Source organism: Pollachius pollachius (assembly GCF_949987615.1).
Source record: "Pollachius pollachius genome assembly, chromosome: 9".
Lineage (NCBI taxonomy): Eukaryota > Metazoa > Chordata > Actinopteri > Gadiformes > Gadidae > Pollachius > Pollachius pollachius.
In genome coordinates, this window is record NC_136942.1 from 17,843,259 (window position 1) to 17,973,258 (window position 130,000).

The following is a 130,000-nucleotide window of genomic DNA, read 5'->3' on the forward strand; positions in this document are numbered from 1 at the left end:
GTAACGAATACATTCGTGTAATTTAAATCGATTATCGTGTGTCATTACACTTTGAGCATACGGCTTCTAGTTTTGTAGAGGCTATATTTGCATTCACGGCCTACATCCTTTTTGATAGATTTCATTTTCTCTACATGTTGCAGCGGTCCTTTTATTGTCAATGACAAAGCCGGCTATTAAATAGCCTAAATTGCTATTGCTGCACATTGTACTAAAACCAGGGGTCCCGCCTCTTCTCCCATCTTCCCTTGCCTTCCCCATTTTTTCTGTGAATTTAAAAGAGAAAAAAGATCGACAGAAGATCCTAAACGTACCTGAATCGGGCTCTGACACTTCACCGCGTTGCGAGGCTGATGGTTGGAGGTGGTGAATAAACTCGTCCAGACCGGAGTGAGTAACTGAAGGCGAACTAACCTCCGGCTGGATGACGCGTGTTCCTTTAAACCCCCCCAGTGGTCCAACAGGTGGCCCGGCATCCTCATTGGCCGTGACGTCACCGCTCATACAACCCCCCCCCCACCCGCGGATGGTTTTCAATCTCAAGAAACTAAAAAAAAAGAAAAATAATTACACCTAGTGTGGTGGCAAGTAGTACTGGATGTTCACATGCACTATTTGATTTCCTGTGTGATGGACTGCCTTTTATATGTTTTTCTGTTCCTACGTGTTTCTGTTCCACTACTTATCTTTCTTCTTGCTCTTGTCATCAGCTCCAAAAAAATAAAACCTTAATCTTTATCTCAATACATGGCCCAAAGAAAAAAGCCTTTATTGTTGCTACACTATTCATTTCAATTTCTTGTTATAGGTTGACTTATGCAAGTGGCTGTAATTTGCTTCTCTTACATCATGATTGGCCACTTTTAGATCCTTATCGTCAACAAGCAGATGGGTTTATGAGCAACATCAATATCATATATCCATAGGTTGGATTAGGCCCATCTATGAACTGCTATATCGGAGAGAGGAGTGGACATGAGACGCATGGTCTGTAAACGATGACATCATGTCAGTGCACTCATCATAGCGTCCATATTGACCAGTTGCAATAGTTTTCGGGCAAACATTTAATCAATAACCAAACAATTATCTCCAACATTTCCACACGACGCACGGAGCAATTCTGCCGCTGAACGAATCTCCTCTTCACATCTAAATTCAGTAAGGAAATGACAAAGTGGTGTATTTCACTCTAATCTGAATTCTGTACACTTAGAAACTGACAGCTCTTTGCAAATTTCAAAAGTGTCCATTGTGGTTGTCCCTCGTGAAGTGATGCAAGAAAAATAAAATAAACGAGCTACTTTTGCCGACACAAATGAACAGTTTTTCAGGGCATTGTGTGCCACGCGCATCCTGTTCTGTTTCATTCCCCGCACAGAGGACCCATTGTGTGAAAGGCTTTGTGTTGGCTGGTGCTTTCTGTTGTTACACTTGGGACTTTTTGACGCCTGTTCACGATTGACATTTGTTTGTTCTTTTGTTTTTGTTTGGTGTCTGTTCACACAAAGCTGCAGTAGCACAACATTAAGCACATGGAGGACGCATGACACACTGGCGAGGAGTGCTGCTGCGGGACATCACAACGCAGTACTGCCAGTCAGACTGCTGTAGGTGGATGGCTGTTGCGCCTCACACTGACCATGTTGCTGTGTGTTTGAACACAGCGGTCTACAGGGGCTAGTGGAGACCTCTGCCCTCTACCTGACTCTCTGGTTATTTCTGCACCAAGTTGTTCACAACTCCTCCAGGGCATGGGAGACCAGAGAGGGAGAGAGACAGAGAGAGAAAGGGAGAGAGAGGGTGTGGGAGAGCGAGAGAGAGTGAGAGCGAGAGAGAGAGAGAGAGCTGGAAGAGAGAGAGTTAAGAGAGAAAATATAGAGTTACAGAGAGAGAGGAAGAGAAAGATAAGGATTACCATATCCATTTTCCTTCATCACACTAAATTACCTGCAAGGGGACAGAGTCCTGTCGACTCAAAACCTAACAAGGGAAGACCCTTTCTACTTGTAACTATCTACTTTTGGTTGTGGAGATTTTAGCAACTACCTACCAGCGGGGGGGGGGGGGGGGGGCAGTTGTAGAGACCGTGTTAGCCCAGTCTCTCCAGAGTGCTGCAGTTTGGTTTCCCCTCAACAACGCACCCACCCAATTTTCAAAGTCTGAATCTATCAAATAATCAATCTTTATTAAACCAATTTGAGTTGATAACTTTATCTATAATAATAATCCATTAGACCTTCCTGATATCTGCAATTTCTTCTGAAAATATTTCCTCAGATTGACTGAGATTGGGAGGGGTCTTTAGATAAAAACAACATATCCATGGTAATCCATCGATGACTCTGAACCAACCTGTGTGCTGAGCATGAAGTGTGTTTTACTATATTCTATATATCAAATTACTTTTAATCCTTAGCATTTACAGTCATAGTTTGGTTTCACAGTTGTTTCAATGGCTTCAAATATGGGTCGTACCAACTACCTTGGGTTGATATTTTCTTCCTCTGAAAAGGAAATACAAACTAAATGTCACATATTACAATCAGTGAAAAAAATCCAATAATCAAATTTGAATAGTGATGGCTGTAAATGAAAAGTAGAAGTTGATATGTTTCAGTGTATAACTGAAGAATCCCATGAAACTATGGGATAGATGTCCTGAACTAAATGACATGGCACAGAAAACCCCACTACTCCCACCACCACCACCACCACCACACTAAAACATACACTCACACAATAACTAGCGGCCTCTGTTACATGCATAAAGGCACAATTATAGCATGATGGTGTTTTTAATGAGCTGTGGAGTGCCGCCCTGGCAGAGAGCTCTGGTTACCTGTGTCCAGAGAGAGTGGACAGAGCCCGCGCACCTAGGCAGATGGCCCTATCGGTGGTGAGTAAACCAGCGCAACGCCCAGCCGTGTTTGGCTTAGTGGACTATAAGTAATTCATTGTGTTTGTTAAGAACCAGCATCTGTCGACCCTCCTTGGCCCCTAGATACACACACACACACACACACACACACACACACACACACACACACACGCACAGACGGACAGACATACACACACAAACACACACGCAAACGCACACTTACACACACACACACGCACCCGCATACGCACCCACGCACCTACACGCATGCACATATGCACACACGCACACAGACACACACACACACACACACACACACACACACTCACACACACACACACACACACACACACACACACACATGGATGCACGCAAGAGCCCACACACGCACAGGTCTGCATATATAGTCAAGGCAACACAGATCTATTGGACAGATCTAAATGATCTGACGCATAACAATATCTTACTGCTAAATAAGAACAGAAGTGGTGCACATTTGTGTGTATGTAGAATCTTTGGCCCACGGGATTATTTCAAATGCAAATGAATTGTGTTTGGAGGAAGTGTAGCTCAGCACTTAAATCTCTGCAGGGAATGGTTTACTGAAAGGACTCAGATTTCCTCCCCAACGCCATGCACCTGAAGACAATTCAGACGATTCATTAAATTATATGTGATTGCACAAACATGCTGGATTGGCAAGATTTCATGCATTGAAAGACCCACGCTCCGAGTGGGCAGGTGGTTGGAGGAGAGGAGAGGGCTGGGTTCCATGTGGCATGTTCAGATCAGAGCCTGACCTTTGACCTCATTACTCAGTGCACCTCATTTGCCAAGGCCGCATAGGACAACTGCTACTCCTGCTCCTTCTCCTCTTCTTCCTCCTGCTCTTCTTCTTCTTGCTCTTCTTGTGCTTCTTCCTCCTCTTCATCACCTTCTTCTTCATCTTCTTCTGCTCCTCATCATCTGCTCCTCTAAATGGGAGCCTGAAACCCTTGGTAGAAGAACCATAGAGAGTGGTACCAGTGAGGAGAACTTCAGCTCCATTTTATTTTCCCCGCCGAATCAGATTTTTCCCAATCTATGTTCTCCTGTACATTCTTCAACAGGTATAACTCTTGATTGACGTGCTTATTGTATTCAGATTCACATTTTGGAAGAGATCGAGAAATCTTAAAGATAATGCAGCCAGCCATTTTTGTCATAGTTTTAGTAGTTTTCGTTTTAAAAAGCGATATGAGTTTTAAGGACCTCTGTAGGGTATTTTTGAAATAAATGTCAGCATTGAGATGTGCTCTTAGTGGTACTGCCATGCAGGTCCAGTATTTAATATTCCCTGATGCTGACAGTCAATGCCTTCTTGAGAGTACTTGTGCCTTCCTCTGTTCCGCACAATGCTAACCGAGTAATAACAGAAAAGTGGCCATCACTGCCCGCTTTCAACACTCACTCTCAAATGGCAGAAATTGCAGTCCTGCTAACAGACCCTGGCTGTTAAGAGGGTGGAGGAGAGAGGATGGGTGGGTTGGGGCTAGGGGTGAAGCAGGTGCAGTGGGCTCAAAAATCGTCCTTTAAGATGGATTTTTCCCCCAAGTTCTCCCTTGGAGCGACTGACCCTTATAGTTAAATTAGAACATTTCACCCATAGTTAAAAGGTTTGGATTTTCTCTTTTTGCACTCCATCTTGCTCATACAAGCGAGCCCCTCTGTCTGTTATTCAGAATTACATTAAGGCAACATTGTTCATATATACACATACACAAACACACAAACACACACACACAAACACACAAACACTCACACAAACTCACAGACACACACACACGCACACACACGCACACACACACACACACACAAATACACACACACACACACACACACACTCACACTCTCTCTCTCTTACACACGCACACACACACACACACACACACACACACACACACACACACACACACACACACACACACACACACACACACGGTGCATGTGACGGCAAGTGGTTTTTTTGTCACCCTTACATACACATACAAACACAAACATGATGGTAGTTCCTACTCTCAATAACCAAAACATAATCATTCTTTTTGACATGTGCCTACACTCACAGGTGTACTGGTGGTGTGTTCCCTGTTTTTTTGCCTGGTTTTGGCTTTCCATGGGGTAACCCAAATCTAAAATTACAACTCAGTTGAGGGAAATCTAACTAGAAAATGTGGAACATTTAGCAGTAAGGGTTCTCTTCTAATCACTCCAAACAGCGACCGGGGATTTCATTTCAATGTTTTCAGTTTCTACAAAAGTTAATGTTATCACCGCTGAATAAATTTATATGAATAGATAAGGTTACTATTTGTGGTATTAGATGTGGTTTATTTATGCAAAAATAACGACTACAATTAGGATTGGCATTTGGTATGACTATGAATGAAGGAACTGTGTAATTGACTTGTACACCACATTTCTTTTAATAATTCAGAAGAGGGGACTCCAGGAGAACCAGCATAATGCTGTGTTGATTCCAAACAGGAAGTACAGAAGACGGATCATCACAGGCTGCATAATGTTCTTTCTGCCATGCGTACATACTTGCCACCCATATTAATGTATATATACACATACATACATATGTATGTATGTATATACATATACATATATAAATATACATATATGTATATATATATTGTATATACATCTATACATATTTTATATATATATGAGAAAAGAAGGATTAGAAATAAGGTTCTTTGATTACTGTAATTGTTTCCCTTCCATATAATCACCACGAACAAACACATGAAAAGTTCACCAACATAATCAAGATGTCCTACTGAAATAAGGATGCATCGAAAAGTTCAGCGTTCACCCTTTAAATGTCAAATACAACTATCAATTGAAAGAGTATTTTTCACATGTGTGCCTTAGAAATCGTTTTAACGCACATTTCGGTAGTTTGTTTGTGGCAGAATACTTTTCATTCAGATGTTCTTTGATTGCAATGGTAAAATGTGGTGCACGTGAGGAAACTTAAAATGGAATAGCCAGCAATTATCATACTATTCCCTAGCGAGTCATGAAGCAAATGCGCTGCGTTTGGTGGCTGCGGGGTATGTATTAAACTGTGTGCCTGTATGTGAAAAAATCCCAGCAGATGATTTATTATTTATTTTCCCTGTGTGTATGACTTCCAGCAACAGAGTAAACAGTCATCGTGCGTAGACACAGGGTATTTCGTTATATTTTGGTTAAGTCAGAGAGCGCAGTGATCTTAAATATGGAACAATTTCCATCTTTTTCTGTGAGAAAACAAAGCATATACTGCCATGCATATGCATTCGATTTTATGGAAGCTACTGGCAGATGGCAAAACTGTTTAAAAAATAATTGTACATTTGTCCAGTAAAGATGCCCCAATGGCCATTTTGAAGGGGTACGATTTTAGCCCCATCCTGGCAGCCCCACGAGGAAATCTTCATCCCGAGAACATGCAGGCACAAAATAAGAGCTAAAGGGCAGATTCTTTGGGATTTTCTGTCTGCACATTTTACAACTTTCTCTGGATTTCTGTGGTGAGGTGGTTTCTAAAGTTTCCCCTTCTAATTACACGATTACCAAATGCATGCACTTAGACATACAAAGAGACATAAATAGTGAGAAAACAAAGGCATTTCAATAAAAGACACGCAAATGCATGTAAGCCTGCACACATTCACATACTCACCCATGTATTCTTACACAGACACACACAAGCACGCACACACGCACACACGCACACACACACACACACACACGCACACACACACACACACACACACACTCATACGCACAGGTCATGCTGAAAAGAAAATGTCATTAGATTTTGAAGTAGGTAATTTCACATCCTTTTCCTGATGCTTCCCGGCAGTTTTCTTTGTAAGAACTACGTTTATGGCTCGCTGCATGTGCTTTTACTGAAATTACAACTTGGTTCTTTGGTCAAGGATAATTGTACACCGCACCATTAACTTCTTCCAACACCGAGGTACTCAGGTTGATAGGGAGGAATATTTCCGCAAGGTATTTGTTTCTAATCACGCCATTGCAGTAATGCTAATAATACAAAAAGCCTGTGGTAACATATCTGCATCCAGAAGATTGACACATGTTGGCGTGCGCATAATGCAATGTCGGCGGAGCGGTAGGTTCTCCCCTGTCGCATCTGGACAGAGCTCAAGGATCAGAATGGAATCTAGAATCCTCGCTGGGAGCAAACTGGGGCTCAGTCGGCCTCAGTTGGTCTGATGTCAAGATGTGGTGATGTCGTTAAATAAATAATACAGTTACCCATTTCTTTGCCGTTGAGTTCAAATTAAATCTAGTGTAGGTTCAGCGATGACAAAACCCAATTTGCTGTGCTGTGAGCGAACATGTTGTCAAGACCATTGTGACATTACTAAATTCACTGCAAAGCGCACACCCAACCAATCCTGCCCTCCTCAGGCGTGTAACAGTCCTTTAAAAACGGTACAGATTACAGTCATTCAATCAAGCTGCTTGAGTTAATGTTACTCATTTATACATCTCGGTCCAAGTTAACTAATCGTCATAAGTGTTGGTTCTAAGACGGTTTGGTGAGAGTGGGGTTAATGATGTATTGATTGCTGTTAGCTTTGACACCTCTCATGTATTTATTTTGCTGTGTAATTAAAGCCTGGCATTTACTGCCATAGAGCACGGTATTCTGTTGCACTGCTTAAGGAATTGCGTTAAGCCGAGGGGAATGGACCCGTAATGCTTTAAATGTTGCTCACTACGGTTTTCATCTGGCAACATAACATCTTATTATTTGTGTCTGAAAGATACCTAGGTCCCTTGAGGTCCAGTGGAATATGTTGCTGAGGCTATCCCTCGTTCAACCAAGAATTTTGGCAAACCTGAACAAATGCATCCTGATAGCGATACATAGAATAGTATTGGATTAGATAGAAATATAGAGAAATATAAGGCCTTCCGTTTCAGCTCTAGCATTTTGATTATATATAGGCTCACATATAATATAACATCATATCCTATAATCTCAATATCATATAACATAATTTGACACCTGAGGGTCTTATTATATTATATTGTTGACTTATTGTTATACCCATGGATGTGTAACAATAAGTCACCGTCGATATTCCAGTTTTTTTCAATTGCTTGAACACTATAGACACAAGTAACACAACTTGAAGTTTTTGTTACTATACCTTAAACACGCGCTGCTTTGCACTTTAGTTGCAATTGTGCAACACACTTGCTCCTTTCTGCAGCACACTTGCTCCTGCACACTACACACTATTTCATATGTAAGACACTTAGTTCAAAAATGAAATCTCAGCGTAGCCTACCATCGGGAAAACACATCTATTCAAAATACAAGACAAAATTGGAAATTGAAAATACTTAAATACACAGCTTAAAACACAAACTTACAAAACTGAACAACAATCAGCTACAAAAAGGCCAAAGGGCAATTGTGCACGTCCCGGGGCAGCGCGGGGGAAATATATATCATTGTGTGCCTCCAAAAGACTTCGACGGTAACTGCACCATCATGCAAAAATAGGTCCCTACAATAACCCAACATACCATCACATTTCTAGATGCACTTCATGATGCAGCTGAACAGGATAGATCAGTACTGCCCCGGTTTGTTGTTGTCTGGGACAATGTTAGTTTACATCGGGCTGTTTTGGTTCCGGAATTGGTTCAAAAACCACGAATAATTTGAAGTCGAATACTTGCCCCCTTACTCGCCATTTCTAAACCCTATAGAAGATAACTGTTTTGGCCTGAGGATGGCGCGTATATGACTGCCAACCACATGCCCGCATGCCTCTTCTGCAGGCAATGGAACAGTCCTGCGGAGACATTGAGGTAAGGTCAATCCATGGATGTATTCGGCACACAAGGCGAGGATCCGTAAGCTCACCCACGCACAACTGCCGTGTTTTTCTGTGTTTACAGTACAGTAGTGTATATATATATATTTATTTTTGCCAAAACTGAATTTACTGCACTGTTAAAGTACCGTACTACCGTGAACATGAAAGACTTGCAGTGTTTTATACAAAGTAGAGTAGTGTGTTGCTGCTGATCTGAAAGTGTATTCATATGATACAAGTGTGGATCATTTTGTAATCAGAGTGACATTTTGACAAGGATTGTTAGGTTTCCATAGCAGCGTTTCAATTTGACATAGATGTGAATGGTATATTTCTCAATGTTGTTTCTTATTCGCTTGTGTGTTGAGTTTTGACACAATGAGGCAAGTTTTGGAAAACGTGTTCAAGCAACGGGCAAAAATTGCCCGTTGGGGGGGGGGGGTCCAAGTTTAAAAGATGCAACGCGGCTTCCATCCTGAGATGCCGCTGTTGATTCCTACTGCCGTTAAGTCATCAACAGCCAGGCTCCGTACCAACGAGTTCTGGACGCTCTTCTTCTCTGCTTTCATGCCGTCGCCCTGTAGCTTTAGCTATAATAATATTAGGCATGTCCAAGCCGTTTTATAGAACTGTAGCTAGATTAAATACACGTGAAATATTTCTAATTTTTGAAACGTCACTAAACGGAGACCATTTGCCAATAGCCTTAACAGCAAATAAGCTCCACAAGTTCAAAAACAAAAAGCTAGATAGAGAGCTCAGAAAGTTATCCAAGACTGGGGTGTATGATGCTTCTTGAAAAGCTGGACGGTGGACTTTCTTGAACACCGAGTGAGTAACCAGTGTATAGTTTAACATGTAATAGTAGTGTCGTCCTGGTCGTTCCAGCGCTTCTTAAAATAGTTTAGTAAATGTGGCGCTTGCCTCTCCTCTGCTCGCTGCTTGATGTTTTCCCAATGCAATTATAATGTGTTTACAGAGAAACGCGCCTCTTGTACGCTGAACCAGAGTTGATTGAAATCTAACGTTCCTTTACGCCTATGTTTCTGTAGCCTTGTGATAGTTCATTTGAGTCACATGAAGCAATTAACATAGTTTTCTTCTTGCTTTTAAGACCAAGGAGCAACGTGTCATCCAGCGTCTTAGTTGAATTTACAGCATTCCCACTGATGGTGAGTTGATTACATGAGGGATGGCTGTAGTTGAGCTTTTGAAAAGCAAATCACAGAATAATCCGTACTTTAGCATTAGTATATCATGCTATGAATGGTTCAGTATCTTTATGTGTCTCATATCTCTACACACATCTTGCAGTTTTATGTGCAACAAGTACCTACACCCAAGATGACGGAGAATAGTTTGTGACGCAAGTCCTCCCGTGTCACCATATCTGGCACCACCACCACAAGTCCTAACCGGCCACCGAGGCCACAAACGCACTCCCACTGCATCCGATGCGAGCCATGGAAGATGACAGCCCCACGCTGAAGCCCAGGAGGATCCAGAACCAGAACGTGGTCCACCGCCTGGAGAGGAGGCGGGTGAGCTCCGGCCGGGCCGGAGCTCACTGGTACCGGGTACGCTGCTTCCACCAGAACCTGTTCCCAAACTTCACGGTGGTCAACGTGGAGAAGCCCCCGTGCTTCCTGAGGAAGTTCTCTCCCGACGGACGCTGCTTCATCGCCTTCTCCTCCGACCAGACGTCTCTGGAGGTAAGCCAATGGAAATCCAGGAGATACCTGGTTCGACTTCAATTTAGTACACTTTATTGTCCCGTCGGGACAGTTGTTTCTGGACTCTGGTTGATGACTTGGTTCTAACACACTGTATGTTAAGCAGAAGTGGAAAGCACTCCTACTGGCCCTACAACCAAAAAAATATATATTAAGTGATGCTTACTATTTTCTCTTTGATTGTTCCTGTCCTAACTTGTACCTTGCTCAATAATGATACATGTAGAAGCCTCATCTAAGGTTGATTGCCAAATGAGAATTGGCATTATGTTCACCATTAATTTGGGTCATTAGTCGGGTAAAGGGATACAAAATAATAAAATGAAATTTCAACCTGAAGTATGATGTTTCAAATGTAATGTAGCCCCCGATCCTTCTTTAACTCTGCTACTCAGAAAGAATGTGAGAAATGAACCAATGCTGCGAGACAAACACGTCCCCAATAGCGTGAAATCTCCTCAAGCGGAGAGACTGTGGACAGTTGAACCAACAGAATGACCTCGGGGCTCCCCCCCGTCTCTCCAAACGTCCGCAGATCTACGAGTACCAGGGCTGCCAGGCGGCCCAGGACCTGCTCCGGGGCCAGGAGGGCGAGACCCTCTCCACGGCCAACGACCAGCGCTCCCTCAACATCCGGGGGCGGCTCTTCGAACGCTTCTTCTCCCTACTGCACGTCACCAACGTGGCGTCCAACGGGGAGCACCTGAACCGCGAGTGCAGCCTGTTCACCGACGACTGCCGCTACGTCATCGTGGGCTCGGCCACCTACGTCCCGGAGGACCCCCCACCATACTTCTTTGAGGTAGCGCGGCAGCTCTCCGCCTCTACGCTCCACCTCGGCGGCCCTTCGTCGTGTCACCGGTCTCCGCTCGTCCAATCAGGGCGGTCTCTGCGGGCTGTGGAGGAGGGAGGGGCGATGAGTTAGGGGTGCTTTTACTTTGAAGTTAGTTGGGTTTGTATGTGGCGTTTAAAAAAAAAAAAGAAAAAAAAGTTTTGTTGCATGTTAGTCGTAATCGACGCATGCAATCGTGCATTTATTCCAAAAGTTTAGTAGTGATTTCAATCTATTTTATTGTTTCACATCAGCTTATCGAGGATCGAGACACGGTTCAACTGGGGATTTCCTCTACAGAGCAGGATGTGTCTTTACTGGTCAGTAAAGACTAGGGATGGGGATCGAAACCCGGTTCTATCAAGGACCCGGTTCGACTTTTTTCAAAACCTGAAAAGCATTAACGTTTGGGCTTATCGATACCACTATCGAGTCCCGTCGCTCATTTATTATTATTTTTGTCCCGTAGATCCTCTAACGTAATGTCGTGTCCCTCGAGTCGCGTCACGGCATTTAAATCAAATCAATCCATCACTGCAGCGTGTCCACCAATGTTTTTGAATGGAATTGTAAGCAAACAGGTATTACAAGTCAAACAAGTGAAGTCTGGCGGTTAACTTTGCTCGCAAGGATGGCTGAACAGGCGAAAAGGGCGAAAATCATTTATTGTAAAGGGGGGAACACAACCTCAATGGCCAAGCACATTAGCATTGTGCATCAAATAAAGGCCAAATGCAGTACCTTCGACTGTCTCCGAGTTGAAAAGACTCCTCCTGACTCCTCCTTCTCCTGTCACACCACAGACGGGCCCGTCTCAATCATCCACTCAAAGTACGAGCGGTAATCGCACACACAGACATTGTCACTAGTCCCGTAAGTTATAATTGTAATCCAATTGTGAAATCAGTGTTGTAATCAGCAGCATACAAGCTAGTTATCTTAAAAAGTAAATAACGTTTCAGATGTGCTGCGTGATGATGTGTTGAGGTTGGCTCAGTAAAACGACTGTTAGGTTATCATGATGCATTCAAATGTGACCTAGAGAAACGGTAAATTGAGTTTTTGGTGAGAAACATGAGTAATACTGTATTACTCATGTTTCTGTATTACTAATACAGCTGTATAGTGCTCTAATCATTTTAGTATATATAATTAAAACTACTGATGTCAATATTTATTAAGAATTACATATTTTATTTAAAATACAATTATTTCATCACTGAAAATGTGTCGTATTTCCACCAATTAATAGAAAAGTATCGATAGTGGTATTGATAAAGACTCGGAACGTTAAGGAGTATCGAAAATGGTATCGATATCAATAAATATTAATGATCCCCATCCCTAGTAAAGACACAGTAAAGATACTGGTCCTTTTTTACTGATGACTGCCAAACTCGGCAGTGCTGGTCTGGGAGTCAGGAACCGTCATCGGCCCCTTTTCCCAGGGGCCGTGGTGGTGAGGAGTGCCACTTAAACCGTCCCCTCCTCCCCTGGCCAGGTGTACCGCAACAACGAGTCGGTGACGCCCAACCCGCGCTCCCCCCTGGAGGACTACTCCCTGCACATCATCGACCTGCACACGGGCCGGCTGTGTGACACGCGCTCCTTCAAGTGTGACAAGATCATCCTGTCGCACAACCAGGGCCTCTACCTCTACAGGAACATCCTGGCTGTGCTCTCCGTGCAGCAGCAGACCATCCACGTCTTCCAGGTGGACTGGCACGCACGCGCACGTACACACACACAGGTTTAATCAGTCATAGAGGGTCATGTGTGGTGTTCAAAGCTCTGTACAGAAGTGTTAGTCTGTGTGCTGCAGGCCACAAATCGTTTTCAAACCGTCAAATATGCCCATCCTAGAGCCGCCTTTTTCCCGGCATGGTCTGCTCGTTTACACTGACCGAGGTAATATACCGGCTTGATTTCGCAGACCAATTCCCCTCTCGAAACCTACACATATTTGGGGTTTCATTTTCATTACCGTGATTAGACGGCATCACGGTATCAGGGGCGGGATATGGGTAGAGGTGTTGGATTAGGGCTGGGCGATTAATCGATTTTTTTACATTTTTTTATTAAATGTTTTATAGAAGGTGCAGAACAGCTGGATACATATCTGTACATTATTTTAGATTTGAAAATTTTCTTTTTGACCATTTTGTGTATTTTAAGGCGAAATTTCAAAGTTCTTAGATACTAAGTGCTTTTGGGAGAGACATGCTGAATAAATACATCATGTTTTCAAACTCTAAAATAATCGTTTGAATAATCGTGATTTCAATATTGACCAAAATAATCGTGATTACGATTTTGTCCATAATCGAGCAGCCCTACGTTGTCTCTACAACAGAAACAACGCAGCGACATCAACAGGAGTTGTTCTAACAGGAGAGACGGTGAAATCCGTCATGGGAGAGAGGGTGATTCAGTCGCATTTAACGAAGACGGTGAAAGATGGCGCAATCGACGAGAAAGCAGCAGAGGAACTTTCCTTACAAGGCTGCCATTGGGATAAAAGTCGTGTTTATAGCCTACACTCAAGAGTATGCAAATTATCCTTCAGAGGTCTACTCTCCGTGCGCAGCCCCGCCTAATCCAACGAACCGAAGTCGCGACCCTACCCGCTTGGCAGTGTAGAAATGCCCACAGAGGTTCACGTGTGCTGCAGGCCACAGAGGCTCATGTGTGTGTGTGTGTGTGTGTGTGTGTGTGTGTGTGTGGTGGCCCCCCCAGGTGACTGCTGAGGGGACCTTCCTGGACGTGAGGACCATCGGACGCTTCTGCTACGAGGACGACCTGCTGACGCTGTCGGCCGTCTCCATGGAGACGCAGGCGGAGGGCCAGCCGGGCTTCCCCCGCCTCTACACCGACAAGACCATCAACTCTCTGAAGCACCGCCTGCTGGTGTACCTGTGGCGGCGGGCCGAGCTGGACGGCAGCGCCATGGCCAAGAGGAGGTGGGTGCTGCCCCTCCCTGCTCCTCTCCCTGCCCCTCTCCCTGCTCCTCTCTCTGCTCCTCACCGTCACCATACTCCTCAGAGGATAAACACGCTTGTGAGCTTACTATAAGAGGGTCAATATGAATCTCAAAGGCCATCATGGAAAACAGGAAAACAACAGGCCAACAATTTGAATTGTTGATTCATCTTTTGATCATTTTTCTGATTACGTTTGGTAAATAATTGCAGGTTACAGAAACCCTGAGTGATTTTGATTTCAGGTTGCTTTGTCTGCAGTGTTTATTGGTGTTTTTATTATTCCTTTATTATGTTCAACCAAAAAATATTTCTTAAGCTATCAGTAGATAATTGTTATTTTTACCTAGATAATGACTTGAATTAAATATTCAATAGTGGATTTAGGAGGAATAACAACATTCTGCATTTATCACCATCATTCACAAAACCCGTGAATGAAAGGTTTGTCACCATTATTTATTTTTCAAGTCATTATTTAAGTAAAAATAACAGATCTACCAATTCCATAAGAAATGTAAATATTTAGTTGCACATAAGGTGCAACTAAATACAACAGCACAGGTGGTGCTATTGTAATGGTTTCCTCATGTGTTCACCTGCCGGTGGTGCTGTGGTAATGGTCTCTCTCATGTGTTCACCTGCTGCTGGTGCTGTGGTAATGATCTCTCTCATGTGTTCACCTGCTGGTGGGGCTGTGGTAATGGTCTCCCTCATGTGTTCACCTGCTGGTGGTGCTGTGGTAATGATCTCTCTCATGTGTTCACCTGCTGGTGGGGCTGTGGTAATGGTCTCTCTCCTCATGTGTTCACCTGCTGATGGTGCTATGGTAATGATCTCCATCATGTATTCACCTGCTGGTGGGGCTGTGGTAATGGTCTCTCTCCTCATGTGTTCACCTGCTGGTGGGGCTGTGGTAATGGTTCCCTCATGTGTTCACCTGCTGGTGGTGCTGTGGTAATGGTCTCTCTCCTCATGTGTTCACCTGCTGGTGGTGCTGTGGTAATGGTCTCCCTCATGTGTTCACCTGCTGGTGGTGCTGTGGTAATGTTCTCCATCATGTGTTCACCTGCTGGTGGTGCTGTGGTAATGTTCTCCATCATGTGTTCACCTGCTGGTGGTGCTGTGGTAATGGCCTCCATCATTTGTTCACCTGCTGGTGGTGCTGTGGTAACGGCCTCCATCATGTGTTCACCTGCTGGTGGTGCTGTGGTAATGTTCTCCATCATGTGTTCACCTGCTGGTGGTGCTGTGGTAATGTTCTCCATCATGTGTTCACCTGCTGGTGGTGCTGTGGTAATGGCCTCCATCATGTGGGGTTCCCAGGTTCTTCCAGTTCTTTGACCAGCTGCGGAGGTTGCGCATGTGGAAGATGCAGCTGCTGGATGAGCACCACCTCTTCATCAAATACACCAGCGAAGACGTGGTCACGCTTCGAGTCACTGACCCCTCCCAGGTAGGAGAGCACCTGCCAGCAATGACCAGAGATTAGCAGACATTAGGTCACACTTGATTGTGTTGGGACATCTCCTGTGTTATGCCTTCAATATCCAAATGTTTCAATATAATGGCCTGGTCAGAAGGGAAACGTTAGATCATTTTTTAATAATTGGCTTGTCGTCATATTTAGAAAATTAACATTTGCACATTTTGTTCTGGAAATGTGTATGTTGTAGCAAAAAACCAAACCAATTACTTGTAGAATAGTAAATGGAGAAATGTGTGTGTGTTCTAAAAGAGGGAGGCTGCGTGGGTGATACCACCATGAGGTCGACCAATTATCGGCCCGGCTGATATTTGTATAAAATACAGTTTTTTCATGTTTATTATTGTTACTTAATATTTGGGACTGTTGCGTTTTGAATAAAACAGAGCCTAATTTATCGGTTACTATAGGTCAATCTTTCCTTGTTTGGCATGTTTATTTTATTCAGTCATTTACTGGAAATTAACATTAGCACCAAATATCGGTTTCCGGGATGATTTTTTTAAAAGACGTGGAAATCGGCCATGAAAAAGCAAAGCGGGCCGAGGGAACGGCCTTCAACAGGCAGGTGTCTGGGAAGCCAAGGGAACCCATGAAGACCACCACACGGTGCTGATCCTGGTTCTGTCCCACCATCCCTAACCTTACTCCAACCAACACACAGATGGTGCTGTCCTGCAGTCAGAAGCACTGTTTGAAGAGTGAACCGTTGACTGACAGCTAGTCTCCCCCCCCAGCCATCGTTCTTCGTGGTGTACAACATGGTGTCCACCGAGGTGCTGGCCGTCTTCGAGAACACCTCGGACCAGCTGCTGGAGCTGTTTGAGAACTTCTGCGACCTGTTCCGCAACGCCACGCTCCACAGCCAGGCCGTGCAGTTCCCCTGCTCGGCCTCCTCCAACAACTACGCCCGACAGGTCCAGAGAAGGTCAGAGGAGCGCCCGGTACTCTGGGGGGGGTAACCACCCATTACAATGACTTCCTTTTCTCAGGGTTTGACCTCAGCCGTGTGGGGTGTTGGTCGGAGCTGGTGGCACAACAGTTTTCTGCGGTGTTTGCTTGGAACTGGATCTCTCCCAGCCTGAACCCAGAGGAACTGGAGGGGTCCACTCAGCTGCACGCCCCGACGTAAACCGGAGCTCGGCCACCACAGACTCCGTGCTGCCTCGGAGGGAACCCACCGTGCAACCGTTGCTTCTGATGATTGCATTACTCGCTGATTTTCTCTTGATAGTTGTTATGAATATCTATACTTTTCTAAATGTAGAACCCTCTGGGTTCAGCAGAGCTTATGGAGCATGCTAAAGCTCTCCCCCTCCACCCACCGCGTCGTGGTGATCCACCTAGTGACCGCTCCTCCCCCTCCCAGGTTCAAGGACACCATAGTGAACGCCAAGTACGGCGGGCACACGGAGGCGGTGCGGCGGCTGCTGGGCCAGCTGCCCATCAGCGCTCAGTCCTACAGCAGCAGCCCCTACCTGGACCTGTCGCTCTTCAGCTACGACGACAAGTGGGTCTCGGTGATGGAGAGGCCCAAGACCTGCGGGGACCACCCTATCAGGTAGCAGGCTGCCCGCGTGCACCCACGCCCAGAACAAACCCACCCGCGCACCTTCCCTAACGCCCACCCTCCCACCTTATCAGGTACCAGGCTTACGCAACCACCCTCCCTCCCTCCCTCCCTCCCTCCCTCCCTCCCTCCCTCCCCATCAGGTACCGGGCCGCCCCGCCTACATGCACCCCTCGCCCAGACCCTCCCACCCACCCACCAACCCTCTCCAGATCGGTGTCAATCGCGTCCTCCCAACAGCGTCTCTCGCCCTCTCGTCCCCAGGTTCTATGCGCGGGACTCGGGCCTGCTGAAGTTCAAGATCCAGGCTGGTCTCCTGGGCCGGCCCGTCAACCACGCCGTGCGGCGCCTGGTGGCCTTCACCTTCCACCCCTTTGAACCCTTCGCCATCTCGGTGCAGCGCACCAACACGGAATACGTGGTCAACTTCCACATGAGGCATGTCTGTGTGTGAGGCGAGAGAGAGGTGTGTGTGTGTGTGTGTGTGTGTGTGTGTGTACGGTGTGTGTGTGTGTGTGTGTGTGTGACACGCGCTCACACCTGTGGAACCGCGCTGGCGATGACTACACCTTCAATCAGCCCCTCGGTGGGTGGGGGCATTGTACCGCGGCCCCCTCCGTCCCTCCAGAACAGCGGCCGCCTCTCCATCAGCAAGGAGGGCCGCACGGCGCCCCCCCCTGCACAGTGCAGAGCTCCGCGGGGAGGGAAGCCCCTAATGAGAGGTTAGGATAATGACAGGGGCCGCCGTCTTCCCATCCAAGACATTTGCAGGGATTTTAAATGACATTTTAAGTCTTGTTTTTTTTCTATATATTTCTTTATGTAAATATTTTATCGCAATAAAGTGATGGATCTTATATTATGTAACTATTTTGTGTTTGTTCAATAAGGACACTTGTGTGTTTAGTGTTTTTCTAATAGGAGTTTATATTGCATAACCAAAGCGATGCTTTTCCTAAATGCCTGGAAAGGCGCATCTCCCGGGAATCCAAACAAACAGCGTTACGTTGTAAAAGACCATTCATGTGCAAAGTCTGGTGAGCTGACGGGGGTCTGAGGGGTGCGGCGGGGGGTGCCTCCGGCTGGGACCTGAAGGCAGATGTGAGGGGTCAGGTTGGGGTGGAGAGCAGATGCTCAGGGATTAACTGTTCAGGTAGCCTCTGGTTACATACGGTCCACCAGCCGTGTGTGTGTGTGTGTGTGTGTGTGTGTTTATGAGCGAGTGAAAGAAAGCAAATGGGCCGTATTAGAATACAGACGGTTCCCGATAGGAGGGGAGGATGGAGAGAATTGGATAGCGTGGGTTGGAGGAGGAGAAGAGGGATCTAAGCAGCGGATGGGGCAGGAAGTGAAAGGGGTTTTCAGGCAAACAAGGACAATAAATGTTTATTCATATGTCCAGCGGGTTGTTTGTGTGTGTGTGTGTGTGTGTGCGTGTGTGCGTGCGTGCAACTGTTGGTTCATGAGTGTTCATGGCCAATGAGTCTATGTCTGACCACAGCGCATAAGCTCCCTTTAGGTCACGATGATCGCCAGGTTAGTGTTTGCGTAACCAAGGTGACAGCGGGCTGTGTTAATCAGTTAGTGGTCGGGCCCACCCACCAAGCAGACGCAGATAAGATGACCGGCAGTGGGACATGTCTAACTTGACTGGCCCTCTCAAACCATGTTGACATACAACATCTTTATTCTCTTGGATGTGCCATTGATCACTTATCTGAACCTCAGCAAAATGAAGTGAATGCTTGTATTTTCAATTGCATACCTACTGTTACCTATTCAATGTGCTGAATAGGTTGACCAAACCGAATGTTCGTCAAAGGTGCTATTGATTGAGTGCCTCTCAAATCCCCAACACTTTTTGCATTTTCAATTGCATACCTATTGGGAACCACTAAGCTGGAATGGAAAATTGAAATTTTAAACCACTCTAAGATAATGACTCTAGTTTAAAATGGTTTGATTTTTCTTTTTTAAGCCAGCGAGGGAACCGGATTCTGAATATTGGTTCACTGACCTAGAGGGCATTCCATGGACCATTACCAATTTCAACATCCATAACACAAAACACTGAAATAACCTCCATTATGCTTTGTAAAGCGTATTAAAGCATACAATATATGTTGTAACACTTGTGTTCTTTGTATTAGATAACCCTAGAGCCGTTTTGCCGGCCGTGGTTGCTACGGAAACATACCCACTCTGCATGGTAACCCAGCCTCTACTAATTGCTGTTGTCTTGGCAACGGTCCAGTCAATATAATCCAGAAAATGGCATAATCCTTGATGTTTGCTATTGCAATGGTGGTTTGTTCAAAAACTTGCCATCGTATTTGACGCACCGTGACAAAATTCCGCACATCATTTGGAATGGTAGAAATGGGTGTTATTGAAGTTCCAATTGACTTGATGATCAAATAAATGAAAGTACTGCAGGTAGATTGGCAATCCATTTGCACAGTACAGTACCGATTTGCATCTAGGCATAGTAATAATATAGAAAAAGCCTTGTGTTGATGTGTAATAAATTAATTAATCATGACATTGAAGATGAGAGTATGTGTAAAATGTGTGACACAGAAGTAACACGTTAAGGAGGAATGTGTTTAGTGCCAAGGACATTTGGCACAGCTATTTCTCCAAGCCTGCTTAGGAGGGCTGGGGGATCTGAAGAACATTTATCACAAAGGCCTATTTTGTGTTCTCAAATCAAGACTTTAGATGGCATATTCTAAGCATACCTAGGCTGAGCCACAAAGCCTTTGGCGCCAAGTTTTTTCTGTCTTTGGTATGGGGTTATTCATGCAGATTTCATATTTCTCATGAGTTTATTTTATTTGGAATGATTCGATAATGCATTTAGTTTTTTTTCCTTGAATAGGCTTGGCTTTATGGCACATATGGATTTTCTCGCAAGGTTGGGGGCACTGGCAATAGAAGTGTAGTGGTGGAGAATGGGGGATGTAATGATTTTCCAGAAGCAAAATCTAAGACCACTTGGGCATAGACCTGCTTCTTAAAGAGCTGGATTTGTACAAAATATTTCATGCTTTTCTGAGATGCTTGTGGAAGACGCTGGCCTGGGGAGCACAGGAATATATTTTTTTTCTTAAGTAGAGGTTGTGTTGGATTCAGCATAAATGGGACAATGTTGAACTCCTTTGTCGTCTTATTCAACTGGATGGAGAAGTGAATAGGAATAAATCACTTGTAGCATGAGTTCCTCGTTTTACAGTGACCTCTAATAGTTTAAAGGCAGATAAATATTTTTATATAAGAGGTTTAAGCGCAAATAAAGTATTGAATACAATACAGGATGGTGTGCTGAGAGACCAAATACAACCCGGTCTGAATATCTTGTATTGGCAGAGTTACTGCCATTTACACATTATAATTTATTTAATGAAGAATAGTGCCTGCAAAAAAGAGACCATCGGAAAACCAATAGAGGTAAAATAAATGTACATCAATTTCGACCTAAAACTTTCATTCTTTAGATTTGAAATACCACAAGCACACACGCATATTAAGAAAAGCCTGCTGCCCATCTAGCCTCTTTTTCTGTACAGGCAATGGTATCGATCAACGCACTATTGTTTCTCAACATGGATTCTGGCAACAGTGTCAACATTTAATATCTTAAGGATAATCTGGTGGCTTTTTAAGAGGAAGGAAGGGTAGATGGGCAACACCTGGTCTGGAAAACAAAAATCTGTGTACTGAGGAGCTGTCCCGAAATATGACCAACTGAAATATATTAATATTTTATTTGAACCTACGTTGAATTTCTACAATTCAATTTTGCACAAATGTGTTGAGCTGGAGGAGGAGTGTCTGTTCTCCTGACACCTCAGGAGGACAGACACTGAGATTGATGTTCTGTTAGTTACTGAGTAAAGAACCTAAATATTGACAGCAAATATTTGATGGAGACTCAAGGGCACTACCTGTGGTTTGATATTGGAGACAAAAACACACTTGCCGACACGTGTGTGTGTGTGTGTGTGTGTGTGTGTGTGTGTGTGTGTGTGTGTGTGTGTGTGTGTGTGTGTGTGTGTGTGTGTGTGTGTGTGTGTGTGTGCGTGTGTGTGTATTCATCTGGATCGAACACACACGCATGCGAGACTGCACATCAGTGGGGGGTCTGGGGTGGAAGTCCGCAGGGCAGACCTCACTGCATGGCAAAACTAAAAATACAGCTCATAAGCTGGTCCTTTCTGAAAAACAATATTCCTTTAGGCTGACATAGAATGATAGTAAGAGGGGCATGGGATATATATAAACTGAATATAATTTCACACATTGTTATAGTGTAAACACAAAACATTGCGCCGGCTCATTTCGTTAATAAACTTCTTAACCCCACAATAGCAAATCAACGAGCATCTTCCTATTCAAACCTTTAAATAAGCTACTTCTTAACAGCGAGAAACCACTTGAGCGAGCCAGTGGGAAGCATCATGATGGTGTGATCGCATGACGCTGTGATCACTTGTGATCACAGCGCTCCCCCTCCTGGTAGAATTGTAGACGTGCAGTGTCGGCGTCGCTAACTGGTATGGTCGTTTAGTTTGACAAGTTTTAACTGGCTGTACGAAGGCCCAAAGACGAGGTTGTTTCCATTTCTTATTATTGTGGTTGCAAAGCAACCCACACTATTTTATTCTTGTGTCTTCTCTTTCTTGTTATTACTCTTCCGCCGATTTGGGGTAATTATCATTATTATATTATAAATATTTACAATATTAATATTTAATATGGAAGAAATACATATTTATCAAAAAAAGTTATAAGTAAACCCAAATGACCCATCATTCGGGCCACAAACTCCTTAATACTGCCCGACCTTATGGTATTTTTTTTTTATTTTGATTGTTTTAAGATCTAAGTGTAAATAATACGATTCTGCAAATGAGCTGCAATTGTTCAATAAATCCCATTTCCGCTTCACAGTACCCCAGGGAACAATAACTAGGTGGGCCTAAGACAGCCCATGTAATGTGGAAATTTTTGCTTTAGTTTAAGAAGATGACGTCACTGGGTCAATTTCAAATGATCACTGTTGCCAGGAGGTGCTCAGCTATAATAATGGAAGTCAATGGGGAAAACGCTACCATGGAGAGCAGATGCTCTCTGCTCTCCATGGTCGTCAACCATTCCGAAGGTGAAAAAGGATTTGTCAAGGTTGGTACAAGTATAAAACCCGCACGTAAACAGCACTCCTAAAAGTAAAGTAGGCTAACTCTTTGCCGACAGGGGGCGCCATATCTCGCAATAAAACAAAGATAATGACCCCCCATTATTCAGTCAATCAAAAGTCCCCTTCAAAGCAAGGAATATTGCGCGCACGATGAGTTGGCCGACGCAACCACACAAGTATAGCAGAATTGGGATGTTTTGAACCTGAAAAGGTCATTAGCAGTCGATTGTGAGCAAAATGTTGGCTAACCGCAATAATTAAGAATTGATCCAATGGGAATGACTTTAAACATGATCTGAAGGATGAAGGGGGCAACAGATTGGAGATTTTTATTTTTGAAGGGACACATTTTAGCCTGTGGTTACGTAAATGGACTACCTGGCCACTTCTGAAAGGACGAAAAACACATATGGCACATGGCCCCGTATACACAATTACTGCAACGCAACAAGGGGTAAGGGGATCTGACGCATGCTGGGACATGTCACTGATAAAACGCGCATCCACTTCTCACTGCATTAGTGCAGTGAAAGGCACTATGTCTATATGTAGGCCATTCAAACCACACGTTTGAGCAGATGTTTTTTTTAATAAATAGATCAATATAATGTATTGATAGTTCTTTAAACCTTTGCGTTGCTTTACTGTTTATTCATTCAATATGTTCACTTCAATGAGACAGTATTTCCTTTGACATTGATTACCAGGGATTAATGGGCTGAGGACAGCGTGACGTCAGAGACCAGCTGACCAAGTTGTTGTGCTGCTGAAAGCTGGTCCTCAGACGGCAACGCGACGAGGAAGCGACGACATCAAGCGACTTTTAAAATACGCAATTTCTCACTGACAATCTTATATTTGAGCAATTTCTAGTTTTAATTCGTGAGTTTTTGATATCTTTTCCATAATTGTACAGCCAACGCTTTCTTCAACCGTATAACTGGTTGACTTTGACGCAATATGCCTTCCGAAAAAACCTTCAAACAAAGAAGGACATATGGTAGGTAATGTTTCATCAAGCCTCTTTACATCCAGCTAATGCTCTCTGCTGGGACAACATCGGTACATATGTGTTTATTCCCTGCCGACGGTGACACACTCTGTGTTGTTTATTCGAGTATTTAGTATTCAACTGAGTCATGGTGTTTGCCAGGCTTGTCTGCGGGTCTGTTTACATTTTATATTGACGTATGTTGGCTACATCTTGACGTGGTAGCCCATAAAAAGTCATCCACATAGTGATTCGGCAGGTTATGTTCTCCTTGGGAACTGCTGTGTCATCGAAAACATTAAAGACACAACTTCTAAAGGACAACTGATCATAAACACATCAAAGCTTTAATCCATTTTGTTTGCACAATGTGTCATGGACGTGTGTGTATGAACGATCATCACATCGAGGTGGGTTGCATTAACGATAGGAGATGAGAGCCACAAAACTGCATTAGAGGTTGTTTTTCCGCTTCACCCCACCGTAGGCCTCGTATTTGTGTGGTGGGAGAAAAACAAAGTGGTTTCGAAATGCAGAGCAGGGAGAGCTGCAGGATTGGGGGATGGGACTGGCGGGGGGGGGGGGGGGGGGGGGGGGGGGGGGGGGGGGTGGAGTACACAAGTGCTACTGGCACGAAAGCAGCATATAGACCTAGGGTTGACATGGTTCAGGTTTGTTGCTTGAATGCATTGGTTAGGTTAGCCTAGCGTAAGCCAAAGTCTGTTTGGGTATTACGTTTTGGTTTCTCATCTGCCCCAGTGGAGGAGTGGCCAAGCTGTACCCAACAGAGGCAACTAAAGTATTACATTCGGGGCCAAAGTTTGTATATGTTTCACTTAAATATTGTCACTTGGATGGGTAGGAGAACATGTTTTTTAGGCCTACCCCCAGTTCCACAACATGACTAAGCCAACGGGTTACCAGCAATACCACTATGTATTACAAACTTTATAGTTCAGCCATGCGATTAGGTTCAATATTGAAATATGAACTTCATAATTACCAAGCAGTTACATGCAAACAAATATATTGATGGCGTTGGAGCAATTAGAGTCTTTCCAGCCTTGCAATAGGTGGGGATGTCATGAGACATCTGGGGAAACCGCCTCGTATTCTCCTGGCTCGGTTTTTCCATGAATTCCGCATTTAAATTTGACAAATGTATGGTGAGTCACACAGTGGAGGCATAAGATATGGAAAGTAGAGCAAAAACCTATCACTGTAAAGGGAAGCAAGAGATATTTTCATATTTTGACTTGTCATGGGCAGATCATCTGACAATGAGTTGATGTGGCATGTATTTTGCCATTATTGGCAAATAGGGATTCGAATGGCCGACAATTGTGTTTCATTGTATTGGAGAACTGTAATTTTGTTTTTCCACTTTTCATCACATTTTATATCAACATGACAATGCAGTTATTGATGTTGTTGCACAGTTCAACCAACTAAATACTTTCTACAAGTGTAGAAATTATGTTTTATCTTTACTATGGAATCATTTATTTAGGATTAGGTAGAGATGGGCCAAATAAGGTCAAAATCCTGCTGGTTGGTCAGATCGCCTGTTAATTATATTGTAAACAAGACGTTGTGTCTATGACAGTGTGTGTGGCCAAGGCTTTGGGATTAAAGCAGTTCATATTCCGTTCAACTCTGATGAAAAACGTAGTGTAATTTTGTGTGTTTAGGGGGAGTTACCTCAGTTCCTGCTCCTTGTAATATAACGTGTATTATCTTGCTGTGTTGTAAGTAGGCATGAGGAACAGGGAATAGGTCATGGCCTAATTTGGTGCTGTAACTGCCCAAAAGGTCCACTATAGGAAGTCTGAACTTTAAGGAAGCTCTGTATTTTAATTGTTACATAATGGCCAAACTCTGTGAGCTCTACCGAGGGTGCTACCTAGGATCTCTGACCCTAGCGATTATGGTCTGTAGGCCTGAGACCAATGTTGGTACTCATTGCCTTGACATCTGAATGAAAAAAAAAACGTATCCGGGTTCATCTTCTCTTGTTTAGGAAACTGGAAGGTACTGCAAGAGTTGATGATGAAGAGTTGGAATATGATTTCACCTACGCCTAAGTAGTTACTTATACTTTTTGGGGTTGGGTTATCATCTGTCTGTTTGCACTGATGTGTTAACATGTTTATTGTTTTTTTTTGCTGGTTGTTAACCTGTTGTTCTGCTAATCTAGCCTTATAGAGCTCGTAAGTCCGCCCCTTCCGGAGACCCCAATGGGACCTCTGGGCTGGGAACATTAGAATTGGTTTCAATGGAGAGAAAGTAATTATTTTCTGACCCAGTCTTTATATATTATCATTTAAATCCACAAACAACATATGTGTAATCCAGGGCATATAAAGACTGGGACCAGAAAATAATTACTTCCTCTCCATTGAAACTCAGTCATATTTTACGATCTCCGAGGTCCGTTGGGGGTCTACCGGAAGGGGCGGACCTACGAGCTCTATTATATTAGCTAACTGCTCAATGTGTTTTTCCAACAGAGCAGAGAGTAGAAGATGTGAAAATCATCCGTGAGCAGCACCCCAACAAGATCCCTGTAAGTTATACATCCAATAACCGTCAAACTATGTTTTGTTATGTTAGACCACGGTAAGAACAACATTACATGATAAGAAACGCCAGTGTCACAGGAATATAAAATGGAGGGTCTTTTAGTCATTCTAACGCATCCAAACAGACGTAGTGGCATTAATTAGCTTGTGGCTTTGTGACCACTGACACAGAAACCCTAAAGCGCTCTGATTGGCTGGTGGTCCCTGGTACCTGTGTCAGGTTGGTCTGTGGAGTCTGTGCTTTATTAACCGGTGTCTTTTGCACCTTTGGTTACATCTGCTCAACCTGGAGATAGAATAGCACTGCAGCTCTCCATCTGCTCCCCCCTCTGGGATCATGCCGCCCCCCCTTCATGTTTCCTGTCTTTACTCTTGGGGGGGGTTTGGACCACATGGTGTTCTGCTGCTCAGTGTAATATGACTCCACTCCAGTCCACAGGACACAAGCCAGAGACAACGGCCGCTCCTCTGTGTATCTATAGCCCTGTCCCCTTCTATGTAGCTATAGCCCCTCCCCCTTCTGTGTAGCTATAGCCCCTCCCCCTTCTATGTAGCTATAGCCCCTCCCCCTTCTATGTAGCTATAGCTTCGCACCCTTTTGGGTAGGTATAGCTCCACCCCCCCCTCTGGAGCCCATATCACCCTTCCTCATCAGCATATATGTAAAGATCTGCGAAGATCCAGATCACTACACACAGACCTGTACACTGTTCTGGTTGCAGAGGTATCCATCCTCCCTACGTTTAGCAATGCATCACCTCTCCCAACTTATCCTTGATTGGTCGAACAGGGAATCTGGGTAGTGTTTTGCTTTTCGACAGAAAAATATTTAAATGAACCCACTCTGCTCTGATTCCTTGTATCTAACCCACTTCAAGATATGAACCTTATTCTTTGCTTTTTGTTGTTAACTAATTTACATATGACTGGTGCATACAACATTCTCTTTCCAGTTGATTGATAAGACCTACCGCTATAACAAGGTTCAGAACAGCATGATGACAATGTGTGCGTGTGTTTCCTAGGTGATTATTGAGCGGTACAAAGGAGAGAAACAGCTTCCCATCCTGGACAAGACCAAATTCCTAGTGCCGGACCATGTGAACATGAGCGAACTCATCAAGATCATCAGGCATAGTCCTCCTTCTACCTCGTTTGTCTTTCTCTCTTTCTTCCTTTCTCTTTGCCTTGCTCCCTTCCTCTCCCCTGTCTCCTGCTGCCCCCTGCAGCCGGTGTACCAGCTGACCTTCACCCAGGTCTTCATCCTGACCTTGTCTGCCCCCTGCAGGAGGCGTCTGCAGCTGAACTCCAACCAGGCCTTCTTCCTGCTGGTCAACGGACACAGCATGGTGTCTGTGTCGGCGGCCATCGCTGAGCTGTACGAGCGGGAGCGGGACCAGGACGGATTCCTCTACATGGTGTACGCCTCCCAGGAGACCTTCGGAACGACCACCACTGCCCAATGAACAGCCGCCGACCCGCGCCGCCAGCCGGCCCATGTGGTTTTGACAATGATGTTGATGAAGTCCCGACTCCCTCCTCCTTACGTCATTGTGTCATTCGGTAGTTCACTACGAGAAGTGGCCAATGGAGAGCTTGAAATCCCAATCTTCCGCTGGTTATAATCTCGTGGGGTCATTCGTTGTAGCATTGTGTTAGGCTCTGCCAGAGGGGCCGCTTGCTTCCGTCAGCGCTACAACCTCTGTAAACACACACACATATATATATATATATATATATATATATATATATATATATATATATATATATATATACACATCACATACCATAGAAGATACTTGCGTTATGTCTTTCTGGGTTCCATATTTCATTGTATTCATAGTTAAACAAGAATATGCTTGATTCAACCTCCCGGGTGACCTTGAATGAACAGGATTCAGAATAGGTATGATGATATGATAAGTAGGATCAGACAGAGATGGCCATCTTCTTCTCTGCTTAATCTCCCTTCTGGGCCCTTTGTGTCTGTATGTTTGAGTTCCTACTTGGGGTCTATCTGCGTTCCTTTGCTTGCTAATATTACACTTCATTAAAATGAAACTGATTTTCCTGAGAATCAGAAAAAGATTTTTTTATTGGGAGATTGTGCAAAGGCATTTTTTGACAACATAAGGAGTGTCATTTTAATAGATGCTGGTTCTCAAATGCACGTAATCCCATTGAATGGTAGAATGGTAATCCCAATGTTCTTGGAACTTTCAAGCGGAGACCTAGAATGTCTGTTGTGGTCCATGTCCTCTGAGAGACATGGTCACTACTGCAGTTCACAGAATCAAGAGAAGTGCATAAGCTAGTTACGAGTGTTAGCGGGCATGGACAAATCGGTTGGCATGTCTGGGTCTGGATAGACTAGGGGCTTGATTAGAGGCTGTATTTACCCATCGGCCCACCTATTAGGTAAAGATTGCGCCATAGCACTTTACATGCTTCCCTTGCTCTGCTCACTTCCCTTCACTGGTTTCTCCCTGCCATCGGTGGTTATGACGCTTTTATAATTGCAGTATTTTTATCTTTTTTGTTTGTTTTTTATTTAAGCTAATTTTACTTGTATGTACTATGTGTGACTCTCACTGTTCCATGTGGAGTGTCAAGGTGACTAGTTTGATAGTTCTGTCTTTCTGATTACCGATTACATGCATAATATGTAAGTAACAGACACATTCACATTTCCTTTCGATGTATTCTCTGTGCTTGCTGTTTTACAAACGTGCACGTTCAACACACGTACACAGTAACAACGCCCAGCTTTCGTATTTATGTTTGTATTTTTTCAACAATAAAAATGAAGAGTAAAAACTGTTTGGGGTCCCTGAAAAGCATGCTGAGGATAAAACTTTAATCTGTAATGTATGGTTATCTCGAAACTACACAAGCCCTCTGTAGACTACAGCCCCCGCAAAGCCACACTTCTCAATGCTCTAGCAGACCCCACTCAACTGTAAAATATTGTTTATTCTTTATGGTTGTCAAATTTGTCGTTTTATGGTTAACCAATACCCGATGGTCAATGTGGTTATTTTATGCACATTTTGTATAATAAATACACATTTGGTAATTATTAATATGGAAGAGATTGAGCAGGTGTAAAATATAGACTTGTTGGTTCTAATTTATGACACACTGACAGCTTACTGACTATTAATTACTATAATCATTGATCAGGGTGTTTCATGATTGTAATAGCCTCTGGTAACTAGGTGGAATGGAAAAATGGAAACAAAACATCCCCGAAACTGCAGAGGGGAGGAAGAGATGAATTGGATCGTGTCTCTAAAGCCGACAAGGAAGTGATGTAAATTAAGCCAATTAATTCGTTTCAGCGGTGAGGAAACGGAGGCAGCAGCAGATCACGACAAACAATCCAGTATTCTGAGCTTCAAACAAACGGTTAGAAATAGGTAACTGTTTAAAAGATAAGCCACTCAAACACATTTTCCCCCGTTCCTAGCAATGTCTACGTAAGATAGCAGTACTGCTGGATCCAAGCTTACTACCGAGCTAAAGTTGTTCTCATATTCAACAGTATTGATTTAGAGAACAATTCGAGCAGCCTTATGGCAAAACATGGCAGCATTTTTAAGTGTTATGCTAAAAAACAGACACAATATGCGGCAGAGACCATTGTATACAGGGTTGGTAAGGGTAAGAAAATACACAACATACAAATTAAACTGGTTGCCATAAGAAAAACAGTTTTTCTTTTTTAATTGTTGTTCCGTGGCTAGAAGTAAAATAAGCTTAATATTTTCTAAAATAAAAGACCCATTGTTATATGTAGGGTTGCCTACAAAATGGTAACTAATTTAAAAATATTCTGGCGCCCATCCCCATACAGACCAGCAGAGTGCAGCATCGCATTCCCCTGTGAGTTCCTGTGTAGGGCCAAGTCACCTGACCTACCAACAAGGAGGCGCTGGAAAGTGGATTTGTTCATTCATAAGCATGACTTTTTTTTATTATTATTGTTAAATAATATACATTGATATAAGCTATATATATATTTATATCTTTTGTCCATCATGGATCCATCTAATGTTAATTAATGTGATTTGTAATGGGTCGGTTTGTAATGGTTCAAATTAAACATTTTATCTCTTTTCAGATTTCTTAGTAAACGTGGTCACCTTATGTTTTTATATCTATAGCCTGTTGAAGTCCTGATTTATGTCATGACTATGACTGATCAAAGAAGAAAACCTTTTGGGATGATTTAAAAGCATTCACCTTTGGCTATAGAGGAACTGAAAAAGGTGGAGGTACTCAGCCATGCTTTGGAAACGCCCCAGCTTTTTTTTTTATAGATTCCCACTAGTTTCAGAAATGAAAAAGATGGGGCATTGCTGCTTAGAGATAGTGAGAGTCTTGAAAGTGGTGAACATATTCAGTTCCCACTTAGCTCTTTCTAAATGAAATGTGTGTGTTTACAGGAGTTTATACATTGTCAATTACAGATAAGTGTTATAAACAGGCTGCAATCAACTCTGATTCCAACAGAAACAGAATGTTTAATGTGTTTAAATGCCTTTTCAAAGGGGAACTGATACATTCAGTGAATATCTTGAAAACAGGGGTTTGGGTTCTGAAGTATAAACAATGGTGAAGGGTCCTTGTGGATTCTCTTTTAATGAATGATTTAAATGTGTGGCAATGCAAAATGTACCGGACAATGAATCAAAAACCTAAACATAAAATCAAACCTTCAGTGTTGGCAAAAGCAGATTACAGGTATTATGTTGGAGCGTTGTCAATGATGTCATCATGGCGCTGCATATTTCCACCTGACGCCCTGGGCTCCTCTACTCTGAAGCGGCAGCAACGTGTCCAGTGTAGCGCTGGTAAACTGATCTCACCATCAAACCATGGAGAGTCCTCGATGACCATTGGGCCCCCCAACAGGGAGACTTGTCAAGGCAGAGCCGATACACACAACAACGCAGCGACGACCAGCTCATGTGAAGTCATTCCTAGCCCGTGATGGATGACCACCGCTGTTCCAAATGTTCTGCTCGAAGCATGGTTATGTAAAGCCCATCTGCATATCAATCATTGTGTGTGCTTGCTAGCCCAGAAAATGGTTCTTTGGAAATGTCTCTTTACATTGTCTCGGCTTGGCAAGACGCTGCGGAAACACCATGAGGAAATACACTATATTAACATACCGCTTTGAACTCCATCGGCATAACTCGGCCATTGTATTGCTGTCTGAGTCAGACAGCTCTGCCGAAAAGCTGTCACACGCTTTTAGGACCCCGGTGTCTCTATTAAAACAGCCCGCGCTGGGTGTATGTGAGTTTGTGTCTACGTCTGCTTTTGCGTGTGCATGTGTGTGTATGTGTGTGCGTGTGTAATACATGGATAGTCTAGTGATTTGACAGCCAACTCTGTGGTAATTGTTGCATATGGGGGATGTGCTCATTACTGTCAGAGATAGTTGGCTGGATAGCAACGGCTGCACCATGCTGCCATTCCTTTTTGCGCATCTTGGATAACTTTGGGCTGTGATCTGCTGTGACCTAATTTGCTAAATTATGGTGACTTTTATTCTAGAATCGATTATTTTTTTCTGTCTCACACCAATGAAATGACAAATGAAAAGATTACGTGAGGGCTGTTTGAATAAAGATAAAAATATCCTGCATATTTGGATATTCTGTCCCAAAAAAAATTGGGGACAGAAATTTCCCCCCTCATATCTAGAAATACATATTGGATAGAAAAAATAAAATTTGGTCTTTGTTAGCGTCAAGCCTGACTTCCATCTTTGTTTTGGAGGTGTGTGTGTGTGTGTGTGTTTGTGTGTCGCATGTGTCGCATGTGGTTTATGCAAGCAGATGTGTGGAAGCTTTCCTCAAGCGCTTTGTGTATCAGGTGTATTCTAGTTGTGCGTCTGAAGCCTCACTGTGGACCCAAGCCCCGTCCCCAGCACCTCCTCACTATCACCCCCCAAACACACCATTTCTCATCTCAGACCAGAGCGAACAGCGCCGGGCCTTCTGGTTGCTATTGCGTTCCAGCAAATGCTTTGTGCCTTTTGTTTTCTCATTCGTCTGTGGAAGATAAATGTTGTTGGGAACGAAAACCTATCAAACTGACAGAAAACCTGTGAATCAAGTCTGCTCCTCCTCCTCTTCCACAGTTTGTGAGATAGGAGAGGATGAGATGTGAGGGTGAGTCTGCAAACCACATGGGACACACATTCTGTTTTATGCTTTGAACCCTGGATTGGTTAAGGAGATCCTCAATCTTTTTGCAACGCTGTGTTGTTTATGGGCTCGTAAAATGTAGGTGATGATGAGAAAGTGTTGCCGTGTTGGACTCTAAGTATTTGATATTAAGCTTTGTTGTGGCCTTTTTAGGTTCCGATCCACAAGTTAATGCTTTGGAATGGATTTCAATAGCCCTATGCTAATGCATGACACAATAATAAAAAAAAAACATTAATTCATTCAGTATGAAGGTTCACCGTTTGTGTTTGCTACTTATTTTCTCCTGTTGCACTGTGGCTTTAGTGGGTCTGCCAGAAGAAGGACATCCGGTTGTTCTCACGGAACGCAGTCTGATTATCACACCTCGTATATTACTGTGCTACATGTTAATTCCTGGAGGTCATTTACATTCTTCTTTTTCTTAAACATTAAGGTTTGACAACATATTGCTACCCTTTATACCAAATAATAATATGAATGTAGGAAAGCAACCCATACTCAAACCAACAACACACACTCCCTGGTAGTTAGATACCTGCATTGGGCACCATCCACCATTGGGTTTAGAGCCAGGGGCGTTCCTAGGGGTGCCCTTGGGTGGCACGTGCCCCCAAAACATGTTGTTTGGCCACCTTGAGTTGATTGGATTTTACGTTGTCAATCAAAATCGTACAGACAGCAGTTGCATTTTAAGTACGTTCTTTCATTTTATTCTTTATTTTACCTTCTGTTTGTGGACAGATAATAGGATGCGATATTTGTCAAGTTACCACAGTATTGTGGTCCGTTGCCTAATAAATCGGGATCGGCAGATGTATCCACAGATGCTGTGAGCAGGCGTGAGTGGAGTTTACATTTTTTCTCTTGCTTCGTCCATCGTAAGCAAAACAAAAGTAAAATTCTTGCGTAGCTAGTTTTTATTCATCACAACCAGCAAAAAAAAGAGAAAATACAGAATGTTTTCTCTTGATAAGTTTGTGTGTGCACCAAACTTTCCCCTCAGGGAACGCTCACAAATGTGTCTCCTGGAGACTGTTACACATACTCCAACATCCACAGCTATCCGTCGTCTAGATGAAAACTCAAGCCCTACATCAGACATATTGATACACGGGGACACAGACATTTCCTTTCTGTTTTCATAGCCAAAGTTTACAGAACGGCGATGGTTAGTGTAAACAGGGTGATGCATGTGTAGACAAGCGATCTCTGGTGAGAATACAGGGAAAGAATAGCAGTGGAGGCCTGCAACAACAACATCTCTGCTGGCCATCCGTCAGCCAGGTGGGGCTCTCGCGGTGGACTCAAGGCTTTTCTTTTCACCTCGTGGAGATGGATACGCTCTGTGCACCGGGGCTCACGACTCTGCTACCCAAAGAATAAATCCAGCTGTTACACACCGCATTATGGGTCCTCTGCCAACAAACTGCGGCTGAGACCTGCTTTGTTTTCTCTCCCCCTCTTCTCCTCACAGAAGTATTCCCTTCCGTTCAAACCCCTTCTCAGGGATACAGAATCGACCATGATTGTAATTGCCTCTGTGGTTCACTGGATTTGTGCACTTTGAAAAAAGTATTTGGAACTGTAGCTTAATCCCAAAAAACAAATCATAAACATAAATCTAATTCATATAATGCAGGAATATAGTAACATAATGATCTTGTTTTATTATGGGAAACGACACTGATTTTATTATGTTGCTGATTATCTCTAAACAAAATCCTGTACATATGATTTATGATCAATTGCATGTGCACCTCTAATGCGTTGTGCATGTACAGGTAATGAGATGCATGGCCAATTATTGCAATGATTAATGGATGCATGAATGTAGACATGCATACAAATCATCCGGTAACACTAATTTCAATGATACAGTAATATGTTTCATGAGTTACAACTACAGAAACATATTACAACTACTGTGACAGTAAAAACAAACTGCTTGATGGTAGCATATAATGGTATAGCTGTTTACAACCTTCAGATACTAATGAACATTTTATTTGTACTCTCAATTAGTGCTTTTCTACATGAAATCATATCTGATAATCTTTAGAGAATGTGTACTTTACAAACATTTTACTTATTACTCAGCCATAAGGCGAAAACTATGCTTGTTGACAGCACAGCCGTTACGTAATTGTGTATTGGAGGTTTGTGTAGTGTACATTTAGTTAAACAGAAAAGACCATGTATCTGTGTACTGCCGTCGACATGGAAAGCACTTTACTGGTGGAAATAATTCAAATTGCCTCCTGAAGGCTATGTCAAGGTCAGTGACTCTGAGGCTGATAAAGCTCAACTTTTGAATCTAAATTATGTTTTTTATTTTTGTCTGTGGCACACATGCATATTGTAGCCTCTTAAATGCTGCAGATGAAATGTAAACAAGTTTTCTGCTGCTCTGCTTGCTAAATGTTTGAGGGTTTTGTGGCCGTCAGAGGTTGCCAAAGAAATTGGGTTCATGTAAAGATAATGTTATGTTATTTGGTCAACACAGTAAATCTACTTATATCCACGATTAATACTTCATATTTTCTACAGATAAAGATCAAAAGGGACTGAAATCTTATCTTCTTTCTCTATGATAATCAACCTTTTCAACATGGAAACAAATTGATTTAGGCAAATCTGTTCATTTCAAAATGACAATGCAACTGCAACATTACCCTCAGGGACAGCGCAACCATTTATTATGTGTTCCCATCTCATCATTACTGGTTGATTATCTCCACATGCACATCGGGTTCACTCAAGATCCTCTAAAAGAAGTAAACCTGACAGACATGTTTGCACCAGCGGCAGAGGGTTCTACTGCTGAAGGTTGGGCAGGTCCAGCCAAAGTACTTCTGACTCAATGCCACTGTCCTCAAGGCTCCGTACATTGGCCTTCAATTCCACCAAAGACTTGTGTGTGTCTCTGTGTGTGTGTGTGTGTGTGTGTGTGTGTGTGTGTGTGTGTGTGTGTGTGTGTGTGTGTGTGTGTGTGTGCGCATGCGTTGGTGCGTGTGCACATGCGTGTGTGTGTGTGTGGTTCCAGCAGTGATATGTCATGTTAAGGAGGTCTGTTCACGGGGGGGGGGGGGGGGGGTCAGGGTGTCATGGAAAGCTTGAAGCAGACAGTGATGAGCGATCTGGAAGATCCAATATCCCCTGGATTTATGGCACCGGGTGGCGGCGTGCACGCTCACACTGATTGCTGACAGAGTACCAGTCCGGTTCTGGAAAAAGCCACTGTGGTCTCGGGGGGGGGGGGGGGGGGGGGGGGGGGGGGGGGGGGGGGGGGGAGGGGGGGGGGGGGAAGTGTAACCCCACACCCAGAGTAGCGGGGCTTTGGAGTGGATCAGGGAAGACTCAGGCCTGGGACGGGGGAAGTAGGAGCATGTCAGGAGCAGACAGTAATCCTTCTGTCAAACAAGTGAAAGGAGATAAGTATGAGAGATGAAGCGCGGCCCTGCTGCTACCGGACCCAGAGGAGAGCTGTAGGGTGGGAAGCGGTAGTGGAGCCGTGCCGGGGTATGGAGATCAGGGGGAGAAACCCTACCCTGCTGCACGATGGGATTTTGAAGCCAATCCAAAACGAACCAGCATGGTTTATTTGCGTGCAAATTGGTGAGGTGTTGTGAAACGGTTTGGAATCAAAGTACAAGGATAAGTGTCTTACTTCAAATCCCGAGTTTACAGAACACATGTGATCACATGACCGACTTCTGCGCTGATGCGCTTGTTTCATCTCTCCTCTGAGACGAATTCATACCATTGGGCCCGGACAGTCACGTCCCTGAGCATAACCAAGGAAAGACAGACCATCCACAGACCAACTCAAGGCAAACTCAAGACAGTAAAATATGTTTGAGATAAAACAAGAAGCAGTAACTGCATTGTGGTCGGTTATTCGTTCAGCGAAGGCTGCTTCAAAGAGTTTTCATTGTTTTACTGTTGTCTTTCATTTGATAGAATACAGTGGGAGCAGAACTTCACTTCATCAGGTTGAACGTCTCCAAGTTTAGTATCTATTCCTCCTCTGCTTTTCATAAAGTGAATTTTATTTGGTGGAATTTCCTGAAATGAAGTCAAGATGGCTATGCTGCAACAAATCAACTGTAAGCTGAAATGAATGTGGAAATGTCTATGTTTAGAAGCTTTACGTGGCTCTGACTTGGAGACGCCTTTTGTTCTTTATTTATGCGGTGGCCGTGACACATCACTATTAAAGATGGGTCCCAGGTGAAAGAGAGCGTGCTTCATGAGAGTAGTCATGGATCAACGCATTAAGGTCATTCTCTCTGTGGCGAAACATCCAGAAATGTACCTTATGTTGCATGATATTGATCCTTTAACTAGTCCACCGGGACAGAAATACAAACTCTTGGAGAAGTTCTTTGGACGCAGCCTCCAGGGAAGAGAGAGGGAGTGCTTCTGAACGGGTCGATACGGCAGCTCGCTCTCCCCTAACCAAGCCAACCTCCTTGGTGGTGGGCCAATGCTTAGATGCTGTGGCGTGCTGAGAGACAAGCTGCGGGACGCCGGGTGTGTTGTGGGAAACATCTGAAATAATGTGTAATATTATTGTCATCTCCTAAAGGGGCTCTCTCTCTCAGATATACGGGGTGGATTTGATGACCTACAAAAGGTGGGAGAGGGGAAGGGACGGCTTCATTCTGCAAGCCCCTGTGTTTTTAGTAGAAATATCGTTTTTTTTTCTAAGAGATATCCGTTGTATAGTTGCATAGAGAGTCATTGTTCTATGAACATCAACACATTCATGAAAAGGCAAATAAAAACTGAATACTCTGAAGTGAATACTGATGATTGCCATCCCGATTTCAGACTGTTAAATTAAAACATTTAATGTCTAGGGATTAATGTCTAACCTTCAGATATTATGGTTTAACGTGACACTGTGTTTGTGAGCAGGGCTGTCGTAACCTGATACTAAGGGTGTTCATAGCCGTTTGTATACCAACTGTCACTCAAATACAGGATTGGCCAGAGAGTAGTCTACTGACAATTACATTTACACTGTAAACAGTACTGGATGCTTTGCTGTTAACTGCATTTCAAATAAAAAATATTCAAATACAAACCTGATGAACAACTAGACTGATATGTTCTTCAGTTTGTCAACTGTGTGTTGTTATTATGCACACAAAAGAAGAACACAGTACCTTTTTGTTTTGCCAACAATCAGGTGTGTGCATGAATGTATTTTTGTGTCTGTATTTGCATCACTGTGTGTCACTTGTTAAGTTAGTTGGGTTATGTAATACCGGTGTATCAATGCGTGTGGTTCGGGGGTGTGGTCTTTGGACATGCATGTGTTATTGTAACAGGAGAGCCTGTATAATGGGATGAATCGGATTCATGTGCTTGGGCCCCTCCACAGAGATGTGTGTGAGGAGGTCCTCTGCCCTCCAGAGAGGGGTTCTGTCTGTCATTGTGGGAAGATGCGTTCCAGATGCCTGGCTGACTGGGGGTGTAGGAGGGGAGATGAATGGCTGAACAGTGGCTGGGTTACGTGGACATGGGGATGAGGAGGAGGAGCTGCTGTTTGTGTGCACAGACCGCGTAGGAGTGCGACCGGGCCCCGAGCCGCCTGAGGCCCCGAGCAGAGAGATGAGGACCCGCGTGACCATGATCATTGTATATATGGTTGAATTAGCAGGCGGACTCTGATCTGGTAATCATTTCAGTCTCACAGATGATGGTGCTCACACACACACACACACACGCACACACACACACACACACACACACACACACACACACACACACACACACACACACACACACACACACACACACACACACAGGATTGCTGCTTTGATAAGAGCTGTAACCTTACAACACCTGATTATTGACATAAACCATCATCCGGTGTGTCTCTGTCCCTCCTGTTGGTGCTATTTCCCAAGAGAGATGCCCTCCAATGCCTTGCGATCTTCTGAACAGGCCTGTGTATGGGTGGAGGCTGTGTGAGGGAGATGACAGATGAAACAGGAACAGGATGCCCTTAAAGGTTGCTTGCAGGTTATTTTAAAGGTAAAAGGGAAGAGGCTACTGCGATCATTTGATGGTCACGTCCTGTTCATTGTATCGCTAGGCTTGTCTCCTCGTCATTCTCTCGTGTGTCAGGCGCACCGTGGTGGCCCCGTGTTGGGGAGTCATGCCGTGTGCGTCAACACAACACAGGTCAACGCACGCCTCTGTTTCCTGGAGTCGGGTGGATGACAGTAAGAGGTCATGTGACCGACGCACCGCAGTGTGGCGCTTGACTCACAGCAGCTCTTCATGGAGAGCTGCTAACCCTGATCAATCTGAACACAGCATAAATAATAGGAGAGTTGTATATGTGAAGGTGGAGAATGTTTTGCTCTTGTGTTGCCAGATGTACAATTTGCTGAGATGGATTGGATTGGATTTGGATTCTTGTAGATGTTAAGTAGAGGACAAGTAGAGCCAAGCAGCTCAAGTCCCTGTTTGTGGCTCAACCATCCATTATCTTCAGGGGAACTGTGGGCTGGAGCCTATGGGGAGTCCTGAATGGGACACAGGCACGTACACACATCTGCACACACACACATCTGCACACACACACACACACACACACACACAAACACACACACACACACACACATACACACACACACACACATACACACACACACACACACACACACACACACATACACACTTTAAAAGGAGAACATGTTATCCATGCATGCATTCTAGAATACAGGAATGACCCCCAGTGAACCGGGCTAAGAGACAGCAGCACCACCCAGAGTAACCACTCTCCATATTCAAGAATGAAAATGCTGTTAAGAGACAGCACCACTACCCAGAATAACCACTCTCCATATTCAATAATGAAAAAGCAGCACATTGAATTATGGAAGAAGGGCCTGCTTAAGTTTCAAGATGCCGTTTCATGGAAGTAGAATAAAAGACCAGTGTGTCCCTCTAACACACATGTCTCGTATTGTGCCTGGCACCGTGTCCTATCGACCACAGCCAAAAGATGGGAGATTGCCCACAGAGGACCACAGTGATAAGCCTCACGAGTGGATAGGAGGTGAATGAGAATCTCACACTCCATGTGAAATAAGAGACCTGAGCCCACTGAAGACCATGTGTTCTCAGAGTGTGAACGATCAAGCCTGCTGGAGCCTAGTCTCACAAATCAGACATTAGCATGCCATAGTAGGAATGCTGGGGCTGAGATTAGGTGGAGCCAAATACTGAATTGTAGGATAGACTGTAAGACTCTATAGTCATAGATCAATATAGGTCTGAAATGAATCATTTCTAAAGATTTTCATCCAGGTGAAATGTTTTATGAGAGATATAGTCACCACACAAGACACTTAATAAACCAGGATCTTATTTCTAGAACCAGTGCATTTAAAGTGTTGATAGGACTGCTTACACAGCAGCACGGCTAACTCATTGATATAGCAGCACCACTCTCTCAGTGATAGAGCAGCACCACCAACTCAGTGATATAGCACCACTAACTCATTGATATAGCAGCATGACTAACTTATTGATATAGCACCACTAACTCAGTGATATAGCAGCACCACTAACTCAATTATATAGCACCACTAACTCAGTGATATAGCACCACTAACTCATTGATATAGCAGCATGACTAACTCATTGATAAAGCAGCACCAATAACTCAGTGATATAGCAGCACCAATAACTCATTGATATAGCACCACTAACTCAGTGACATAGCAGCACCAATAACTCATTGATATAGCACCACTAACTCAGTGATATAGCACCACTAACTCAGTGATATAGCAGCATGACTAACTCATTGATATAGCACCACTATCTCAGTGATATATCACCACTAACTCAGTGATATATCACCACTAACTCAGTGATATAGCACCACTATCTCAGTGATATATCACCACAAACTCATTGATATAGCAGCACCACTAACTCAGTGATAAACAGCACCACTAACTCAGTGATATATCACCACTAACTTATTAATATAGCACCACTAACTCATTGATATATCACCACTAACTCAGTGATATAGCACCACTAACTCAGTGATGTAGCACCACTAACTCAGTGATATAGCAGCACCACTAACTCAGTGATAAGCAGCACCACTAACTCAGTGATATAGCACCACTAACTCAGTGATATATCACCACTAACTCAGTGATATATCACCACTAACTCAGTGATAAGCAGCACCACTAACTCAGTGATATAGCACCACTAACTCAGTGATATATCACCACTAACTCAGTGATATAGCACCACTAACTCAGTGATATATCACCACTAACTCAGTGATATAGCAGCACCACTAACTCAGTGATAAACAGCACCACTAACTCAGTGATATATCACCACTAACTCAGTGATATAGCACCACTAACTCAGTGATATAGCACCACTAACTCAGTGATATAGCACCATTAACTCAGTGATATAGCAGCACCACTAACTCAGTGATAAGCAGCACCACTAACTCAGTGATAAGCAGCACCACTAACTCATTGATTGCAGCAGTAAATGTGATGCATGCTTGGTCATTCAATATAATAATACTCCCCTTTTGTTTAAACTATGACCATTCATTTAGTAGTAGGCCCTATCAACTGTGGAAACATTTGCAATCATTTTATAAAGACATAATAGATAATAATTATTAAAGCGGCCAATGCTTGTCATCCTAGCCAATGGGTGATTGAAATAGGTGACATTCATCACCATGTTAACACTGGGATATTTGCCACTTATCTTCAGGGCCTCTGGCTAACCATTATTCTGCACTAAGGATTCTGTTTTCCTTAGCATTCATTTTAGCATTTCGGAAAAGAACATGAACGAACATGAATTTTATATTATACTATGGGCCACTATATGTCACGTTCTGTCGTGATATGTCGGAAAAACATGTTAGCAATTATACCTGATATTTGGAATTAGGTTTATTATTTTATTTCTATATATATATTGCAATTCCATGTAGCCTACTAGCCTTTAACAGTCACTCACTACCAGTGTGGATGTGCGAAGCATTTTGACACAGAAAGGATCACCAGGAGATGTCTGTGGTCAAAGGTTACCGCTCGACCCAGCCCAGGAAGCAGGAAGAACTTCCCGGTATTTTATGAATCATAGTTATACAATAACATAAAATACCCATATAAAAAACACTAGTCAACAGGATGCGCAAAAGCACTGAATAAAACGCCCAACACTAAATCATGAGGATAATTTATTGTACAAAACAATGAACCCTAGGATAAAATGAAGACAATCAAAATAAACATTTATAATGACAAAAAAAGAGACAAAATTAACACAGTTGAACTATTGTTTAGAAAAAAACCCGCATAATGTTGCCAGTCTCCGCATTATTAAACACCACATTTACCAAAAGATAAGGGATGATGTTTGCAAAAGGATACGGGCATTCTTTCCAAATGACTCCCTGAGCTGTTTATCAACACTCAGTCAACATGTCCCCCACCACCTCCGTCTACTGTCTGGTGCAGGGCCCAGTGTTGAAGGGACCCAGCGATTAGACAGGGCTCATTAGAACACAGACTTACACAGTGTCGGTATCAAGGGGAGGGGGGATTACAGAGGGAATTACGTTACCAAAGGATTCCGCGTTACCCCAGACGACGACACAAACAGTCCCAGAAAACATGGAAGGTGCCCTTTAAAGGGCAACACCGGTCTGGGTGAACAAACCATCAATGCCCTCTCTTCTAGCTTCCCTCAAACATCCGTTACCAATATCATTAGTCAAAATGACTTCCTTGTATCCATTCTGCCGATGAGCATTTAGCATAAAAATGCCTGCCTTGAATGTTATTAATGGCAATATGGCCCATAGAGACATTTTGTGAGTACTTGTATTGTGATTCACTGTTATTTGTTCAAACTGCATGCATATTTATTTTAACACTTTTTATTATTATTCTTAACACTTTTTGTCATATTTGTTGAAATTCGCAATCAATTGATCAATGAATGGTATCTGTGGCGGTCGCAGGCCTGTATTAGGCCCATCCAATATTTTTTTATAACCCAAACTAAATGATTGGACCCCAAACCTGCCTGTGGGCAAAGCTGCCCATGCTCTCATTGCGAATGACTGGAGTCTTCCATAAGGCCAGCAGACCTATTGTAGCAGACCCACGTGACTAGCGAGCTAGTCACGTGTTCTGGGGCCGTGGCTTTGGCGGGAGGCCTGAAGGGAGGCCTTTTTCAGTTGGACACTTTCAAAATCTAGCTTACTCTGGCTGGTTTCTCCAAATGCAATGCATTTTTTCTTCTTCCCTAAGGCAAGAGCACCAATGCTTTTCACAGCGTCTGACTCTATGGGCTTGTTTTGAGATCATGGAGGTGGTCGGTAGCGCTACAGGAGCAATGGTATCAAAAGATTTCCTTTAATTTCATAGGGTGCATGGGTGTTTTTTCCCCCTAATCTTGATCTCCTCTGGCCGTTAACCACGCTGTGGACAGAAGCTCCAAGGTCTTATTTCGACGGATGATCTTAATATCCTGAAAACGATACTGGAATGCTCCACTCATTCCTTCACTGTGAATTAGATATCTGTACATCTCAGCTCTACAAAGATTTTGGAAATTCCACTGCCATTATACTTCTGCTGTACTCCAACAGTTTATCTTGCTGCCAAATCAAAGGACTATAGTTTTGAGTTCTCTAACTTATTTGATCACTGAACAAAATCCGCACAGCCACTGATATTGTTATGGTTCTATTGGATCAGGGCTAGAATCAGCTCCTCACACACTTTGGAGAGCAAATAATACAAATTATACTTGATAGTGAAGTATGTTTGTTACCATATCGGTGCTGAATTTGATGCTGAAGAAACTGATGCAAAGCGGGTTGGTTGGTTTTCTCTCTCTCTATGTATGAACCAGTTCCTTAACCTTAAGCAACTTGAGCAGATCTTACTGTGGTACTACTGCCGCTCAAAGCAGTAAGCATCGCTGTGTGTGCATTCAGCCATAATAATGACCGAAATGGATTCTGATTCGATGGCCTCACACAGACTGACATATACCCTATGTGAGGGTATATTGGAAGTAGCAGGAGGCTGAAAGAACATACTTGAGCCATTTACCTCACATAGCGTGTTGCTGTGACTACTGAAACCAAGGGGTCCAACAAACTGTCACTGTGTGTTTTCTTCACCTCTGACTGGAGAGTGATTAAGACCGTTAGCAAGAGAATTAGCGAGTACACAAGAGAAAAATGGAATGAAATAGGGGGTGAAACCAACTAGAAAAAGTGCACATGTGTGTGTGTTGGCAAAAGAAAGATAAATTAGTAAGCAGTGCTGCATACTCTGGAGCCATTAGCATTCAGCCACTAGCCACTCTGCTATTTCGGCGATGGTTCAAGTAGTATGTTAACGAGCGAGGTCATATATTTTAGCATAGCACTGCTACATGCCACAATGAGCACAATTAATGAAGTCATGCACAAAGCTGCAGGACTTAATGGTTATTTTCCAATGTGTAGTCGTTATACTGTATAACACAAACAAAACAGTAAGTGCATACACAGAGATACCTTTGCTAGATTGTATAGAAAGTGGCCTACAAATAGGGGGTTGCTTCCGGATGACCTCATTGGGTCCTGTGGTGAAGCTACAGGACCCAATGGGACCGAGTGTGAAGAGTGTGTTAAGAGGTTCTGCTGGGTCATGTGATCCTGTGAGTGCTTTATGTACCATGGCCCTCCTCTACCGTTAGAAACCTTATTTCTGTTTGATTGCTTGAAAGGAGAAAGTAGTTGTTAAAATAAAAATCGCTGCTTATGGAATCATTAGCTACAGATTTGAGATAATGATCATCAAATCCGCCTGGAGAGGAGGAACAGGAGAAGAGGAGGAGGAACAGGAGAGGAGGAGGAGGAACAGGAGAGGAGGAGGAGGAACAGGAGACGAGGAGGAGCAACAGGAGATGAGGAGGAGGAACCGGAGACGAAGAGGAGGAACAGGAGGAGATGAGGAGGAACAAGAGGAGATGAGGAGAGGAGGAGAAGATCGAGGAGAAGAGGAGGAGGTCCTGGAGGAGAGGAGGAGTAACAGAAGAAGAGGGAGGAGAGGGTTGCAGGCCAAGGCGATCAGAGCTCTAGCGATCAAACCATCACTTGACAGGCTTCTCCCCCTACAAGCCCCTGCCAAACAAATGAGTAAGTCTGGGTTTGTCATCAGATGTATTCAGGCGTTTTACCAAGTGTTTCAAATTAAGGCCAGCTGCACGTACGCTGGTGCACATATAAAAAGGACTGCAACATTCACTCACACTCGAGCATAGATGAAAGAACAGGAATCAAGCGCAGTCTCAGTCAATCTAACAATCAAGCTAAAATACAAACACCATACGTCGCCCACTGGGTACAGAGGTGACACTAGCATTCTCACCCATTCTAATGTCTTCGATATGTTTTGGTTTGCTTTATAAATTGTAGTTTAAAGTCTCTTGGTGTTTGGTATGGTGCATGGAAATAGTCTAAAATCGAATTTACGAACTTTAAAAATTAATTATAACAAAAACCACTTATATCTATAGATGGTAATCAAAGGCTTGGGGTAGTAAGTCGGGGTAGGCTTGGCAAAGAAACACACAAAGTTTCAACTGATTTTGAAACTTTGAATCGCATTGTGTCAGAATAAATTGAATTCCGAAGGAAACCACAGAGCATCTGCATGCCCTGAAATGTGAAGCTGGCCATCAACTCCCTGGCTGGGTAAATGATCTCCTCTGACACGAGTCAGAGGAGGAATAATGGCTGGTTTCAGCCAATTGTCTCCACAGTGAAGAACGTTGATTCATCCATGGAGAGACCTCACTCCAGTCCGGATAACTGCATTATTCAGATGAGCACAGTGGCGGAGTGCTTCTTGCTGGGCTGAAAAGGACCCAGATGTGGGGCTGGTGGGACGGCGCTGTGCTGGTAGTCATGCGGGGAGGAGTGCCACCACCACAGCCACCATTACCACCACACTCACCCCCTGATCAGCGGCACTTACCAACCCCTTCCTGGGGCTGCTTGAGAGGGAAAATGGTATCCATGAAAGCCACAGCATTCCTTAAAAATGCCTATGTCTGCATAGCATAAACAGATGAGACTTGGTTAAACTGAGGTTGGTGGACTTGACTTAAAGAATGTATTGTTCTCCATTTAGAAAGCTCCATACTGCTCTTTCCACATTAGTGACATTTTAAAATACCAGATATTTGACAGCTGAATGATTCTGAATATGAAACGATGGATAAGCTGTTTAAGATCACGCTGGGAATTTTAATAACATCTTATAAGAAGGAGACAATTGATGCTGGCATTTGATCATTGCTCTTTGTGGTGTACCAGCAGTAATTTACAGGCTATTGAAAATCATACCAATCTTAGTGTGTGTCTGTGTGTGTGTGTGTGTGTGTGTGTGTGTGTGTCCGTGTTCGTATGCAGGTATTCATGGAGAAATTACACAAGATATTGTGATGTGATGAGCTGTGAAGGAACGCTGTCAAACTATGAATGCTGAATGGAAACTTACCATGACAGACATTTGATTATCAACAGCACACAAATCACTCGAAAAGCCATGACAAGCTTAAACGCTCAATACATTGAAAGCACTTCATAAATCAAGCGCCATTCAACCGTACAGAAGCTTGCATCTTCCCTGTAAACAATTCTGTCCCGCACCATGCGGGCCGGTGAACAAACTGTATTCATGCCATGCGTACATCAGCAAGGGGCAAGGTTGAGAGCTAGTTATATCTTGTTAATTCAAAGCAAAATCATGGACTCCAAGATATGAATGAGCGGTAAACAATATAATGTAAGCAAATGAACGTGGGTTGTGTGTTCCTCATGGCCGCTGAGTTAATTGTAAAGGTGATGGAAATCATAATGCAGTAATCACTCACGTACGTGGGCTTCTTTCTAAATGGATTGTTGTCCTTTGTCGCATCATAGACGGCTTAGGTTATTAGGTTATGTGACTGCTAAACACTACACCTATGAATGCAATGTGTGTGTCTGTGTGCTGGTCCGGGACGGAGGGTGGGAGACCTGAAGTATAACTCATAACTCAATACCTTTCCTGAGTACTTTCAGTCGTGGCAAGGAGGGTAGCAAGCAATGCATTAAGTCCAGACAGCGGTATAATTCTCATGCAACATGGTCAATCATGCCTTTAGGCCCTTAGATTCAATCACAATTAATAATGCTGCCGTGTGCACAGCCTCGCACCCTAATGGAGAAAGGAACTGCGAGTAATATTAATGGAAATGTCACTGATGCTTGCTTGATGAACAGAGGCTTCCATTTGCGTCCATGCTCGACGTATCCATCACCAGAGGCCGTTCTCTGTAGCACCGTTAAATCTAATGAATGTGTGTTACTTTGTGGCTGATGCTGACCAAGCAGGAGCCCTGTCCTTCTCCTTAATGGTGCTAGATTGTCACTTCTTGCAGCTCCGCCATGCCAAAGAGATGGGGCCTTTGGAGCAGGAGACGTCCGGTGACAGCCGGATAATGTAAACTACGAGGCCAGGGCTGCAGAAGAACCAAAATGGATTGCGGTGAGGAGGAATAACACTACAAGGCTTATATTATATTAATGGCTGACACACTGAGTGCCCAGCCGCAGTACATTTATTTGTATGTTGACGGCTCGGAAACCGTTATCGGAATACTGCTGACACTTTTTCAGTGGTGGAGACGGAATTGAGCAGAAGTTGAACCGCTTTTCAGGTGTGAGAAGGTTTCCTGTCAGAATTTTCTCATTTATTTTTCTGTTAATGAATACACGGTGTCTCCATTATTCAAAGCAAGTGCAGAATCTCTGGCCGTGCCTCACTCTGGGCTCCGCCGCTCACGCTTCTTCTGTACAGAAGGGATTGAGGCCTGAGTGTGTAATTATATAGCCCTTAAATCGTTTGCTGCCTGTAATTTCTCAGGATCTTGAAGAGCTTCAGGGAGGTCACACAGCCTACTATCTACTTGTGCTCATTGTCTGTTTTCCTTTAGTAAAGTCTCTCTCTCTCTCATTCAAAATAACTTCATTTACTGATTGACTTCAAAACTGGTAATTTGTAACAGACATTGACAGATAAAAAAATATAGGAATGTGAACTACATGTCATTTAAATACACTATACAGTAATATCAACTTAATATTGACCAACCATTATCTAGCTTGCATTATCATTAGTAATGTTGAATCCCATATTTGTGTGTATGTGTGTGTGTGCGTGTGTGTGTGTGTGTGTGTGTGTGTGTGTGTGTGTGTATGTGCACAGAAATTGCAATTTCATGATGTTGTCTCCTAAATAGGTACATTGGCGTAATGAGTCAGTAATTATTGCTAGTCAGCAGAATAAATAAAAGGGTGGGGCATGCTATTCCTATATTGACTATTTAAATTAAGTTCCCTTCATGATTGGTAGAAAGTTATTTCGGCATAGAAGAGGCCATAGTATTTGTGTAAAACGCTGCACTGTAACCCTAACCTTGCGAGCCCTCTAGTGGTCACCTAACGTAGGACCGTTCACTCTCATCCTGGCGGATCTCAGGAACTGATCTTACACCATCCTTCCGTCTTTTCAAAGACTGTTTTATACTGTAGAAATCAGGCTATGAAACGTTGGCTTAACGCTTGCAACCAATTTTATTTAATTTAACACACTCCAATTAAATCCATGCTTCACTGTAGGATGTATTTGTTTTTAAAATGTTAAGCCCATAATTCGTCCACTGGAATTGTGCAATCTACTCTCATCAATTATTACATTATAGAAGTAGATTGACGGCTGTGAGGTCGGCTTTCTAAATAAATTGGATCAAAGAAGCAGTCTTTTATTTATTTTTACCTGATCTGGATTAAGAGTCCGAGACAGATACATTGCAACTCATCGTGACTATTGTTTTTACCTCCCTTAGATTTCATAAATTAAACACAAATAAAGAATCAACAATAAATAAAATAGGTCAAAGATAAATCAAGGCAAAGCGTAAAATACTGGGTTTCCTAATTGATGAGGGTGTCTGGAGTCCAGCATCCCTTTATTCAGTCGGGAGCTGGATCAGTGCGCATGCGCCAAGACCTAGCCACATGCGGCTCAATCACGACGTTTATCTGTGGACTGCTATGCATCAGACGGCTGTTTCCCTGGTAAAGGCGTGCAAAAGCTGTCAGAGATTCATTGAATGCTGGCTGTTTGTCCCGTTACATTCGGATGGACGATATCTTGATCGCGCCCAAAATGGGTTAGAAGATGAACCCATGGATTATCCACTTACTACACTTCGGAAGGATGGGACATCGGACTGTTTTCACATAAATACCTTGACAAAGACGAGGACTGAAAGAAAACAGCGGAATTGATTTCGTCCGGTGATCTGCCCGTTTTTAACCTTTTTGTTCTGTGTTCTTGCGGGAGAAATGATTGCAGAATTGGTGTGCGGCGTTTTGGCTGTGCTCCTCTATGTCAACACTCTGGGTGCCGATTTCTGCTACGATGACAGGTACTTGAATGAACGACACCACACAACTTGACCACATCTTCCCCTTACTGTAACACTCGCCACACTGTTTGTCTGTAGTACGAAGGGAACGGCCGCTGTGCGCAGTTATTTGTCCGTTGCGTGACGGTGTCAAACTTAAAATAAACCAAAACAAAGTCCTGGAGGCATTAGGCGGCAGGATGACTTGTGTTGTGCCAGCTACGGTGGGATGAAGACCCAAGGGTGGCTCGAGCACGGCGCTGCTCACGTACCCGGCTTTTAGCGCCAAGTGACAATGTGTAAAGTGGTGCCAGCGTAATTAAAACGGAGCCGTTTAAATGCGCCGTCGTTAATCTTAGACCGTGGCCCTATACCAAGGCTGTTATTTCATTTTATTAATTGTAGAACGTCGCATTACAAGATGCGTTACTTTTTAGAGGCTCTCAATTGTGTCAGAACAAAACTTGCTTTCGGACGTGCATGCCGCCAGCCTGTGCTCAAATTCTTCTTGAGACCCCCGCGATTAAGCCACCTCGTCTTTTGCGATTGTGTTCCTACTACAGTTGAAGTCATGAATGAAATAATTAGTCGCCGAGGAAGATGCCTAAAGAGACGGAATTTTCCAGACGTAGCCTCTTGAAACGTGACCCAATGAAGTTCCCATTTGACCAATGACGGAGATGGTAGTGCTTCCACTCTACGTAGAACAACAAGCCGAAACAAGGCGTCAACATTAGAAGCCCACATGGGCAGCACCAACCTCCCATTTCATAATTAGTGATCGCTGGGTGAAAGGGGTCTAAAATCACAAACGAGCCCTCTGATAGCTGATTTGCTGACTTCACTTCAATAGACTATTAACGTCTATTAATTATTAGACTATTAATTATTGCCTTCCTTCAGTAACATATGAGATAAGAATAACTCTGACGTTCAGAGATAATGCATCGATGTTGGACCCAGTTTATGTGTTAGGACAATTATTCGGACAATTAAGTCAAAACGTTTGGAATAAAAAGAGTTGATATTCTTGATATTACCACGTTGGTTAATATACCACGTTGGTATATTAACCTGAACTGACAACATAACCTAGATAGACCATAACGGTAGCAGCCATGCCGAGTAAAAACGACAGCACTATAATATGTACCGTATTCCCGAAGGCCTTTTGGACGTTATTCGTGGTTGGGTGGCTACGGCTCTACTTTGTGCTTTGATCAGGAGATAGGGCATGAGCGATGGATGAGGGCATTTCTCCATATGACGGCCAGGGAGTGTCTTCAGAGGGAGGGCTGAGAGGTTCTGCTGCTGAAAGGCTCTGCAAGTCTGTAGTGGAGATGTTGGTCGAGGAACGCCAACGGCAGGCACGCATTTCTTTTTATAGTATATTTTTTGAATAACTTCATTGTTTCCATGGCAATGCATAAACAATACAAACATAAGTGTCGTCCCCTCTATTGATTATCTATATGATTTATATTTTGCAAAACAATTGATTATCTAAAGTCATACCACACAGGAATCAGTCCAGGATTTTTTATGAAGCGCTCTGGCTGAAAGGAAATGACTTGATGGCTAAAGTTTTTCAAATGGGCCCTCACGGAAAAGCAGCCCTGCTGGGTTTATGATTCCGAACGTGTTTTCCATTAGAGGCTGTCTATTATGTATTTTAGGCTCTGCGGGTGGGGGTGGGGGTGTTTGCCATTAGCAGCACTCTCTGCTACCCCTCTGGGTCTTCATCTGAGGTGGAGGAAGAGAGTCCCGCAACAAGAGCAATGTGAAGAGATTGTGTGAACCGGAGATACTGAAAAGGCTTGCTCGTGGCTTAGTGATGGGAAAATGCTATTGGTGTGTGTGTGTGTGTGTGTGTGTGTGTGTGTGTGTGTGTGTGTGTGTGTGTGTGTGTGTGTGTGTGTGTGTGTGTGTGTGTGTGCGTGAGAGTCCTGCAGGTTATGAGAAAGCTTCCTAAGACTACAGAGTTCAGCTGCATTGTGAGCCGCTCTTATTCAAACTTTAAATCCAACTATCCCTGATGAATTGCCCCTCTGGGCGGGGTGGAGTATGACTGTATTTTGTTTTGAAATGGGGCCCTTGTGCTTTGTGCATGTGTCAGGTCTTTCCCAAAGTTATCTATATGGTGCACCTCTTATCAAGCAGACGGTGTGCTTACCAGTTACTCATTGATTTGAATAAACTTTGCACATTCTCCACGTGGTAACTAGAGTGCGTCAGGGGGTTATGTTCAGGGTGGGGTGAAAACAGACTTCAATACCTTTTATAAAAAACAACCCAATTTAAACTTTAGAAGGTGCATGAAGAAATCCCGGACAGAGCCGTCTTCTGACCTTGAAGTCAATCCTGATGTGTCCTTAGATCCACATGGCAGCCTTGAGCAGTAGTCTGCTCCGTGGTGCTAAATCACCGCGCAGAGCCTTTCTAGTCCCTCCCCAAGGACCACTCATCATTAGCACAGCCAGCCCTGACACCGCTGCTGGAAAATGGGACTCGTACGTCACAGCAGTTCCTATCTGCTGCCATAATCTGAAGGCAGACCTGTGGAAAGGAACGGGAGAGCAGAGATAAATGTCAGGGATGAAATATCTGCCCAATCAGCTGCAAACCTGGGGAAGAGCCTCTTGGCTGCCAATACGAGACGGTACGACAGGAAAACCTCGGTTCACTTGATTGGTATTGATCTGTTTGATATTTACGACTTTCAAAATATCTCGAATTCCCCTGAATTTTTTCACGTGTTCTCTTCTGTCAGAGACTTGATGCTGTTGAATAGAAATATAACAGTTACTACTAGTATATTCAGCATGACCTATGTCAGAGACTGGAAGCGGTTGACCCTTGTCATGTCATACTAGTAGTTACTAAAATAGAAAACATTTTATATCTTAAATTAACTATGGCTGCAATATCAGGACTTTTCGGGCTCTGGTGAAGCCGTGACGGAACCTGTAATAAATAGTTTAGATTGCATAATATTACAGCAGGCTATGAGGGTACTTTTGGAGAACTACAAATAGCCATGGGTCAGCCTCATTGGCCTGAATTGAAGTTGCATGATGGGCTGACCTCAGCTCTGGTACGGCTTGACCCTGGATGGTTCTGCAGCTTCTCCGAGGCTGCCCTGAAGAAGCCTGCAGGCCTTGTGGTAACAGTGAGGGCCCCAGGGCGGTAACCTAGTAGTCAAGGAGCTCCTGTTCCACCCGGCCTCGCTATACGCTCCTGCCCTGTAATTACTGCCTCCTCTTCAGCTCTAGACCGACAGCAAGGCACGCTAGCCATGGCTTCTCCGCTCCCTCTCTATACCACTCTCTTTTTCTGTTTTGATCTCTTTCTCTCTCTGCCCCTCTCGCTCTCCCTTACTCTCTCTATATCTCTCTCTGCCTGCCTTCACTCTCTCTCACCTGCTAACGGCTCTCTGAAGTGCGATCATACGATGGTTGCCTCCCAGATGGTGTTGTTTGGGATGCATTTTAGGGCTTCTGCCCCTGCTCCATGGAAAAAAAAGGCTCGGTGCTGTGAGTGTGTTTGTCGTGTTGCCTGGAAGTAGATATCACATCACATTAGACGACATTAGACGTATTGGCAGAAGCTGCCGTTTTTGGCAGGGACAATTTTCTTTTGATTTAGAACAACAAGCACATGTACAAGTACAATGATAAAAACATTTTATTATCATTGTCGTTCACATTCAGTATGAAAAGTAAGGCAAATGAACAAAAATATACAACAAATGATTATTAATGACAAGCAGGGTTTTAGGCACTGTGCTCTAATTGTTACCTGGTTACGGCTCTAAGAAATATGTTGCAGTTTAATCGAGGACCTTCATGTATACCATCAATCATCCAACATTCCTGCTGACGTCTTCTGCTTATTTTAGTAATCCGTGCCTAACCCTACCCCTTGTTATTATATCACTACTAAATAATATTTATGACACAATGTCTCGGTTATATTTAACCTAAGTGAATGTTATTGCTTTCAAGCCATATTATCCCATAGGTTGGCTGTGTTGAGTGTGTTGGCATTGTTCAAACTGGATGTTCGTTGCACCGTCACCACATTGGGAAGATAAACTAGGCTGGTAGGAGAGTGTATCTAAAAATAATATTAATGAGGCGGTTTGGATACGTTTTCATGCTGCTTGCCTTCACTGAAAAGGAAAAGTAATACATTGCTGGGTCCCAGATAAAGGGGGTTCAGATCTGGGTCACTGGGAAACAGCTGAGGTAGGATATGTATGTATTCTTCTTTTTTTATAATCGTCATCAAGCCCAGACTGAGAATCAAGAAAATCTCAAGACTGAATTACTCATCCTTAACGCTTTAGTCATAGTAATCTTCTCCCACATTCCCTGTGGTGAAGACAGATAGGGATTTTCACAAATGGCTGCATATTACATGTGTAGTAGGAATTGGGTTTGTATTCAAAAAACCTCCATACCATATGTTTGCTATTTAGCCATCTTCTTTTTCACATTTCATCTGGGCCACTCGTTTATGAGGTACAATAAAATCTACACCTTGGCAACCCTTGGCAGTGCTTGGCAAATATGATCTTTTAAGATACATTCTGTTTGTTAGGATGATTTTTATGTTAAAACTCAAACATTGTGATAATACGACTTTGGCAGTATCTTTATATACAAATTTCATAGTAAAACCATGCAATAAAACTCTCCAAGCTACTCTCGCAGACACTAGTATCTTTAATACAATTGAAAAGGGAAACCATGCAATATTCCTTTGCAAGCTACTCTCTTGGACGATACACTATTCTCTACAAGATCTGCAACATTCATGAATACTGTCGGCATTTATAGCGGCATTGTCTTGACATTATACACATAGACAAATCAAGATGCATCAGGAGTCTTGGAAAAAAAAGTATTTGGATGGAAACAAAAAGCATCTTGTGATTTTGAAGGCATCTTGTGATTTTAAAAGATCTAACAATATGTGAATACATATTTTAATTTTAAATTATATATGCCAGTCCTGTGAATGTTGTTTACTATCTAAATCGTACTGCAATATATATGTTAACATATTGTATTTATGTACGATATCAACACATATTTGACGTGCATTTAAAAAGTCATGTACAAGGCCCATGTCCATATTTGCAATAATTTTAAATTTTATGTCTGAGTGCAGCTCCCTGTCCAACACATACCGATAATTACAACATGCATGTGTGTCGGCTGTCACCAGATATCCATAACCGCTATGATCCAGATGGTGTCTAGACTAATGTTTCTTAGATACATGATATATACATTATGCTCTCTACTTCCATAAAACTATCAGAGATAGCTTAGTCGATATCCAAATGGTCAGAAGGAGATTGGTAGTTGCAAGGAGTTGAAATTAGATAGGTCGGTTTGCATTTTCTTCTCCTCGTGACATATCCGTCATGTGTGGTATGCTATGACACTCGGGCCTGGCGTGCCACAATGCCCACTGTTAGAAGAAAGAGCCTGTTGTACACGGCCTGGCCAGGGGGAGCTGGCTCAAAGCTGCGCTAATCAGCACTGCTAATCACCCACATGCTGTGTGGAGACTGGCCTCACGTAGGCAGCAGGTCAGCTGCGTCATGCTGGAGGAAGCATTGGAGTTTATATTGTTAGAATGCTGATTAGAAATCGGTTGATTCTTTTTTTTCTTCCTCATACCACCCTAATTTTAGATATCGGTCATCTTCTCGCTAGGAAATGTAATGAACTGCAAACAACATGTGACCACCTTATCGGTACAAATAGTCACGCTCACAAGACCCCATTTGCCTTATGTGGAAATAGATATGAATAGAAAAGATTTGCTGCTCGGGAAAGAATTTCGCGGTCAGTATTGCTGTGGAGAACATTCACAAATAATCATGCTCAATATTGTGTTGAAAGCATTGGTAGCCCTGAAGTCAAGGGATTCCATGCATCACTTTTTCTGTGCATTTGTAAATGTGCTATTGACCACTGAGTGCTGCACCTCGCTCAATGTTTGTTGCGGGCCATCTACCTATGATGAGATTAGACACGGGTCTCCCATGGTTTGATTCTGTCAGGCTAAGTCCTTAATGGGTCTAGACAAGGGCTTGGGTTTCTGGGGCTAATGTCGGATGATGGATCTTAAGCAGTTGCCTGGCCGGTCTCAGCAGCTTTCTGGAGCTCCTCTTCATATTAATGGGATTAACAGCGCTTTGGGTATGAGGGGGTGAGTAAGTGGTGTGGTAAGCAGAGAAGCCCAGGCCATTAGAAGAAAAGCCCTGTCCCCCTATATCCGAGCAGAAGGCTATAGTCTGGCCTTTTTCAGTCAGGGCCTTGGCTGCTCTGTGGCCTTGGTCTCTGACCGGCAACCCTGGCTCTCTCTAATCAGGTTATGACACCAGTTGGCTCGTTGAGGAACTGGCTTTGTCCATTGGAGGAAGGGTTTGTGTGGTCCATTCACTGAAATGAACCACAAGAACAAGGCTGTTTGTCTCTGAATAGTAGGGGAATTAAGCTGTGGTTGTTTTGGCCTCTGACAAAGAGGCCAGATCCAGTGTTCAATGTTTTTTGAGCAGGGCAAAAAAAACAACGTAGAACAGTTCAGCCTTATGGACCAGCCTGTCACAGCTAATGGGGTCAGATCATTCTGGGGGTACGTGCTCTGGTTGGCATGCTGGACCATTGCAACGGGAAGAGCATTGGGGGTAATGTGGGCAAACAGAAGCTGTGTTGTATTATGGATATGCCAACATGACCTGCTGGTTTCTGGTTGTTTAGGGTGTGGAATAATGATATCCTGAGTCCATGCCCTGCCAGAATAGAAGATGGATTCAGTGCTTCATCTGCCAAGAGTCTGCACAGACATGGAAGACGTGGAATTCTTCAGAATAATTGTCTTGGTCTATAACTTATCCTACCCTTGTGTAAACTAGTCGTATGCTTAATACCTTATTGTATGAGGCAAGGCCTATTAGGCAGCAATGAAATGTTTGCCTTTTTCACACATTATACATTTACATGTGTAATTATTGTGGGTAATTAATGAGGAGCGTTTGCTCAAAGGCATCGTTCTCTGTAATTCAGTGAACAGAGATCCTGGGGTCAGTTAAGTTCCTGGTGTTCCCGACTAAACTAAATAGTTAAGTCGAGTGAACAATATGCCTCCGGGTTTGAACACACACACACACGCACACGCGCGCGCACACACTCTCACGTGCACACTCCCACTATAACATTATAAAACGCACTTGGAAGCGACCTCACGGCGAATAGCAACTGAGAGGGCAGCTGCTGGACCTGCTCCAGTGTTGTAATCCCTGGCCTGGGGGGGGCTTCTCATTGCACTTGTGTGGGATATGAAAGAATGAAACTGTAGATGTTTGTAGGTTAAGTCATTGCTATTAGAGCTGGCGGCGGTATGCTACTGTGCCCCTCTGCTCGGATCTTTCTAGTTCCACGCTGTTAAACAGGATGAATATGCAGAAATGCATCAAGTCATTTTGTTCCAGTTCATCTGCTGCTTGTGCTTTAGGGTGGGTGTTTGGGAGCGCCGAATGCCACATTAGCGTTACACTAAATCCAATCACATTTGGTGTAAATTGACTGCTTCTAATTCTACTTGTCATGGCTTCAGGAGGGTGACAGGTCTGACACTTCTACAGATGGAGAACAGCTTGGCTTGTATTGGATTTCACAGATGCAGCCAGGTCTCTCGCTCTCTTTCTCTCTCTGGCTTGGTGTCTCTCTCTCTTTCGTTTGTTTGTTCGGTGATGAAGGAAGCCGCACCAATGAGAGCGTGATAGGATCATGATGCTTTAGAGCTTTGATTTCAGCAGTTTATTTTGGCTGAACACTGATCCCCGGTGCTTCTGGGCCTGATCATTACCCTCGTGTGTGACCTTCATACGAGTAACACTTTCCCCTGCTGACGTCCTGCCAAGAGGTCCCCCCCCCCCCCCCCCTTAAACAGAGAGGGACACTCACGCACACGCAGACACCCACACACACTGAGCCGAGGTTTATTTTGGTCGGACAAGGAAGTTTTGCTTCGGAGAAGTGCGCCTAACTGTTTTACCTCGCCGGCCCCCCAAGGTTTACGGAGCTCAAGAGAGGGGTTGTCAGCTCCATTGACAGAATAACGAGACTTCATTTATGTGCCCTCAAGAAAAATAAATATCTAGTCCAAGAGAGAACTAGTCAGGAGATGGAATACTGTTCAGTGGAAAACGGCTGTGTTCGACGCCGTTATTGATATAGGCTTACCTTTCGGAGACTTGATTAAACCCTTGGGAATAAGTACCACAAAACAAAATGTTTTCCCTTCCATTTCTTCTCCGTTGCATTTCTCCAAAGTTTCGGAGAAATGCAAAATTAGAAAAGATTTCCTCATACAGTAATTGGAAGTAAAACTGAATATGAAATACCAAATGCTCAGAGTTTGGTAGATTGGTCATGAATTGTGCATTGATCAAAATAATCCATTCTACTTAAAATCCTTGGCTCCTGGAAATGCTCTTCATCCTTCCATTGCTCTCTGTTATGTTTGAGCATCATTTGAATAAAAGGCTGAAGTGGCAACTCATTGTTGCGTTGTCGAACTCGTTGGCCTCCAGTTCCTATAGCGTATGTGAAGTGAGTAGAGCTCGCTACCGGACCAGATGTCCCAGGTGGCCTGGACACAAGCGCCGTGGTGTGTAGCGCTTGTGGTTCTCCCTGGCACCACATGGTAGAAACATCAGCGTTGCCGTAATTAAAAAACAATTCAAGTCCAATGGGTTCCCAGCTTTATTTTTCTTGAGGCGATTGACTGCCGTTAAAGGCTGAGGTTCGAGAACAAAGACCATAATCATTCTTCAAACGTGGTCGGGAAACAAACTAACCTCAACCCCTCCACACCCCGCTCTCTGCTACATTTGAAATGGCTTTAAGTTATTGCTTTTCGCGTCACCTTAGGTCTAACCCTGCAGCTTATTGTCATCGCTGGCTATGTTGGGCTGTAATTCATTTGCTCTAGTAACTTGGACTGATCTTTTAATGGTACGTTGCCTGTGTGCGTGTCTGTCACTGTTCGTTTTCCTGACGGATGTGAGGGTGATTCTAGCCGACAGCTGCAGTACAACAGGAAGTGACATATGACACCAGTTGCTCCCCAGGGGGAACTGCTGTTGTTAAGCGACAAAATAGCATCACACTTTCCTGAAAGTCTTAGTTGCTGTCCTTCATCGTGGTCCTCATCTACAGGGTCCATCATCACTTATGATAATGGGTCCATCAGCGGCTCATTTTGAAATCATTGATCTTTATTAATGGCATAATTCAGTGGCACAGTGATCGGTTCCTGTTGGGTTACCACTGATGTATTCCCCCTGTCCCTATGTTGATGATGAAGAGTTGACCAATGCAGTCTTTTGCCTGCATCCATGCTATTACTCATGAACAGTATGTCCCACCATACACCAGCCTGGAACCTGCCCAAACCCCCCGAGACCTTTTAATTTATGTTTGTGTAAAAACTGGAGCCCTTGAACCCCCATCCCAGCACTCGGAAATGAAAGAGCAAGTAAGACCTCTTGCATGCGTCTAACAGAGAGATCAGCGATGTGCAGGAAGGTCAACTATATCATACTCTATCATGGCAAGGCATTGTAAATGGGAGTTAAATGATTGATTTTACTTGTCACAAGCAACAGATGAGTTGGCAAAGTCCCCCACTGCGATGTTTGCATTCTCAGTGGGTGTTTAATTTGCGGTGCTGTTTCAACATCAGTAGAAGAGGTAGTAATCCTTCTGCTCAAAAATCTACTTTTTCTTTGTGTGGAGTGAGCTTGTGTTTAAGGGGCTCTGGACAATCCCCCACAGCTGCACTGCAGACAGCTAGCATAGCTGCAGTGTAAATGTGGAAGAGTAGAAGGGATGCTCCACATGAAAGGTTCGCTAACCCATGTGGGGGTGTCTTTGTCAGCCCCAGCCTTGCTCCTATTACTGGGTACTGTTCTAAATCATCCTTCTTTATAGTAAGCATCCTTGAAAAACCACTGTTTGGCTTTTGTTTGCAAGATTCTGTGTATTAAATAGGAAGGGAATGTTTGGAGAAAAGTTAGTTTTTCACCACTGAACTGAAAATGAATTGTTCATATTGTAATTTTTGGTAACAAGATGACATTCCCTTTCTAATTAGCCTGCTATAGGAGACTCAAGTTGAGTTTTTACATGGCTGTCTCTAGTACCAATACCATTCGTTATAACGCAGACTTTCTTTCGAAACACTTGGAGTTTAGATGGTCAATCGGCCAGCCTATTGCCAAGGCCTAATCACTTTGCAATCCACTGTCTGAGTAAGTAACGGTTTGCCATAAACACATAATCATCATTATGAATGATCTATGAATGATCTCATGGCTGCTATTAGATGTTGTCCCGGGTTTTCTCATGAATACACTTCTGCTTTTTGATTAATGGAGGAAAGAGCTGCTCCGAAGAGTCGTTCTCAAAGGAACTCCCACAGAAGCTCGAGGTTCTCCGGGAGGAAGGAACATTCTCACAGATCATTGATCTACGTGATTCGTTCCCTGTTTAAAGAGCTCTCAGCAGGGGCGTCTTATACCAGGGTGTAAAACAGAGTGGAGTAGGGTGCTGGCTCCGAGAACCTTGAAGAATGACCGAGAGACCCGGAGGTCTAGGGGCTGGTCCCCGCACCAGCTCCACCTCTCACCGTAGTGGGTCAGCTCTACGCCAGGCCGCAAAAGTGTGTGTGTGTGTGTGTGTGTGTGTGTGTGTGTGTGTGTGTGTTGGAATGCACACGTTCCTTAATCTATATTCAAGGTATAATTTGCTGCACACTGACCGTAAAGTTAGTTGCTTATGGAGTCGTTGGAAGGCTGAATGTCATTGCTTTCTCCATTCTTGGCCTGCAGCTTGAAAGATACAAGATAATGAGGCAGACAAATACCACTAAATCTCTTTTTGTTATTTGCAGATTTGTGTGTGTGTGTATGTGTGGACTCCCTGGGGGTGATACAGCTGCCACTGCAGAAGACCCCCTCCCACCTTTGGAGCTAGATTAAGACCTCAAATAATTTTCCCAGTCTGAAGCTCTTAAACCTCTTGTATGGCTTATCTTTCTCCCTTTTGTTTAAGAAGGATTCAAGCACTTATGTATTTCTGGTATTTCTAAGAAATGGCTTGAATGCTAAATGGCCGTAATTACTACAACGAATGGATGAATGGACCAAACATGGATTATGGATTATGGTTTGGATTATGAGCTGTGTCAGAGCTGGTTGAAGGACACGTTTTCTTTCATTTTCTCTTTTCAAAACTTCTCTAACGTGAGGAAAATACTGTTAAGACCCCACTTGTGTTGGGTCTTATTCCTCACAAGTCCAACAGATTTTCGCCTAAATTCTGTTGGGCTGACCGGCTGAATCCATATGTGGTTTAACCTTCTCCAAGGCCTTCTCTCAGGTTAAACAAGGCTGACCTCCCCACTCTTTAGTCCCATTAAGTCATTAAGATCTCAACAAATTTGCCATCTACATTACAGGCCAAACATAAATCTAAGTGCATTCGATATACAAAATGTGTTGGCCCAACTTGACGACTGAGAATGATGCAGCTACCATTACACTTTCGTCCGGTCAGTCCAGAATAGCTGTCTGAGATGTCATATGGGGATGCCCTTAAGCTTTGATGTCTCCTCTAGCATGCTCGTGCTGTGGCCAGCCCTAAAAACCACACCTTTAATCGACCAAGGTTCTAAGCTGTGGAAATACTTAGTTACATGTTAAACTGTGTTATTACATGGCATAGTGCCATTTTTGCTAGCTAGGTTTGGCTATTAAATCAGATATTTAATTCACTTTAAAAACTAGAATTCAGTGGGCTCTCAATATGGCAGCATAAGGCATTACTGTCTCCTGAAGCACTTTGGAAAACATTTTCAGTCAGTGACTTCATCATTTGTTGCCAGTATAAAATTAGAAGCAAATGTCAGTTTAGAAAGCTATTGAATAATTGAACTTGTGAGGTTTGAAGGGTAAGAAGGGAGGGTTGTTCGTGTCCTCACGGCCACACGGGTGTACAAAGGAGGCTAAACAAATTGACATAATGACTGTGGAAGAACCCTAACTGGTTCCATGAGTCATGGCTTCACTCAGCGAACATGCAGTCTACTATTGACTGTGTTCCGTCACTACAGGGGTCCCTTTGTGTTCATCATGTTAACTCTCATCTTCTCTCTTTTCTCTCTCCAACACGTGTGTGAAAATGGCATGCCTCAACTGCCTCCCCACACAGGTCAAACTATTGCTACAGTTTGTTCTTCAGTAAACACTAGTTTGTAGAGGCACTTTGCAATAGTGGAAGCAGCTCTTCTTATGTCTGTTTGGCGGTCTGTCATGCAGCAAGAAAGGGATTCAGAGCTGCACTCGGTTGAGTCTAGAACCATATGTTCTGTACGATTAGTGAGGATGAGAAGGGGACGGCGGGGGGGGCGGGGTTGGCCTCCCACAGTGAGCGACCAAGCGCTAATTGATTTTCTAGAGACCCCCTTCGGAGCGCGCGAGAAACATGCAGGAACGCCTGCATCGTCATGTCTAGTGCAGGGTCTGGAGGGGCTGAGACCATTGAGCATAAAGATAATCAGAACTAGGAGAATTAAGAAAACAAGTCTTTTGGGTTGTCTTTCCACAATTTATAAAAGAAAAGAAATGGCCATCTAAATATATACTATGATAAACTATTTGTTGTGTTTCAAACATACAAATGTTATTGTTGAGTAAGTTGTGTCAGATGATGATTTGATATGGAGGTCAGAATGCACAAAGAAGTATATGAAGCCATAAACAGCCAAGGTATTGAGTGGTGCTTTCAATATGTTCATAAGCGGTGATCCATCAATCCAAAATCCGTTTTATTTGAAATGGCTGAGCCACAGGCTGACTCTTTATAACTGGTGATGCCATACAGGATCATATTCAAGGCACATAGGTCATTATCTTTACTGATTATTGACAGTGCGGCTCACCGCATCCCGGGCTTTTGAAGTGTGCTCTGGAGCGATGGCTGGTGATTTGTGATGACATGGCGTTCTGATACCATGTTGGCTCTGGGGAGGGAATTGAAGCTGCAAACGGTTTGGTCGAACACCTCAACCTCATAGTTAAGTTGTTATTGTGGCGCTGCCTGTGGTGCGGACCCTGACACGGGACACTTCTCAGAAAACACCACGTCGGACCGTTTGAACATTTCAAACAACATGTTGATTGATGCGCTGTGAATGACTGAGTACATGTAATATCATGCTGGCAAATGTTTTCTTCTTATGAAACACAAAGTAGTGCACGACAACAGCACCGCCTTCCGGCGTGCACCCCGGCCAACAAAGGGGATTGGTCAATTGCACGACACTTAGCAAGTCGTAAAAATCCATATCCTTGTATTTTTCTTGGCATTCAGACATCATTCTCAGCACTTAGGGAAGGTGCATGGAGGAGTTGGACGGGAGTAATATCCTGCTTCCCAGCTCATAAAGAGTAGGAGCACACCTCTGCTGTTGAGGCCTGGCTTCAGAACGTACCTCTCCTACACCCCACTTTTGAGAAATCCCAAGGGGTTTCCTCAAAATACATGCATGACAGTGTCATTGAAGACCTAAATTTGTGTGTTGGCCAGTTGGTGAACATAGTACTCTCTCTTCTCTCCAACATTCAGCTCTCTACCTTACTTCCTTTGGCCCTCCATGAGCAGATTTCTCTCTGTCTGTCTGTCTGTCTGTCTGTCTCTCTGTGTCTGTCTCTTATTTCTTTTGCCAGTTGTCACTTACTAGTGCTAAACAGTGTTCTCAGATTATCCCCTCCCGTTGCCAGACCCTGCGCCCCTGGCTGCTGAGCTCTGCTCAATGTGTGCAGTGCGCTGTGTGTTTCGTTTTAACCTCGTTTGCGTGACTGGAATACTTAATATCTACTAAGCCCCAAGAACGCTCTCCAAGGATGCCTCTGCACTGACATAGCTCGGCAGAGAACCCCCACCTGTGATCGTCTGATCATTTCTGTTCACTGACGCCCATCTGTACCTTTTTCAGATCCAAAAAAGAAAAGGCGTATCCAGTACAAACGTTCCCCATATTAAAAGAAGAAGGAAAATAGTCTCCACATGGGATCTTGTCTTTTACACGCTTAATCAGGGAACATCCCGAGGACACGCTGAGGAATTTGGATGCTGTTGATGCAGCTAAGTAAAACATGGTGCGGCTGCAGGGAGACGGCGTATCCATCACACCTTAACAAAGCACTCTGTTCCCTTCCCGCCATCGACTCAATCTACCTCAGGCGGTGTACGCTGCAATGGGGACCAAGTAATTTGTCAGACGGCGTGCAAACCGAAGCCAGAGGACAAGAAAGTCCTCAAATTGATTATCTGAGTTGCGGCGTGCGAACACAGAGGGGAGAATGTGTTTGGAGTCTTTTGGTGTATTGTGAGATATAAGGGAGCAACACACATGGAGATGAATGCACTCTCATACGCCAGTCGTAAGGCTTCTGGATTTTATAGGACTGAAACCAATCATCAACCAGTCATGCTACAAGTGAATACCTGTTTGTTTGATGTATCATGGGAACAACTTGGTAATTTAGCATGGATGCGTTTATCCAAAGGATCCTGCAATTATATCTTTACTTTCTTAAGAATATACTGCCTACATTGGGCATCCGATTTGGTCTTTTCGTTTTTAAACACTACACCAGCCTATGTTCACTATGAGTAATACACTAATATGGGTAATATATATATATATATATATATATATATATATATATATATATATATATATATATATATATATATATATATATATATATATATATATATATATATATATATATATATATATATAGGTCTATACCTACTATATCTAGTCCTTAATCTGCAATTAGCTCCCCTGGGTAAATTCTTAAAATAAATTAGCTTCACTTATCTTGGGTCAAAGAGATCAGGAAATTGTCCCATGAACTCTTTATCATGACAGGATCAGACACGCTTGCAGGCTTGTGCAATTAAAAAGTCTTATATAGGCTGGTCCAGTCATTTTCTCTCCCTTCTACTTTACCACTGCCGGTTCGCTCTTAATGAAGTACATCTGGGGATCAGTGAGGCAGGCTGGGGCAAGCGGCACTCTGGAGATCACAATGACTCTCATTATCACTCGCTCAACCTACCCCATCTCGTCTCCATTCCACCTGCGATCAGTGGGTTCACTAGATCCACTAAAGTCTGCAGGTTGGTTGCAATTATGAGTTCTTGTCACCATAATCAATTCACATCAACTCATTGCAAGCAGGAAATTATCAACATTGTTTTTATATTGTTTAATGCTTATACATCTTTTAATTTACAAAGTATGAAATTTATGTAATTATATTGATATTATAATCCAAAGTATAAAATATTTCATACATATATTATCTAAGAATATATGGAACTAGACTTATCATACATTCAAATTAGTACACTAGATTATGTATGAGCAAAGAATACATATTTATGAATACATCGAGGAGATGACAACATAATTAGGGTTATATCCACAAATGAAGCCCTATTTTTGCATCCTTGCTTTTATCCTTGCTGTACAGCGTTTTACCTCCTCAATGGTACTTCCCAGTTTATTAGCAGATGACTCTTTGACTTAGTCTCCCTGCTGTTCCTGTGCTGGGTTGAGGCTTCCTTCCTCTCTAAAGGGCTGATTATGGTCCCATGTTCAAGCAACGCAATGACCACGCAGACGCTTCGACGCAGTCCTGAACCTTTATGGTTCTGCGTCGGGTTTTAGTAAGGGGACCAATCACAGCCCTTGCTGCTGCGTAGCCTCGACGGAAGGTTACAATTTTTGGGAGGTGCACATCAGGCCCTTGCGGTGGACGCAAGGAGGGTCCGCAAGGACGTAAAGGGTTAGGAGTTAGTACACTAACTGCCTCGTTAGTGTATTGTAACGAGGAAGAGATATTGTCCTCGTTACAGTACACTAACTAAGCGGGTTGCAGCAAATCAATGTATGACAACAAAAGCCGTAGATTAAATGAGAACCTGATTGATTTCTGAGGATTAATTATTGAACATGGTGCCAAATTGAGATGACCTGGATCAGCAGTGATTCCCTGGTATGCGTAATCCAGAGATTGTCAATCGCTTCTCAGAGCGCTCTCCTGGCTTTTTAAATCAGTAAGGCTTGCACTGTGTTTACAAATGGCTGCGTGTTGTAGGTTAAGTTCTTCTCCTTTCAGATATGCCATCCACAACAGAGTTTCTAATCCCACCAAATGATCCGCCCCGTCATTTTTAGTTGTTTGTCGCTTGTTAAACAATAATGTCTCTCAGCTGGGAAGAGGGACTTTTCCCTAGTCTCTCTGCCACGCCTCCTGATTGTTCTCCCAGCTGACACTTAATGGAATCAGATTGGAGTGCTTGTGAGTAGCTCCTGCGGGGGATGTGGTTTGTAGGTCAGTGTGGTCCCTCTTTGTTCCTGGTGTGCTGCTGGGGGGGGAAGTGTGTCGTGAGGGAGGGGGGTGGGTGTCAGGAGGCGTGAGCCCTGGTTCGCTGTCGGGGTGTCTAGTGGATTTCCTTAACAGACTGATGAGAAGTGAGCTGATGATACAATCCCAACCCCCAGGCATTACCCAGAATGCCTTGCTTCCAGGATAAGGGATTATTGGAGAGAGTGATATAAATTCATCAGTGGTGCTTCTCCACTCCACTGCCATGATGACATGTGCATTTGATTTGATCCTGGAGGACAGGCTAGTAGGATTATTTATAATGTAATGATGCACTGGTACAATTTTTCATTTTAAAGTTAGCAAAAATGAATTTGGCTGTAGTCATTTCAATAATGTATGTCCTGCATGCAGGCAGTAGACCTAATATACTCTTGTGTCACTAATTGGTATTTTAATAATGTGTCGGCACAATTCATGATTTTTGTGTTGGCTAAGTGTTGATTCTGATACACCATATAGAACGACTCTAGTTCTATTGTGCCTATCCACTTCAGAACTGTTTTCACTGAACGGAGCAACAACTGTGGTGAACAGTGCCGACTGCAATAACACACTACTCCCCAGAGTATGCTTAGACATTAGTGTGTGTGTGTGTGTGTGTGTGTGTGTGTGTGTGTGTGTGTGTGTGTGTGTGTGAGATACTGCTCAGGCACACATGCCTCTTATGACAGTCCATTACAGGGATAAATGCTCAGGGACCAACTTTCACCTCCTAGTGGTATTTCTGGCCAGCTCAGCCTAAACAGCTTTGATCTGCTCTTGAGGTTTGTGTCTGGATTGTCTTACGGTGTGGTGAGATGGGAGTGTATCCGTGGTGAGTGGAGGAGATGGGTGGAACTAATAACTGTATTCCCCTTGTTTAAAACAACTTGCTTTCAAGGTGTGATAAGCTATATCCCAGGCTATATATATATATATATATATATATATATATATATATATATATATATATATATATAACCAGATGACTATTGTAGGAAACAGATACAGTCTCTTGTCAGAGAAAATGATGTGGGACGTTCTGTTAAAAAATGGTGATATAGTGATGTTTTCCTCTAGGCATGCCCTTCCTAGTACCTATTAGCCTTGTTGTTGCAAGGTAATCCCTATTCTAGTCACAAACTTGAACTTCGATTTGAAATGCGGCATGGCGGCGATTTTCTTGTTGGAGCATTTTTTCCAAGGTTCTCTAGGATGCTTAACTTGGGTGGTCACAGCCATTGCGATGCAACAAGATGCGATTCAGCGTCCTGTTTACCATGTATTGTTGTTCCGTGGTTTCCCTATTGAGATAAATCAAACACACCCAGCGCGGCCTTCACTGGCTGTCCTCACACAAGCCGCTTCAGGATTTAAAAACCCAATGTCCCCATGGGGGGTTCCCCTGTCTCGTCTCTTCAGTTCCGGACTCACCCGTTGAGGAAGCAGCATGAATGTACCACGTAACCACACCACACCCTAAGCCTCCTTAACCCAGTCTGACTCTTCCTGAATCAGTTCTCCAGTATGACCCAGCACTGTTTAGCCACGACCCATCTCAGGCATCCAGGTTTTTTGTGTTGATATAACAAACAGGGAGGTGGTGTTTGAATAACGCGTGATAAGGATCCCCTCCTTGCTAGGTGTTCAAAGATGTTTAATGCCAGGTCTGAAATACACAGCCTTGATTGATTGATTGATTTTATTTCACCATTTTGATATAAAATGTGAACAGCACTCTGTGTCATACACTAAAATACAAATAGTCAGGGCTGACACAATAATGCCTGAAGGCTTATTTCCATTGTGGTCCCATCGCTGCAGAGAGCGCTCTCCTACTGCCTTTTAAATCAATAAGGCTTGCACTGTGTTTACAAATGGCTGTGTGTTGTAGGTTTATTTGAAAGGTCTTCTCCTTTCAAATATGCCATCAGCAACAACTTATGAGTATGGTGTATGAATGAGTATGACACACCATACCCCCCCCCCCCCGCCATGCTCTCCTTCCTCTCCAAGCAGATGGGACGCTCCAGAGTAGGTTGCATAATCAGCCTGACCTCCTTCTCCTGTGCCGGTCCCTCCAGGAGGAGGTGACAGAAAGGGCGACGTTAAGGGGAATGACGTTAATGCTAACGCACTCCTTCCTTCCTCGTGCTCCTCCTGCTGATCTCAGATCCCGGTTCCCTCCAGAAGATGCTCTGTGGCCCGCTATAGAACCGGAGAGGCCATTTGTAACAGTCCCTCATTATTCAGGGAGGTGTCCTTGCAGTTAGCCTCCGGGTCTCGCTCGCTCCCTGCTGGCTGCTGACCTGGAAATGTTGAGGACAGGCCTGACGCGCATACACACACAGGGCTGTTTGTGCTGCAGGGCGTGGGGTTTAACTCCACTCCGTGGTGTTGATCGGAGGACATGGGGGCCTGTCTACGCTGTCATGCCGCACGGGGCAGCAGTGTGTGCAGTTGGATCGGATGCATGTATGGGATGAGGAGATGGGCGCTTGATCCAAAAACATTGCTGTTGCTTTACTGCATACGAGGAGTGAACAAATACTGCCGTCTCACTGTTGCACAACAGATGACTCCGAGGGTGAATGTGTTTCAGGCTTGGTTGAGCATGAGCAACATCAACAATAGCAGCCTGCCTGACAACACTGCTTTCTGGGACTGTTTACCATTTCAACATGAATGTGTTTACTTGGCGGGCTTCCATTGTGTGCTCGTTCAATAAACAAGCCAACCCAAATGTATGACATCGATTCATCTGGCGCTCTCCCTTGGAGAACAACAAAACCATTGGCTGTCGAACGTCGCGTCACCCATTCCTTCAGTCAGTCATCCAGATCCGGTGTCCAGTGACCCTTCCATCTCCTCGCTCCTGATCCTCCGGTCAGCTCTTCTCTTCCTCATGGGTCCTTCCTTTAACACCTGTCACTTCCATTGTGATTCGGCAGAGAAGAGGAAGTCCAAAGCCCAAGCTAGCATGGTCCTACGAGCCTTTTGCCAAGCCCCCATCCCTCACCCCCCCTTCCCCTCTCTTTCATTCTCTCCTGGGCTACAGCCTTTTGTTCCTGGGGGCCTTTCTTTGCCAGGGTTTAGGCAATCAGCGAGGGGGCATCCGTCTTCCAATTGAAGGGGGCGTGGAGCTCTGCTTGCGGGTGTGATAATGGACCACACATGGTTGTGCTCCAGTGGCTCCTTTTAATTCAGGGCCTCTGTGAGCATGGGCACAGGCCCGGCTGTGCCTCTTCTCCATCTGCAGCCTATAGAGTGGTCCTCTGGGCTCTTTGTCTTGGCTGTGCATCCAGCTCTGCCCGAGCTCTGCTTGGCCTGAGCCCTGCCTGTCCCCTTTTGTCCCCCACAAACTGGGAGCTGGTTATCCCCCATCCGCTCCTTTTCTTTTTTGTTACCCGCACACAAAGACAATATGCCACCAATAAGCATCCCAGAAATGTGGTGAAAGCAGCCCTCTCCATCAACCCCTATGTGCTTAAGTAAAGAGCGAGGAAAGGAGATATTTGATGATTCGGGTTGTGCGGTTGGTTTTTCCGTTCAGTTCAGGTTAATGATGAATGTTAATGAAAGTTTCAGGTTTGCATTGCAAAGCATATTTATTTTTAATGTTGGAAAGATTACACATGAAAAATATTAGGACAGTAGCCAATTTATTAAACTACGGTTTTACGATGGTGTTGTGGTTAACCATTTGTGTTTTCAAACCTGTTTACACGAAGACTGGTGCTCCATTGTGCTTGAGCAAATGGAGCACCCACGTGTTATTCTAAGCATGAGGTTTTGATATTGTAACTTCTACTAAATATAATGTGCTTGTGCCTTCTCCTTTAGGCTGACTTGGCACCCATAAACCCTACCGTTTATGTGTAGAGCTTATGATGGGATTTACCAAATGCAGGGCAAGCATTTTGATGTGTCACACGCATGCTGGTTCAACTTTCTTTGATCTCGTAGCCCATGCTAATTTCTTAAACTTCTGTTGAGTCTTCTCGGATTTATAACCTTTAAACACGAGCAACACACTCAAGTTAATCTACTATTCCAAAAATGCCTCATCAAGCTTTACTACTCAGGATTGGAATAAAATAAATAGGAAAACCTTTTTTCCATGGAAATGTTGACGTGTCACTATTTAATTTCTTTCAAACAGACTCTGTGGCCAATGGTATCATTATGTAAAACCGCTGGACAGGAAAAGCAGTATCAAAGCATTTGATTCATGTTCCCAGAAAGGATCATCTCAAACAAACCAATACATAGATGTTCACCTTAGTTGATTGATTCTGCAAACCAAATCTCTTGGTTGTTGGTAGTGTATGGTGTGTTAATGTTGGTTCATCTAGTTGAGGAAATGCCTCAACTACACGAGTAAGGGATGCACAGGAAATCCCAATGCAGTAAAAGCTCACCAACTCAGCACGCTGGCCTTGCGGTTTGTACAATGTGGTGGCAGTAAAACTTTTGTATGCGTAAATGAGCTCTTTAGCAAAAATGCTAATTGACACCATGTGGAAGACGAAGCGTTTAGAGACATGTTGGAGGTTATTTGGGTTCCTCTCCGACATGGTTGTGGGATTAACGGGGTCTGCAGTCTCACGCCACATCTGCAGCAGGGAGGTATGTGACGTCCTACTATATTTACCAGGAACTTAAGGACACAAAGTCTTTGTCAAATATACTGCCAAAGTATTTGTTTTGTCATTTATTGTAATGGATGGCTGGTCGTTTAGTATAATTAGATTTTTTTATGGCACACATCTTTGTTTAACAATCGGTAACTAGTGTACAACTTGCTTTTAACCTCATGACAACCCTAAATCAAGAACAGTAGGCTCGGTTTGCAATAATTCATGAGGTAAATGCCCCTCCCTCAATGTGACCGGCTTCCCCTGGACCGCGTGACTAGCTACTACTCACTCCCAATGTCCCAGAACCACTTGCACATACTGGGTGGTTTAACCCTAGTCTCTGAACAACTTCAACCCTGGAGGTACGTGCCTGTGCCTCCATTGAGAAAACACCTCAGGGTTTATACCATTGGTAGATGCAGATTTCCATTATTTCAATTATTACCCGGAGCAAGAGGGCGAATGGTGAAATTACAAGGAACAGGATTTTGATAGAGGTATGTGTAGACGGGCTAGCCCTGTGGCTATCTAGTTATACCACACTGTGTTGAAGAACATATGAAAAATCAAAATTAATGTTAAGAGGAAGTTACGACTTTAGGAACAGTTCTTCATCTTCCTGCTTCTCTGGTCCCCTCAAAGACTCCCTGCCCTTAAACCTTCTTGCAGTAAACATCAGACTTAAGAGACTTAAGGCTAGTTCGTGGTGTGCTATGATCCCGGGTCATCCTTCAGGGATGCTGTCCCCCATTAAATGCACCCCCCCTCCCTTTATGTGGAGAGGAGGGGTGGGGTCAGAAGTCGGCTGCCCCCTTCCTAGCTTCCTGGGTGGCGTAGGTCTGACCTCTGGTGGATTTCCCATCCCTGACCCTTCTCGCCCCGTCCATATGGCGGTACTGGTCCAACATATCAGCGGAACACTCTGCTGGGTCAACAGCGCATCTGCCAAGGAGCGAATGATAAAACAGGCCCGGGATGGACCGGGCCAAGAAGTCCTCGCACGCAAGAGAATCCCACCACTCGCTCCTCTGCCTGACCTTGGGACGGAAGAGCTTTGTAAACAGCAGAGAAGGAACAAATCAAACAAATTTATTGCTGTTTGTCTGAAAGGTCAGGGCGTGACAAAGAGTCTCCTGTTGTTGGGAGTTCTGGGCGGGCCGCCCCAGACAGAGCAGGCTGCTGCAGCATTAGACACGGCATCGCTGTGAAGGAAACTAGCCTGGACCCTGGGTTTGACCCCAGCTCATTATAGCCTAATATAACTGTGGTTAGGTCTGCAAGTTATAGATTAATTCAACCATAATGTTGCACATATTTTCAATATTGACAATGTAACAAGGACAAATGGGATAATTCTTCGAGATTTCAACTTTTTGCCTTTTTTATTGTCTCCGGAAGTTGCCAACCATTATTGGCTGTATGTCAAAAAAACAGTTTGTGGGCGCTCTCAGTAGCCCTACTGTTAGAAAATTAACTAATCCCTGCTGATGATGTTCTGGAACAGAACTTTGTCATGTTTTCCACCATAGAAATCAGAAGAGAAAGTCGGATTGGCGATAATGAGACAATAGGGATGACAAAATGGGAACCGTATGTGGAACAAGGTGATGGAAGTTGAAGCAGTGAGTTAATTCATGTGTATAAAATGGAGAATGCGAGAAGAAGCTTACATAAAACAGAGTTGACCTATCTGCTTGTTGCTGCGCAGGCTCGGCAGGGAACATGTTGACAGATTTATTGAGGGCAATAATCACACTGTATATCACCGGCTCTGCAGAGATCCTGCAATCCACCATCTCACCTGGAGTTCAGTAGAACCATGACCATAATCCAATGCTAAAACCCAACCAGGAAAGAGGAATATTTCTTGTTTAAATAATTGTGTAAATACTTACAACTGATTGTCAAAAAAGTTTCAATGGGCGAGAACATGATCTGTGTTCACCAATCAGGCTAGGTGAACTTTGCCTTCTGCGTCAAGTAGCGCTATAGTTGCAGTCATTTTGCCCTTTTATCCTAATTTCCTAATGGAGTTTTGATGGTTGACTGGCAGGGTAACTCGGGCTGTCTTTGTTTGGCTCATTGTCTGTCGGTCGGCCGGCCGGACTGGCTGGTTAGGAGATGAGTATACAGAGACCCCACAACACAGAGAGATTATCCATGATGCCGGGGCGCAGGCCGACGTGCACACGGAGCTGGAGCCGCCTGCCGTTCTCCAAACCAAAGGTCTGCTCTCAATGTGTTTTTTTAGCTTCTGTTGCTTGACATGGTGTTATTATTACATTGTGTTTTTAGGCTCCACGGTTCTGTGGACCCAATTTTTTAACGTCTTTACATTTTGCGAATTGAAAATGGTTGAGAGATTGCAAATGTGAACAAAGTTTTGTAAACTGGTTGACCGCTAGAAACAATCTAGAGTTTAAAAGTGTAGTAGAATCTGGATATTTCTCTAGTGTTAACAGGGCCCACGTTACGGTCACAACATAATACATGTTTTCTGGAAAACGTAATATATCTCATTTGTTAAATGTTATAAATATGTTGACTCTGATGAAATATTTGACGATTGGTCACCTTTTTATACAAATAATATTCCATAAAAGTGAATGATGGACAAAACCTTGGCCGGCCCACCCACTATCTTCCAAGTGTCTGGCCTTTACCCAAGTTGTTCATCACTATCATCTCATGTTGCCGGGCTCCGGCCTTACATCAATTACCATGAAACGAGGAGGTCCTGCATGTCTGTGTCCAGGATTCATAGCCTCGGACCCCTAAAAGGCCAACTGCTAGTTTTTTGAGACAAATATGTAGAAGCTGTGACACTATTACTCTGACAAAATAACTTGACTGAAAGGGACGGTGTTTACTACCCGTTTGTCTCTTTGTGTTTTCCAAAAATATGTTTTATGCTTTATTATTAAAATTGTTACCTTTTTTTTTTTGCAGCGTTTTGCTCGAATCCTTTATCGTATGCTAGGTTGTCCTTTTATTGTTGATTTTCTTCCTATCAGTTTCAAGTTGCATGTAATTTTAAAGCTATTGTTTAAGCTTTTTAATACCGAAACCGCACAAAATAGGGGCTATCGATGATGAATTCCAATTTCTGACTTTCAAGTGCCTCATATTTTATGCGTTGTCCAATTTCCGAATACAACGGCAGCCTCATCTCAAATTCATATCAGCGCTGTGGAGGAAGAATCCTGGTTCCAATTTCCCTTGGCAATACCCTGCCTCATCTCCTTCACGGTACCAAGGCCTTCATCCCATCATTACCATGACAACATGGGGCCAGAAAGCCAAACAAATTTCTCTTTGGGCTTCCATAACCATTTCACGGGGTCTGGCATTGGATACTCTGCTAGAAACAGGCTGTTCCTCCAGCCTTTGGTTGGGAATGCTTTCGGGGCCAAGGAGGTCCAGTTGCTGTCAGAACCAGCACACATCCATAGTAGTGGACCTTAGTATTTTGGTATGCCAAAGAAGTTGGCTTATGTGAATCTCCACTGTATCATCCGTATGGAGATCAAGTACACCAATGTCTTCCTTTAACCCATTCAGACCGGATCACGCATCTGTGCGTGTTTACCTTTAAGACGGCATTGCGCATCAATGCGTGTTTACCATTAACCCATTTGTACCGGCTGCGCGTAGCAACATTGTATCTATTAGATACAATGTTGCGCCGTACAGCAGCCGGCACAAATGGGTTAATTCTGTGTGGAGGTTGTGAATAGGAATTATGATTTTTATTTTTTTATCAAGCATAGAAAATAATGTTATTTTCTTGGAAAAAATGTAATGTTCCTCGAGGAAGCTATGTAGTCAACAGCATGTTTTAAAATACTGGCACTAGCTGCTGCGCTGCTTCCAGGAGCTATTTTGGAAGTGTTGCCTTTCCTTTTGTGAAACGTGCTGAAGTAACGGATCATCAGCAGAGGGATTCGGAGTACGCACAGTTAGGCACTCGTCCGATATGCACACCACCCGCGAGGTGTGTTTGGGGAATCTCGACTTACACTTAATTGAAAATATTGTCCTTAATACTGTAATACCGTAATAATGTAACGTTATTACATACTGAGTAATCCATAAGAATTCCAGCTGGGACCAACGAAAGTCATATCTGGCTACTGTAGTCTAGACAGATTTCAGGGTTATGTCTTTCTTTTGAAATATATTTCCTCAAATGCATGCGGAGAAAAAAAAAACTTGAATTCAGAATTTGATATAGTAGTACAGAACTGAGTACATATACGTGTCAACAGTAATCGTATGACTGCTGCACGCACCCATGTTACAGATGAACATGAAAAAACAAATAGGAGCCTTTGTTTGTTGTGTTCCCGACGATAAGCATCTAGACCGCTGGGCGGGACGGATTCATAGCATTAGGCTATGAAGGAGAGACGGATGGGACCGTGGAAGACATGGGGCCGCTCACTGTCTGCTGCCTCCCCCCCCCCCCCCCCCTCCCCCCCCCCCCCCCCCCCCCCCCCCCTCTGGGAGCCGGCACACAGGCGTGCGGTCTCACATGGAATGTGCTCCCGGCTGGAAAAGGTTTGCCGTTCCCTGAGAGGTCCTCTGTCGCCAGCTCCCTGGTCGGCCACAGAAATTCAATATTCCCCTCAAAGGGCGGGTTGAGCCGGGAGTGGAGGGAGGGTCTGACGGGGCTGCAGCATGTGAAGCAGGGGATCGGTGGGTGAACCCAACCTGGGAGGACCTGGTAATGGTCCCGGCGGCTCTGTCATGTGGTCGCATGTGGTCGTTCCACGGTGGGCAGATGCAGTTCACTGGCTCTTAAGTAGCTGTTGCTGGATGGGTTGAAAAAGTTACTATGCTTTATTTTTCCTCATTTTTTTTCCGCCTTCTCTATATTCATTTATTTCCCCCCAAAATGCTTGCCTGTCAACCACAGTGCTTTGCTTGTCTCCGTGACATGTACAGACAATAAGAGGTAAATCACATACCCAGTGACCCCAGAATCCAGAAAGGCTGCAACTGATGGTTGGCTTTACAGTGACTGGCATTGCTGCATGCCTGTGTTGCACTGCCAACAATATCTGCTGTGGGTTTTTAAGGCAATATATATTGTATCTGCTGCTCCGACTGGCTGGGGCACCACAGGATGAAATGGAAAAACAGTGCACTTGTCTCCAAAATGTCTCAGCGATGTAATTGAACTGTAATGCCTCTTATGTGCGCATCCTGCGGTGAAAGGAAGATTTAATTTGACAAATGGGCCAGAGAAAATATACCGGCACATCTGAGTCATGAAGTGTAGCTAAGCTAGCGGCTCAGTCCCTGCCAGTTTGACCTGAGAGGCCAAGGCAACCCAATCATCTGCTGCTCACTGACAGCCAAGGCATTTCTATTATATCCCAGGTGATTATGTCTGTGGCGCTGCCAACCGCCTCAGGTGGGATAGCGTTCACTTTCTCTCTCATCCAGAACAAAACTCACTATCGAAACCCACCTCTGCCTCTCTTTGGTAATTTCTTTAGGCTGGGTAATCCCTGTTCCCTCTCTAGACCGTCTGACTTCACTCAGTTTCACAGCCTTTTCCCTTTGTATTTTTACAATGTAAAATGCAATATCTAAAAAGGAAGTGTTTAATAAGCAATCAGTTCAATACTGAACTAATTACTCTGCATGTTGGTTAGTTAAAACTAATAAAAAACCCTCTGATTTGTTTGACAATTATTGACTTTCACTTTACCTACCTGTTTGTCATGAAACTAATCATGTGCTGCTAATGGTCACTGCCGTGGTAGATGATTACATCTGCGTGCTCCTGGTGGTTCCCCCATTTGTCATGTCTTCATCCATCATGCTTCTCTAATTATAACAGCTCCATCCCGCTGTTGCCAGGCTGCTGGCAGATGAGTGATCCTTTTATCACTCATCATCATCAGCACCTACAGTCACCTCGTAACTCCCTGCGGGTGAGACGTGTCACTCTGTCACTGCATGGCGCACGCTGTGGGCCATGACGATCACGAGAGTCTAGTTAAAGCAGAAATCTCCCTTCACCTCATCCCTCCCCGAGACACCAGTCGTAATCACAGACGGCCTCTTGGAGTATATCACATCATGGGTGCACATGCACTCATGTGGTAAATGTCGGGGTTGGGTCCGGTGTGAATGGAACTGGCCTTGACCACCAGTAGAGTGAAGTCCTCGAGGTCTGGGGGACCACAAGGAAGTGCATACCCCTGGCCTCCCCTGGGAACCCCATCTTAAGACAACACACATCCTTTAGCTACCCTTCTATCCCTGCTCCCCTTTCAGTAAAAACGGTTCATCTGCAAGCTAACATCAACTGGCCATTTTGACATCAGGATCACAGGCTGTAACTAGCTTATTGCAGAGATGGTATTATCACATTTTGTTCCTGCTATGTGCCTAGAATGCTACTGCGGCTAAGGGTGTGGTGCCCTTACTTAATCCCTAAGTCTACAGCTGTAAGAGCTTTGGCTACAGTGGTGAAAAGGCTCAAATCTTGAAGCTCACCCTCTGATTTTCTGTGTGTGAATGCCACTCGACCACACTCTCGAGGGAAGCTGAAAGCAAACTCAGGATCTGTTATTGCAACCTATACTTTCTGCTCAGCCCGCGCAGGCAAAGAATAGCTGTAAGTCTCTCTCCTCCCAGGAGGAGCAAGGGCTGGTTTCTCCAATGGATTATACGATTGTATGATAAACACTTTTTTTCGTCCTTTTATGTTGAACATTGCTGCGATTAACTAATTAGAAATCTGGAGGCTTACTAAGACTGTACACATACGAAAAAATTGTATTTGTTAGAAAGCAACTAATTAAAAAAATGTATTTGCATCAAGGTCGATTATATTTTTTCATCTCTAGCCAGTGAATAAATCTGTTTAACCAATCTTTCAGGTATCTTTGTCATGGTCACTATGGTCAATGTATATGTTGTTGGACAGGGCAGAAGTTATCACATGTTACTCAACGCATAGTCTTCTTATTGCATCCATAGTGGTAAACTAAAATTATAGACCTGTATTATTGCTGTTATATGATCACATAACATATACATTGATCTTTAATCTACGTAGCAGTCAACGCCACAAGGCAATGTTTACTTGCACAGCGGGACATGAATAATGGATAACCAGAAGGTGTGAAGTTGTATCACAGTTTCGTATTTGATACAAGCTTTCTCCAAAAGAGTTGTAGACACATGTTAGTTATCGAACAGGTAAAGGTCAAATACTAATGTCGCCAAAACATGAATGTAATACATGTAATGAAGGATGTACACCGACTTATCATTATACCATTCGGTACACAAATTTACACTTTGATTGGAAGTAAAATAGAATAATTAAATCCTGATTGACGGTTCCATCGTTTCACTATAATTCGCCTTGTGGGTGAGGTGAATAGTTTTCCCAATTTCGTCATTTTGTTTTTGCATTTTGGCATTTTTTATCCGCTACACGTCGGGTGTAAATTGACCTTTAGACTTAGCACAGTCTAGGAATCTGATATGGTTCGGTAGAAAACTGGCGTGGTCAACATGGATCATTTGCTTCTTGGGAGGGTCACTCTGAAGCCTGCTGTCTACATTGATTCTCCGCACCTAGCTTCCCAATGGCATCACGTGCGTCAAAGGGCTAACCGTCTTCCTTGTCTCATTCCAGCCGTGCGATCAAGACCAACCAGGACCTCCTGCCGGAGACGCCCTGGGCCAACATATTCTACGACGACTTCTGGGGCACTCTGCTCACGCACAGCGGCAGCCACAAGTCCTACCGCCCGCTGTGCACCCTGTCCTTCCGCCTCAACCACGCCCTGGGCGGGCTGGACCCGCGGGGCTACCACCTGGTCAACGTGGCCTTCCACGGGGCCGTGACGGGCCTCTTCACCCTGCTGGCCCGCCTGCTGCTTGGCCGGGGGCCCTGGAGCCTGCTGGCCGGGCTGCTGTTCGCCTCCCACCCCGTCCACACCGAAGCGGTGGCCGGCGTGGTGGGCCGCGCCGACGTTGGGGCCGCATTCTTCTTTCTGCTCTCTCTGCTGTGTCACGTGCGCCACTGCGGGCTCAGGGGCCGCGAGGGGCCCCGGGGCCCCGGCGTCTGGCTCCTGGGGAGCCTGGGCCTGGCGGCCTGCAGCATGCTGTGGAAGGAGCAGGGGGTAACGGTGCTGGCGGTGTCGGCGCTGTACGAGCTGTGCGTCTTCCAGCGGCTGACTCTGCGCCAGGTGGTCACGCTGCTCTACAAGGTAAACCGCTGGTGCTCGCCGCGGCTGCTCTGGTTTCACATGCGATCGCTGAGTTGTGTCTGGCAGGACCCTGCAGGATCGCGAGCAGGGATCCATGGGCCTGTTTGGATTTAAAGGAAGGGAGAAATAACGTTTATGTTCTATGTATGGCCAGCTGTGAAATATGGCTTATACATTATGCATATACATTTTTTCACTTCAAACCTTTATTTAAACTCGTAGGGCATTGAGGTTTCCCTCATTTACAATGACGACGAGTTTTACAGCAAGGGACATGAATAAAACAGCAGAAATGACAAATAAAGAATAGCAAAACAAATAAAAGAAATCAAAAAAACATCTAAAACAGTTACAATTTGATGAGGTGAGATGAAACACCAATGTATATGAACATAAGAATAAGAAAACAAATGATTAGGTTAGCTTTCTGTTCAGCCTATCATTATCACACTCTGTCTCAAAATCATCTTTAAACCCCTTGTCGTGAGATAACTCAACCAGATAAATTTGTCTTAAAACCTAATTTGCCATAAAGACTTGAATGACAAATTACTATAAAAGTTAATGATCGAGATTTTATAGACATTTTAATCTCTTTCTATTTTGATCTCTATCAGAGTAGTAGTTTTAAACCCAAACAAGAGATTTGGAACACGATTTGTTTTAGTTTCCGAGAGCATAGGTTATTTATGTTTACGGCTTGCTGTCCAATGGATTTGACATCCATAACTCTTCACCCATTACTCTACACCCAGAAGAGACAAAGTCAATAAAACCCAGCCTTCAGATAAGCCAATGTGAAAATAGCTCTCTGGTGCAGCCAACCAAAGGACACTGCTTTCTGCTCCGTTGTTTAGGACATGCAGAGTCTAGAGGGGCCAGAGTAAGACAGCGGATAGTGATGGTTGAGAGAAAAGTGAGGAGACGTGAATGGAGAGTGATAGAACGAATGGAATGAAGGAGCAAATAGTGCCCATGTCATCCAGATCTGGAACTGATAGGGAGCTGCGTCTTCCTGCCTCATGAGTTGGGGCTCATCTCTGGAGAAGTGCCTGTCCATCGAGGCAGACAGGTCTTCTTAATGCCTTGTCAGGCGTGACTGGGCCAGACGGAAACGGGCCGAGAGGGATGCAGTAGATGATACCTCGTAGCTGACACATTTCCAAAGTTTGATTGAAAACCAACCAGCCTCCAATATACGCACACATACACTCAGACTCACAGACACTCTACCAATCACTCACTCACATGCACACACACTTTAGACCCAACTGTCTGGGAGACAGTTTGGCCTGGTGGTTGGCTGGGTTTCTGAGCGGGAGCCGCGCCTATGGAAGTCTTTCATGGTTTGCCACTGTGGTTCACTAGTTTGGCAGGAGAGGCCGAGGAACATCAGGAATTGCATATAAGGCAGCAAATTAAATGACTTCTTTGGCAACACTTCTCCAACAATAGCGAGGGGCTTTTGATGTGATTCACATTCCTGCACACTCAAAAACACACTTTACATATTTGAAAAGTAAATGTCAAGTTTGAATGCAAAGTAATGGTTTCAAGGGTAAGACAATGAATGGCGCAGGTGAAGGAAACTTATGCAGCGATTAAAAATATGAGGGCTGCATGAACGGCACAGAACGGCACAAAGAGAGATTCCTCTGCGTCGCTGCTGCAGAGACTGCAGCCCTATGTGCGGAGATGCTAAAATTGAGTGTTTTCCCCGAGAAAGAAAAACAAATGCCATTTCCGTTGGTATTGGGAACGTCAACCAGAAGAGGGCTTTCCATAGCGTAACGTGTGATTTGGCCTCGCCGCTGGCACCGTAAAGCAGAACCCTTTGACAGATCACTGTCATCATCTGCTCAACCTGGCAGGGCCCCTGGTTCCTTCTCCTCTTGTTTTGTCTCTCGCTGCTGCGTTCTTCTCCTTCTGATCTCAGCGGCGACCCAAGGCCGTGGGTAACCTGATCACACGTATCTATATCAGTCCCGCTGACGGCGGGCCGCCATTGTCGTTTATGTTTTCGTCTCTCACTGTATTATTCGCTGTGTCTCTCATTTGCTCTCTTTAATGACAATACTAACAATCATACATTTTAAGAATTTGAAAGCATCCAAAGTGTAGCAGAACCTTCTACTACCTCGAACACTCATACATGAGACACAGGACTAGATGGAAGAGAGGGCAGTGGACCCGATAGGTTTGAGCTCGGTTCTGCCAGGATATCCTCCGATATGTCATTCAGACCAGGTCAGAACGGTCCATTATAGAAATCTGTACTTGGATAGAAACAAGGCATATAACTAATAATTGGAATGTGCTGCAGCCTGCTTATTACAGATGAGATGGATTCTTTTTTGATAACGTAACACTCGAGGTTGGAATTCGGAAGCCCAGACAGGACCACATTTCACTCTAATGAGTTTAAATTCTTATCAGTAAAGGGGTGAGATGGACTTATCCCAATTTGGCTCTCAGTCCATTACATCTTTGATTGAATCTGCTCCAAGTTTTATTGTAGTTTATAATTAACTGCAAATATGAGTTGCTGTCCTTGTTGCTCTGGTCTGTTTTGAAGGACGTGCCCGCAGGACTATTCCACACAGCACCTCCCCATTATTCTGGCTATCCATTGTTCTATTGCCGTTAAAGTCAAGTAAGGACATGATGATGAATATGCTCAAATATAGTGGTGAAGTAGTACTTGCATATTGTTTTGTTTGTCGTGGTTTCAATTATGCAACAAATTTGTGTCGAAGCATAATGTTTTTAATTATGAGTTCATGCATGATGCGTCCACAGATTATTTTAATTGTTTAATCTGTATAAATTTACTTAAGATGTGAAATTTGTTGTGTCTTAAATACAAACTAGTTTCATCCCTACTGAGATATATTTATATACAACTTAATCATTGTCAGGTTCATTAATGTTACCCAGTCAGCCTAAAAACTCATTTTAAACTTCATGTCTCTCTTAACCTCCAGGAACAAAGGTAATCTGCAGATAATATTACAAGAACTTGTATACAATCTTGCTGCGGTTGTGGTTTCAGGCTGGTAGTGTTCGTGTCGCTGTGATTTTCACTTGCCGTTGTCCTGCTTTCATTTTTGTGCCAAGGTTCTGGATAAGTGACACACATAGCTTTTCACACCTTGCCTCCTGATGTGCACGCAAGTTTAAGATTAATCCAAGAAGGTCCAATAAAATATGAAACAATAGTGGTAGAACATTGAGGGCCTACAGCCTATGCTCCATTGTTGGACCAGACACAGCCCTAGTATATAGCATTGAGCTCCTACAGCCTAACAGGCCTCCATCAGTAGTTCCTCCATCAGTGGACTAAGCACAGCCCTATTATTCGCAACTCTAGATCTTCACCTCTCATGATGGTGTACATTTATGAGCATTTGCATGCGAGTACATCATTGTCGCACACCAACCTTATAAAACCCCTTGAATAAACACGGACCTTTCTATAGGACGATGCAGCGGAATCATTGAATGTTTTCCATTTTGTCAGAAGCTCAAGGCTTAGACTTGCAAGTTAATGTAATTTTTCATGTGTAATTTCTTGCTTTTTCGAAAGTGGAGATTAAATGTAATATTTTTCCCCATGTAGCTTTTATGTTTTATTAATGAAGCTATGAGAATAAGCTTTTGTTGTATCTTAAAGCATATGCCTTCAGTTCCTAGCATTTATACGAATTGTTATAGCCACCTACTATTACATTGTTAGTGATAATTACTACCACTCTTAATGTGGAAAAACAACATGTTTTTAAGAGCCAGTTTGCCGACAGCGTTTGCTCATAAGGCTTATTTCTGTTATAGGATTCTACAGTTAGACGACAATTAGTGTAGCTCATTTAGAAATTAAATGCATTTCACTCTGCTCCCAGGGGCGGTTCCTGAGCATAACGTGTTAAATAGTTTATCCAGAGGACCTGGCATTTCCATTTGAGCATTATGGGTGTTTTTCCATTGTTAGACTGTAAAAAGATAAAGAAAACGGATCTGTAAGCTGTAGTTTGAGGTATATATTTGGACAACCTGGTGACACTAAGTTTGGACTACACTGAAATACCTAGCCCTGGGATCTTTTGGTCTATAGTGTTGTGATATTGTCTTTCTTTTGGATTGTTCACTTTCTATGTTGTGAAGCAAAAGATCAGAAAACCCATCATCTCTGTTTGTGAATGTTGACCGACATTCGTTTCGGTTCTTCCCCAAACTCTGTCCTGGTGGAGAAACCGGAGACTTGACAACCATGGCGACTTGTAAACACTGTCGCACAAAACTGTGCATGTTGAGATGAATCAGTTTTTGACCTGAGTCTGTGTAGACGTGAGTTGTCCGTGTAGATGTGAGTCAACGTCTCCTCCGGACTGCCTGGATGGAAGCCTCCCTGAATCCCCGCAGTACAATGTAGAAACATGATGCTGTGCGACTGTCACTGGACAAAGAGGAGTCGCAGTGACGCGAGTGAGATGGCGTGCGAGCAGATGGTGGACTGTGACGGTGAGGTCATCTTTTTAGCAGTGGGTTATGAGCCCACCCTGACGATAGACTTGTCAATGTTTTTCCAACATGCAGCGGCTTTCAGCTCAGGGTTTATACTGTTTGTCCAGCTTACAATTAGAATGTCTTATTTTTTATTTATAGCCAGAACCAGCTGTGCTATACAGGCACAGTAATATTGTGTTATCGCTGAGTCATCTTCTTTGCATCCTTCATATCCACCACATAGGGCAGGTGCTGGTGCAAGGTTAGCGCTCACGTGTAATCTAGGAGGGTGGTAATGGTAGGTTTGGAGCGTTCACATGGGCTGAGCTCAGTGTGGTGATGGTTTGTTAGCGCACTGCAGGGGTCACTAATCTTTTTGAACCTGAGAGCCACTTCAAAGGGTACTGAGTATTACCAAGGGCTGCTTGTTTTATACAAACTTCCTGAATAACAAAGTTGCGCAGGTCACCTCCAATGATGATAATAATAATAATGCATTTTAACATTTATGAACAATAGAATCAAATCGGCATCATTGCAAGTGTCGTTGCATCATAAAGAACATCAACACAATTGTGACTCCATGGTGACTAGTGCTATTTTTAGAACATGCCCTGCAGGTAGGGATGACCAGCACGGGACTCGAGGCCCAATACTGTGCTCATGTACTGATGCAACCACCCGATGCCACTATACGCAACCTGGCGTAACGTTGAAGGGCCAGTGAACCCAGCCAAGTCATTTGTCATATATGATCGTCAACGTGGTATAATCTATGTATCGCCGTTACTGACATAAGTCCCCGATTTAGAGAAAAGAGGGGGAGCTCTGCCAGGGCAGTGGTTGACTGCGGCGTCCGAGAGGAGGTTTAGCTTTTCGGGGAACGTATAGTATACCGCTACGTGTGTTTGGATGCTGAAGCTCCAACTGAGCAGCGAATTGTTATTTTTTTTAAATTTTATGCCGGACACCTATAGTATGTTGCCAGGATGTGTGGCGCATTTCATCTACAACAAAGATCATTATAATGCGCATAACAGTTGCACAGGACACAACTAGCTGCGGGGACTCACGTCGTCCCTGTGGCCGACCAGGTGCCAACGGGCACCGTGTTGGCCACCCCTGGTTGAGAGCGTTAAGAGGGACTGAGCTCAGGGGTTGGTACGGTGAGGGTGGGGTTAGAGCGTTAAGAGGGACTGAGCTCAGGGGTTGGTACGGTGATGATGGTGTTAGAGCGTTAACATGGGCTCTGGTGTCTCATAGTCCCGCAGTGGAACCAGCAGGCTAGGCTCTGGTTGTTAGAGACGAAGAGGCTGGGGGGAGGGGAAATGGATGATGCTAAACGGAAGCCCCCCCCTTCGCTCTCCGTTCCCTGTGAGGAATGAGAAGATTATAGAGCGGGAGGCTACCGCTATTACAGGTTGTTGGGCGACGAGTGTCGCGATGAGTTGTGGGCCCTGAATACTAAGGAGACCTCTTGCTATTCCCTAGCTAGACTGCACGGTTCCACGGAGGTGGAGGCTCTACTCCACCCGGGGCTCCACAGAAGGCGGCTCCATGCTCTAATGCCTTCTGTCACGTGTGATGGAGTGGGCCTGGTGGGATCAGCGGTGCCCCCTGCCCTCTCCTACCTGTCTCCCACCGGGGTGGGGGGGGGGGGCACTCGGGCGCTGGCACTCGTCCGCATTGGGAATTTTTTTGTCCTGGTAGCCATGCATAATTCATTCACATCTAAAAGAGGAAAAGAAAAGAGGAGAGACAGATGGGTACAGTTTTGTCAACCAGCAAAGCTCTGTTTTGCCTTGTTATCATAACCGAATATGTGATAATTGGCGGAAGCGACGTGTGAGGAAATGGATGGAAATGGGGCACGGTTGGGTTTGCCTCCAACGTCTCTTATCTAGCGAATAACGTAAGGAGGACGAGTAGCACTGCGTCAATATGCGTACTGGCTTTGATGTTATGCTTTTCCCTGGTCGTTTGCGATTGAATTGAAACTGATGTGTGATGCTTTGTGTAATTTCTTAATATATATGCATATGCAATGCTGGGTGACATGCAAATAACTTTCCATCTTCGATGTTTCTCAAATGTCCTGCAAAAGCCACTTTAGCTCAACAAGTTTTTTGAGAAAATTTGACTTATGCCTTTTGCTTTAAGTGAATAATTACTATGAAAGTACGCTGGGCACGTTATTCCCAAATGTAGGATGGAAAAATGTGGCTTTAAATTGGCTCGGTGTGCAGCATTTTCCTTTTCACATCCAGCGAGTTGGTCGCCGGGGCAGCCTTGAGACCGAGTCTGAGTGGTTCAGTCTTCTCCTGGAGAAACCTCTCAGCCATAGTTGTGATTCCTCTCACGCAGTATTTCAGGAAGGACCACCGCAGAGAGGTCTTGTTACGCTCCCGGGAGTACCACACACACACACACACACACACACACACACACACACACACACACACACACACACACACACACACACACACACACACACACACACACACACACACACACACACACACACACACACACACACATCTCCATGCAGAGCCAGACAGAGATGGACTCAATGTGTAAAGCCAGAGAGAAAACCAGAAGCATGGAGAGGACTGGGAAAACAATGGGAGATGCATGGGGAGAGGCATGAACCAGTGGCCCAAGAGGAGCAGACAGGGAGATAGAAAGAAATGGATTAAGGCTGCAGGAGAACCTGCCCCCGATAATGCAGAGACGGTGTTCTGGCTGATGGGCCCTTGGTCAGACATGTTGTCACTCTGGATGAACTCTGTAGCACTCTGTAAACCACTGGAAGCTCTATTGTAAGACGGGCATTGCAGACATGCTAGCGGTTAAAAGCATTGCTGTGCAATCGCCAAAAGAAACCCCAAGACTGTATTTAATGCTGGGTGTTTCCTCTGCCTCGTTGCGTTCTCTGTTGATATATTATATTTTTGCTGTTTTTATATTTTCTGTTTTAAATAATGTCTTTTTTTTTCTTTGTTTTCAGGGTAAACTCAGATTACATTAGGCTGAAAGGGAGTGTTTTTATTGGAGGAGTTCAATCTAATGATTAATGCCAATTTGTTCAGTCAATCTATTCCGTTTTATTAGTCTCACAAATGAGACTTTAGATTAACATCTTAAGTCTGATCATGGCTGACGAGCTCAAATATGGGTTTCGCTTTCTTTCGCTTCATATTGGTTTCAACTAATCGTGTAGCTGGAGGCGTGGCTATGTAACCTCATAATTGGCGAACAAAATAACAGCCAGCAGTAGTGAACAGTAAAGAAGTGCCTGTAAAGGTTTCAAATCAAACCCTTGTAGATAAACCACTGGAGAATTATGCTTATTAAAATCTGCTTCCAGGTTCCTCAAGTCTTCTTAGTAGAAAGGTAACAGGAAACTAGGGCTAACTCCGGTCCTTGCGTTTGTTGGTTTTCCGCCCAGGCTCTGTGCAGAAGTTTTGCTATAACATGTTGGGAGTGCTGGATCTGACATTTCCATTTTATTTATGTCACCTGAAGCTCTGCGGAGTTCCTCAACAGCCCCTTCAGCCTATAGAATAGAAGTTGAACTACAGCACAACGCTTTAAGACTGAGCGATTAACGAGTTGTCTGGGAGCGCCCTGCTCGTTTACTTTGTATATTGCCTAGCGATTGTAATACTTGCACTTGGTTCTATGAACATTTTTACTGTACCGACAGCGATATATTGTTTCACTTCTTATGACAAATGTACTTATTGTAACAAATGCACTTTTTGTAAGTCGCTTTGGATAAAAGCGTCTGCTAAATGCCCTAAATCTAAATCTAAATCTAAATCTATTTTGCAACAGTGTTTGTGATTTAGCGCACCTTCCAAGCTGCTGTGTTGCACTTTCACCTTCAGGCTGACATTGAGGGCTAAATAGTCTTTGGCGTGAAACCACTTATCACTTTAACTTGAAAGGAGAAATGTATTTCTTCTTTCTCATTAAAGCTATATTGGTCAGTCAACTGTAATCTATTCTGATGTGGGCGTACTAGGGGTCACACAGATTTTACCCTATTTATGGTTAATGAAAAACTTATTTAGGCAATTCAATCTAAGCCCAGAGAAGCTGTCCAATGATGATCAATATGGATATGATGTGTTATCAATAAATGAATGATAACACATTAACTACTTTCTGACTTCACAATTCAGCTAGTTGTGAAAAATATAGATTTCAAAACGCAATGCAGTATGGAGGGATCACTCGACTCAGACTCAAGTCAAGCTAAGCTACGAAATAAGCCTAGCTTATTCCTCCCTATTTCGTATTCTCTCAGTCACCCCTCATTTTTCAATTTCCAGTATCTGCTCCCAAGATCTCAGATTAATCTCACACAGGAGCCAGGGTCCAAGGTCCATTGCCAGCCCATCTTGAACGTCTTCCTTAAATCCCAGATTCATTAGTAATCTCTAGGCATGCGGGGGGAAGCAGAGGCAATATGAGTTGCAGTACCCTGGCTGGAGTCCAGGGCTTGTGTGGATATACCAAGACCTTAAGGACAGGAGGCAGACTGTTCCAGGACACTTCCCCCCGTGCACCAAAGGCTCCTCACGTTCCCTCTATCTCCATCCGTTTCTCTTTATTCTCCATCACAGGCGCTTCCTTTCTTAATAGGTGTGCTTATGTGCCCAGGAACCAACAGCCCATGGTGTACCATCATATTATGCCTGGTAAAGGGCCATTACTTTTATGAATGCACTGTAGGGATATGGTGCAGGTGTAAACACACCCCACAGTTAGTCTGAAGCAAGGCTCTGTGCAACTTTGGCATAGCCTTCATGCATGCTCTGTTGGTGGTTATCACCTCTGGTAAAAGCCTGCTATACAGTTGCTCTGGTCTATTGAATGAATAATAATGAGTAGGAACCCGGGCGTGGACAGCTAGACAAATCTATTCTTGACAGCACTGTTGAGGGTAAACCAAGAACGTGGGCTGTCGATTTGAGTAATAAATCAACGTGTGTGTGTGTGTGTGTGTGTGTGGTTTGAATTACCATCAACGTTCTCCATCTCCCTTCTCTTCAGTCCCTCCTATGAAACTTGAATCAGCATCGTGTCACGGTTCAATCGCCACAAGGTTTTGCAGGCACATCATGGCTGGCCTTGGGAACCAATTGCTACAGCATTTACAACTGTATTTATGTTAATGGTGAAATAATTTAGAAATTAGAAACACATTTATTTTTCTGTTCCCTGCTGAATTAGTTCAAGTAATTTCTACCGTTTCATGGAAAGGTCTTGAATGGAGATTCATATTTTCACTTGAAAATATGAATGCAAGGACTTGATGCTTTTGCCTTTTTTAGGTCTTATAACTGAAATTCTTGAATGACAGCTTTGAGCTGAATGCCTTCTCAGCAAAAAAGCTGTCAACCGTATCCCCAAACTTGTTATGTGTTCATCTTCACATACTCTCACCAGTTTCTTTTGGGAACCAAGCAATTTTTTCTGGATTTTTTTCTGGATTCAATTTAATCACTAGTACATAGTAGCCAAAGTACTACCACTATGACAACCCACAATGCATCAGGCTAGCGCATTTCCAATTGTTTAGGTGTTTCTTTATCTCGGGCCTCAAGCGTGAAGTCAGGGCCATCTTGGACCAGGGCTAGAGACGGCTTGTTTCTTAGCTGCGCCTGCCTTCATAGTCCACCTGTATGCCCACACATCTCATTATCCCCGGCATCTCCTCCCTCCTCCCCCCTCCCCGCTCTCCATCGGGGTTAATACGAGATGTGTTTTTCCTATGCCGAGGGTCTGTAGATTACTATGGCTGATTGCTGCTGCTGATGAGAAAATGGATGTGTTCTGATTGTGGCAAATGTAGAGCAGAGATAATTTTGTCCGATTTTCTTTTTACTGTAGTCTGAAAATCCGACATTTATGTTGCAAAATCGGCACGTCTCTTAGATTATAAGTGACGTGCCGATTTTGCAACATAAATGTATGAAATGTCTAAGACTTTAGAGGTTTGCTTCAAAGGAACTAAATTTCAGTAAATGCTCATCTTGAATTGCTTGGAATGGACACAGATGGTATTGGGATTGTAATTGATCTTCTGTTGGTCTAACAATTATCATTAATAAAAGACAAGAAGACCCCATACGTTGTTTAGATGACACATTTGCAAGAATTTTCCCATTATTTTTGGTTTCAACGATCAACCACAATTTTTATTCTATAATTTGTATTTATTTCCCCTCGGTGAAACATTGACACTTGGTCATGATTTAAGGAGGGTTGAATACTTCTATAGTATTGCTTTGAAGTGTTGCTCCCACATGTTAAATGAGTCGTATTATATAAAGCTTACTTGACGTAAAAAAAAAATATATATTTTATTTTCTGTTTCTCCAACCCCTTTTCCTTGTCACCAGTGACCTGATTGTCTCCTTTTCTTAAATGTTTCATGGTCAATAAAGCTGTAAGGTCTTTATCTCTGTTACACAGTCCTCATAGTGACCGGCCCATTTCCAGGGTTCTGCTCGGTTTCAGACCCCCCTGGTGGTTTGGAGGTCTCTGGGTGACCTGGCTGACTGCATGGTGTTGTGATGGCTTCACCCGGGTTGAACCTTCTGATCAGGAGCGCTGTGTTGAGCTAGACCTAGCTGGGGGACCGCCCCATCCCAGTCAAGCTGTGAGCATCAAACAGTGTTCCACATGAACATCATCGCTGTGTGTCGCGCCACTGGAGCCTTTCTCCTAATTTGCATGATGTACGTTGCATACATTTTTTTTGGGGGGGGAATATGAATTTCCATGGATGTTTTTATTATGTGTTTCTCTAGTGTTTCTCGAAACAACTTTGGAAGATTCAACTCCTCCTGAGACAAAATGTTGCTGGACAACCACAAGAAGAATAGGATTGCTCATGCTTCTATCATTGACACTTGGACTCACTGTTTACTCATTACTAAATGTATTTAGTTACCGCCCTCATTTACACTTGGTAGTGTTAAGTATTTCAGCAGTCAGCCATGTCAATCAGCTATGGTTTAGGAAACAAGTAAAAGCAGGTATGTTGTTGTGTGCTCCTCCTGGCACAGGCGGGGGTGTGTGGGGGCTTTAAAGGTCATTGTGTTCTCTGTGTGGGAGCCTATAGATAGATGGGTGTTGTGATCTCTATCTCACTTTCATTACAAGTCTATCAGGCCCCTGCAGGATCCTGATGAAAGTCCTTCCCAGACAATTGATGCTGTGGATAACAGGGGAAGGGGGTGGGGGTAAAGGTCACCCGCGTGCTACTGCACACCCTGTAGACTGTGCAAGGCTTCAGTTAGATCTGACAGCTGATTGATTGTTTGGAAAATGCTGTTGAAGTGGGGGGGGCTGTGTGTGTGTGTGTGTGTGTGTGTGTGTGTGTGTGTGTGTGTGTGTGTGTGTGTGTTAGGCACATCTGGCCATTCTGTGGAGGAAGAAAGATATTGGTATGGAGGGAATGCAACACAGACTCTAAAGCAATTCATTAATTTCCCCCCACGTTTCCCCCCACATATATTTTCCGCATTATTTGTACACACACACACAGATACATTGCCTGCATGAGTAGCCATGGCTGTCTTTTTTTTTTGCATTTCTCTTCTGTTTGCTATTTCAACCAATCAAGCGCAAGCAGTGGCACAAATACGGATGGCGTAATTTGGCCTGTTTTCAATCTCATCTCCAGGGATTTTTTTTTACAAGCTGCCTTATGAAGGCTAAATTACTTCAATGCTGAACGGGCGAGGGGAAGTAAAAGAGCTCATACCTCCTATAGAGTTGTACTAAACCACTTATTTCAAGCTAAAATGGATTAGAGACGAAGGATACAAAGGCGAAACGCCTTGGTGCTCGACTTAATGGAGCCACAGCTCTGGGGGAGCCCTCGCCTTGCCTGTAATTGAACTTATCGTTGTTTAAAAGAGCTGGCATAGCTTTAACGGCAGACATATTCAGAGGAGAATTGGCCTTTGTTTACTCACGAGATGATAAAGATGGCACGTCTTCATTGTGGCTCTTGTCCCCGGGTCTACCCTCCCGGTACGACTCCACAGACTACTGATGCCTTTCTTTTCACCGTCGTCGTAGCCATTGTGCGTGTTCCTCCGGCAGGTCAAAGGCGTTGGGGAGTCAGCGGGGCCGCATTCAGGAGTGTATCAACGTCAGCACGGAGCGCTTCTGTAATGCTCGGCGCGTTGCTCAGAACGAAGCCTTACCCCGATAGGTTTATAATGAAAAGAACCCGCATGTCATCGCAGCACACGCATGTAAATGAAACCCCCCCGTTCCCCTTTGCTGCTCAGACATATGGACATGGTTTGGCCCAGCCATGGCTCACTGGGCCTGGGAAGAGTCACAATGACATATTTGTTTGTCGCCGGGCCAGGTAGCAAGTATTAGTTGGCGCACGTCCAAATGGACAACAGCAGTGGGATGCAGGTGTGAAGGACTAGCACACTTCCATGTACGCACATGGAATATGGAAGACACACCAAGACACAGACACACACACACACACACACACACACACACACACACACACACACACACACACACACACACACACACACACACACACACACAGCGTGGTACCCTCCTGGAGGGTGGTCTAATTACAGCCGGGGATAAAGGTACTTGAGAGAGTCCGGGGAAGGAACAGGGGGTGGAAGTAATAATAAAAAGCAGCCTTGTGCAGCACAAAGCCCCCTCCAACCAGGCCGAGTGGCCGACAGCAGGGCATGCTGGGGGATCTGGCACCCCGCCCATCCTCTCAGACCCAGGCGTCCATTATCGGACCCTGAGACAGAACAACCCAGAGTTTTTGGGGAGGGGTACCTTCAAGGCACAGTCATCTGCTGGCCAGGAGTTCAGCAAAACGTGTGAATACATATTTGAAATGGGCCCCAAGGAAATCATGGACATAAAATCAACTGGGCCCTGAACCTTTCTATTTTACAGCATAACATGTTATTTTTGGCTGTAATCGTGGGTAAACTAGGCTACTTCCCATAATTGGGTTTTGATTGGTTTATTCTTTACTTTGCTCCCTAGAGGAGTGCTATTGGCCAATGCAGTGGCCTACCCCCGCAGTAGCCAATAGGAGAGGCTGCAGAGGAACATGAATCCAGTCTGGACCCATGCAGTAGAAACTCGCAGAGTCTATACTACATGTTTACCATAGACTCGGTTAACAGGTTGGCAAACACGTTTTCACATGTTTGGGAAAGCGTTAATGATTTAATACACACAGACAATAATGAGGGTATGCTCTCATACCCTCAGACATACGGAGACTACAGAGCGCTTCCCCTTTTTTATTGCTTTTTAAATTAAATCTGGACTTTAAAACATCTCTACTCCATGGCACCCTATCTTTGATGAACAGAGTGTTGTGAGTCCTTCAGACTTCTACCTTTTGGTAGAATTTGGTTACCAAGCAACTGAATCCTTTGTTTTCCAAAGCTGAGGTATCTTCCTATATTTTCTGACGGGTGACCTTATGCATTTTTTAATGGTTGCCTTTTAAAGTTCAAATAAAGGGATATTCAGACAGCCTTCGACTTGTATGCAACATGAATAACTACTTGGGTCAACTGTATTATAACAATGCTAGATTTACATGCATAGAAAGGATCTTTCATCTTTCATCAATCGAATCAGGCAAATTGTTCAGTGTGTTGAGGTTCACTTTGTTCAAGTTTCTATGGGAATAGTGTTGCTCAAGGACACCTCAGCAGGCCATAAGGTTAGATACATTGGGCCTTAAGCCCAGAGATCAAAGATTCTCTCTCCCGCCTTTGCTCGCTCTCTCCCTCCTCGCTCTCTCTCCCCATGCTGTTCTGCTTTGTCCTTGCAAGCAGCAGTCGGAGCCGTTGCCAAGGTGCTTCCACGGCCAGGCTAGCGTGATTTGAGCAGAGGTCACCATAGGGGATGTCTGGCATGTTTCTGTTGTCTCCTTGGCTATTATGGTGTCTCTGCAGAGCACAGCGGCCCTTTTCTCTAATGCCATGTGGGCGCTATTTCAGTCACATGATTTCCTCCAACAAAATAATAGTTCTGTAAGAAATGTCTCTAGTGGGCTTCAGCTGTGGTTGTTTCTGAAGGCTTGTAAAGGTTGCTCAAACCACAGAGAGAGAAACCAACATGACTCCCGCTGTAGAAACTATAGGCTGATCATCTGTTGGCCATGTGTATTCTTGATTGACGATAAGCTCAGTGAACACGATTGTTTCAATCAGTCTTGTCTTATAAGGAATGCTGGAATGAAATCCTTATTTTCAATCTATTATGGTGGGTAGAGGTGGTCTAAGAAGTCTTCATTTCGGATCTGTTTAGAGAGATGAAATTCTTCAAAATCATTTCTTCCTTCTTCAGCCAAAACCATTTCTTTAAAGCCAAAGAAATGTTCTTTTGGATCACACAGTAATTTATAAAACACAAAGCCGTTTAGACTAGCACTGTTTTTGTCATTTTATCAGCCATAACATTACTGAATTAACATCTTGATGTCAAATAATAAATGACATTAAATTCAATCTCACGCTCAGACCATAGAACTAGCTTTTGCTCAACTGTTTTGAACAATCTCGCGGATCAATGATCCCTTGTCAGTGTGTTGACCGCTTGAACTCTCTCCTTCTCCGTCTAACAGAGGAAGAACATCCACCTGCTGCTGAACGTGTTCCTGCTGGCCGCCTGGGGCGCCGTGCTGCTGGTCTGCCGACTCTACTGGATGGGCAACAAACCCCCCAACTTCTCCAACTCTGACAACCCGGCGGCGGACTCCCCCTCGCTCCTCGCCAGGACTCTCACCTTCTTCTACCTTCCTTCTGTCAACGTTTGGCTCCTCCTCTGCCCGGACACCCTCAGCTTTGATTGGTCCATGGACGCCCTGCCTTTGATCAGAAGCTTAGCTGATTGGAGGAACCTTCAAACGCTGGCCTTCTATTCGGGATTGCTTGCGCTGGCCTGGTTTGGCCTGCGAACGCCACCCCAGAAGGCCAAGGGCAAGGAAACCAACGGCAAAGCGCATTGTACTTCCAACGGCCGCAATGGACACAGCAATAGCAATGGACACGGCTACCACTGCGGTGACCAGGAGCAGACCAATCACCAGCACCCAGAGACACCCCACGTGAGCAGTGCCCAGAACGGCACCCGAACACCTCACCAAGCCGGCACTCTGTTCCCCACTACTGAAAACGTGGTGGTGCTCTCGCTGGGCCTGATGGCTATTCCCTTCCTGCCCGCCACCAACCTCTTCTTCTATGTGGGCTTTGTGGTGGCGGAGAGAGTACTGTACATCCCCAGCATGGGCTTCTGCCTGCTGGTGGCGGTGGGGATGAGGTCCCTGTACGTGCGTCTGCCTCGACGGGGCTACAGGACAGCGTTGCTGGGCTGCAGTGCGGCCCTCGTCCTGATGTTTGGTGTCAGAACCATGTTGAGGAACCGGGACTGGCGGAACGAAGAGATGCTCTACAAATCAGGGATTTACGTTAATCCTGCTAAAGGTGGGACCTTTTATTGTGGTTTGTTAAGCTCACACACACACCCACACACTATCAGGTGTTGATACTCACTCATTTGTTAAATACACACCGGCTACAAAAACAAGTGTGTCTGAGTAGTGTGCCAAACAGCATCCAACACTTGTGGACCAAGTGTGGAATGCAATTAAGCGTGGATTCTGTCGAAGCCTATTTTAGCCATTACTAATTATGGTTAAAGCTGTTTTTAATCCTCCACTTTACATCCTATCATTAACCTATTGCCAATTATAATAATGAGTTGAATATTGGAGTACTACTTGAGAATTCTCCACACGCGTCTTCTCCATTTAATCCAATATTAATCCGACATCTGATTTAGCGCCCCTCCGTCTGCCAATCCCCTTGGACTGAACCCAACACGACTAAACTGTGCAGGAGGGCATGCATCCCAGACCCTCACTGGCAGCCTGTTGAGTCATGGGACGAAGTGATGTGGAGGAGCGAGTCAGCGAGACGGTCGGGACTCGCTGCCTAAAAGTAATCTCTGCAGACAGGAGGTGTGGAGGCAGCACAGCTGTTTGTCCTGGCAGGTCCTCGTCATACAAGCGCTGCAACACAGCGACTGCAAGCTGCTCTAATGTACATAGTGTGGGACTCTGGTGAACCATCTCCTCAAAACCTGCCTCCCGTCGCGGGCACTACACGAGCCAAAAGGAACGGTTAGACGGTGGAAGAGAGAACGAAAAACAACCGCAACTCAATCATTTTTCTCATTTACATGTACTCGCCTGACCGACGCACGCGCTACCGCACGCTGGAAGTGGTGTTAGCAGCTGTGCGTTATATTACGATTTCCTTACACAAGACTGTGTGTATGTATTCAATATCAATATTTATCCTGTAGATGAATAGTCCTCTGGTGCGTGAGCTCATTCAGCCATCTGAGGTCCTGTCAGCAGCCGTCCCGGCGCCAGATGTCCGAGCGTCTGCAGGATCAACATTTGTCTTGGTCGCGTCTCCGTAGCAGTGAGCGATGAAGGCAGGGAGACAGACTGGCTCATTCTTTGGGGTGATGGAGAGCAGTCCTGATGGTGTCTTCATCCCCTGTTAACATACCTGTTCTGTCCTGCGGCAGCGTGGGGGAACCTGGGCAACGTGCTGAAGAACCAGGGCAAGATGGAGGAGGCCGAGCAGGCCTACCGCAACGCCCTTTATTACCGGAGGAACATGGCCGACATGCTGTACAACCTGTGAGTTAGCCCTGCCGCCTTTTGTATTTGCACCCTTGTATGTTAATCGTATATGTCATATTCATATTTCACTTTCACCTTGTCCGTCATTTTGACTTCGGGCCATCCCTTTTTCTGTAAACGTTTAAAAACCTCTTAGATCCCATGGGATAACATTTCTAAAAATCAATAGTATTCTGTCACGTTTGTTCACACACACACGTGCCAGTTTCCGGATGCTTAGAGGTGTGCGTAATGATTTGACCGTACCTCCCCTTTCAACACCATCGTCAGCCTCTGATCCGGGGCCCCAGAGGAAATGCTGTCTTGTGTTCTCCAGTAGGGCCTCCCTGACAGTGTGTAGACTGTTTTGTTCTACATCGTTGTTCGTCAGCCTTAGGGGAACCGTAGATCCAGTCACGGCCCACAGACGCTGCAACCTGCATTAATCAACAACCCTTTAACATTGAATTCCTTTGTAACAACAATGTATTTGTGTTACTTGAGAAGGCCTTGCTAACTCCTCCCCCTCCTGGCCTCCTCAGCGGTCTGCTGCTGCAGGAGAACAGCAAGCCCTCGGAGGCGCTCCACTACTATAAGCTGGCCATTGGGAGCCGGCCAACTCTGGCTTGTAAGTAATAACCTTTTATTTTCAGTTTATGGGCAATCTAGAGCTCTTTGCGCTGTGTCCGGGCACCAATGAATGATCTGGGGTTATGAACCAGTAAATGGGTTCTGAACCACTGAATGGGTTCTGAACCAGTGAATGTGACCTGGGTGTCTGAACCAGTGAATGGGTTCTGAACCAGTGAATGTGACCTGGGCGTCTGAACCAGTGAATGGGTTCTGAACAAGTGAATGTGACCTGGGCGTCTGAACCAGTGAATGGATTCTGAGCCAGTGAATGGATTCTGAGCCAGTCAATTGACCTGAGGTTACGAACCAGTAAATGACCTGTGGTTATGAACCAGTGGATGTGACCTGGGGTTATGAACCAGGGGATGTGACCTGGGGTTCCGAACCAGGGGATGTGACCCGGGCTTCTGAACCAGTGGATGTGACCCGGGCTTCTGAACCAGTAAATTAACTGGGGTTAAGAACCATTAAATGTGACCTGGGGTTCTGAAGCAGTGAATTTGTTCTGGGGTTCTAAACCAGTGAATGGGTTCTGAACCAGTGAATGGGTTCTGAACCAGTCAATTGACCTGAGGTTACGAACCAGTAAATGACCTGTGGTTATGAACCAGTGGATGTGACCTGGGGTTATGAACCAGGGGATGTGACCTGGGGTTCCGAACCAGGGGATGTGACCCGGGCTTCTGAACCAGTGGATGTGACCCGGGCTTCTGAACCAGTGGATGTGACCTGGGCTTCTGAACCAGTGGATGTGACCTGGGGTTATGAACCAGGGGATGTGACCTGGGGTTCCGAACCAGGGGATGTGACCAGGGGTTATGAACCAGTGGATGTGACCTGGGGTTATGAACCAGGGGATGTGACCAGGGGTTATGAACCAGTGGATGTGACCTGGGGTTATGAACCAGGGGATGTGACCTGGGCTTCTGAAACAGTGGATGTGACCTGGGGTTATGAACCAGGGGATGTGACCTGGGGTTCCGAACCAGGGGATGTGACCTGGGGTTATGAACCAGGGGATGTGACCAGGGGTTATGAACCAGTGGATGTGACCTGGGCTTCTGAACCAGGGGATGTGACCTGGGCTTCTGAACCAGGGGATGTGACCTGGGCTTCTGAACCAGGGGATGTGACCTGGGCTTCTGAACCAGGGGATGTGACCTGGGGTTATGAACCAGTGGATGTGACCTGGGGTTATGAACCAGGGGATGTGACCTGGGGTTATGAACCAGGGGATGTGACCTGGGCTTCTGAACCAGGGGATGTGACCTGGGGTTATGAACCAGGGGATGTGACCTGGGGATATGAACCAGGGGATGTGACCTGGGGTTATGAACCAGGGGATGTGACCTGGGGTTATGAACCAGGGGATGTGACCTGGGGTTATGAACCAGGGGATGTGACCTGGGGTTTGAGTGGCAGTAGGCTTGGTGACAACATCCTCATGATTGAGTTAAAGATACAGCAGCTCGTGGACCAACCAACTGATTGACTACATCGTGTTTCAAACACTACATATTTTATAATGTTCATTAATCCAGGTTTTTGTTTTTTTTCTGACGATTTCCACTTAAACAAAAGACAATTTCCTGTTCATTTTCTCCTATTTCTCCTATTTTCTATTGGCTGGGACCAACTCAGCCAGCCAGGGTCACGCTGGGCTTAAACGCAATCTCTTTTCCTGATTAGTATAAATTGGTCCTATTCCTCACTGATCACGCTGTTAATGAGCTCCCGACGTTCCCGACGTTCGCCAAGGAAGGATGAACACAGAGTCTTTAAGGTCCCTTCCTTGCTTCCCCAGATTGATGTTGCGCCAAATCGAAATCCCGGAAACACTATAACAATTGCCTTTGCCGTTCAATCATCCAATCTATCTGAGCTGATAACAAGGTTAATTAATAAGCCTTAATAGCAGGGACAGGAAAGACAGAATGACATTGTGACTGTAGAAAACATGCTTTATCCTTTCAAGGCTGGGCCATTACTCGCTGCCTAATGAATGTATTTGAGTGGGTGGTTATCAGGGCTGCAGCCTTTCTGCTCTGGGATTATAAGGTTTTGGGTGAGTGAGAGGGGTTTTGGAGTGTTGATAGTAAAATCCTTGTTAACAAAGAGAGATATGGGCGTGCCAACATTTTGTTACAGTTATAGTATGTTATTTTATTGATAACAGTATTAAAATAACTATCATTCAGCAATGACTAAATATATATGAAAAGATTGCAATTAATCAATTGCAATTAATTCAAAAGTTTGGGGTCACTCAGAAATGTCTTTATTTTTGAAAGAAAAGTAGTTTTTTTCAATGAAGATAGCTTAATGAGTAAATTAATCAGAAATACAGTCTAGACACTGTTAATGTTGTAAATGTCTATTCTAGCTGGAAACTGCACATTTTTAATGGAATATCTACATATGTGTACAAAGGGCCAATTCTAGCAACCATCACTCCTGTTTTCTAATGGTACATTGTTTAACTAATCGTGTTAAAAGGCAAATTGAAGATTAGAAATCGCTTATGCGATTTTTTGAGCGCAGCTGAAAACTGTCGAATAAAAGTGAGTTTTCAGGGAAAACATGAAATTGTCTCGGTGAGCCCAAACTTTTGAACGGTAGCGTATTTTCGGGTTAATTTAAGCAGCGAGCAATTTTAAATGTTACCCATTGCGACTTCAATTTTATTAAGTTGTATTCAGATTCAATGAATGGTTTTATGGTTCCATTTGTTTACAATTGTTCATAACCATTATAATATGAACATCAAAAAGGACTATTTTTCAAAATAAGTACCCCCTGAAAACCTTCAAGTACCGCTAAGGGTTATTTTACCCCCATCTGACAAACACTGCTCTAAGGGATACGTATAAGACTGAAAGTAAATCTCACAAAAAGTCCTCGACTACTTGTAGTACTTGGAGTTGAGGAGGTATTACGCAAGAAACTAACATCCGAAAGAGGAGCTTCACTAGACGAGACAGCCTTTGAAAACCAGTGCTTCAACGTTCTCCCGCCCCCGCTTTGGCTGGCACGGAGCCATCCACCGCCAAAGCGGGGATAAGCTGATCGATCCAGTATTAGTCAATGTATTCCAACATCCAGTCGGTCAACTCCACCGAGGCTAATTACTCTGCAGCCACTTATTTATAATTTTATGGTGTGTTTCATTGTAGAGCCCAGGGCTGTAACAATGCAACTATACATAACACCCCCAAGAGTATTACAGAGGTCAGGGAACACAAGGAAACAAAGGGTGGATTAGCATTTTTCTGCAGAAGTATTTTTCCTAACGCTGGCGCCCCTTCTGTCTCTCCTGGGTCCACAGCGGCCTACTTGAACACGGGCATTGTCCAGATGAACCAGGGCCGGCTGGACGAGGCCAAGCGCACCTTCCTGACCTGCGCCGACATCCCCGACGAGAACCTCAAAGACCCCCACGCGCACAAGAGCTCCGTCACCAGCTGCCTGTACAACCTGGGCAAGCTGCTGCACGAGACGGGGCACCAGGAGGTAGGGGCGCATCAGTACAACCGCACACGGTGCTCCACCAGGGGGAGGCAGGACCAGGACCAGGGGAGGCAGGACCAGGACCAGGACAGGGGGAGGCAGGACCAGGACCAGGGGGAGGCAGGACCAGGACCAGGGGGAGGGGGAGGCAGGACCAGGACCAGGACCAGGACCAGGGGGAGGGGGAGGCAGGACCAGGGGGAGGGGGAGGCAGGACCAGGACCAGGACAGGGGGAGGCAGGACCAGGACCAGGGGGAGGCAGGACCAGGACCAGGGGGAGGCAGGACCAGGACCAGGACCAGGACCAGGGGGAGGCAGGACCAGGACAGGGGGAGGCAGGACCAGGACCAGGAGGAGGCAGGACCAGGACCAGGACCAGGGGGAGGCAGGACCAGGACCAGGACCAGGGGGAGGCAGGACCAGGACCAGGGGGAGGCAGGACCAGGACCAGGACCAGGGGGAGGCAGGACCAGGACCAGGACCAGGGGGAGGCAGGACCAGGACCAGGGGGAGGCAGGACCAGGACCAGGGGGAGGCAGGACCAGGACCAGGACCAGGGGGAGGCAGGACCAGGACCAGGACCAGGGGGAGGCAGGACCAGGACCAGGGGGAGGCAGGACCAGGACCAGGACCAGGGGGAGGCAGGACCAGGACCAGGGGGAGGCAGGACCAGGACCAGGGGGAGGCAGGACCAGGACCAGGACCAGGGGGAGGCAGGACCAGGACCAGGACCAGGGGGAGGCAGGACCAGGACCAGGGGGAGGCAGGACCAGGACCAGGGGGAGGCAGGACCAGGACCAGGACCAGGGGGAGGCAGGACCAGGACCAGGACCAGGGGGAGGCAGTCTCAAAATGTGTTAAAGTGTGCTCGTAGGCAACAAGTCCACCAAAAATCCCCAGGGACCAACCTCCGTTCTTTTGCCCTTCTATTGTCTCCCCCCCCTCTCAAACACATACACCCACACGTACTTGCTTTGGGGCTTCGGTCCTTTGACGCCGATGAGTGAATTTGCGCTCCACCCCCGCTCACCCCTAGTGCCCAGAGCCGGGGTGCTCTTCCTGTTTGTGTCCCCTTCCCCCCGGCTCCTCAACCTTCCTTGTAAGCATGAAACGCGGTTCCAAGAGGCACCACAGAAGCTTTGTGCTCCAGAGTCAATACGTGACACCACTCTGGTCGTCTTAATGTTTCTCTAACAGGCGTGACGCCAAGGATAGAAGCTTGTTTTTCTGTTGACCACCCTCTCGGCGACCCCCCAATTCCACGCTGCGTTTTCACAGCAACCGAGTTCACGGCGCAGGGGGTGGGTGGAGGGCTCGAGTTAACCCCAACTCCAGCCTTCCTTTCTGGCTTTAACGCTCCCCCATTCCTTTGTTTGATCCATATAGGAGGCCCTCTCTGTGTACAAGGAAGCAGTGCAGAAGATGCCCAGACAATTTGCACCTCAGAGCCTGTACAACATGATGGGTAAGTGTAGTGTGTGTGGATGTATCCATGGAAAAGGGACCTGTTTGTTCTTTCGGCAGAGGGAAACTGTGCTTGTGGCATGTTCGGATGAAATGAGGGCTTACTGTGTACAGCTCGCCTTCGGTCAATGGACAATACATCTCAATCTGTTTGGTGCCTTTCCAAAAAAAGAAGCCTTGTGCCTGAGCTTTAGTTTTTTAGTTCTCGCTAAGGTATGAAAATATGAAAGAAATATGTGGAAACAGCATTGAACCCATTGAATTTAAATGATGTGACCATTTCACTGGAAGACTGTTCAACAGCTTTATCTGCTCCAAAAAAAACGTATTGTTTGCATTTCAACTCTAAAGAAACAGCTGTAGCTTAGTATTGCCATCTGAGATTTCTAAATAATAATAATATCCATTTCAAATGACACCAACTCATTTCCCTCCCTGATGCTTATCACCCTGAAAGATACGGCCTCCCCAGTCTCCACAACAGTCTCAGATGTCTTGCGCTGCATCTTATTATAGCAGCCCCCCCCCCCCCCCCTCTCTCCCTCATGCTCCCTCTAAATATGTGCATTCTTACCCCGTTGTAATCCGTATCCCGGCATTCCACCGGACTCAGTTTGTTAGTGCGTTGGCCAAATGCATACTGACAGAGGTGCTGAGATTACGTCAAAACGTTGACTGAAAGTCCGCTCACCGTAATGGAGCATGATTGGCCGGACAGGAGGGAGGCTGCAGGCCCCTGGCACCGCCGGCCCGGTGTGTGTTCCCGCACAAAGGCTTGGTTTCACATTTGGCACACCTGCTCGTGTCCGTTCCCGGAGCCCCACACGCTGCTAGCCGGGCGCGGAGCAGCGGGACCGGGTGGCGGTTGGCTGGCGGTGGTGGCGGGCTCCACCTCCCAGCCCCCGCTGGTCCCTCTCCAACACTCTGGTGGCTCGGGGAATGCTACGTCTCCTTTGGGCTCAGGGTAGCTGCTTATTGCACATGTTTCCGCTAATCTCAGACAGGGCACCGCCTGAAACACAGCCAACCTATAAGGCCGTGAGTCAATCAGCTAAAGCAAGCAGTTTGTACAGTAATCAGTAGTGTTGCGTTTTGGTTCGTTTTGCCGTACCCAAATACGGTGAATCATGTACGCAAAACTTTGTTTATCTGCTTTTGGAGATACCCTGCGGTCTAAGCCAAATTGCTAACAGATATCAATATACCAGTGGAACAAATGTGGCCAAGCAATCTGCTGGCACATTGGAACTTCAAAGCTGATGAATAAGATTAAAGTAATTGTAAAGTTTTATAAAAGAAAGAAAATGAGTCACTTTATTGCTTTTGGATGGTTTTTGGTTTATGGATTTTATGTGAATTTATCTAAAGCACGAGCTAAACTGATAAATAACATAATGAAAGAACTTTAACTTTACTTAAAAAAAAACAATAGCATGCACAATTTGCATTAGCGTTAATATGCAGCATCATGGAATCTTGAACGATATAATGTCGTTTTTGATCGTAAATTGGCACTGACACTATTCATATTTATTACAATTGATCTTCTTTCTTCAGCTCATTACGAAAGTTGCTGAGTTTCCAAGACTCCAGCCCACCTGCGTCTTATCCTAAATTCCTATCAGTTGAAATATTAGTTGGTATCCCCCGAGAATTAGAGTCTCAAATCCCCTAGATAAGATAGCTTAGCCCCTTTCCTCTAACAAAGTGCAGTATCTGGGTGAGGACTGCAACAAAAGCCCTGTTACAAGTCAAAGAGCAAGGGGGGATGCCTGTCACATCCCCCCAGCTCCTCTCCTTTCACTTTATTACAGTTTGGATATTGTTTTGGCTGTGTTGTACCCTATTACCAACCACCGAGTCAAAGTAATACCAAGCCCTGCAATAACACCCGTGTAAAGGGTGGGATCTGAAGAGGTCAGTGTTTGCACAGGTGTCAGCCGACAGCAGTATCTGAGCTGGCCATGGAGGAGGAGGGGGTATCAGATGTTGTCTGACAGATTACAGAGCACATTGATGCTCTTGTCATTAGGGTATGTGTAATAACATCGGACAAGACAAATAGGCACATCTGTTCGGAAATCAGGGCTGCTCGCAAGCGGCGGGACATTCACAGACAGCGAACAAAAGGGCCAACGATATCTACATACTTGGCGCTTGCCCTTGTTTTTTTCATCTATAGATGATATAGTTTATATAAATTGATTTAAAAAAAAAAAATCACTAATCACTTACTTACCTTACACTGTGGCAACGTGTTTGGTTGAACTCAAGATGTGGTAAAGTTGGTTACTTATGGTTAGGTTACTCCTGAAACAGCATTTTAACGGGTTTAATATTTTTGGTTTCAGGCCCAAACGGCTTGAACCCAGGGCCTCTCGGGTTGACCTCACCTTTATTGGATTCCTAGGTAGAACAATAGGGTGATGTGTGAAATCTTAACCTCGGACTGCCTGACCCCTGACCCCTGACCTGACCCTTCCTCCCTCTCAGGAGAGGCCTACATAAGGCTTAACAAGCTGGAGGAGGCGGGGCACTGGTACCGGGAGTCCCTTAGAGCCAAGCCCGATCACATTCCCGCTCACCTGACCTACGGGAAACTCCTGGCTCTGAAGGTAAGCCTGTCTCTTGGTTAAGAACTTCATCTACAGCCAAGCTATTCACCACCGCTTGGTTCAAATACCTTCACCCTTCACACAGTTGTCCCCCAACTGGAACCCCTGGATTTGTTCTCTTGTCACAGCCAGCTTTTTCTTAGAAGCTGTCACCTAAACTTTCCTTTCTAGCAATTTCTTCCCCACTAATTCTGAATAACTAACTTATCATTAGATGCAACCTATGACATGCAAAGGGCGATCATGTGAGCAGAGAGCACTGTCTTTGACTTGGATACAGACAGGGAGGCGACATGTGCAATGCCTCTGACATTTAGTCAGAGCATCTTGTCTCGCTCAACAGAGATGACATTCTGGCAGTGTTATATGAATGACCTGCACTTTAATGAGAAAAGAAAGGGCCTTTGTGTGTGTGTGTGTGTGTGTGTTGGGGGGGGGGGGGGGGGGGTCTAGTGGGAGGCTGTTGATTTGGACCTGGTCATGCGGGGCAGGGTCATACAGTGAAGAATGCGAACAAGAGAGGAGGACGTCGCTCCTGGGAGAAGGGGAGGGCTCTGTGGCGGACTGAAGGCCAGTTCAGGCAGTGGGGTGAACTCAGGTAAACAGAGGCAGAGAGGGTGGTCCTTAGGGAGGCCAAAGGGCAGGCAAGGGGGTTTCTTCTCATTTTTCAGACACTCCTTCATGACAGACTCTGCTCTACCTGATTGATATTTGGTAGAGAGACAGGATTGTGTTCTAGAGCCCCTTTGAGTGTCTTGTTAAAGTGTGTTTCTTGTCTTGTTTTGTCATTGTCTTGTTACACACACATCTACTGATGCTTTCGATAGCATTCCGTTTGAACAACTGGTTTCAGGATAAAATGTCCTAGATTGCAATGCCAGGCTGAAACAAGCACCCGCCCAAAAAATAGCAATTTCTTAATGGAGAGGGTTCACTTGCACTCGTCCTAATGGACCATGAACAGGGAATTAGTCACTAGAGAATGTGTTATTGATTTTCAGCTGAGAGTTTGGACCTGCAAGGGTGAATCCATCCTTGTCTTTTATGATAGTTGTAATGGCTTCGGTGACCTTTCCAGCGTAAGTAAAATGAAGTTAAGAAGTAAATTGATCAGTCTTATAGCAATTTATCCTTGAAGGAAAACTAAAGAAGTGCCATGAAACTGTGACAGAACCGTTTGTCTTCACTAAATTTTGTAGAGAAGAACTCTCCCTTTTACTCTTTATTAAAATGTCAAATTTCTCTAGTGGAGTTAACTCGTATCTATGACAGCTTTCTTACAGCATAAGTGAACCCCTGTTACAGCTTGAATTTGAGCACTGAATAAATCAAAAGGTTTTTGAGAGTTCTGGGAAGGCAGGGGGCCGCCGCGTTAGCTCCACGGTCTCGACCCACGGCGACTCTGTGATACGTCTGTAGGTTAGTACATACGTTGAGTATGAGGGTTATAATGAGGAATGTATTCTATGACACATACAGAGAACTCTAACCCGTTCTCTGTTCAGGACCATAGAGGAAATACTAACCCTTAAAACCCACAACACTTGGTTCCCTTGCACTTTAATACGTGACCAGAACCAGAGCAGGAAGTTGACGTATCTTGACGGGCTCTGTCAGCTGATCACCACACTCTTACCCCCATCACCAACCCTTCCCCACCCATCCCATCTGTCCAACCCCCGTCAGCATAGAGGGAGCCCCCGTGCGACCTGAGGTTCTAGGGCCACAGTCCGGTGGGGGAGATTCAGTTGAATGTTTTGGAAAAGAGCAGAGGTGAGGCCAAAGCCCAGGTATGGGTATGGATGAGCTAAGGAGATAACAGAATGAAGAAGGATGAGGTGAGGGGAAGAAAAGGCAGGTGGAGGTGAGCCAGCAGAAGACCTAAGCCAGCTAGATGTTCAGAGGTGGACCATAGAGATCAGACCAGGAAATGAGAGTGATTACCATCGGTTCCACTCTCTGGCCTCGTGTGCAACAGCAGAAGCGGCAGACACCCCAGGGTGCCAGGATATATAGCAGTGTCTCTACGCTGAAGCCTCTGGGAATGGGCACAGGAACACTGAGGTCTGAGGGAGTTGGATTCGTAATGATATCATTTCCTCAGCTAATCCAACCCAGGTTCTGTTTGGGACAACCTTAGTGAGTAAGTAGGGCTGTGTATGTTTTGTGTCATATGTCACATAATTAGGTACCAATCATGCACTCAATATGTTTAGGTCTATGGTTTAAGCATTGCTTCTTAGGTGGTAGTGTATTTGACTGCTGAGTAAGTTTTGAAATTAGTTTGAAACCTTAACCGAAAATGTTTTTCTTTAGGCAAATAGAAAATAATTATCTGTTGAGGAGGCTGGCCATGCCTTCAATGTATAGCTGATGAACATGAACAACTCCCCATTTTAGGAGATTAAAGATTTCGCAGACTTTCTCTCAATGTAATACACTTTACTACCATTGAATTTCCTCATATGTTTCATAAGGCAAGACATCGATCCACATACTACTGTGAGTCATCTCATTGTTTGAACACTGAAGGCCAATGTTATTCTAAACCAGCTGCACCTCGAGTCTGCACTTAGCTCTCTCTGTGAAGGGTGAATGCAAAGTAAATATATTATGAACCATGATGGCCACTTGGACACCGTTGGCTGTGTAAAATATAAACTTGGCGTGGTCTTGATTTTTGTCTGCATCATAGCTTTGAACACTCAAATACACTTTAAGTCTTGGCTCATGATGCACTGGGTATGTATATGTCTTTATACGGTGTCACATGCTAGCCAGCTCTCTCCTTTCTTCCACAATGGATTTGGATTTTGCTTTGTTGTCTTTCGCAAGCTCATGTATTACAAAAAATACATTTTGAGATATTCTTTGTAGTCTTACAATATGTAGTTCTCTGTTCCTTTGTGGAGCATTTCTTTTCCTGCTTCTCTCATTGCTATTCTCACTCTAACCTCCCATTTCATCATTGGTCTCTGTGAATGAGCAGGACTCTTTGTTAATTGCACAGGTCACAGCAGCTTCACAGTAGAAATAACGTATATAATAGATTGTGTCCTACACCCTGCACAGCAAGGCCGGCCAAGCATGACGTCTTGTACATTGGCTGGATAACAGATGTTTCAAATGTTTTTAATTAAAAAAATGAAATGAAATGTAAATGCCATCCCTGTGGCTCGGACAGGCTCATTAGCTACAGCGGGTAGGATTTGAGGATTTGTAGATATTTTCATTGAAACACAGTCTTTGAATCCACCCTAACAATATAATAAATCTGTCTATTTCACTCTCCCTCTCTCTTTCCCATTCTCTGCCTCTATTTCTCTCTCAGGGACAAAAAGCAGAAGCAGAGAAGTATTTTCTGAAGGCCATTCAGCTCGATCCGACAAAGGGCAACTGTTACATGCATTATGGTAAGTGTTCATTAGTGGTCGTCAACTTCGATTGATTTTCTTACAAATATATCACATGCTGTGTTCCACCATTCCCCACTATCTTCCATTGTCTACTCCTGAAAGAAGAAGAGAATTAAAATGTGCCCTGTTACTGAACTGATTTCAAAACAAAAGCTACCTGATTGCCGTTTCCAGTTCCTATGTTCTGGACCATGATCATAAGCACAAAGACCAATAAGTGCTGTGACACATATACTCCTTTGCCATCTTTTCTTTCTTCATTTTGGAATGGCATAGAAGTGAGCATAGTGAGCTCCCGGTAGAAGGTACAAGGTACATTTACACCAAAGTCACGGCGGACGACCCAGTTCCCTCCTCCTGTCTCCCTGGTGACAGGTGCAGTTGTAATTAGTGGCATGCCAACGGTGTGTGCTCAGGACTCAAGTGGACTTGTCTTTCTCTTTTACTCTTTTCTTCAAAATCAGCCATTTCCTCTCACCTTTTTTACCTTTACAAAATGCTTAGTGTGAATATGCTCCAATGTCAGCAGTACTTTTTGAGGTGGCGTATAGTTTACTCCATGGCCTTGGGCTTTTGGTCCAATACACTGTCTCTTTGTTTCATGTAAACATACATGTTGGCAGGCCTTGAAGGCAAAATGTCACCTAGTCCCCCTGATATGTTTTGGCGTTTCCTTAAAAGCGTTGCCGTTTCATGATGAATAATTCAATGCCGTTGATAGGGTTTCGCCGTGCGTTTGGAACTGAGCAAATCTCTTGGTAAGGGTAGCCTGAACCCAGTGATGGTTTATTAGGTACGGTTGTAAAATGATTTCTAAAGAATGAGAAAATGTAATGCTAATGATAACATAATAAAGTAATTCATTGAATGTTGTAAATATCGTGAAGTACTAACTCAATTAAACCATTTGTCTTTGATAGATGCAGTACATCTACAGATATGCGATATGTAAAAGTGGTTTACTGGTCATGTTTTCTAATTTGATACGCATGTTTCTCCCGCCAAGTGCCAGACTCATGCACCACAGTTATTAGGGAAGGTAGGCTGGTTTCCTCTCAGTCTAGTGGGGCTGAACACAGTCCAAAGGGTATTGAATCACCCTTTTTTAAAGAATGTGTTTTCTTGACTGCCTGTTATCTGGATTCAGAATTCCACAATAGCCCCAGGATTTGACTTTTCTCCCAAGCACACAATCTCGGTAAACCGCAATACTCCATTTGGGAATAATCCCTGAACACAACAAGCACACACACACACGTATCACCATCATGTATTTAAACACGTTTGTCTGAGAGATGGCCAAGGAGTGATAGCTTGCTGCGGCTAATATCTAGTGTTTCATCAGACGATCGCTGGGAGCTGACAGGGCTGGCTCGGTTTAGCCAGGGCTCAAGGCGACACCAGACGGCCATGTTTCCTCCCTCTAGCACGATGCTCACCCCCCTCTCTCTCTCCGCCCGCCAGGTCAGTTTCTGTTGGAGGAATCGCGTCCGTTGGAGGCTGCAGACATGGCGGAGAGGGCGGCCTCGCTGGACAGCGGCGAGTTTGACGTGGTGTTCAGCGCAGCCCACATGTTCCGGTGAGTCTCAGAGATGGACGGTGGAGGAACTTGAGGTTCCATAGATTGCATGCTTTTCTGTAACGAGTGACAAGTGAGTTTTAAAATAAGGTCTGATTTTAATTCTGGTCTGAATCCTTGGGTCTCATGAGGAGATGGCAAAGCGCTGTGTAGTGAGCACCGGAGGGAGCGAGGGCGCTGTCTCCAGCGTTCATCCGGGAGCTTACGGTGTTCGCTGGCCTGTGTGATTTAGTTGGCTCTACCTTGTAATCCTATCGTCTCGCCGCAGTGCCAGCAAAACAGCTTCTGATTCTCTATATTCTCCTCTTTTGCCTCATTCTCCCTTTCCTCACACGCTCTACCCCTCTCCTCCCTCGGCTCTCTCTCTCTCTGGCTCTCCTCGCCTCGCTGTCTGCTGTTTCTGGCTTGTGGCTGGCGTTCTGCGTCCAAATCAGCGCAGAGTTCAGTTGACAAGTCGAAATGAGAGTTCTCCTGGAATGCACATGCTGCTGTATTTCTCAACGAGAGCCACGGATGGAGAATGGTAAATAGCGCCATGTGCCAGTGTACAGTATGCTGCCGCACGTACCAAAGCAGTTCCATGCCAACAATATTATTATCCAATACTATTTTTCCAGTCGACAGTTGCCATTTCCTGACTTTAAATAAAACTCAAGGTTTTCGGCATTGGAATCACAGCCGTCTGCCGAGGGGAAGTGATTACCGCTGAGTCCATTAATGCGTGTCTTGAATTGTTGAAGTCCTCCACTGGCATGGTACCTTCTGCTGCTCTACTTTACCAATGAGTGCACGCTCTCAACCACAGAGGATCGTCTAGCCAGCTGCCTCTTTCCTCGCCTACTTCCAGGCTGGAGTAATCCACCTGCAACCCTCTCGCGGTGGAGGGTCTCTTCCAGGGTCCAGACCCCTGGCACATAACGGGAGGCCCAGGCAGACCTGCCGTCCACCCCCCCCCCCCCCCCCCCCCCCCCCCCCCCACCTCGTTGGCAGGGGGCTTCCGCTCGACAGCCTCAGCTCTCAGGTTCTTCATGTGTTTGTCTTGGAAGCACATGCTCAAAGGAAGGTGGGGGGGTAGGGAAATAATTGGTTAAAAAGCGGCTGTCAGAGGAGTATAAGTATCCCCTTGCTGTATTCCTTTTTGCTTTTTATTGCCTTCTGAAAAAGCTCAGTGTATGACTTTAAAAGCAGGCCTGCTCTGAAGGGCAAAGGTTAGCCATGGAGGACCTGCTTAGCACTAAGCTCTGCGTGGACTGGGTCTGCTGCATGTCTCTCCTCTAATGGACCGCGTCTGGATGTCAGGGAGGCACTGCGATTTGCTACACTGTCCTCACAACGTTTACTACATATAACATTTTTTATTATAAATATTTACTTGTAAATATTTTTTATTCTATAACACATGCAAGCAGTTCAAGCTGGTCATGGCCTTTTATAATTATCCACATGAAGTTTCCTCCTGTTGTCGGGTTAGTAAACTCGTCTAGCGGGAGACTTTCTGCCTATCAGTTTCATATCAAATACATAGTGCATTCACCATCTTAGGGTTTATGGCTTTTCTCCTCTTGCTGATCCCAGCCGTGGCGTACTCCCGGTGCTTCTCATCGTTCTTGAGCGTCAATTCATGAATCATCAGTCCCAAAGTTGCACCTGTGTTGTGATTTGTACAACACATGTCTCCTCCAATGGAGGAGAAAACGTGTTCAACGTGACATATTATCACAGCCCAACGGAAGAGCACCACTGCTGGATTTGATGCAGCATCTTTCCATCTGGGATGAGTTCTTCATCATTCCTCGTTGTTCCTTGGGTTGTCGCCTTTACCACTGCTTTGAACCCAAGCAGTGGTTCCTGTAGTTGGCTTCCTTGCGTCCATTCAGCCCATCAGGACCCCGAATCTCTGTTGGTACTAGTTTGGCTAGCGTCTCTACTCCTTTTACGCATGAGGTAATAGTATGGAAATCAGATAACGTCCATTGCTGGATCATTGTTTTGTTTAGACTGACATTTCACACCATCACAATAATGACCGTAGTATTGGTATGTATTTTGGATTTCACTTCATCCTTATCGGTTTGGTATGTTTCGGTAACGGGTGATGTCTCTTGAATAGAAGCATTGGAGTCCTCAAATGCTTTCCTCGCATGTGGAGCTTACATGGCCCATTTGTTCTCGGAACTCAAACAAAATTATCAAGTAACATGTCTTGGGAGTAAGTGGTTTTGCATGTCAGTTTATGTGCCCATCCCGGCTTCATGTTGAATTTTTTCTTTGACATTTTTTGAACATGCAAACTATTTTATTTCATCACGAGGTAAACATCCCAACACGAACCCAAAGCATATCGGTTTACATTGTGACTAAACAACGACATCTCTTCACGGTTCTTCTTCTGGTGACTCTTAACATGATTGAAACAAATATAACTCAGAATAATGGTTGGGTTATAAGACAAGCACTGCATGTCCCTGATGTTGAAAAATGGTGTGTTTGGCCGCGTAGTTCAAACCATATGGACGGAGAGCCTGTAATAGGGCAGGACAACCTCAACGAGAGCGTGGCTCCAGCGGTCTGCAGCCTTTCATCATGGCAGCTAATGGGCTCCACTGCCACTCACTGCTCACTCTCCTTGGCTTTGTCAAAGTTAAACTGTTTGCAATGGGACAATTGTTTCCATCAGTGAGATGATTGAGGCTCAGGGTCATAAAGGTGTGTTTGGAGCCCGGCCTACCAGAGAGCTTTTTTCTGTGAATACAACACTTCATGGCCCAAAGGTATGGAGGCAGGGGAACCAGCACAGAGCCAGTATAGAGGCAGGGTAACCAGCACAGAACCAGTATAGAGGCAGGGGAGCCAGAACAGAACCAGGTATAGAGGCAGGGGAACCAGCACAGAACCAGGTATAGAGGCAGTGGAACCAGCAAAGAACCCAGTATAGAGGCAGGGAACCAGAACAGAACGAGGTATAGATGCAGGGGAACCAGCACAGAACCAGTATAGAGGCAGGGGAACCAGCACAGAACCAGTATAGAGGCAGTGGAACCAGCACAGAACCAGTATAGAGGAAGTGGGGTTCCTAGCATAAGCTTCATAATGGCACACATTCCTTGGTTTAATGTCCTTAGGCACTAAATATTTTAGGTCTCCATGGGACCCGTATGGGCAAGCCATCTGTTGGAGAGAAGAAATCTGCCAATATGGGTTAGACATCATGGTCTCCTATGTGTGTCAGTGGCATCGAGGTTAGCTTGTTTCCTCTCATGTCGTAACATCACAGGATCCCCAGCTCTCAACAGACTCTCCCCACAGGTAGGTCCACTGCTTTAATGAACAAACCAACCATTTAATCATGTGAAACATTACTTTCAGGATAATGAAAGAACAGGGGCGGTTGATTGATGGGTCATCCTTGGCCCTCGGTTCCCTTCCCTCCTGTAATTTCCCGGTGAACTTTGGAGAACCGGTGACCCCGCCACAGCTCAGGCCCCGTCCTGCGGTGGGACTTAAGATGACTGATGGCTCCCGTCTCCTTTCTGTCCGCAGGCAGGCCAGTCAGAACCAAGCGGCCGAGAAGTACTACGGCCGGGCGGCAAGCCTGAGACCCAACGTAAGTACCGCTGCTAAGGGCTAACCACCCCAAATGTTAACAGAAGGGCCTTTCTGCTGGACACCACTACTACAGGCTAAACAACCTCCCTGTTATCAGAAGGGCCTTTCTGATGGCTCTTTGCTGCCATGAACTTACTAACCACCCTGAACTTACTAACCACCCTGTTACCAGAAGGCCTTTCTGATGGCTACTGCCACGAGCTAACTACCCACCCTGTTACCAGAAGGCTTTTCTGATGGCTACTGCCACGAGCTAACTACCCACCCTGGTACCACAAGGGCCTTTCTGATGGACAGCGCCACACAGGCTACAACCGCCTGGGTGGCGCTCCCCTGTCAAATTATTCCTAGTTTATTATTACTACACACACAGACACACAGACACAGACTCACACACACACACACAGACACACACACACACACAAAGACACACACACACACACACAGTCGGCAGTGTTTGGGGGCAGCGGGCCCGGGCCAGAATCATGCGGGCCGATGTTTTCATGACCCCCGTCGATTTGTTTGCGCAGCGTCCATCTGCAGCTTCAAAGGAGAGGCCGGGGCCAGGCAGAGAGCGGGCGGTTTGAAGTGTTGATGATAGCGCCATGTCAGGTTGACCGGAGTGAGAAGGATTGGGCTACTTCTTGTCTGTGATGCTTACTTGAAGGGGGAGTTAACTTTGAGATTTAGGCAGATGGATTATATGTTGGCAGATGTTTGCCGGCTTGTTATTTGGGCTTGATTGAGAAGACGTCCCGTTACGATGTCCCGTTTGAGGTCTACCCTGTATGGTTGGTTTGAGAGGCGGATACATGGTGAGGCCCTGTAGACATATGATGGCACTTAGTTGAAGGAGAATACAATGCATTATGTTTCCAGAGACTTAATCAGAATAGTTTGATCACTGCGTAGATCGTGTAGATACGGCACGTGATTCTGTTTCAATGCTGTACTCTTTGTGTTGTTATGAACTTAAGTTAATTTGAGATTTGAAAGAATGAAATCCCCCCTCTTCTCTTGGAACTCAATTAAATGGATTGAGGAATATATAATAAGCCTTTAGTAATGGAAATGAGTGTTTAGTGAGTTGTGTGCACGGTAGCGTCATCATTTCCATGGCCCCGGTGTACGCCTCTTCCCGCATCAACTCAAAATGCTTTTTTAATTTAGTTTCCCCCCCCCTTGTTCCCTGTTTCAGATGGATTTTACAGAAGGATCCAACTGATACATTCAGCTTAATTTTCTGGAACAACTTGTGATATTTGTATTGGAAGCATTGTTTAGAAATCCTCTGGACTCTGCAATTGATCTGCAAATCTCATGGATTTGAGTTTTCTTAGAAAGGACCTCCTCCCACTGCACATGACAATTAGTCTGACGTTTGGGCCTGTATAAGGAATGTTAATGAAGGATATATATAAAGCACTACAAACACTGTCACTCAGTAAGCCTGCACTGTTATTTTGGACGACTCCCTTGCTATCTCTATTGCTTACAGCTGAGGCGAGTGGTGAGTGAGGGTGAGCATCAATCTAAATGTGCCATGACTCTGTTCTCTGACTTGACAAGCTGAAGGCTCTGTCGTCATTAACCACTTCATGCTTTGTTGCAACTTGACTCTCCACTCTCTGATTTGAAGTTTTAAAGGCTCATGTCCTCATTTTGATTAGAAGGAAACAACTCAGTCGGGATTCTTGATTTAGAGTTCATACTTATCTCACATTTTCAGAACTCTTTACATGAAAACAGCAGGCTGCTGAAAATCAACTTGTGCTAGATTTCCCAGTTGTCTTGCCACAAGGCATATGATGCCAAGTACTTGTCTGTCTCCACTCATATGAATGTTGGAGGTTCTTTCATTTCAATGAAAGCCCCCCCCAAAAAAGCTCCACTAAATATTTCCAACCAAAGCCATTATGAACTGTAGTCCAATTGTAGCATCCAACCCCCTGATATTTATCATTTAGTGTTGGTGGGTTTGTTACGTTTTCTTCTGTGTAACGCTTCACAAATCACAATCATGCTGTCAGGGGGATTCCCTGTCCCCCGTTCTGTGTAATGAACCCCCTTTCATTAGTTTCATGTTGTACCTAACAGACTGTTGCAGTTAACATTTGTCAACATTTTTCTCAATTATAGAGAATCTTAACTTGGTTCATTGGATCTAAAAAGTTGTAAAATTGTGTTTCGGAAATTCCAAACCTGTCTGGTAGAGATGCTGAGCACATTAAGGAGGTATTGGCCATTCTTACCTGTATTTTGCAGATTGATTCTCCACATTTGTATTCATGTTGAGAGACGATGAGGGACCCCTTTTGGGGACATGGTGATTATTCCACTCACTGTTTGATTTATGAATCGATATAGTCCAGCCTTTGAGAGAAGGGAGGATATATTTGAACATAATGTTCCTATTGAAATCCTCATTGCCATCACTCATGTACCCTCGACACTGGGGAAAACTAAAGATGACAAGTGGCCTGGCTGAGAAAGTGAAGAACAGCTGTAGGGCGAAGGTCAAAATGTATGAAGATTAAGCAGGGTCTTGAAATTGATTTCATTTGGTGTGTTTTTCGACTTTTGAAAACTTAAACCGACCTCAGAATCTCACCTGTATTTTAGTTTTTCTTAATGTTAACCATAAAATGGTTTTAAAAATAGGTTTAACAGATGAACGATTGTGCTTTTTCGCCTCCCCATAATTGGGAAACACAATAGTGTTTGTTGCATTAAGCCTCATTTACATTGCAGCACTTTTTATCTTCACATAGTTCTTATAAACATACTTTGGAAGCTCTTGTATTTAAATATGTATTATACATGTATTTATTAAATAAAATAAATCCCCTCTGTTTGCTCTCGGGAAGACATAAATGCTTTTGATTACATTTAGAAACAAATGAAGGCTTGCAGTGTTTCCTAATTGTACGGACACTTTAATCATGGCCACGGCACGTGACAGTGATAAACGAGGAGATAATTGTGAACAGAAAGTCACCGAGGCTGTCCAAAATGGACATCATTAACCATTTATTGAGATGAATTACGTCTACCACCTCTCTCAGCATATAGAACAAGATTACACATCCAATAACAAAGAAGGGAGGTCTGCTCAGTAATAGCGGGCTAATGAGGCAGAATTAGCCATCCTTCTCCCTTCTCTCTGCTCCTCAAATAGAGATCAGATGTGGGCCTTGTCCTGCCGTGTACCGCGTGGCGGCGCACGCTAGCGTGTCTCGGTGGGTCTCCGGCGTGGACCACTCACCTCTGGACGTCGTGTTTGCGTAATAGCGCCAGCAGGGAAAGCCATTCATCTGCACCACTTCAAAGGGGGGTTGCAGTGGTGGCCCTGACAGCGGTGGGTGCAGACAGGACGTGGAGCGACGCAGCCCCCCGACCTCAGAGCTCTGTACCCACACGGCCAGCGGTCCAAACAGCAGAGCCCGACTCTCACGGTCACAGCCCGCCGTCTAGCTCCAGTGAATCAGGAAATGCTTCCATAAAGCGATTACTTTTGTACAGTATAGAGCAGTAAAAAGCACTTCATTGTATCAGTTATTATATTAGGTTCAACATTTTGACTGCCTCAGTCACGTGGTCATAGTCCCAATGTAATGAAACTGGGACCTCCGGCTAGAAGGTCCGGTCTACGAAGGGATGTACCAAGCTTTCTAGCTTGCACAACTACATCAAGCATCATCCTTTTCCAACCACAATTTTACTATATTTAATGACCATTTAGTGCCAGCTCTCTGGCATCTTGCTAAGTGATATGCAATCGTGGTGGTAAATCCCTGAATGAATACTGAATGGTGATTATGTTGATAGTCTTAATAGAGCCATCCACACATGCAGGCTCTTTCAACACTATTCATCTCATCAAACACCGCTCAAGGCATTTCAGCCTCGAGCTTTTTCCACATGAATTTCTCATTAAATTTCTCTTTCATATAAATCTTTGGATGTTTTCTCTTTTTTTTACAGCAGGAATACATCCCTGTGGAAGTTCATTTGCAATTTAGATCAGATAAAATCATTTATCAAACTAAATGTTTGTTAAAGAGTAAATAACTGCTGCCAAGGAGATAAGACGGCGATAAAAAGAAACCAAAAATCCCAGGCTTGTGTTGCAACACTGTCGAAAAACACGTCGTCCTCATTCAAATAAGGGTGCGCAGCTGACCAAAAAAAAGACCAGCAAAACTACCCCTAACCAAGTTTAGCCGGAAGCTAGTTCCGTCTTTGAACAGACTTTCCCCGATTTCTATTCCCCCAGACTTTCTACATTGTAGTACAACATAACAGAGGTGTTCCCGACCCGGCGAGGTGTTTATCCCTGTGTGTGTTTGTGTTCCAGTACCCCGCGGCCCTGATGAACCTGGGGGCCATCCTCCACCTCAACGGGAAGCTCCAGGACGCGGAGGCCAACTACCTCCGCGCGCTGCAGCTCAAACCCGACGACACCATCACCCAGTCCAACCTGCGTAAGCTGTGGAACATCATGGAGAAGCAGGGCCTGCGCACCGCGGGGCCTTGAGCGGCCCCGGCGTCCCACCACCACCGCCGCCGCCCACCCGGACCATCTGGTGTGGGCGCAACCGAGGGAGGGGGGGCGGGGGTCCCCCTCTGCCTCTCTGGCTCTGCCGTGCAGAACGATGGAAGCAGAGAGAACGCAGGAGGATGTTTGTTTCAGATGAGCCGTGACCGGGCCCCGGTGCCATGACCTCCAAATGATGAAGACTCTCGGGGCGCGGGGCTCCTCTGGGGCGCCGTAGCAGTGGGGGTCTCTGCGACTGCACTCCGCGGCTGCACCGCGGGCAATTCAGGACAGCGTTCCTCGGAGAACACGGCCGTGGTTATTTTTTTAATTCAGTTTTGTCTTTTCTTTTTTTTTTTTATTGTTCTTTGTTTTTGTTGTTGAGCTTTTTGTGTTGTTTTCATTTTACTAGAGCACTTAAACTTGAAGTCAGGCCGTAGGCGAGTCCTTAAAGGGTTTAAGGGTTGTTCCACAAGGGTTATAAATATGTTTCAGAGGATTTACCAGGACGCCCTGGAGAGATGAGATTATACAAACATAAAGTATTAGACTTCAGGATATGACCAATGGTCATTGTTTGAAGCAAGGAATTATGTCAATCATGTGTGTAGCACACTGAAAAACATGAATAAATAAGGGAAGAATCTGTTTTTAAAAATTGAAATAGACAACTGTTGTAAAATGAAAGAGATTAATCTATCAGAGTGTACTAAAATCAGATTGGATGATAGAGAAGGAAATGGAAACGCTTTCATCTCAGCTTTGTGATGCCTTATCATAATCCAAGGTGCAAATCTGTTGCACAGCAGCATGCTGCCACGCTAACACACAAGCTCCTTACTGCATGGCTTCAGCATAGGACAGCAGCGTACCGCCACGCTAACACACAAGCTCCCTACTGCATCGCTGTATGACAGCAGCTTACCGCCACGCTAATACACTAGCTCGCCTCGGCCACCAACCAACCCTGACAGTTGCCGGCGGTCACGGACTCAGAAATGTGGCGTTAGTCATGAGCTCACAGTCTCTCCTTAATCGCTTGGCGGATGAAAGTGGAAGACATGGAGCGCAGCTTTAGGCAGGTCAGAGCTGACAGAGCTGCTGCTCATTATGAAGTCCTTCTAACCAAAAAGAGAAAAGCCGCTCTAACCACTGCACTCCTTAATGTCTGGGAATCGCTCGGGGAGCGCTTGTTTCCGTTGGGTCATTTTTGACTTGTAAGTGTTTTGTATAAATGAAGCCTAATATATTATGTACAGTATAGAGAACAGATCAAATCCATTCTGCAACCGAGTAGTCGGACATGTAATAAGAAGCCATGGAACACTCTTAAGGTTTTTGTTGGATGAAGATGAACACTGTTTTTCTCTTATCACTCTTGAACCGATCCCTTTTTTTTGTCTTAAAAGCTCCCGTTTTATTTTATCTTAAAAGCTCCTGTTTTATTTGTCTTAAAACCTCCTAATTTGTATATATTCTGTGTTTAAAGTAACTCCATTACAGAGCACCTTCCTAGATGTACGGTTATCTATTTGTGAGAGTGAAGAACATTCTCTTATCTAATATTATTGCCCCACCTCCCCAAAAAAGACCTGTCAAATTCCGTCTATGTGGTTTATTTAATTATTACTTGTTGTTGCCTTGGCAACAAAAACCAGCTGGCACTGTGTTTCGGACACTTATATATGTTGAACAAAGATGAATGGGATAGCTAATACACCTCACTATTGTGGTCATGTGTGGTAATATACAACTATGAATCTGAAGAAAGGGCATAAATGTAATATTCCTTATTAATCCCTAGGATTTGTCTATTTGTATCTTCCATGAATCTTGCCTAATGGGAGAGGCGCGCTGTCTGCTTATCATCGTAGCCGTGTTCTTGGATGAGTCAGTGCTGTACTCCCTCTGGCTATCTCCTCTGGTCCTCCCTGTCAGTCCGTCAGTCCGTCTACGTCTTAGGCTTGTCAGAAGACCCTCTCCACATTCAGTATTGGGAGTCTTGTTTGAGACGATGCTGTAGACGGAATATTGTGGTTATTAGACGGTTACAATGTTGTTATTCTTGCTGTCTCGTTTGAATTCAGTGATCTCCATAGTGTTTTGTGTTGGGTAAAATACTCCCTGTGCTTTAGTTGAACCTGTTCACTCACACACACATCCACCGTGGTGTTCACTTCTCTGTGTGTAGAGTGTCAACGGGGAGACACCGTCGTGGCTGGGGTGAAGATGGAACTAAGCTGGTTCACTCTGTGCTCTGCTCAGGGATCTCAAGTGCTAGGCTGTCGCAGAAACTTGCTCACAGAGACTTTACTAAATTAAAGATTTATTTTTTGAAAGTTGTTGTATTTGTATAAATTATCAAGATTTGTAGCCTTTCCTTCTTGTAATATAAAAGAGATGATGCAATTGTGTCAGAATAGACTTTTCCCAATGTTGCTTTTTTCACAATAAAAGTATTGTGTTGTGCTTTTAATTTTGTTCCTTGGCGCTTTCCTTCCCGGAGGTCTACTTCGCTTTCTCTTACATCAGCATTTCACTTACAGTAGATCCATTCAGCACCATGAAAAATAGTGAATTCCCTCTCCTCAGTGGACAGAATAATACGGACAAAGCTTTGTACTCTTCAATGCCTTCCTGAGTAATATTGTCTTTGCATTCACTTGGGATGTTAGATTTAATGGACCGGTATGGCGTGCTCGGGAACAGACTTCAATGCTGCATTAAAGTCGTCTGAAAATTTGCTAAAACATGTCATAAAATCAGCTCAAATGAATCTGCTCCACTTTCATGTTTGGGTAGCAGAGAGGACGTGTAAACAGTGCCATATGGACGTGGGCAGCACAGGCGTTCCACATCTGGATGCTGCTTCAGCCACCTTCCCCCACTCAGCTGACAGGCACAGACCCTCCCTGCGACCCAGAGGAGTCTGCGTTCAAGCTTCACTCCAACGGTCCGTAAGGTCATGTGACCTTACCTAGTCCTGATTGGACTCTCAATTCCGTCCTGTGAGGTGTTAAACGTGCCACATAAACGTTTTCAAAATACAAAAGTCTCGCCTTGGTACTAATGGCGTGATCAGGTTTCTAAGATAAATAGTGAATGTATATTTGTAACACTAACATATTACGAATGTATACTATATGTTATGATCATTGTGGTTTTGGCGACAGGCCTCAGCCGATGGAGATTTTGATTAAACAAAAAATGCCTCTGTTCCTCGGCCCTAATGGATTTTAATGCAACTTCAACATCCTGGATGTTCATCATAACACTATAAGATCTCAAAGCGTCACCGAGCTGAGAGATGAGCAGATTCCCCTCTGGCATGGAGGATGGGGCCGGCTCTCGGCCGTTCCCTGGAGTAAGCTAGTCCACAAGTTGGAGGCTTCAAACGTAAGTGAGGGTTCTGCTACATTTCACTGAAAAATGTTCCGTTGTGAAAGAACCCCATCCCTCCTGTGAATTGATTTCCTTCTCACTCACCAACACTTGGCAAGTTTTCTGTCATGGCATTAGCCGTTCACTCACAGATCCTCTGTGTCCACCACCTTATTGAAATAAATAACATCTGTCTTCCATTTTCCACGCCGGCTTCATTGCTGCGCCGTGCTGCCGCTCGCTTCCAGAGGAGGTTTTACCCAAGCAGAGGGGCTGACCCTCAACTATGACGGTGTCCTGCACAGACAGGCTCTGATCTAGCAAATCTGCTAGCTGTTATCAGCCAGGTTCTATTTATTTTTTTGGTATGTGCGTAGGAGCGCACATATCTGTGGTTTGATCTCTCCGGGCGCTCGTAGCACCGCTGGTATCAGAGGAATGGATGGCCGTGCGTGTGCTGGTCGATCCCTCCCTTCTGGAGGCAAGAGCTGCTGAGATTTCATAAAGGCAGAACCAAGAATGCAATCATGCATCCGACATCAAGCCAAAAGGCAGGTCTATCTGCTTATGAATATTGCTTGTCTTTTGTTTTGTTTTGCTTGGGAGAAGAGGCATCTCTGGTGCCAACATTACAGTGAACCTCAACCTTTTGTTATAAGGTAGGCAAAGAATTGCAAAGTAAAAGTTTAAACTTTTGTGAAAAACTACAGCAGTTCAAAAATATAGTGTAATACAGATCCAAGTGTAGCAAAGACGTAGGCCTACATGTACTCCTAAGGGCCTTATATAGCAAAGAAGATTAAACTAATATTCAGGCGGGTCATACTATACCTCGTCCATAGATACCAAGAGAACTGATTCAAGGAACATCCTAAGCTAGTCATTATATAAATGTGACACTATTAGTCTCACACACACACACGCAAACACACAAGCCTCACTTATCCCAATGACATATTACGCTCGCCAGCTGATGACAGCTCATTTAAATACGAAGCACATAGGATATAATTTGCATATACACACAGTAAAGTGAATCTGCTCTCCTCTGTCACGTAGGCTGCAATTTTACCCAGATGAAGGAAATTTCATCAATCAAAACTGGGGTTTGATGTTTTAAGAACTTATTTGTGGTCCATGCTTTTACTATTATTATTATTATTATTATTATTATTATTATTATTATTATTATTAATCTTCCACTATGAGTGCATGATATCATCGTTCTCATTGTTGGAAATAACATGGTGGTGTGTGTGTGTGTGTGTGTGTGTGTGTGTGTGTATGGGGGGGGGCGGTGTTTGGCAGACAAAGATAAACAGATAAGACATAATTAAATGCCTTTGGCCAATAAATCACTAGACTTCATTTTATCCCCACAATTATGCACAGTTCTCCAACAACGTCAGATCCCAGTCTTCATATGGCTGCTTTCTTGTGGAAGGACCTGGTAATCCATTAGGTAATTAAGGCTGCATGCATTATTGAATCAATTAGTTAAATCAATTAGGGAGTTCCCAACCCACTCTATCAGTGACAGGCAAGACGCATTCTAGCCATCAGACCTGAGGGCCGGATCAGTCGATCACGTGACCATGGGTAGGATACCAACACACTTTGGACAGACTCTATGTCCATTCAGGGAGGAAATGTCTTGATGTTTTTTGGCTGCAGCCATCCATCCAGTCAGCTTATTGTTGCGTTATTGATTGTACCACATGTATTTGTGTACACTTTGTTATTGAGGGAATTTAAGCGGCTGTTAATCCTTCTCTCTGAAGCGGTAAGTTGAGGTGTGTCCTCATGAGTCTTATGTGTGCACCACTATCTATGTATGTATATTGTGAATGTGTTTGTGAATGTATAAATGTGTATGTGTGTGTACGTGTTAGTCTGTGTGGCAGTATGTCTGTGTGTGTGTGTGTGTTTGTGTGTGTACGTACCTGTGACTGCGTGCGCGCGTATGTATGTGTGTGTGTGTGTGTGTGTGTTTGTACAATAGGAACCAAGGAGTGAGAGGCACAATACAGATGTCTGTATTCCTTAAATATCTGTGGTTTGGCTGCTACCAGCCCTTCAAACAGGCACACAGAAAGACGTGCACGCACGCACGCACGCACGCACGCACTCACGCACGCAGGAACACACCAGACACAACTCCTGGCAGCCAGGGGCTGCATGCTTGAGCTAAAATCTTCTGTGTGCCTCTGACTCAGACACCTGCAGCATGAGTCTCAGTCCTTACGGATGTGGCTCCACAAGGGCAGACGCTGTTGTCTCTTGGGCTGAAAGAAAGTACAACTGACTGTAAGATCAAGGTGTGTGTATATGTGTGTGTTTTTGTGTGTTTGTGAGTGTGTGTACGTATGCAGGCATGACTGTGTATGTGTTTGTATGCATGCATGCATGCATGTGTGTGTATGTGTATGCGTGTGTGTTTCCGTCTGCATGTGTGTGCGTGTGTGTGTGTGTGTGTGTGGGAGAGCAGGTGCGGCGCTATGCAGAGCGGGGTGTCAGGATTGATTAGCTCCACTGAGGGACGGGCGGGAAGATCCACTGTCAAAACAACAAGGACTGCTGGGCTCCAGAGAGACCAGGGCCAGCGGTGCTGCGGGGTTGAGGGACTGTAGCCGAGGTATCTGTTGGATTTAGAGTGTTTGTATAGGTGGGTGAGAGACAGGGAGACAAGAGAGAGTGTGAGAGAGAGAGAGAGAGAGAGAGAGAGAGAGAGAGAGATTTTGTCGGTCGTCTGAAACAAGTTTGGTTTGTTAGTATTTTGGGGGTCGGATGAGTGTGTAGTTGGGTGAGGGATGGAGAGAGAGAGATAGAATGAGAGACAGAGTGTGACAGATGGAGAATGAAAGAGAGAGAAAAAGAAAGTGAGAGAGGGAAGGAGATAAGAGCGGGGAGCCTGGGGGGAGATGGAGAGGGAGAGAGAGGGGGGGTGGGGATGGGGGAAGAGTGGGAAGAGTGGGAAGAGTGGGAAGAGAGGGGGAGAGAGCATCTTTCAGTAAGGAAACAAGTGCTGTGTTGATGCAGGAGATAATGAGCTTCTATCCATTCCACAAGCACAGATTACCTGGTAGCCTCATACTGAGTTTCTGCCATATTTTCATATTTGGGTTTAAATGAAAACAAAGGACAAAACCAAAAAACAAAGCATGTTTGTATTTAGAATAATTACTGATTCCACTGTAATTGAATTAAAAAAACAAACCCCACCCTGAGGCCTCTGTAATTTGCCAGCCTAAATGTGAGCCTCCACAACACTGGCATTTAGGTTTGGGTTTATAAAAGAGTCTTCAAAGTCTGGAAATGGCTAAAAGTGCCTGTTTCAAATACCACATGTCTGGTGGTGGACTCTGAGGGACTAAACATTTGACTATGTGTTGTAATGCTGCACACAAAATGACATTTTATGGTTACAATGTGACAGTCCCCATTGTTGTCTGTTGAATGATGAATGGCATGCACATCCATTAAAGACAGTGTGCGCAGGAACAGATATGAATAGCAAAAGAGCACTGTCTACAAGGAAACTACATACATACCAAGAGTTAACATTTAACAAAGAATATTCATACCTTTTTATCCTTACCTTTCTATATATACATTGTTTATACATCTCTTCTACTAAGTTCTTTGAATATCATTCATTCTGATGGAAATGTGAAGCGAGACGCACCACCCCTGCTAGTCTCTCAGGGTGAAAAGCTTGTTTTATTGAGATTTGTTTGCTCCCTCCTTTGAGTTCATGTTAAACGTATCCAGAAATACCCTCTTCTTCCTTGCTTCTTTCAGTTAACTAGCAAGTCAATTAATTAGTCAGTTGTATTTTGTAGTATCTATTGTTGGTTAGTTTATGATTCAAGATTCAATAGTTTTATTTGTCACATGCATATAAGTATACAGTGAAATAAAAAAGTGTGACTAGCTTGCTATCTAGTTAATTAATTAGTTGGTTAATTTGATTGACAGGTGGTTTAGTGAACCTGTCTACCTCCCCCCCCCCCCCCCAAACACCGCCTTCTGGATCCTGGGTCCTTCAGCTTGTCACTGGTTCCCAGCAGCAGCGCAGTTGGAACGCTTGATTCTGATCCCCCGAGACCCATTATGGCAGACAAGCTGTCCTGTTCTGTCACCGCCATTATCCATCATGCAGATCTGTAGCACTAAACACGCTCGGCCTACCTGCCTGAGTCTCCGACCGTAGTCTACCTACCTGTAGTCTACCTGTAGTCTACTTACCTGTAGTCTACCTACCTGTAGTCTACCTGTATACCTACCTGTAGTCTACCTACCTGTAGTGACTACAGGTAGGTAAACTACAGGAAGGTATACAGGTAGACTACAGGTAGACTACAGTGTAGTCTACCTGTAGTCTACCTGTATACCTACCTGTAGTTTACCTACCTGTAGTCTACCTGTAGACAGTCTACCTGTAGTCTTCCTACATGAGACAACCTGCCTGAGTCTACCTATATGTAGTCTACCTACCTGTAGTCTACCTGTAGCCTACCTACCTGTAGTCTACCTGTAGCCTACCTACCTGTAGTCTACCTGTATACCTACCTGTAGTCTACCTACCTGTAGTCTACCTGTAGCCTACCTACCTGTAGTCCACCTGTATACCTACCTGTAGTCTACCTACCTGTAGTCTACCTGTAGCCTACCTACCTGTAGTCTACCTGTAGCCTACCTACCTGTAGTCTTTCTACCTGTAGTCGTCCTGCCTGAGTCTACCTCTTTGTCGGTGCAGTGCTCAACAATCATCTGCTAACAGCTCTGGGCGGCACTGTGTGGTGTTTGCTGTATGTGTGCCTGCGTGTGTACCCTTTATCTCGTTAGCCATTACACTCTAGTCCTGAATCCGTTTTTCTTCGTGGTCTGGGTTCTGGTTCTGGTTCTGGTCCTGGTATTAGTCTTGGTCTGCTGTTCTTGGCTCTGATACTGGTTTTAGATCAAAACCAGAATGAGGTTTATCCTCATTCTGGTTTTGATCTAAGTCCTGGTCCTAGTCTTGGTGTCATTCCTTGTGTTGGTCTGATCTAAAGTCTTATTCCCTTGCATTGTTGTGATATGTGTCCTGGTCCTGATCTTAGTCCTGTTCCTGGTCTTATTCTCTGGTCTTGTTCTGATCTAAGTCCTGTTTCTTATCTGAGTCCTGATCCTAATCTAAGTCTTGGTTGTGATCTAAGTCTTATTCCTGATCTAAGTCCTGGTCCTGATCTGAGTCTTGGTCCTGATCTAAGTCTTGGTCTTCTTGAGCTGAGCTCTTTTTTTTTTTTGGAAGCCGATCATGTGCAAAGCATCTCACCATCAAAGTCCGCCCTGAAGAAGTCCAGAGCTCTATACATTCTCAAATACTGATTAAATGTTTATTTGGAGAGCATTAATTGTGTGCTGTTCCTGACAGGACAGTAACCACTGGCCTCCGGTGTGTAATGACTTCAGTCCTGTTTACGCCATGCAGTTATAGTGTTCACACATGCACTCCGTCTGTTCAGTTCAGTTTCCTGCTTTAATTGGTTATGTACTGGATCTGGTCTTGACCCGTTAGGCCCCTTTCATATCAAATTTAAAGTGCGTTGTTGCCTATTTGATGCTTTGATTGCTAATAATATATTTTGTATTCGATTGTTCTATTATTCATTATATTTACATAATTGATCTATATTCATAACTCTGTAAGTCATTCCATATCAGGTAGGTGGTGCTTACACACGATGGAAGATGTTTTAGGCTAATGGTTGTTAATGTACTACAGTCATCTGATCAACAAGATAACCACCAGCCATCCAGAAGTGTCTAAGCAGCTGTCTGTACCTAAGAGCTGCCAAAATCATCACAGGGAAGGACTCATGAAGTCCAGGACTTTAATGAAGCAAACACAAGCGTTGCACCAGGGTGAATATCTGTCTAGTACCTTTGTATTATCAGTTCTCCCTGGTTGATCTTGGATCTGGAAAGGTTAAGTACGCTAATTTCCCTTCCTGTTTAGTTATTCTGTGACTGGCGGAGTAAATGAGATTGGAGTCTTTCACTTTATGAACAAAACTTATTGATGAATCCAAATTATCATACCTATTTTGTTGATCGATGAGAATGATAGTTTTCCAATTTTTATGGAGCCGGGAGGTGAAATGGGAGTAATTTTTTTGCAAAGCGCGCACAAAACAAAAATACTAATTATTCTAATAAATAATCCAATAAATATGCCATCTATTTAGTTTCAAGTAAAATTTAAAGGTAAACAAAAACAGTAGTATGGGTCCCCCATAAAAGAACATCAGTTTTTTGCCAATTATTTCCCTTTCCACTTGTCCTTCAGAAGTTCGCTGGTTATGGAGCTTTAACCCTTCCTGGGCTTTAGCTGAGTCAGGCCCTTTGAACATTCAACACCTTGCAGGAGACATAGTTGTAGTTGTTGCAGAAGCAGAACTAGTTCAAAGCATTCCGTTCTCATACTGCACACACACACACGCACACACACACACACACACACACACACACACACACACACACAAATACACAAACAGTCAATGCTAATCACTTTGTAAGTATGGTATTCATTTCAACAGTGTAGAAGGTGCCTTGGTCAAATGCAATATGCCAGGGAATGTTAATCCTAAATCACTGGCTGGACCTCTTGGCTCGGAACAATCTGCAAGACAAACACGTTTGGAGGCAATTATAAATCACTGAGATTAGATCCTTGTTAAAACACAACAAGAGCAAATGACCCTTCAAATGAACATCTGTGGCCAATATCAGGAGAGACTTCCTAATTAGCGGGCGCTAAAGCTCCCTTACAGAAAGTAGTTATACCATGCTATAAGACATTCATTGTATTTATTAATTGATCCTTTCTTATTTTAGCCTTTCCGGAAAGTACAAATCTATCCACAAGCCATTTTGCATATGCCGATACCAATGGACAGCTCACAACCCACACAATGTATCTTCTGTATTCACCCCCCATCCATCCTGTTTACAATGGAGAGGCCAAGCAACATTACAGCCAACAGACACACACACACACACACACACACACACACACACACACACACACACACACACACACACACACACACACACACACACCCACACACAAACACACACACGCACACACACACACACACACACACACACACACAGACACACACACACAAACACACACACACACACACACACAAACAAACACACACACGCACACATACACACACTCAAAATCACACACACCCACACACACTCAAAAACAGACACACACACACACTCAAAAAGACACGCACACACACTCAAAAACACACACGCACACACACACACACACAGCCGTATGTGTTTTCTCAATGGGAATACGAGCAGATCTCCCATGCTGATCCTGATTGGTGAGATGCTGATGCTTCCAACCATGCAGAACTGGTTCTACGTCAGCGCTGCAGTGAACAAGCAGCCATAACCACCCAGCACCACCCAGCACCACCTGGCACCGGCCCCAGCAGCCGGGTGGGGCCCGGATGAGGACCACAAATAGAAACATGTGAAGATGAACAGAGAGAGGGAACCCTTTACTATAAGGTGATATTAACTCACTGTTAATAAACATTGGCAAATCCCGTAATAAACATTAGGTAAGTGTTAATTAACTAATTACTGATTACTAAACCATTAACTTATGATTTAGTAATCATTTTATGTATATATATATATATATATATATATATTTATTTATTTATATATATATATATATTTATACAGAATGAAAGCAGAATGCATGTGTGTGGAGTAGCTGAAGCAGAATGCCTGCAATGTGAATGGGGAGAGAGAGACAGACAGATTGAGTAGTAGAGGGAATGAGGAGAGTGGGGGAGAAAGAAGCAGAAGAGAGGGAGAGAGAAAGAGAGATGGGAAGAGGGAGAGAGTAGAAAGAGAAGAGATAGAGAGTGGGAGAGTATAGAGTGTATACATACATCTGCTTTCTATAGGTCCAGGCTCCAAGCTTGGAGAATATAATGAAAGATGTTCGGGTCAGTTTATTCATCAGTTCCTCTGTCAGTCAGCAGCTCCGCTTGTCCTTTTCTGCTAACAAAGTGCCAGCTTGGCGGCTACCTATACACCTCACCCAGCACAGGAGCCTGACGACAGGGACTGCAACTAACAAGGGCTGTTATTAGGAGGAGAAAACTATTTCACGGGTTGTTCTGTCGACGCAGCAGTTCCACTGGCTGGGAATGGGATGTGTTTGTGTGTGTGTCTGTGTGTCTGTGTGTCTGTGTCTGTGTCTGTGTGTGTGTGTGTGTTGGGGGCGGGGGGGCGAGGTCCAAACATACTGGGGAAATCCAAAGCAGTGTAAAATAAAACGTTGAAAAGCTAACACTTTCTATCTTGCTAGAAAATGTCTTCTGCATTTATTGAAGACTATTTTGGAGTTCAAATGAAAAATAGAAAGAATCATGTAGCTTAGCAGGCAACATTTGTCTGTCTGAATGTCTTGGCTTTGACGCTTTGAACACTCTGTTCCATAAAATTCATTATTAGAAATGTATTACTTGGACATGGTCGTACACATCGACATAAATCCAAAGAAGACACATTTACTGCTACAACCCCATTGATACATCACGAGCCGCCATATTGGAGAGGCCAAGACTTGCCTGATAACAAATACAAATGAAAGATGAAAATTACAAATAAAAGATAACAAATACAAAAAGCTCTATAATGTTCACCTTTCGCAACCGAAAAAAAATAAGCAGGAATTACAAAAACTAAAGCATGGATTTGGCTTATATTTTGGAAACGTTGAAGTAGGATCCAAATGCCAATGTGGGTCTATGTATATATATCTAAGGTTTTACCCTGCATTACTTCTAATGACACAGTTTTACATAATAACAGGATGATTTATGAATGGTACTCCGTTCATTTTGGCCGTAGGCAGCAAAATGATGGAAAACAAAGATCCCAACAACATGTTGGTAAGTCTATGTTCCTCATCCTGGATAATGATAGATTCCCAAGGTGTAATCATCCCAATCACACGACAGACAGGGCTGCTATGTTGATCAAACTTTGCATGGAAGTTCCCATTTCTGTGAGCTTGTTTACTTGGAAGATATGCAAGCTTTTAGGTCCTGTTTATGCGCTGCGAAGGCGTGAGGAACAATCGAGTCTGAGATCAAGAGCCGTCAATCCTAAATCACTGCTGCTGGGAGGGCTGTGGCTGAGTCACTGGTGGTCAACAAATGACAAAGAAGAGGACTTAGCTTTGATATTGTTGAGGTTGGTAAAATGATCCTCTTTAATGTGTTTAGGTACGCATAATGGGAGGGAGGTTGTTTGTGTGAATGCTTGAATTATATGCGCACTTGCTTTCATCGTGATGGTTGAGACAAACATAACTAGGGTCTTTTCCTTGCGGAGTACTTCTTCGTGCTGGTTTTTGTTATACATTCCCAGATGTTTTTCTGAATCATTTTCTCACACACAATCTGACAAACCATCTTTATGGCCAGGATGAGTTGGTAATAAATCCAGTACAGACCCCAAGATAGAAACAATATCCAATCCTACTCATATCCAGACGAGGGTCCGCACACGACCTAACCCAATGATTAGCTATAATGGACGCCCTCGTCGTACTCTCCAGCATACTTCTTGATAAGATCCATAAA

At 44.5% G+C, this 130,000-nt stretch overlaps 3 protein-coding genes across 3 annotated transcripts; all 3 read left to right on the forward strand.

Annotated features, from left to right (window-relative positions):
• Window positions 1-9,360: 9,360 nt before the first annotated feature.
• Window positions 9,361-18,349, forward strand: det1 (DET1 partner of COP1 E3 ubiquitin ligase). Its single transcript, XM_079743130.1, has 10 exons — window positions 9,361-9,615; window positions 9,899-9,956; window positions 10,099-10,496; window positions 11,053-11,319; window positions 12,851-13,063; window positions 14,086-14,309; window positions 15,654-15,783; window positions 16,551-16,741; window positions 17,183-17,374; window positions 17,648-18,349. The coding sequence occupies exons 3-10, from the start codon at window positions 10,239-10,241 to the stop codon at window positions 17,835-17,837; spliced, it is 1,665 nt and encodes a 554-aa protein (XP_079599256.1). The 5' UTR covers window positions 9,361-9,615; window positions 9,899-9,956; window positions 10,099-10,238; the 3' UTR covers window positions 17,838-18,349.
• A 5,012-nt stretch (window positions 18,350-23,361) lies between these two features.
• Window positions 23,362-28,973, forward strand: map1lc3b (microtubule-associated protein 1 light chain 3 beta). Its single transcript, XM_079743369.1, has 4 exons — window positions 23,362-23,583; window positions 26,085-26,140; window positions 27,182-27,288; window positions 27,445-28,973. Exons 1-4 carry the CDS (start codon window positions 23,544-23,546, stop codon window positions 27,620-27,622), a joined length of 381 nt encoding a protein of 126 aa, XP_079599495.1. The 5' UTR covers window positions 23,362-23,543; the 3' UTR covers window positions 27,623-28,973.
• A 19,896-nt stretch (window positions 28,974-48,869) lies between these two features.
• On the forward strand, window positions 48,870-116,945 carry tmtc2b (transmembrane O-mannosyltransferase targeting cadherins 2b; the record flags this gene model as incomplete). The annotated part of the gene is made up of 12 exons (XM_079743933.1): window positions 48,870-48,952; window positions 77,772-78,348; window positions 93,518-94,376; window positions 95,491-95,605; window positions 96,130-96,215; window positions 99,546-99,730; window positions 101,115-101,193; window positions 103,686-103,807; window positions 107,139-107,220; window positions 108,688-108,802; window positions 112,343-112,406; window positions 116,766-116,945. 12 exons carry the CDS (start codon window positions 48,870-48,872, stop codon window positions 116,943-116,945), a joined length of 2,547 nt encoding a protein of 848 aa, XP_079600059.1.
• Between the last annotated feature and the right edge of the window lie 13,055 nt (window positions 116,946-130,000).

Coding starts and splice junctions, on each gene's coding strand:
- det1 (XM_079743130.1), top strand. CDS start 10,239: ATGCGAGCCATGGAAGATGACAGCCCCACGCTGAAGCCCAGGAGGATC. Junction 11,320..12,850: donor CCCCACCATACTTCTTTGAG/GTAGCGCGGCAG, acceptor TCCCCTGGCCAG/GTGTACCGCAACAACGAGTC. Junction 13,064..14,085: donor AGACCATCCACGTCTTCCAG/GTGGACTGGCAC, acceptor TGGCCCCCCCAG/GTGACTGCTGAGGGGACCTT.
- map1lc3b (XM_079743369.1), top strand. CDS start 23,544: ATGCCTTCCGAAAAAACCTTCAAACAAAGAAGGACATATG. Junction 23,584..26,084: donor CAAACAAAGAAGGACATATG/GTAGGTAATGTT, acceptor TTTTTCCAACAG/AGCAGAGAGTAGAAGATGTG. Junction 26,141..27,181: donor AGCACCCCAACAAGATCCCT/GTAAGTTATACA, acceptor TGTGTTTCCTAG/GTGATTATTGAGCGGTACAA.